This window comes from Stegostoma tigrinum, chromosome 10, assembly GCF_030684315.1.
Source record: "Stegostoma tigrinum isolate sSteTig4 chromosome 10, sSteTig4.hap1, whole genome shotgun sequence".
In the NCBI taxonomy this organism is placed as follows: Eukaryota; Metazoa; Chordata; class Chondrichthyes; order Orectolobiformes; family Stegostomatidae; genus Stegostoma; species Stegostoma tigrinum.
Genome location: NC_081363.1, coordinates 74,137,376 through 74,281,554, shown reverse-complemented (window position 1 = coordinate 74,281,554; position 144,179 = coordinate 74,137,376). Strand labels below are relative to the sequence as shown.

The 144,179-nt window shown below is 43.0% G+C and overlaps 2 protein-coding genes across 3 annotated transcripts; one reads left to right on the top strand and one right to left on the bottom strand.

The window, feature by feature from the left end:
- The first annotated feature begins 27,043 nt into the window (after positions 1–27,043).
- On the top strand, positions 27,044–58,873 carry med6 (mediator complex subunit 6). The gene is made up of 8 exons (XM_048537751.2): positions 27,044–27,133; positions 31,262–31,421; positions 33,122–33,213; positions 35,452–35,534; positions 41,136–41,244; positions 55,159–55,274; positions 57,321–57,348; positions 57,450–58,873. The coding sequence occupies exons 1-8, from the start codon at positions 27,112–27,114 to the stop codon at positions 57,578–57,580; spliced, it is 741 nt and encodes a 246-aa protein (XP_048393708.1). The 5' UTR covers positions 27,044–27,111; the 3' UTR covers positions 57,581–58,873.
- A 5,726-nt stretch (positions 58,874–64,599) lies between these two features.
- LOC125455319 (peroxisomal N(1)-acetyl-spermine/spermidine oxidase-like) lies at positions 64,600–135,257 on the bottom strand. Of its 2 annotated transcripts, none has more exons than XM_048537098.2 (15): positions 133,841–134,021; positions 131,222–131,388; positions 115,402–115,864; positions 111,608–111,801; positions 109,937–110,189; positions 109,453–109,565; positions 107,284–107,447; positions 101,238–101,380; positions 85,753–85,910; positions 83,760–84,222; positions 79,485–79,678; positions 77,628–77,880; positions 70,828–70,940; positions 70,164–70,327; positions 64,600–66,470 (listed from the first exon to the last, which is right to left on the bottom strand). In XM_048537098.2, exons 1-15 carry the CDS (start codon positions 133,921–133,923, stop codon positions 66,348–66,350), a joined length of 3,048 nt encoding a protein of 1,015 aa, XP_048393055.1. In that variant the 5' UTR covers positions 133,924–134,021; the 3' UTR covers positions 64,600–66,347. The 2 variants fall into 2 exon arrangements, with proteins under 2 accessions (XP_048393055.1, XP_048393056.1); XM_048537099.2 differs by lacking the exon at positions 133,841–134,021 and adding an exon at positions 135,202–135,257 and having other exon boundaries at positions 64,604–66,470.
- Positions 135,258–144,179: the final 8,922 nt, after the last annotated feature.

Genomic DNA, 144,179 nt, shown 5'->3' with positions numbered 1-144,179 from the left:
ATTAGGTGGATTGGCCATAAGAAACACAGGATTACTAGGATAGGGTAGCGTGGGTCTGATTGGGTGTCTTCAGAGGGTCCAAAGGGCCAAATAGCCTGCTTCCACACTGTAGGGATTCTATGATTCTAACTGGAATATACGTACAGGGCTTTCAATACATAGCATGCAAAAAATGGATATATCACCCTGGATAAATTTCTCTTTAATTACCATCTGCATTTCATTGACCACCATCACTCCCCAGCCCAAAACAAACTGTTTCAGAGAACCATAACAATACTTGTGGATTCTCCCTGAGTCAGCATCACTTCTTGTCCAAGTCCTAAGTTATGTCCCCTCAGTGCATAATGGGTAGTCAGGACCCCATGTCTGTGATGTATGATCAGAAAATGAGATCAGCAAGAGTTAATAATATGACACGACATGCATGAAATATTTAAAGAAACAGGAACAGTCAGCAGAGATTTGTTAAGTGCAGGTCATATTTGAATAATTTAATGGCACTTTTGGAGGATAATAAAAGCAAAATGGGAAGAATGTTGTAGAACTGATTTCAGAGGCATGAAGGGTTTCAGAATGATAAGGTGCCATGTAAGAGAAAGAAAATTAAGGCATATGGTGTTAGAAAGAATTCAATCTGATGGGTAAAGGTGGAGGAATGACTATCTTCCTGAAAATAAATCCTAGAACCTAGGATATTCCCTCAGATTGAGGCCTTGGCATGTTCCCAGAAGTGTACCTGAACATCCTTTATTTTTATAAATAAGGTAGGCTTAGAAACAGAAACAATGACATTGTAATTTACTAATGATATTGATCATTGAAACTATGCATGAATACATTGCAGGAAGACAGAGGAAAGTTAGGGGCAAAGATGACTTCTGCAGTCTATAGTCGAGAAATTGTGAAGTTGTACATATTGGGAGAGCTGGGAAATAATGAAACGTATCTATTAAATATGCACAAATTTCAGCTATGTTCTCTGATAGGAATGGATAGTGATATATTCAACGTTAGAGAGCAAATCTCACCACTGTTGCTGGTCTCCCCACTACTAAATACATGGAAAAGGCACCTATGAAGCTGTTAGCCAGATACGCCACTCGGATCAATATTTCATTGGTAGTGCCATACATTTAGATATTAATTTGAAATGTCACATCCAAATATGACACTGAAATGTTGTAGATGTAAAAGGTTCCGCAACAGTACCAAGTTCCAGATATTACTGTGAGACCACCATGCAGCCAGACCTTGCTCAGGTTAAGAGATTCACAGATTCAAGCATTGATATAATTATCCAGGCATTCCCATGAAACACCAAATTTCCAGGAATTGTCCTCGCAGAAAAAAACAATCAAACCTTGAAGGATCTTAAAGAAGTAAAAGCTGTAACAGCTGGATACTCATCAATAATCCTTTCATCAGCCTGGTTTGTCCAGTTTGAGACAAGGAAAGTGCCTGGCACCTTAAGTATGCCACTCTGCCTGGTTTCTGTCTGCAAATTCACTGCAGTGATGGATCGCAGCCAAACAAGCTTGTTGCAACAATTTTTCTTTTCCATCCCTGTGTACAGTAATGTTGTTGCTTATGTATTCTACAGGAGTTTTGATTTTAAAAAAATGTCTGTGACCTCCTAGATGCGAATAGAAAAATAAATAGCTTTTATTCTGTTTACACTTGTTGTGGTAGCTTTTATAAAGTAGGTTTATGACATATGCAATGAAGTTATCAATATTCTCTCCAAAGCATATTTCACCCCACCACTTGACAAGCAAAATTCAACTTTATTTTATCATTTGAGCCCATCAGTTTTCAAACGTTGATTAATGTCTGTCGGCAGACCAGTAATGCACTTAAACCTCAAAGTTAAACGATAGGATACTTGGAATTTTCTTTAATCTAACAACAAATGTAACCGAATCTCGCCTTGATTCAACAAGTTACAAAACCCCCATTAAGCCTACATTCTGCCAGTTCACAAAAGTTCTGGTTCCAATTATCCCTGCATTTTTGACAAGGAGTTTTCAGCTTTGTGTTAGTTTACTGTCAATTCACCTGCTAAACATAAATCTCTCCACCAAATAGAGTAGAATTTAGTTTGCAAATTACTGATTGCAAATGCATTTATGTCCCGATGTTATCTTGGAAGCACCATCAGCATAGAAGGGAGAGGTTACAGAAGGAAAAACTGCAAAGTAGGCTGAACATCCTGCAACGGGTTTCCCGCCCAATAGCCAGGCTGACTTGATCTGGTGGCTAGCTGTGTCGTGTACAAATCTGTGGCAGAAGGGTGGAGCAGAGAGGGAGACATTGCTGTCAGTGTTCCTGTGGGGTAGATGGACCGCAATATTGCAGAGCAAGAGAAAATGGGATTGAGTGTGGTTGGGAGGGAACAGACGGAGATCGTGTGGTCTGATCATGGTAGGAGGGCATTTCAGGTCAGCCACTGGGGTAGACACTGCTGCTTCCTTTGCCCTACCTGCCCCTACCAAACTGTGCTGTCAATGCAATTAACGTGTAGAACTGGTAAACTTTGATCTCATGAAATGGTTTGCATGGCTATGTTGATGCACAGAGAGAACCTTCATGCTGCAATGTGATATTATTATGAAATGAGCCCTTATTTTTGTCTGCTATTCTTTCTATATTTCTCCCCCCATTGAACACTTGGGTTTGACTTTGAGTGACTGTCCCTGGCCTCAGTGGGTAGAAGAGTGGAAATCACATTTACTGAGCAGCATCTGATGGTCAACATCCCCTCACAGCCACACAGCAACCCAGAACGCCCCCTGCAGGCCAAGCACAGCTCTGCATCTTGATGAAACTGTGTGCAGGCAGCTGCACTGAATGATGTGAAGGTCCTATTGTAGGCTCACGGCTATATTTTAAAAAACCTGTGCTTCAACAAGTAGAACCTGTCCTACATTTCCAAAGTTTCCCTGGCTCTGTTTGTGATGAAATGAGGGGTAAATCAATCCCTATTCATTCAAGATAATAAAATGTGAGGCTGGATGAACACAGCAGGCCCAGCAGCATCTCAGGAGCACAAAAGCTGACGTTTCGGGCCTAGACCCTTCATCAGAGAGGGGGATGGGGAGAGGGAACTAGAATAAATAGGGAGAGAGGGGGAGGCGGACCGAAGATGGAGAGTAAAGAAGATAGGTGGAGAGGAGAGTATAGGTGGGGAGGTAGGGAGGGGATAGGTCAGTCCAGGGAAGACGGACAGGTCAAGGAGGTGGGATGAGGTTAGTAGGTAGCGGGGGGTGCGGCTTGGGGTGGGAGGAAGGGATGGGTGAGAGGAAGTATCAATGTGGACTTCACCAGTTTCAAAATCTCCCCTTCCCCCACTGCATCCCTAAACCAGCCCAGTTCGTCCCCTCCCCCCACTGTACCACACAACCAGCCCAGCTCTTCCCCCCCACCCACTGCATCCCAAAACCAGTCCAACCTGTCTCTGCCTCCCTAACCGGTAAAAAATAACTGCTCAACCCCTATTCATTCAATGCGGTCAAACCCAATCTTATGACAATGCTCCTTTAGTGTTCACAGTAATTATATTCACTGTGATGTGTCAGTCTATCACCTTGCTCAACATGTCCTAAAACCTAAAGGTTTTGCATCCATTGGTTCAGAGAAGGCAATGCATTGTACAGATCTACACATCAGCCAAGCAATGGTGGCATAAGGGGCAGATTTCAAGACACAAAGTGATCCAGGAACGGGATAATTAGATCAATGTCCACCACGTCCATCAGCGTCTAAAAATCCAACCCCATCTTTTCTCTTCACGTTTTGATTTGAGAGTGAGGCAATGATGAAAACTGCTTAATAAATATTCCAGTGATAACGGGAACTGCAGATGCTGGAGAATCCAAGATGATAAAATGTGAGGCTGGATGAACACAGCAGGCCCAGCAGCATCTCAGGAGCACAAAAACTGACGTTTCGGGCCTAGACCCTTCATCAGAGAGGGTCTCTGATCAGCTCTCTGCTGAAGGGTCTAGGCCCGAAACGTCAGCTTTTGTGCTCCTGAGATGCTGCTGGGCCTGCAGTGTTCATCCAGCCTCACATTTTATTATCTATCATAAATATTCTACTTCAGTTAATTCAGAAGGTGGGAAGAGGCAGGACTACAGCAGTACCTGAGGAGAATTTGAAAGCATCATTGCTGCAGGTAAATGAAAAGAAACAACGAAAAGGTGAGCCTGAAACTTACCAGGGACATTCAAGAAGATCTGGAAGGAGAAAATGGAAGTGTCAACAGAAGTTTTCTGGACCATTTTTGGAAACAATTAAACTTGTCAAAGGACTGTACAAAATCTAACGTTCACCTCAGAAACAAGGGACCAATTAATCTCCTCTTGTGGGTAAACTTCTAACATTGGATGAAGTGATAGTGTAAAGTTCAGAAGTTTAACAACTGTTCATAGATTGGAAGAAGCAACAAAGATAAACTGTTACATACGAAGAGACCAGCAATAACTCTGTCTTGAATTACCTATTGAAGGACAAGGACAAGCGTATCAAGGAAGAGAAAGCAATTAGCCATGTTTGGGAGAAGAAGGAATCGAAGATATATTTTGACATCTGCTTGATAACTGGCTGCTTTACACTACAAGGACAAATGATTGCCCTGAAGAAGAATTTAAGGAGTTAATCACAGGAAAGTTGCATCTTGAAACAGATATGCCAAATGTAATAAGGAATGAAGAAGCTGCTTCTGATAAGAAGGCAAGCTGCAGACTTGCAATATGAAAGAATCTAAAATATCATCAATAATGTCACACTGTAGACCTGAGGGATGAAAAACCTGTGTAAGAACCCAACACCAGAATTCTTCATCAGCAGAACTTTGAAGGATAGCACTGCACGGGGATCCAACCCTGGACATCAGAGGCGGACACTATTGGTTGGAATCGCAGCTAAATTCTACAATTAATCAAGTAATACCAAGTTGAGTTATGATGCTTAACTTGATTACCCGAGGGGCCTTATTTTGAATGGTATTCGCAATAAAGTTTGAATAGTGGTTTCAGTGCTTAACTCTCTGTGTGGTTTCTAAATAAATAGCCGAATTGAAGGTAAGTTGTGGTGATTTTGACACAACGGAATGAACTTTCAAAAGGCACATTGATTAAATAAAGGACTATGAACATGGGTTTATAAAGGCAGAGTGAGTTCAAATCATTTAATTGAATTTTTCAAGGAACTCGCTGCAGGAAATGGAGTGCAGGTTGTATGACTGGAATTTCAGTTGTAGCTTGTTAAAGTGCCAAAAAAGACATTTGTTGTTGGAAAGGCACATGCCTTTCTTTTAACTGGAATACAATCACTCAGGTGGCAACAAGTCAGAGAAAAGTAAGATTGTGTATGTGGAAAGATTTCAGGTTAATGGGATGGGGATAATAGCATCCCCTGGAATGTCTTATCAAATCATATACATGGATTAAAGATAGGTACAAGAGGAACGATGTTGAACTTTGCTGATGTTCAATGGAGAAAGACAGTTTTAAAATCAATATTAAAAGAAAGTTTCCTGTAATGTCTCTTGTTCAGCTGCAATAAATCTATCAGAGATTGTTCAATAGACGAACATCCTTGGAAGGTTAGCATTCAGTTTACAGTTGAAGTACTTGTGATAAAAATAGATCAGCTCAATCCTGCTGGACCATTTATACATAGAGTCATAGAGTTTTACAGCATATAAACAGACCCTTCGTTCCAACTCTTCCATGCCGATCAGATATCCTAAATTAATCTAGCCCCATTTGCTAGCATTTGGCCCATACCCCTCTAAATTCTTCCTGTTCATATACCTATCCAGATGCCTTTTAAATATTTTAATTGTATCAGTTTACACCACTTGCTCTGGCAGCTCATTCCATACTCGCACCACCCGCTGCATGAAAAAGTTGACTCTTAGATCCCTTTTATATCTTTTCCCTCTCACCTTAAACCTGTGCCCTCTGGTTTTGGATTCCCCTACCCTGGGAAAAGGGCCTTGACTAGTCACCCTATCCATGCACTTCATGATTTATAAAGTCACTTCTCAACCTCTGATACTCCACGAAAAATAGCCCCAGCCTGTTTAGCCTCTCTCGACAGCTCAAACCCTCCAAACCCAGCAACATCCTTGCAAATGTTTTCTGCACCTTTTAAAGTTTAACAACATCTTTCCAATAGCAGGAAGACCAGAACTGAAAGCCATGTTCCAATAGTGGCCTAACCAATGTGCTGTACAGCCGTATCATGATAGCATTGCAACACAGGAATGAAGTTCCCAGCCACTCCTAATCCCCCTCAACCCTCCAATTTTCTTTGTCCTACAAGCTAAACATCTAGCCTTTACTTAACCCTCCACAGAGTTAAGTAAAGGCTAGATGTTTAGCTTGTAGGGCAAAGGCAATTGGCAAAATGACTGTTATTCTCTGGCTGCTTTGTGTGCCTTCAAGCAGCTATCTCAGACTGCCATTGACAGAAGCCATAAGCATGTTGCACTTGTGGCCCAAATAGTCCATAAGATCAGGGGAGGGAGACAGTGACAGAGAGTGATAGAAAATAAAGGGATTATAGACCTTCAGAGAAACTTGGATCACCTTTTATGGATCAAAAAATGAAAAAATAAACAGAATCTGGAAAGTTAAGAAAAACTGCTAGATGACTTTGTTTTTTCATTACTTAAAGTCAACATTGATCTTTGTTTCAATTAAAAGTGAAGATACTCACGTTGAAATAACTTTAACCATTTAAAGTTACAAATTTTTTTTTGCTAAGACAAAATGGTGGCACGGTGGTACTGCTGCCTCACAGCGCCAGGAACTCAGGTTCAATACCATCCTCGGGCACCTCTCTGTGTGGAGTTTGCACATTCCCCCCATGTCTGTGTGGGTTTCCTCCGGGTGCTCCGGTTTCCTCCCACAGTCCAAACATGTGTAGGCTAAGTGGGGATTGGTCATACAAAAATGTCCATAGTGTTCAGGGATGTATAGATCAGGTGGATAGGTCTGGGTGGGATGCTCTGAGGTTTGGTGTGGACTTGTTGGGTCAAAGGGCCTGTTTCCACACTGTAGGGATTCTATGAAAACCCGGAGCAACCTACAATTCAATTTAGGAGCAAGTCACAAGTGTTAGCTACTTTGGCCGACACAATTAAATTTTGTTCATTAGCAAAGCCCCCTGGCCCCAGTATCACTATGTCAACGACTCAATAATACAGTTAAAAGCTGTAATTAATTCCACATTCAATGGCTAAAATTTGTTCTTCATTACCTACTGTGCTTTCATTTACAGTCCAGAAGCACAGAGACATCATTCCAACAAACTGGAAAGAACAAGTGATCTGACCGAATTCAGAGTAGTCACTCAAGGGAGGAGTAATTTATTAAAACTGCCAGAGTAGTTGTAAAATGTTAATACTGTTGTGTTGAGTTCACTGAGGATGATGAGAATGTACAGTTATTTGTACATGAAGGAAATTCCAGTTTACTTCAAAGGATTAAACTTTAGAGTTAGATAACCATTCTGGAAATGTCTAACAATGAGTAATGTATGTTGTGAAGACTCCTTGACAGACAATCCTGGCTTTCTCCAAGAGGTCTTAACTGCAACAGCAAACATTTCTGTTGATTTTACAATAGTGAATCCAAACTGATGATTCAAACTTTTTCACTGTTCCAGTGATAGGGAGCAGCCTTTAATCTTATTTTGACGGATGACACTGAACTGTTTGAAGCTATTGGCATTTCCATTTAGATACCCGAGTTAGTGCCATAACATTATTTTATAAGTGTAATCTGTTGTAGGAATAAGAAACATTAGTGGTACGTGATCCAAAGACACCAAGTGGGTCAGTGCTGTTTGCACAGTCCAGAGAAATAGTAGCAATGTAGGATGAAGATCAATGGCCTCCACCATTCTGCTAGGGTAAGAGTCACACTGTTCTCTCTGTTACCTCACACTCACTCTATCACTGTTCAGTCAGTCACTCTGCCTTGGTAAGGTCTTTAGGAGGCCACAATTCTGATTTCTCTTTTTGAATCTTGGACTGTTGAATTATAGGAGAACTGTCACATGCCAAGGAAATACCAGTTACCAGTTACATGACAATTCAGGTAACGTGGGTATTGAAATGAGGGAAATGTTCATTCCAGTTAGTTAAATGCGGTCGAACACAATCTTACGACAATGTTCGTTTAGTGTTCGTGGTAAATATACTTTACTGGATATGGTTTCATGTGCCAACATTTTGTTTTTTTACCACCCTCATTTGACCTATCAGTGGAGTGGCATATCCTGAACCACCTGCAAGTTCCCCTCCATGACACTGACCGTTATGACTTGGAAATAAATCACTGTTTCTTCATTGTGGCTGATTCAAAACCCTGGAATCTCCACCCTTACAGCATAGTAGGTATACCTACAGCACATGGACTGGAACAGTTCAAGAAGGCAGCTCACCACCACCTTCTGAAGAGCAACTGGGTGACAGGCAATAAATGCTGGGCTAGCCAGCAATGCCCACAGCCCACCATTACGTTTAATAAAAAAGCTCAGAGATGCATTCAGCTCACCTTCTGTTGATGATCTTTTTGAGCTGTTGCAACTGGTCATCACCTGATGTAATTTGCTGAATCTATTCTGTTTGGCTGTGACCAAACCATACGAGGATCAATGTGGAGACTGCATTCCAGTTCAGATTCAATAGTGTCCACTTGTAGACCTAAAGTTCTTCATGGAGTTTGGAAGCCTTCTAAAATCTTTGGAGATGGTCATGTGGGAACTTAATTTGATTGGCACTTCTACCCTTGGATCTTCACAAGCAGATATTGTAGTCATGGAGCGCATGAGTTTGAAGTTGAGCTAAACGAAGAACTGCTTGTCAAGTAGGTATATGTGAAACAGTTGCATTAAGAAAATTGGAGACGTTGTCTTTCTTTCAGTGTTGGAGTGTTAGCCTGAATTGTTGTAAGGTTCTTTGAACCAGATGTAGTGGGCTTGCCATCGCGTAGTAGGCACACTCTGAAGTCTTTCTGTAATACATTTGTTTCCAATGTGGTGAGCTTGGTGGGTCATAGTGTTGGATTACACATTTGTTAGATAATAAAGCATTTTTGAGATATTGAAAGATATGCTAGTGGCATGAAAAAGTTGACCGAATAGCCTATTTCCATGCTGTATCACTCTATCACTCTTACTTCCTGCCGTATAGTGCGGTGCGTCTTTATTGTGAAGATTTTGAAGAAGCGGTCCCTTGGTCTCATAGTTTAAAATATATAGGGTTAAAAAGTTGAAGAATTAAAGACACTTTTCTAAGTCATCTTTGTCCTGTAACATAATCGTTTTCTTTACATTTTCTGTTTTGTTTGCCACTTATCTTTTCACTCCTTGTGAAATTATTTAAATGTTTTCTGCAATCGACCAATATTCTCCTTGTGACTGTCACCTGCTAATCTCTGTGAACAGGACAATCCGCACCCTTTTGAAACATTTCTTCTTCTGGACAGACGGAAAAGCATCTCCTCTTAGGCGCTACATTTCTCAAAACCTTAGGGGAGGCCTCTGAAAAATTTGGGGCCAGTAGACTGCCAATATTAGTGTAAAATCTAATGAGCATCAATGCCGTGGGGGAAGAATTTCTAGAATGCATGTGAGCAAATGTCTCTGGAGTAATATGTTGAGGAACCAACTGGGGAGCAGGTTCTATTTCAGATCTAGGATTTTGCATTGAGAAACGGCTCATTAATAATGTAGTTGTAAAAGAACATGTTACCAATAGTGACCATGATATGACAGAATTTTCTATTAAGTCTGAAGAAAATGTACAGCAATCTCAATCTAGGGTCAAAAATCTAAGCAAACAACTTTAAGTGTATAAAAGCAAGTCTGTTGTGGTAAATTGGGTAAATGCATTAAGACTTTGATAGTAGATATGCAATGGCTAGTATTTAGAAAATCAATCAATTTTTAAAAGTGTACATTCATTTAAAGCAAATGAATATAACAAGAAAAGCAAGAAAACTATGGCTAACAAAGGAAGCTAAAGCTAGTGCTAGACAGGCTTTTAAAGATATCACAAACAATGAGATCCTGAAGATTGGGAGAATTTTAAAATTCAGTAAAGGCGGACCAAAAAAGTGATAAAGAAAGAGAAACAATGTGAAACAAGCAAGAAACATGAAATAGGTTGTAAAAAGTAGCTATGTAAAAAGAGCAAGGTTAGGAAAGCCAAATATAGTTTCAGTACAGGTAGAGACAGGAGAATTTTTAATTATAAATAGAGAATTGGCAGAGAAGCTAAGTAAGTACTGTTTGTCTTCAGCAGGGAAGAGACTGAAGTCTTCTTGAGTTTTCCCTCAAGTGAGATTGTTGAACTGAAATAAAGTAATATCAAAAAAAGTGATGTTTAAGAAGTAATTTTTGAGCAAGATGTTTCACGCTATGCCAAGAGCAGCTGGCAGTACAGTGGATACTTCAACAGAACAATTGGCTTTAGCAGAGCTGAATTTCATGCCTAGAGGGCTTCTCCGTGACTATCAGTGATATCTAATATCGGGTAGTGGAGATAGTTATTGTAAGCTTGGTGCTGCTGAAGTATTAGTTCCATTGCATTATTGTTTTCACTTTGGGCACTGGGCAATTAGCTTTTCACCTGGTATCATCTGTTTTAATTCTTCAATAGCAAAACTGATATTCTGACAAATCCTCATTTGTTAAAAATGATCTTTTAATCCAACTTTGAAATACTTTATTCCATCTGTTCTGTACATGCTAAATGGACAATTGTAAATTAAACTAAAATTGTTAAAGGGACCACACCAGTTACTGTTTAATTATAATGGAGTTAGTGAGGAAATGAAAAAATGCAATGGGCTAATGAATGGTATAGAACATTACAGAATCCCTACAGCGCAGAAGTAGGCCACTTGGCCAATCAAGTCTGGACTGACTCTCAGAACAGCATTCCACCTTGACCCACTGCAACCCCCAATCAATTCCTGTAACCCTGAACACATTTCCCAATTTACCTAACCTGCACATTCCTGAAAACTACGGGCAATTTAGCATGGCCAATCCACCTAACCTGCACATCTTTGGTCTGTGGGAGGATACTGGAGATCTGGGAGGAAACTCCACGCAGACACGGGGAGAGTATGCAAACTCCACACAGACCGTGTGGATAGTGAGAATGGTGAGAGCTGAGATTTGAGCAGGAGTATATGTGGCCATGCATAAATTTGTAAAGGAGAATGTAGCACTTGAATACAATGCAGTAATAGATAGGGCCTCATTGGAGGTCAGTGAAGATAGCATATGGGTCAGGATAGAATGTGATCTATAATATTTCTGATGACATGCAGTTTGTGTCAGACGAAACTGAAAATGACAAGGAAAACATTGAAAATATTAGACGTGGAGAGATAAAATTCGGCAGTGACAAAGTGAATTAGGGCTGCTGGTAGTTAAACAAGTGGAAATGTATTGTCCAAATTTCTGAGCTAATATTCAAAGGAGCAGAAGATGAGATAAACTGAGATGTACTTCTAAGGTAATAACAAGCATGAACATTTAAAGACTGAAGATTGTAGGAGCTACATCTTCATCTTCATCTCGAAGTCACCTCCTAAAATCTATTACTCTGATCAATCTTGCAGTTGCCTCCTGACAACTGCTCCTTTGGATCAGTTGCTACCTGATTACAGTCCTGTGGGAATTCCTGGGAAACTTTAATATGCAATATACTTTCATGATGTCATGTCAATGTTGTTGATGGGAGCATCGAAAGAGGTAGAGAGTACTACAGAAGACCTGGGAAATTAGTTGAGAAGACAATGTATTGAGTTTGGCTTACAAGAACAGAAGAGAGCTAATGACTAACAGAAATTCATATTGTCATTGAGTCACAGAGCACAGAAACAGACTCTTTGGTCCAACTCATCCATGTCGATTGGATATCCTAAACTGATCAAGTTCCATTTGTCAGCATTTGGCACATATCCCTTTAAACCCATCCTATTCATACACCCATCAGTTGCCTTTTAAGTGTTGTAATTGTGCCTGCCTTCGCCTCCTCCTCTGACAGCTCGTTCCATACACACATTGTGTGAGAAGGTTACCATCCCAGGTCCCTTTTAAATCTTTTCCCTCTCACCATAAAGTCAGCAAGATACAACAGCTGTTTGATTGCTGTGAGTAAGGCAAATCTCTCAGAGTTTGTTTAAAATTCACCCTTCACAAACCTGACCCATGCCCGACTGCCCTGGCTCAGCTAAAAACAGTTCTAGGGGTTTGTTGTGTCCCAGAAATAATTTATTTTCCCACAAGTTTAAACACACATGGGTGAAATAACCTCAGGTTCCAAGTGTACGAGCGGTGACCATTTTGATAAACTCACTCTTTTATTAAATCCATAATAAGCGCCATCAAAAGTTAGCGGCACTCAGATTCCAAAGCACATTGCCAAAATTCCCAAAAAAAGGCTGGATAGGGCTGGGACTTTTTTCTACTGGAGCTTAGGAAGTTGAGAAGTGACCTTATAGAGGTTTATAAAATTATGAGGGGCATAGACAGGATTAATGGTAGGTGCCTTTTCCCTACGATGGGGGATTTCAAGACTGGGGGCACACTATTAAGGTGAGGGGAGAGAGAATTAAAAAGGATGTGAGGGTCAAATGTTTTACTCAGAGGGTGGCTCACGTGTTGAATGAGGAAGTGATGGACGCGGGCACAGTTCGTATTTAAAAGACACTTAAACAAGTACATGAATAGGAAAGTAGGGATATGGGCCTGGAGCGGGCAGGTGGGGCCAGTTTAGTTTGGGAATATGGTCGGCATGGGCTGGTTGGTCCGACGGGTCGTTTCCATGCTGTATGTCTCTGTGACTCTAAGTGTTCCAAAGGGAATGGCAGCAGATGACCTTTCAACCTAAAGGATGAGATTTGTGATAAAGTAGTCAATGAAGACAAATCCACGGCAAAGAAACAAAGAGTATTGGGAGCAGACAGGAAAGTGAAATTGAGGACACAAGCAGGCTGGAAATAAACTTTATCAAATAACAGTAAGCTGATGGGCTGAATAGCCTTCTCCTGCTCCTGATGTACACCTTCCTATGTATTTGGCACATCTAGATGAATGAAGCATTCCACTCTGCCGTTTACCAACGTTTCCCAGTTCAAAAGAGAGACAACTTCCTACTGAAAGTCAAATATCAATATAATCTGAAAAAAAAGTCAAAACGTGTTTGCAAAATGTTACAATAATAATGAAAAGAACTTGTATTCATAAAACTCCTTTCGTGCAACAAATGTTCCAAGGTAGTTCAAGGAACGTTATAAAACTTAAAGACATCTTACCCAATCATTTGCTCAAAAGGTTAGGTTTTAAGGAACCTCTTTGAGTGGGAAAGGGAGGTAGAGGGACAGAGAGATTCCAGTACTTAAGGAGCAGTCAGCTAAAGATACAATAGCCAATAGTGGAGTGATTAAACTCAAGGTTGCTTAAAATGTCAGAATTAAAGGAGCACCGATATATCACCTGGTTGAGAGGATTGTTCCATGTTAAAGGCTTCTCGTCTAAACTGAAAGCAAGTACAACAGAGGTTGTATGACAGTAGATAATCAGCGTACAATGGGCAAACACATTACTCCCAACGTTTTGTCATCTAATACAAAAATGAACAAAATTACACGCACTATGATTTGCATCTGCCTGTTACCCAGTGCGCATGGGCTGTAAAGAAAATCATCACAGGTGGGCATAAAATACTTGTTAATTCCAAGCTGTCCCACTTTTGGCTGTCTCTGCATATGAATTGCTGAATATTACATTTTTTTGGCTAAATCAGATTATCGTCAAGTTTTTGGAGGGCTTTACTCCGTGCAGTCTACAAGTTCTCTTGTTATCTTTTACCAAACTCACTGTGTTGATTATTTGCAATGGCATCTCTCATGTCTGATTCCAGCTCCAGCTTACCATGCAACATGCCTTTGACCAATTGCATGTCATGGAATTCATCAAGATTCCCTGACACAAGTGCTCTCTTTAAAAGGTCATTTTGCACCCAAGCAGACACTGTCATATTACCATAGGGTCAGAACAGTTTCAGCGATCTAAAACAGTACCCAACACTCTAGAAATAAGGTCAAAGACCTCTTCCGCTCCACCCTCCTAAGTACTTTCATCTTGACTCCTAATACCTCGAGCTCACTCTACCCCAGCTACTGTATCCAACTCCCACCAAGGCTCATGTTTGACCATTCTCACTGCAATATCTTCCCTCACTTACTGTCACCTACCCTGCTCCCAATGCCGCTAACCCTCCAAACCCTCTAAGTGGCCTACTCACTTGCTTGGGATACCTCCTCACTTGCGCCAGAAGCAATAGCTATGCTACCCACTTCCATCTCCCAAAATACGTGCCCTTCTCTCACTTGGCAAGAAAACAGCCCACAACAGCTCAGAGAGACAGGAGGTAACTAGTGAGTAGCCTGAAACTCAACTCCTCATCCCTTATGTGGAGAGGATCTTGGCTCTGAGCATCCCGAGGGCTAGCTGTTTCCAAGTCCCTGAACTCGTAGTCAGGCTTCCCATGAATTGAGATTTACTTGAGTCGACTGAAGGCTATCTGCCTTGACAAGACTGAATTATTGACAGATATGGGAAGCTTCCTTTCTTTGTATCATAGAAGGCAAGGCACGACGGAATATGAGCCTGGTATCTCTGACAGAAGGGGCTAATCACAAAAAGACAAGACATCCAAGTAGTCTCAGCGTGACTGAATGCTAAGATGGCATGTAGAGAGACCGGAGATGCAGACTGGTCTGCACCATAAGCTGGGAGCTTGTGCATTCAGTAGCAATACTGTGATAGTTGTTAGTGCTGCATTAAAATGGAGAAGCATCCTCCTCTAAGTGGGTGTGAGATATGTTATGAGGGTTTTTACAGGCTGGCACTTGTTGGATTGTCAATGTCCACGGACACCGGGAGTGTGTGGCCAGTGCCAATGAAGTGTGGCCAGTGCCAATGAAATATGCCCAGGCACGTTGGTGCCTGCTGTCCAACATAGAGGCTATGCAGAGTGAGTGACAAGCTGAATCTGCTCTGGTTTCCATGTTGCGACTTCTTGATATTTAGCTTGTGTAGCAAATTTGTTAAGATAGAAAAATGAATATTAATGAGACAAATTGGATGACCAACAAAGGTGCTTAACAAACAAAATTCCTCCTTAATTGGAAACTCACTGCCTGGTGAGAACCTCACTCGATCACTTATTAAAAGCATCAAAAGTGGCGTGACTTGCTCCCAACATTGAGATGAGCCTGACCAGACATCTTGTCTGATTCCGCCACACACCTCACCAGAGCTCAAGCTGTACACCAGTAAGATTCCTTTCATATCTTTAATGCATTCAGGTCTTCTAATGGTATTTTGCCTGTTGTTGGCAGTTCGTCTATTCTTCCTAGGATGATGTTTTTTTTTCCCTTCAAAGAATATCATTCTTATTACACTGCTTATTGCTGCTATGGTAACTGTTGTTTCTGATCCATTTCCCTTGTTAGGGAATATTTGATTTTGGCACTGATGGTTATGTTGTACTCTGTGCAGTCAATGACATCCCATCCTCCTCATCTACTGTCTGCTGCAATGGTATATCTTTTCCAGTTGCATATAAATGTTTACAAACTATAAAGGTATACCTGACCATTCACATTCACTACATATGGTCGAGTTTACAGCATCTCTACATATGTCCCAAGTTGCCAAGTGGATTAACTTCTATCTTCTTTTATCCACTACATCCAAGAGGGCTCAGCAGAAATGTTATCGTTTACCGCAAATTACCTGAGATTGTTTTATATAGTAACACAGTAAATTGCACCATTGTACAAAGACTTTATTATACATTTTCACAGCACCAGGAAAATACCCGTGTTGCTCATCAAACATTTACAAGCAAAGACTGTTAAAGGCAATGCTGTCATCCAAAAGGTGATGGGTTGGGAGGGGGGAAGCTTGGGGAGAGAAGGAGGGGACTAATTCAAAACAGGCTTGGAGGGGGGGTTTTAAACACTCCATCCCTTGCAGCGCCCACCTCTCCCTAAAGGCTTCAACAGCACGGTGGACAACATGCCCTCCCTCTCTTAGGGCACCCAGGCTCGAACACAGCCACGGAAGAGGGGCAGGCAGAAATGACCTGCCCCACAGCCTTCTGCCTCGAACTGGCCAGATCCAGGAACAGACCCATAACGTGGTTATCTATCTTCCCGCACCCCTCTACACCAGGTGTCTAAAGATCAGGATCGTGGTGCTGAAGTGCAACCAAAACCACAACATAAGGTTTTTCACATAACTGATTTCTGTTGAGATCAATGAATGTTTACACTGACCAATGCTCAGCTCTGGCAATAATTTACCAGCTTTATCAAAGTGAAATTTGGATTGGTCTATTTCATTTTGACATTTCCATCACATAAATTAATACTTCTGGCTTCAGTATTTTTTAGTTGTTTGAAAAGCAGTTTGTGTGCGACATTATGTTAATCACTGGACTGGGCTACTTAACGTACCTCAATAGGGCTGTCGCGGACAAGTCTGTGTTAGATCTACTCGATTCTTGTTGTGATCCAATTGATGATTTTAACTGCTGCATCAGTCTTTCTACTTAATGTGAAGTTTGGTGATGAATTTCCACATCATTATGAAGGGCCTGAATTCTTAACTTGTAAAATGAGGACCACTGTGGCTCATCACAACATCTGCAATGTCGTAATGACTGATATCTGCACCCTTCAACCTCATTGGTAGTCATTGACATCAGCTGGTTTAATTCCCATTTGTCAGAGTAATAGTTGATAGTGACAAGGTAATCGGTTTCTGCTAATCTGAAAGTTCTGCTCCAATCTTCATTAATTGACTTTGAGGCATCATGTTATGACTGATCCTTAAGCTTGCTTAGGTTGATATTCACTCCAAGCATTGCATTCTTTTCCAGATCCTCTATCTTTCAGGCTGAACTTGAGAGGGCCTGGAACTTACCTTGTTGAATGCTGAATTGGCCTTGGATTTTCAACTACTTTGAGATGATGCTCCATGAAAAGCATCCAAAGACCTGTGAATGCATCTTTGTAAATTTTTTTAAGGATCTATTCAGTAGTTAATGGCCTGGTACCCTTCAAAATGCTGCAAATCTCTTCTGGCACATGCAGTGCTACCAGTCCACACTTCAGAATTGTCTCAGCTAAGAGTGCTTTGCTTAAAATCTACTATCCAGAATTGAAGGTCTTTGTTCTTCACATTGCACAGGAATATCAGCTATGTTTTCCCTCTTGTGACAAGTACTTCCATTGCCCAGCATTAACTTTATGTTTGAGACTTCATTTTCAGGTCACCATCTCGAACCACTTTGCACACATTTGTGGAGCTCGTGGTGTTATCTGTAATGCCAATGGCGTCCTCATACTGCACATTCATTTGATGTGCTCCTTCTGCAGTCTTCATTCTCAAAGTCACAAAATGTTTATCACTATGAGATATTTTCCAGGGAGTGCAAACCTGCTGAATGGTGTAGAGACAAAAAAAACTGCAGATATTGGAATCAGGAAGTAGCGGTAATACCTGAAACCTTCTTTCTTCTTTCCTCCAGATGCTGCCTGGCTTGCTGTGTTCATCACACTGAATGGAATAGACTGATACACCTGATCATCAGCTAACATCTCTCCAGCAGCCACTTTTACAGGCACACTTACCTTCTTTCCAGTAAAATAGCTATGTGCAAAGTGATTCACATTCTTTCAGGGAGGACACTGCTTTCCCTGTGCTGGACATGTTTCCTTTTCTTTTACATTGTGTCTTTTAAACAAAAAACAAAAGAACTGCGGATGCTGGAAATCAGAAACAAAAACAGAAATTGCTGGAAAAGTTCAGCAGGTCTGGCTACAACGGTAGAAAGAAATCAGGGTTAACATTCAGTTCCTGCGACCCTTCTTTGGAACTGACAGTAGCGAGGAAAAGGCTGATATTCATGCAGTAGATAGGGTGTGGGGAGGGAGGAGGAGTAAACGATAGGCAGAGAGAGGGCTTCTGGTCTTTTGGCTCTTCGGATGCTATCTCCGCCAACCATTTACTCCTCCCCCCTCCCCACACCCTATCTTCTGCATAAATACCAAAGTTTTCCCAGCGAGGGAAAGGGTCACTTCAACCAAAATGTTAATTCTGATTTCTTTCCACAGATGCTGCCAGGCCTGCTGAGTTTTTACAACAATTTCTGCTTTTGTTTCTGGATATAAATCCTATATCTTGGCTTTTATCTTTCTGCTGGACCTTCTTCAAATATTTCTTGTTCCCTTTCTGAATTTTATATCAAACATATACAGTTCATAAAACATTATTAGAGCTTTACAGCTGTGTCTTTGAGGCATTCAATATTTCTCCAGTTTGTTTGCATCTGCTTCTCAATGAAACTGAATGCGCAATACAGCTTGTAACATGGTTTCCACATAAAGATATTATATGTGGAGGTTTTTGCTTAACTCTGTGACTGTTTGATAGCTTTTGTCACTGATACTGGGAGTGGTTCCATTTCTTTCTCACATTAGAAGGGGTGGCACAGTGGCTTCACAGCACCAGGGATCCAGGTTCAATTCCACCCCCAGGTGACTGTGTGGCTTTTGCACATTCTCCCCATGTCTGTGTGGGTTTGCTCTGGTTTCTTCCCACAGTCCAAAGATGCATAGGCTAGGTGGATTGGCCATGCTAAACTGCCTGTAATGTTCAGGGATACGTCGATTTGGCAATAGATCTGAGTGGGATGCTTCAAGGCTCAGTATGGACTTGTTGGGCCAAACAGCTTGATTCTATGATTATTTTTCATCAGAACTGGAGCATGGGCTGGAAAATCCAGAACCATAATGACTCATCCAGTAGTGCAATGTTGCAGACAAGAGTTCTAATTATTTCTTACTGCTCTGACAGTAAGTGGATCTCTCTCAGTTCTTGAAATGCACTCAGGTTCAGTTGCAAAAGTCTGACCTCATGCTCCATATGCAGATTTTAATGGCATCTGTCTTGAACTGAAAGCAAATATGAAAAGTCACATGACAATGGCAAGTTCCAGTGTACAATGTTCAAATGTTTTTCTCCAAGCAAGAATAAACACGGTTATAGAGATAGGAAGGGGGAAAACCAGGGGCAGATTTGAAACTAAATAATGTTTTATTTTAAGTGGAACTATATTTAAGTGGGAACTAATATAGGTCAGTGAACACAGTGGTGATGGTTGTACATAACTTGGTGTGAGTCAGAACATGGGCAGCAGAGGTTTTGGATAGCCTCAGAGATAGTAGGAATTGCAGATGCTGGAGAATCTGAGATGACAAGGTGTATGGATGAACACAGCTGACCAAGCAGAATCAGAGGACCAGGAAGGCTGACATTTCGGGCCTGACATCAGCCTCCCTGCTCCTCTGATGCTGCTTGGCCTGCTGTGTTCTTCCAGGTCAACATCTTGTTATCGCTTGTTTTAGACAGCTTCTTTTTTCCCAAGGGAGTCTGATCATGACTGTGTTGGAGATAACAAAAGAAGACTTTGAGCTCAAGATGAGCAGAGACTAGAAAGGAGTTGTGTTATGTTAATAGAGTTGGAAGTAACGATGTGGATATGTAGACGGACGTTGATCTTGAGATAAGTTATGGCACCAAGATTGTGAACAATTGCCAGGTAGTGAAATGGAACCAGCAGTTAGGTTGCAGAGTTTATGTCTGGGGACAGTGCCACTGAGCTTCCAATATTTGATTTCAGAAAATTGTTCTGATTGATCTGGTACTTGATATCCGATTTGCGGCATGACAAATCTGAAAGGGAGGTGATGGTTTTCCAATAATGTTGCCAGGGACAACATGTAAATGAGAAAGTAGAAGGTGAAATGATAGATCCTTGTGGGATCCAGATATAATGATGCAGGCTTGGAGGAGAAGCAATGGCAGGTGATTTTCTTTCTATGATTTATACAGTTGAGAATGGCACCAATCGAGTTGAATTCCCATTAAGCTTGAAGGGCATTTGAGGAAGGTTGGAGGAAGTTGGTGAAGTGAGTGGTTTCAAAAGCTACAAACAAGTCAAAAAGAATCAGGAAGAATAATTTATCAGATCATAAATGTAACTTGTGACTTTGATGAAAACCATTTTGGAATGATGGCAGCTGTAGAAACTTTCATTAATGTGATTCACATAATAAAGGTGGACTATTGTTTGTAAGATGTTAGCACATTTAAGGGCTTTGGAGAAGAAATGGAATACAGAAGTAGTGTCTGTGAAAAATTCAGTGAAGTTAAATGACACTTTCATTCCAGGGAGATGTCCTAGCTTAAGCAGCTTTCTACAACTTTCACACTTACAGAATAGCTTGGTACAATCCATTGTATTCACACTGCTAGCTCCTCATTTTTCCACTGATCCAAACTCAACAGAGTGAGTGTTTCACGTTAAGAGCATAGATGTTAAAATGAATAACCACTTCAAAAAAATCATTGACAAAATGTCAAGAAAAATAATAAAAACCCTTTGCCACTTCCACGCACAAGCAAACTTTTTTTTATATCAATGTGGGAAAGCGATTAGCTTCAAGAACTGCTAGAGCCTGCCTTCAGCCACTCAAAGGAATACACAGACAACATACCATGAACTGGAACTCTGCTGTAGCTGGCATCCCTCATGCCATACTGAGTAGTCCCTGCTGTACATATCAAACTTGCAAGAGAAAGAAAACCCGGTGGAATAATGTATTCGCTACCACATGCAGAACACAGTCTGTGCAATCCTTATGTTGGTTAAATATCTTTGAAGAATGAGAAAACCCATCTGCATTTGCAGAAAGGAACAGACTGCAATTTTACTGCCTGTCACATTTACAACATTAATGCGCCACCTATTGGTCAAAGCATACATTTGCCGTTGGATTTCTGTGAAAATAGTTCCTTGACAGCATTTGATTGATAGGTTGTCCATTCAAATTGGACTCAGCCTGTGGCCAGTGATAGGGTCGGTGGTAGGGTGGGGGGCATTGTTCTTTGTCTCTGGTTGATTCTCGAATTCATTGGCATTTGTAACTTAAAAACATTGGGAGACTTTGCTTAGCCCATGTTCTGCTTCCAAGTGAAGACAAAGCACGCCACACTGGGAGATGTATATAATTTTGCTAAAATAGTGAAAGATTGTGTGCTACATCAAATCACACATGAGAAGGAGATTTACTCATTGTAAATGTGGTGGGTGTCTGGAAATGTTAGTACTCCCCTTTTCTTTGACTCCATTCAACGAATTATTCACTTTTTGGTGTCCGTGCTTATAAAAGAGGGGCTTTCCAATCACATGACACATAGCTCAGGAAGCATTGAATTTTCACTTGGGTTTAGGAGTCTAGGCCACAAGCACTTGATTTTAACTGGAGGTAAAACTGCTGGATCTGGGTGTTGGCAGGGTGAACAAATGAAATAATACTCCAAGACTTGGAAGGATTTAAACGATTGAGTGTCAGTTGCATGAGTTGGAAATCAAGCTCTGACTATTACACAAGAAGTAACTGAGGTGTGTCAGAAGCCCACGATGGAGAGACTCCCTCCATGAAACTCACCAAAATTGGCACTTCACAGATTTCTGGTAAAACTCAGCCCACAATGACAGATTCATCCGTCCAGTGTTCACTAACATTATTTCTGGAGAACAGTCATATCAGACTTGAACAAGTAATTATGTTTCCAAATCTTCATATGCTGAGATTCTCCAGCACATTTTCCCTTTTCTCAGTTTTCCAGCACCTGCAGTGTAATCGTTCATTTGTCTCAGATAAGTATGGAAAATCATTGATCAAGGAAAGGTCACGCTGCAAGATATCTGAAAAATTCTTTTCCGATATGATAAAGAAAATAAATATTAGAGACAGTTGTAATATATATGCGGAATGGTAATCAGCTCTGCCTACCGTGTTTGTAATTATTAACTGTCCGGCCTCAATGCTTTTACTGCAGGGTGGTCACTTCATTGTTATGATCTTATTGGTTGGTCATTTGAGTCAAGTTTGATCCCAAATTGAAATCTGATTGATAGGCCATATTTTTAATTTTGTAATTTTTTTGCTGTGGTGGTCAGTCACTGAGCATACTCACAAGAAGCTGCCAATGTACTTTTAATAACGAACATCAAAGTTTATTACATACAAAATGAAAGGCACTTCAGAAAACATTTACTCGGTTGACATCAGGTATGGAGAGATTTTCTTATGAGGAGACATTGTGCAGGTTCAGCCTGTACTCATTGGAGTTTGGGAGATTGAGAGGAGATCGTATTGAAACATAAGAGATTTTTCCGGTTCTGAGGAAAGATCACCAGACCCGAAACATTAATTCTGATTTCTCCTTACGGTGCTGGTAGACCTGCTGACTTTCCCAGCAACATCTGTTTTTGTTTAAGATTTCTCAGAGGCTTGACGGAGTTGATGCTGAGAGATTGTTTCTCACTGTGGAAGGGTCTAGGGCTGGAGGACATAAGCTCAGTAGGAGGTAATCCATTTAAGACAAAGAAGATCCTCTTTTTCTATTAGCAGACATGAATCTGGAACATTCTTTATACATAGGGCTATCAAGTTCGGATTGTTAAGTATAATCAAGATTGAGATAGAAGATTTTTAAGCAATAGGGAATCAAAAGTTGTGGTGATAAAGCTAGAAAGTGAGTTTTGAATTATCAGATCAGCCAAGATCTCACTGAATGATCAAATAGTCTACTTCTGCTCCACATTTTATGGAACTATGCTCTACAAAAGAACTAGACAACAATTTCTTGTAACAATCACGTTATGAATATCAGAAATAAATATTTGACCTGTTCACCCTCAACAATCTTACAAACCTCGAACCTTAGTGAAAGGTTATCCTGTTTCCAGTTTTAACTTCTTTGTTCATTGTGCATAGTTGCAATTGATTTCTTTTTGGCAAATTTCTGCCTTCATTGAAAGCTATTTCTTTTGCTAAGTTCATCTTGAGACCCTTAAATAAACAACTAGCATAGCTCACTTCTTTATTAATATGGGTTCCTTAGCTCCTCTTCCACAGCCTTCAGTTTTGTACATTTTTGTTTCTTTTGATATTAAGCCACTCTGAATTGTTTTTCTTCTGCCCCGACTGTTGTGGTGACTGCTAAACTGCATTGCTGATGATAGAGGCCTTTTATTCTTTGAATTATCTGCTTCTCTCTCTGAAAGAGCCTACACACTCACTTGACCATCCTAAATAAATTGTTTCTTTCTCTCTTTCCCTTAAGTCATGGGGCATCTTGTCAGAGGAGGTCATTATGGTTTCTCGCTGTGGCATGTTGGAACTGGCAAGTTGACCATTGTATCTTGCTCTTGAGGGTGTTCTTCAACATTTTCAGGTGTGTGTCTTGTTTGTTATAGAGTTAACATGGAGCTACCTGGAGATATTTTCAATTTATTTTCTGCATAAAAGAATGTCTGGAAAACTTCTGCAAGTATTACAAATAAATTCAGCATGAAATTTTAGACTCAGAATAGTATTGGGGAAGGTGATGGCCTAGTGGTGTTATCACTGAACTGCCAATCCAGAGACCTAGATAATGTTCTGGGGACCTGGGTTCGAATCTTGATGCGGTAGATAGAATTAAGAGTCTAATGATGACCATGAGTCTACTGCTGATTGTTGGGAAAACCCCTTATGGTTTGCTTATGTCCCTTAGGGAAGGAAACTGCCATCATTAGCTGGTCTGACCTACATGTGAGTCCAGAACTACAGTGATGTGGCTGACTCTTAACTGCCCTTGGGGCAATTAGGGATGGGCAATAAATGCTGCCTAACCAGTGATACCCTCATCCCATAAATGAATAACAAAGACAAAGTATTAATATCGGGGTCTTTAACCCACTCATTGGACTTTTCACCATCAAGCGGGATTTTGTGAGACTGGTGATACGGACTCTGAGATAGAGCTCCAAGTGCCACCCTCACCAAAGTCCTCGCATGTACAGAAGGCAGTGTGAGACTTACTTATTTGTATATACATTTGTTATGTAGCTTAAGCTAATTTATTCTTTCATTAGATTAAATTAATAAATTTGCTTCATATTAAAGTGCACGTGTCTTTTTTGATTTATTTTGATCAGACCAATCTTCTAAATAATAACAATAATAATATACCGTAAGCCTTCATCACATTCTGGTCTCTGCTTGAACACTTTGGAATGGGTACTATATAAAAGTAAGTTGCTGTTGCTGGTGTCAAGCCAACAAAATTCAAAATGTGAAAAATTAATGCACTGGAGAAAAAGAATTATACCAAATGGAGAATGTTAATTACATTAAAATAAAGTACCCTGTGACAACATTCTTTAGTTACGCTTTACTAAATTATCGTGACTGAGAGCCACCAGTTTCTATGGGTTGAATCTTACACTTCATTGACAAAGTTGAATTTTAGGGAGAATTTCTAACTTGCTTACTCACCCTATCTTACCAAACTCATCATATTAACTACCCACCTCACCATATGGTATTTCCCACATTCAATTTGTGCTCTTTCTTACCATGCACCATTTCTGGATCAACATGCTGCTCAGTGCACATCTGCCCAACAACTGGCATCCATTGTGCCCAACCCATCATTAAAACATGCAGTCAATCAGGCTGATTCCAAAGTTGCCTTGCTCATTGAAGGACAGAATCTGAACATGGTGAAGGGAAGATGGCACCATTTTTCTCTGGCAGGCATCTGAAGGCCCTCGTGGTTAGGTGGTGTAACAAAGAGGTAACATTTTCCTGGAGGAATGGCAGAGTAGGAGATACCAGCAGATCTTGGTCTGAGGTGGCCACTTAAGTCAGTGCCAAGTTCAGAGAGCAGCTGAAAAGCTAGCAGTACTGATCTTCTCTGCTGTGCCAGGGTAAGTGCTACATTCTTCACTGTGTCAACTTAGGCGCACTCTATCCCTACTAGTGCACCCATTTCCCACCAAAGCTCTTGCCACAACCCTCACTGTCGCCTGCAACACATTCCCCACCTGTACTTTCCCCTCAGCCTCCCACAGCACCAATCCTACATGCCCTTAGTGCTGCCTTATTATTCCTTTGGAATGCTACACCACCCTTTCGCCACAAGCACCAGGACTAACAGCCATGCCACCCACTGCAATCTCGCTCCTTTCCCCACTTTATCATATTGAAGTTAGGCAAATAACATGGTGGAGAGTGCCCATTAAGGTGGGGATGCACACAATTAAGAAAACAACAACAAGTTTTAGTAAGCATAACACAGTACATATTGTGGTTGGTTGGCTCGCTGAGCTGATTCGTTGTTCCGCAGATGTTTTGTTACCTGGGAACAGTTCTGAGGAAGGGTCAGCGGACCCAAAACGTTAACTCTGTTTTTCCTTTCACAGATACTGCCAGGCCTGCTGAGCTCCTCCAGCAACTTTGTTTTTGTTTTAATTCTGCATCGTACCCTTCATCAAACAATTTGTACAACGTTGCAAAGAATGAACATTCCTTGTTCAGTCTTTTGATTAGGAGTTGGGAAGTCATGTTGAGATTGTACAGGACACTGGTGAGGCCTGTTCTGGAATACTGTGTCCAGTTCTGGTTGCCAAGTTACAGGAAGGATATTATTAAGCTGGAGAAGATTTGGAAGAGATTTGCCAGGATGTTGCTGGGTATGGAAGGTTTGAATAATAAAGGTTGGTTGGTTAGGCAAGGACTGTTTTCACTGGAGTTTAGGAGATTGAGAGGCAACCTTTATAGCGGTTTATAAAATAAATAGATAAATATATAAAATAGAGTTAATGGTAATTGTCTTTTCCCTAGGATGGCAAGGCCAGGTGGCACATTTTTGAGGTGAGAAACTTAAAGACATGATGGGCAAATATTTTATTCAGAAGGTGGTTTGCATGTCGAATGAACTTCCAGAGGATGTGAGTAAACAATTATAACATTTGAAAGACATTTGGATAAGTACATGAATAGGAAAGGTTTGGAAGAATATGGGCCAGGATCAGGCAGGTGGGACTAGTTGGTTTGGAATTATGTTAGTCATGGACTAACTGGACCAAAGGGTCTGTTTCCCTGCTGTATGCATCTATGACAATGCAAGTCTTCTTGTGCAATGATAGTAATCCTACCTCTGGGCCAGATGTTCTGGGTTTAAGTCCTTTACCATGACTTGTTGGCTAACAAAGGTGTATTTGCATGTGGCAAAACATGCTGACAGTCATCTTGTAAGGACTTCCAAGTTGTGCGACAGTAGGGAATAAATGGAAAACAAAGCTTCCTGGTCAGCCATCTTGCAGAAGGCAATTGCAAACCACTAAAGTACTTAAGTATGGACCATCAAATGAAGGTCACAGCCTAACCCTCAGAAATAAGGGTGGAGGAAAACACTGGTGAAGCTATGGAGGCTTCTTTCTAAGTTTCCTTTGACACTTTGTTCGTGAATTTTCTGGATCAGTGGTGATGACAACATGTCAGCATTCACCACCATTACCTCTCTGAAACCGACCAGAACTTAAGGATGTTGAGGGCATGGGCAGATCAGCATGGAATCCTGAGGTTCCAGGTTGTCACACGAGGCCAAATTATAATGGTGGTGGTGTCTTGCTAGGTCCTCATGTCCCACCAATTTCCTGCAATTGTGAACAAGCAGAGAATGGGATGCCAGCCCTTCAATGCAAAACGGTTTTCCGATGAAGGGTCTAGGCCTGAAACATCAGCTTTTGTGCTCCTGAGATGCTGCTTGGCCTGCTGTGTTCATCCAGCTCCACACTTTGTTATCTTGGATTCTCCAGCATCTGCAGTTCCCATCATCTGAGCAACCTTTCCAGCAATGCCAGTACTCACGCACTGGCTGCTGCCAGAATTGCAAGAAGTTCCACAAAAGCTACTCTGAGTGGGTCCAGGTTTTTTTTTCCTCTGTGGGGGAGAGCATTGACCACTCCTGTTAGTTAGAGCGGGGAGGGGCGTTTACTCAGCATGTAGATTCTGGGGACCAAGTTGAGACGCTTGATACTACGTCATCGAACTGCGTCACCGGCTGGTGACGCACTCTGTGCGCGACAGAATAGACATGGCAACGGTCGATAGCAGAGGTGAGGCTGCCTATACCCGGGCTTGGGAGAAAGGGGAGCGGCCGGGGGCAGAAAGGGGAGGGGAGGCGAGGCGGACTGGGGCGTGGGGGGTAAAGGGGAGGGGGCGGCGGGGGTTGAGAAGGGGAGGTGAGGGGGGCGGCTGGGGAAAAGGAGTCTCCCTCCTGCGGGCTGGTGTATTCTGACCCTGCTTCAGAGGAGAGAGGAGAACGCGTCCCCAGGGGTAACATTTCAGGTTTTCTGTAGTTTTTTTTACTGTAGGAAATTTAGCAGTCAAATTGTATTTGGTAGTATCCCAAAAACAGCAGTGAGATAGTGATCAAGATAATAAAATGTGAGGCTGGATGAACACAGCAGGCCAAGCAGCATCTCAGGAGCACAAAAGCTGACGTTTCGGGCCTAGACCCTTCATCAGAGAGGGGGATGGGGGGAGGGAACTGGAATAAACCACTCCCCCTCCCATTCTCTTGATGACATGTCCATCATGGGCCTCCTGCACTGCCACAATGATGCCACCCGAAGGTTGCAGGAACAGCAACTCATATTCCGCCTGGGAACCCTGCAGCCATATGGTATCAATGTGGACTTCACCAGTTTCAAAATCTCCCCTTCCCCTACTGCATCCCTCAACCAGCCCAGTTCGTCCCCTTCCCCCCACTGCACCACACAACCAGCCCAGCTCTTCCCCCCCACCCACTGCATCCCAAAACCAGTCCAACCTGTCTCTGCCTCCCTAACCGGTTCTTCCTCTCACCCATCCCTTCCTCCCACCCCAAGCCGCACCCCCCGCTACCTACTAACCTCATCCCACCTCCTTGACCTGTCCGTCCTCCCTGGACTGACCTATCCCCTCCCTACCTCCCCACCTACAATCTCTCCACCTATCTTCTTTACTCTCCATCTTCGGTCCGCCTCCCCCTCTCTCCCTATTTATTCCAGTTCCCTCCCCCCATCCCCCTCTCTGATGAAGGGTCTAGGCCCGAAACGTCAGCTTTTGTGCTCCTGAGATGCTGCTTGGCCTGCTGTGTTCATCCAGCCTCACATTTTATTATCTTGGAATCTCCAGCATCTGCAGTTCCCATTATCTGTGAGATAGTGATCAGATCATTCGAACATGATTGGGTCAGTCCTGATTTTGGCAAATTGATTGCTATTGATAAAGTTCCCTGGAAGAACTTCCCTCTTCTTCAATGGTGTCATGTGATTTTTGTTTACACATAGTTGAGAAGGCCCAAGAGGCCAGGCCGCAGTTTAACATCTCATCTGAAAGGTTACAGATCAGTTAGTGTTCCCTTAGAACTGCGTTGGAGGGCAAACATTTCATGCCAGTCTGAGCATATCTGAAAAGTAGGATTCAGCACTAGAGATTATGGCACAGATGATAAAACAGATGGTGGGTGCCTAGTTGACTCGTGTCAGAAGTCAGGAAGGTTCAGTAGGGAACATAATGTTTGAGAAGTTTGCAGTGCTAGGGTGGATTTTTATAGATTTAGCTGTGACAAAGGTGGAATAATTGTGTTAAAGCATTTGATAGTTCAGTCTGTAACAGTCATAGAATCATTAAATCTGTGCTGACCTGTCTACACAAATAACTCACTGCAACACCCTGGAGCTGCGCAAAAATGAAGAGGAACAGTTGTACAAAATCTTTACAAACAATGGGTATCCTAACAGCTTCAACTGCCGATGCCTGGCAAATTAAAAAAAACACCAAGAAGACACCGTATGCCCCAACACACTCATTTCCGCCCCCCCCCCACCCTATATTAGAAACACATTGGAACTGATTTCAAGATTCCAATGACCCCTTGGAATAAGGATAGCACACAAACCAACTGCCGCACTTCACCAGTTACCCTCAAAGACGAAAGATTCCGTACCCACAATGAGTGGGACAAATCCGATATACAAAGTGTCATGCAACAACTGCAAGAAACACTAAAAACGATAGATGGGCAGAAAACTCACACCAGGGTACGTGGACACCAACTCTCAGCAAAATCGCACAACCAACTCTCCCTTATTACAATACAGTCTGACATAGAAGAGACAAAGTAACAGTACTAGAACAAGCAAAACAAAACAAGCACAAGAATTCCTGGAGGCCTGGTTTTCCACCACTGGTACAATAAACAAACATGTTGAAATAGACCCCATCTGCGTACACAATTGTGCAAGGCAGTGGACCCCACATGACAGACAGGACCATATAAATTCAGAGCAGGACAGAACTATGGTGCTTCAGTGCACACAAGGCAAAACTGAAGATGTCACCTGGAGGGGAGACTAAACGTTTGTGTGAAAACCAGTCAGCTTGGCAAACAAACCAACACCACCGTACAAATCCCACTTTCCAGCACTTGGCCTATAGCCTTAAATGTTACGACATCTCAAGCACCATCCGTGTAATTTTTTAAAATGTCCCTGTCTTTACTGCCCTCCCAGGCAGTGCATTCTAGATTCCCACCCCCTCTGGATGAAAAAGGGTCTCCTTAAATTCCCTCTAAACATTTTGTCCTTCCCCTTAAAATGATGCCCCTTCACCATTGACCTTTCACCTGAGGGAAACAGCTACTTTGTATCCATCCCATCCTTGCCCCTTATGATCCTATACCTCAGTCAAGTCCCTTTCAGCCTTATCTGCTCTAAGGAAAATAGCCTGAGCCTCTATTCATTGCTGAAAAGGCTGCAACATTAGCAATATCCTGGTGAATCTCCTCTGCACCCCTCCAGTGTATTTGCATCCTTTTCATGGTGTGTTGACAAGAACTGTACACCATACTCGCTGTGGCTTAACCAAAGCTCTAACATAACCTTCCTGCTCTTACAGTATATGCCATGACTGATCAAGGAAGGCGTCCCATATGCCTTCTTATATTCGCCATATTAATCAGCCCTGTCATATTCAGGGATCTGTGCTCAAGCACCCCAAGATCCCTTTGTCCTCTGAGCATCCTAATCCTGCCATTCATTGAGTATTCCCTTGTCTTCCACTTCACAATGTTCATGGTTAAATTCCAGCTGCCACTGATCCTCCCTTCTGACAAGTTTGTCCATGTTCTCCTGTGACCTGAGACATTCTTCCTCACCATCAATCACCTGCCAATCTTCATGTGCTCCACAAATTTACTTATCATTTCCCCCACATTCTTATCGATCTTATATATATGTATCACAAACAGAATGAACTCAACACTAATCCCTATGATATGTCAGTGGCCCCACGAGTAAGGGTCACTCGCCGCAACATTAATTCTGTTTTCTCTCCATGGATGCTGCCAGAACTGCTGATTTTCTAGCAATTTCAGTTTTTATTCATTTCAGACGTCCAGCATCAGCAGTTCTTCATTTTACTTTTATCGCCGTCCTCTATCTCCTACCACTAAGCCAAATTATCCTGGCTGCCATGTGCTTTTATCTTCATTATTAGTCTCTTATGTGAGTCCTTGTTAAATGTTTTTCTGAAATCCATATAAATTACATCAACTGCACTATCCTCATCTGCACATTTTAATCCTGAAAATTTGTATTTGTTTGAATGACTTCCTTCTGACATAGCCATGCTGATTTATCCCCGATCAAACCTTGCCTGTTCCAGAGAAAACTAGTTGTCTCCTTCAGAATTTTCATCAATAGTTTAACATTGGGCTGTATAGGTCACAGTATCTTTATTTTAATTTCCAAGTGTGCATTAAATAATCTCAACCTTGAAAGTGATAGGCAGCCTTAATACGACTTAGGGTTGAGAGGGGGAGGTACAGGCAGAGTTCTCATTATTATGGCTCTTGCTTAAATGTGTGCAAATTGGCTGAGGAGAGGATTAAAACTTGCCAAGATGCCTTTGTGTTTGAATAGTCTGACTGATTGGCATGTGGAATGGATACTTGGGTAAGGCAATAGAGGATAATTGCTGTTCGAATGATAGCCTAGTAGGGCTTTCAGAAGATGGGAGACAAGAAGAATTCAGTGGCTTTATTTTCTGATATATAGTGAACTGTGCAAGTGCATTTAGTTAAAGCTTGGTGACAACATTTATGTGTTTTCTCCACTTTCTTTGCATTCTGAATGGATTATTCCAATTAACATTTTAAAAAATATTTTCCTTATATTCATGTCATTCTGTTTCTTCAGATAACCTGCTGGGGATTTCGTGGGTGGACAGTGCTTGGATTCCAATATTAAATCCAGGAAATGTGCTTGACTACTTCTCGGAAAGAAGCAACCCCTTTTACGATCGCACTTGCAACAATGAGGTGGTCAAAATGCAGCGTCTCAGCCTAGAACATTTGCAGTAGGTGTTGGTTGATAATCAGCACAGCCTGAATTGTGGTTGTGTTTACCATTTTCCCAGAATAGCAATGTAAAATCTAAATCCATTTTCCGTTCAGTAATGATTTTTAAAGCTAACGTTTGCATTCGTGCTATGTTGTTGTAGATTGACTAGACATTCGACATGATAATATATGGTGATTATAAGAAAATATGGAAGAGTAATTCTTGACCATGTATAAGTCAGTGCTTTTGATAGCCTTGCTGAAGAACTAATAATTTGACAAAATTGATTTTGGTCTAATGGCCTAAGGTATAAAGAAATGATGATCCTAATTTCAAGAATTTACTCAGTTTTCCAAATTAAGAACTTCAATTTTCTATATAAAGATCTGAATTATTCTCAATTTTCTGTGCCTTTTACATTCATATCCATTACTTTATTTTTCTTTTGATTAATGGTTTATCTTTTCACTCGCTTGTCTTAGTAAAATTATGATAAAAGGCTGATTAGCGCCACATAGGGCCCTAGAAGGGAATTTACACATGATGGCTGAGGTCTTAAGTGAATACTTTAAATCTTTCTTTACCAAAGAGCAGGATGCTTCCTGGGCCATAATAAAGGGGGAGGTCATTGTGACATGGACTGAGCTAAAAATGGGTAAAGAGGGATTATTGGAAGGTCAGGCTGTATTTTTGAAAACAACTGTCAAGGACGAGATAAGTCCATCTGTGAATGTTGAGGGAAGTAAGGATAGAGATTTCAGAGGTACTTCTAATCCTCCTTTAGATATGGGGGTGGTGCGAGAGGTCTGAGGAATTTGCAGCTATTATGCACTTGTAAACTAAAGGCGTATAAGGATAAATCTGGTTCAGTAATTTTAATCTCAGTGATAGGAAAGCTTTTATAAACAATAATCTGGGACAAAGTTAACAGTCGCTTGGATAAGATGGGTTAATTAAGGAATGCCAGCATAAATTTATTAAAAAATAAACTTTGTTTAACCCTTATTAGCCAGCAAAAACTCAACAAGTTAATCAGGTCGGTGCAGTTAATGTGGTATGCATAAACTTTTAAAAGATGTTTGATAAACTGTGACATAATAGACTTGCCAGCAAAAATTGTGACCAATGGAATAACAGTAACAGTGGCATCATGGATGTGAGGTAGGTGGAGTGACTGTAAATAGTGAAATGGTGAATACTTGTGTTTTGCACTCGTGGAATATATATAAAGATGGGCGAAATTGCAACTGTTCTCATTGGAGATAGTTGAAGAAAATTGTTAGTGATACCCCTAAGCATGAACAATATGGACAGAGTAGATAACCTATCTGTTAAGGTTCATTAACCACAGGATTTCTCTGGTATTTTTGCCAATCACCTTAAATCATATTTATCATAAGTATAGTGCTTTTTATTCAGCATTGCACTGCCTGAAAGTGTAATGGAAGCAGATGGCCTTCAAAAGAGAAATCGACAATTAACTCAAAGGAGAGACATTTGCAGGGCTGTGGAGAAGAGGCAAGGTGAACATCTCTTACAGCTTTCTGACATGGTCATTACGCATCACATGGTCTCCTGTGCTGTCACCATTCTGATTCTTTTATTGATGATGTTCAACTTATCGTGTCTGGGGGTTGTATGTGAAGCTGTGTACTAATTTCAACATTGATTCTGCTGTAGAATTTTCACTAAACATTTGTTTTTGTTCTTGTGCAGCAACATGACTGGCTTGGAATACATTCTACTACATGCTCAGGAGCCCATACTGTATATTATTCGGAAGCAACACAGACACTCTCCAACACAAGGTAAGACATATCTGTATCATAAAAAGGCAGTTGTTATGCAGTTAAGAGCAACTTTCCAGTGTTTCATGTACCAGGTATCTTTAGTGTTTAGAACATTGTTATATTTGTGTGGTTTGGATAAAGATTCATTCCAAACTTCTTCATCTATTCCAAAGTTGTTTGCTTTCATTCAAGCTAGTAATGTTCATCTTAACAAACAGAAAATACAGAACATTGCAGTGGAGGTATATTCATGATCAAAATGAAGATAGGAAAATTCAGTCCAAAGTTGTAGCATTGACTGATATTTGAATTTTATGTAGAAGAGCTATTACAGATGAAGGAACAAATAGTGGTTGCAGCATTTTCCACCGCTGACCCTCCGAATAATTTTTCCTGTGTGGCTGCTGTTGATTATGTTCTGTTTATTTTTGCCAATTAGTTATTGTTTATAATTTGCAATGTAAACCTAGACTTTTATCTACTCCTAAATTGGCACTGTCTAGGAATAAATACTTGCCCAAATCTCATCAAAAACAGGTCAATGCCCAAAAACTAGACTGATGAAAATCCTTAGCATCTCGTAAGTCATCATCCACCAACTGAATGATTGATTCAGCTGCTAATCATGAAGAAGTTGGCTTTTTAAAATCTCTCAGTTGTTAGTACTAATCAACACCCGTAATGCAGGATATGTTTTAACCAACTAAATTAGGTAAATATGCAGTTTGGCTGGTTCAATTTGCATGCCTCCCTTTCTCAAGTCTTCATATTCTTTGCATTTTCCACATCCTAAATATTAACAATTATTCCAAATGTAAAACTAAAGCCATATGTGCACATTCTGACCATTAGTACAATAAGCAACATTAAGAAGTTTTTCTTATGCACTCTGCAACAACATATTCACTGCTATAATAAGGAGGAATGTGACAGCTGGTTTGCATTATAATAAAATAAAGCAGGTAACTATTTCAGCAGCATGGCAGAGGAATAAGTACTGGCTAGGGCTTCAATGTAAGGTCTTTTGCAAGGAAGAAAGAAGTACCAGTTCCTAAAATAGGTATACTGATAGTGGCATTCCATCAGTACTGCATTGAATTGACAATGCGCACCAAATCTGTGAAGCCTGTGGAGTAGTATTTGAATCCATAACCTGCATTAAGAGAACCCTCATTTGATGCAGCATGGAAGAAGGCCACTTGATTTATGTGTTTGTGTCTGAACATTTTTTCCTCTGTGTCAGAAGATTGTGAGAGTTTAAGTCCCTGGTTAGAACTTAAATATACCATCAAGTTTGTCACTCAGTTGCACAAATGGGATAACTGCATAGTGACAATTCTTGCGCTGAGAATTTACTCTAAAGTCTGTCTACCTTCTATGGTGATATTGATGTGGATGTTGAGATTGCATGGCACTATTTTGCAATAGCAGCAATGATGCTTCCTCACTTTGCTGCTTTGTGGACCTTCGTTTGTGTGGAATGGCGATAGCGCTGGAGCCAATGAGTCGCTGTACCTCAATTTGTAAGCGAGGTGTTTTGAAATGTGTGCGGAAGATGTGCTAATGTATCATAAAAAATACAAGTCTATATTTTAACATTTAGATTCAGTTAACAAATAGTTTGGATAAAAGATTGATTCACAAAATATGTTTGAGATTGGGATCCAACTGCCAAAATTCCTGTAATTGTTCCATATTGAGCCACTTTACTGAAGGCTGTTGCCATGTATCTGACTGCTGTGTCTTCTCTGAAGTGACGGACACGTCTTACTTGCCCAGGTTTGTTTCCTGCCATTGAAATCACCTTGCCTTAAGACAATCATTTGAGCAGCATTAATTACCCTCCAGTGCGTTACCCAAGTATCCATTCTGTATCTGTCTTTCTGGATAGTGTGAGTCTGTCTGGCTGTGCAATCCAAAGGCATTTCAGCAAGTTTTAATCCACTCTTCATCTGATTTGCATGTAAACAAAGTCGTAAGAGTGGGAACCCTGTCTCAACCCTAAATCACATGAAGTGTGCCTGTCAGCTTCAAGGCTGATATTATTTAATGCACAGAATGAAATTAAAACAGAGATATTGTGATCTATGCAGCATAATGTCAAACTATTGGGGAAAATTCTGAAGGGTTAAATTAATGAATGTTAACCACTTGTTAATCTTCTAATAACATTAATTATTCTTTATCTGTAAAATAAATTCCATTCTTTATATGACTTTAGATTAATTCTTTGCGCTAATTGTGTTCCCGTTCTAGTTACTCCTTTGGCTGACTATTATATCATTGCTGGAGTGGTGTATCAAGCGCCTGATTTAGGATCAGTAATAAACTCTAGAATGGTGGGTGACTTTGTTTCAAGTGACTTTTTAATGCTAGTTTGTGGTATGTCTCAATCAAAAATGATGTTTTTTGATTGTGTATATTGATAAGGTTGCTGAGAACACTTAAACTGAAGAACCTGGCCAATTTGTTGGATTTGCAGTGCAAATTGGCTTTTTTATGGCCTGCCTTATCTGCAAGCAAAGAAAGGAAAGTGTGCCTTTTCTCCTGTCCCTCCTTTTTGTAGTTGTATTATGCATAAGTGAAAATTGAGAGATATTGTATGACCTGTTACACTTTCTGTCGCTAATTCACTAGTAGAAAAAGGCATTAGACTGATAAAAGAAACTAATGTCAGATTTAAATGCAAATATTTCATTCAACCTTTACAAACAAATTATGAAATGCAATAATGCAGAAAGATGACATTCGGCCTGTCGCGTCTATACTGGCTCTTCTAAAGAGCAATTTCTTTATAATCGTATTCCCATTTTCTTTCCTTATAGCTCTGCGCTTTTCCTCCTACAGGTATTTATCTAATCCATTTTAGAAGGCTACTATTGAATCTGCATTGACTCTCCTAACATGAGTGAATTCCAAATCCTAACCATTGTTTTTCACAAAAAGGTTTCTCCTCATGTTCTCTCAGGTTCTTTAGTAAGTGACCTTAAGTTTGTGTCTTTTGTTTATTGATCCTTCAACTATTGGAAACAGTTTGACTTTAATTATAAAGGTAGATTCATTATTTATGCTGTCAAATCTCCACTTAGTTTCTCTATTATAAGGAGAATAACCCGAGCTTCTCCAGTCCTGCCATATAACTATAATCCCTCATTCCTGAAACCATTCTACTAATCTTTTCTGTAACTTTGCCAAAGCTTTCAATACCTTCCTAAAATATGGTAGCCAGAATTGGATATTGTACTCAAGCTGGGTCAGAATTAACATGTTTTACAGGTTTAGAATAACTTAATCATTCTGTGTCTCTATTATAAATTGGAAAATGTCATATTCTTTATTAACTACTTGTTAACACATCTTGTCAACTTCAAAGGTTTGTGCAGAAAACATGCTCAAGTCCTTCTGTTCTTTTAAAAGCTGTGCAATGTATATTTAGTAATTATGATTCTGTGTATTTTTGCTATCAAAGGTGTCACCTCAGTTTGTAACACTGAATTTAATCTGTCATTTGTCTACCCATTCCATCAGTGTCTGTACGTTCTCTTGATGTCAGTTATTTTCCTCAAATGTTTACTACAGACCCAAGTTTTCCTCATCATCATCAATCATCCTCATAGAATCTGTACAGTGTGGAAACAGGCCCTACAGCCCAACAAGCCCACACCGACCTGCAGAGCATTCCACCCAGAACCATCTCCCCTATAATCCACCTAATATGCACATCCTTAAACACTACGGGCAACTTAGCATGGCCTATCCTCCAAGCCTGCACCGTGGCTGGCTCTGCTGTACAGAAAGGCGGGAAAAAGAGTGGAAGGGCTATAGTCATAGGGATTCGATTGTAAGGGGAGTCGATAGGCAGCTCTGTGGTTGAAAACGAGACTCCCAGATAGTGTGTTGCCTCCCAGGTGCATGGTTCAGGGGTGTCTCAGATCGACTGAAGGACATTCTGAAGGGGGAGGGTGAACAGCCAGCTGTCGTGGTGCATCTAGGCACCTTTGATATAGGTAAAACGTGGGACGAGGTCCTACAAGCAGAATTTAGGGAGTTACGAGCCAAGTTAAAAAGTAGGACCTCAAGGGTAGTAATCTCGGGATTGCTACCAGTGCCACGTGCTAGTCAGAGTAGAAATGAAAGAAAAGGTAGGATAAATGAGTGGTTTGAGAGATGGTGCAGGAGGGAGGGGTTCAGATTTTTGGGACATTGGGATCAGTTCTGGGGGAGGTGGGACTATTACATATAGGACGGTCTACACCTGGGCAGGACTGGAACCAATGTCTTAGGGGATGCTTTTGCTAACGCTGTTGGGGAGGGTTTAAATAAATGTGGCAGGGGGATGGGAACCAAATGAGGTGATTAGTGGGCAGTAAGAAGGTAGTAACTAAAGCCTGTAAGGAACTAGGTAATGAAGTCACTGTGACTAAAGGGAAGAATAGGCAGAGAGCAGATGATGAACGCAAAGGGATAGGTGGTCTGCGGTGCATTTGTTTTAATACGAGAAGTGTAGTAGGTAAGGCAGATGAACTTAGGGCTTGGATTAGTACCTGGGAGTATGATGTTATTGCTATTACTGAGACTTGATTGAGGGAAGGGCAAGATTGGCACCCAAATATCCCAGGATATGGATACTTCAGGCGGAATAGAGAGGGAGGTAAAAGGGGTGAAGGAGTTGTACTAGTGGTCAAAGAGGATGTCACAGCTGTGCTGAAGGAGGGCACTATGGAGGACTCGAGCAGTGAGGCAATATGGGCAGAGCTTAGAAATAGGAAGGGTGCGGTAACAATGTTGAGGCTGTACTACAAGCCTCCCAACAGCGAGTGTGAGATAGAGGCACGAATATGTAGACAAATTATGGAAAGATGTAGGAGCAACAGGGTCGTGGTGATGAGGGATTTTAATTTTCCCAACATTGACTGGGATTCACTTAGTGTTAGGAGTTCAGATTGAGCAGAATTTGTAAGGAACATCCAGGAGGGTTTTATGGAGCAGTATGTGAATAGTCCAACTTGGGAAGGGGCCTACTGGACCTCGTGTTGGGAAATGAGCCCGGCCAGGTGGTTGAAGTTTGAGTAGGGGATTACTTTGGGAATAGTGATCACAACTCCGTAAGTTTTAGAATACTGATGAGTAAAGACGCGAGTGGTCCTAAAGGAAGAGTGCGGAATTGGGGGAAAGCCAACTATAGTGAAATTTGGCAGGACCTGGGGAATGTGGATTGGGAGCAGCTGTTTTGAGGGTAAATCCACATTTGATATGTGGGAGGCTTTTAAAGAGAGGTTTATTAGAGTGCAGGACAGACATGTCTGTGTGAAAATGAGGGATAGGAAGGGCAAGATTAGGAAACCGTGGATGACAGTTGAAATTGTGAGACTAGCAAAGAGGAAAAAGGAAGCATAAATAAGGTCTAAGCGACTGAAAACAGACGAAGCTTTGGAAGAATGTTGGGAAAGTAGGACCTATCTGAAATGAGGAATTAAGAGGGCTAAAGAGGATCATGAAATATCTTTAGCAAACAGGGTTAGGGAAAATCCCGAAGCCTTTTATTCGTACATAGGGAGCAAGAGGGTAACTAGAGAAAGGGTTGGCCCACTCAAGGGCAAAGGAGGGAAGTTATGCGAGGAGTCAGAGAAAATGAGTGAGATTCGTAATGAGTACTTTGCGTAGGTATTCATGAGGAGAGGGACATGACGGATGTTGAGGTCAGGGATAGATGTTTGATTACTCTAGGTCAAGTCAGCATAAGGAGGGGGGACGTATTGGGTATTCTAAAAGGCATTAGGGTGGGCAAGTCCCCAAATCCAGGTGGGACCTATCCCGGGTTACTGAGGGAAGCGAGAGAGGATACAGCTGGGACCGTAACAGATACCTTTGCAGCTTTCTTGAGCGCGGGTGAGGCCCCAGACGACTGGAGAATTGCTAATGTTGTCCCCGAACTTAAGAAGGGTAGCAAGGATAATCCAGGTAATTATAGACCAGTGAGCCTGACATCAGTGGTGGGGAAGCTGCTGGAGAAGAAACTGAGGGATAGGATCTATTTACATTTGGAAGAAAATGGGCTTATTAGTGATAGGCAGCATGGTTTTGTGCAGGGAAGGTCATGTCTTACCAATTTGATAAAATTCTTTGAGGAAGTTGAGATGTGGGAAGGGCTGTAGATGTTATATACATGGACTTCAGTAAGGTGTTTGATAAGGCTCCCCATGATAGGCTGATGGAGAAAGTGAAGTCGCATGGGGTCCAGGGTGCACTAGCTATATAGATAGACAACTGGCTGGGCAACAGGAGACAGAGAGTTGCAGTAGAAGGGAGTTTCTCAAAATGGAGAACTGTGACCAGTGATGTTCCACAGGGATCCATGTTGGGACCACTGTTGTTTGTGATATACATAAATGACCTGGAGGAAGGTATTGATGGTCTGATTAGCAAGTTTGCAGATGATGCTAAGATTGGTGGAGTAGCAGATAGTGAAGGGGACTGTCGGATAATGCAGCAGAATATAGATAGATTGGAGAGTTGGGCAGAGAAATGGCAGATGGAATTCAATCCAGGCAATTGCAAGGTGATGCATTTTGGAAGATCCAATTCAAGAGTGAACTATGTGGTAAATGGAAAAGCCCTGGGGAAAATTGATGTACAGAGAAGTGTCCATTGTACCCTGAAGGTGGCAGCACAGGTCGATAAAGTGGTCGAGAAGGCATACAGCGTGCTTTCATTCATCGGACAGGGTATTGAGTACAAGAGTTGGCAGGTCATGTTACAGTTGTATAGGACTTTGGTTCAACTGCATTTGGAATACTGCATACAGTCCTGGTTGCCACAATGCCAAAAGGATGTGGATGCGCTGGAGAGGGTGCAGTGGAGGTTCACCAGGATGTTGCCTGGTATGGAGGGCACTAGCTATGAAGAGAGGTTGAGTGGATTAGGATTATTTACATTAGAGAGATGGAGGTTGAGGACGGACCTGATTGAGGTCTACAAAATCATGAGAAGTATAGACAGCGTGGATAGCAAGAAGCTTTTTCCCTGAGTGGGGGACTCAATTACAAGGGTCACGATTTCAAGGTGAGGGGGGTAAAGTTTAAGGGAGATATTCGTGGAAAGTTCTTTATGCAGAGGGTGGTGGGTGCCTGGAACGTGTTGCCAGCGGAGGTGGTAGAGGCGGGCACGATAGCATCATTTAAGATTTATTTAGACAAATACATGAATGGGTCGGGAGCAGAGGCATACAGATCCTTGGAAGATAGGCGACAGGTTTAGTTAGAGGATCTGGATCAGAACAGGCTTTGAGGGCCAAAGGGCCAGTTCCTGTGCTGTAATGTTCTTTGTTCTTCAGACTGTGGGAGGAAACTGGAGCACCCAGAGGAAAGCCACACAGACACAGCGAGAATGTGCAAGCTCCACATAGACAATCACCCGAAGCTGGAATTGAACCTAGGTTCCTGGAGCTGTGAGGCAGTAGCGCTAACCACTGAGTTACTGTGCTGCCTGCATTGTTCATTTGCAAATTACAACACTTTACTCGACACCCCTAAAGGCAAATCCTCTGAACGGTTGTGGCTAGCACGTCAACAATGTAGGATACATTACATGTGGACCAGGTTGCTTCCATGAATCATTTGAACCTATTATTGATAGCATTATGGAAATGTGCAGTCTGCATGATTACTATGTTCACCTCTAGGTTTAACAAGTGTTTTGACACTGAAATTTTTTGGTCCTTGTGTAATTAGAACACCGTATAAGCCTCTGTGTAATAGTGTTAAACTACATCGTGCATCTAGTCATGCTCATTTCAATGCTGTGTCATACTAGGGTGCATATGCTAATCTCCATTTCCTTTCAAGGCAGCATTTTTCTTTCTATGCACTGTGAAAAGAATGGTGCATTGCTGGAGATGTGGCAACTGATACATTGCTTTTATATCTTGTTACCCCAATTAGCTGACAGCAATACATGCAGTTCAGTCTGCATTTGATGAAGCCATGTCTTACTGCCGATACCATCCTTCCAAAGGATATTGGTGGCATTTCAAGGATCAAGATGAGAGGGGTAAGTGCTAACATGGTGCGAGCAGGAAGTTTGCTAAAGCCTTCTAAAGATGGCCACTTTCATAAAATAGCGAGTTTTGAGAAGATTTGTAGCTCAGGTTGAGGTTCCGGATGTGAGTTTGCTCGCTGAGCTGGAAGGTTCGTTTTCAGACGTTTCGTCACCGTTTTTTTTATTTGAAAAAATATACTTTATTCATAAGATGTACAAAAAATAAAACATATTTATACGCCTACCCAATCATGCAAGCCGCTCCGGGGGTACATACATCAACGAAAGGAAAAAAACAAACAAAGAAGAAGAAAAAACAAAGCAAAGAAAATACCCCGGCAGTTGTCACCCCGCACAGTCCCAGTTGGCCCCATGACCAGTGGGGAAGGCACCAGCTGGGCCCAGGTACAGGATAGGGCCCTTTTTTCTATTCGGACGAGGGGTTTCATACCGTGGTCTTTCCCCACCGCGCCTTGGCGGCGGCTGCCCCAAGCTTTACTGCGTCCTTCAGCATGTAGTCCTGGACCTTGGAGTGCGCCAGTCTGCAACATTCGGTCGGGGTCAGTTTTTTCAGCTGGCAGACCAGCAAGTTGCGGGTAGACCAAAGAACGTCTTTCACCACATTGATGGTCCTCCAGGGGCAGTTGATGTTGGTCTCGGTGTGCGTCCAGGGAAACAGCCTGTAGAGCACGGAGTCCTGCGTCACGGAGCTGCTCGGGACGAACCTCGACAAATACCACTGCATCCCCCTCCAGACCTCCTGCGCATAGGCACACTCCAGAAGGAGGTGATCGACAGTCTCGTCCCCCCCGCAGCCACCTCGAGGGCAGCGTGCGGTGGTGCAGAGATTCCGGGCATGCATAAAGGATGTCACTGGCAGAGCCCCTCTCGCCGCCAGCCAAGCAATGTCCTTGTGCTTGTTTGAAAGTTCTGGCGATGAGGCATTCTGCCAAACGACTTTGGCAGTCTGCGTGGGGAACCACACGACGGGATCCACCCTCTCCTTTTCCCGAAGGGTCTCGAGGATACTACGTGCTGACCACTGCCTGACGGCCTTGTGGTCAAAGGTGTTTCCTTTCAAAAATTTCTCCACGAAGGACAGGTGGTACGGAACAGTCCAACTACTCGGAGCATTCCGCGGCAACGAGGCCAGGCCCATCCTTCGCAACACCGGGGACAGGTAGAACCTCAGTAAGTAGTGACACTTGGTGTTTGCGTACTGAGGATCTACGCACAGCTTGATGCAGCCGCACTCAAAGGTAGCCGTCAGGGCGAGGGTGGCGTTTGGTACGCCCTTTCCCCCATTTTCCAGGTCTTCGTACATGGTGTCCCTGCGGACCCGGTCCATCCTCGGCCCCCAAATGAAGTGGAAGATGGCCCGCGTGACTGCAGCGGCGCAGGTCCATGGAATAGGCCAGGCCTGCACCACATACAACAGTACCGAAAGCCCCTCGCACCTGACAACCAGGTTCTTACCCGCGATGGAGAGGGACCGGAGCATCCACCTGCCCAGCTTCTGCTTCAATTTGGTGATAGGCTCCTCCCAAATCTTAGTGCACGCCCCAGCTCCACCAAACCAAACACCCAGCACCTTTAGGTAGTCTGTCCTGACGGTGAAGGGGATGAAGGAGCGGTCGTCCCAGTTCCCGAAGAACATGACCTCGCTCTTACCCCCAATGACTTTGGCACCCGAGGCCAGTTCAAACTGGCCGCAGATGTGCAATAGTCTACCCACTGACCGACGATCGGTGCAGAAGATGGCGACATCGTCCATGTACAGGGAGGTCTTGACCTGAAGGCCTCCGCTGCCTGGGATAGTCACGCCCTTCAGGCTCACGTCCTTCCTGATGGATGCGGCGAAGGGCTCCACACAGCACATGAACAAGGCAGGAGAGAGCGGGCAGCCCTGCCTGACTCCAGATCTGACGGGAAAACTGTCCGATTCCCACCCGTTGATCGAGACTGCGCTAACGATGTTGGCATAGAGCAGCCGATTCCAATTGCGGATGCCCTCCCCGAACCCCAATTTGGAGAGGACGCCCCTCATGTAAGCATGAGAGACCCTGTCGGAGGCCTTCTCCTGGTCCAGGCTGACGAGGCAGGTGTCCACACGCCTGTCCTGTACGTAGGCGACTGTATCCCTGATGAACGCGAGGTTCTCAGCGATCCTCCTGCCCGGCACAGCACAGGTTTGGTCAGGGTGAATCACCGACTCCAGGACAGACCTGGCCCGGTTGGCTATGACCTTGGCCAGGATTTTGTAGTCCACGTTCAATAGTGAAATGGGACGCCAATACTTAATTTCTTCCCTCTCCCCCTTCCTCTTGTAAATGAGGGTGATGATGCCCTTCCTCATGGACTTGCACATTTCCCCTGCCCGAAGCGCACTATCGTACACCTCCAGCAGGTCCTGGCCGACCAGGTCCCACAGAGCGGAATACAGCTCGACCGGTAAGCCGTCGCTCCCGGGAGTCCTATTCCTCTCCAAGGACTTGAGGGCTCTGGTCAGCTCGTCCAGGGATATCGGCCTGTCCAGCCATTCCCTCGTGCCGTCGTCTAAGTCTCCGTGATAGACAACAGGAACGACTCAGAGGCCATGCTGTCCGTGGGCTTCGTGTCGTACAGTCCGGCATAGAAGGATCTCCTGATCCTCAAAATGTCGGGCCGAGACGACGTCACCGAGCCGTCGTCCTCCTTCAGCCGGCTAAGCACAGAGCTCTCTTTGTGCACCTTCTGAAAGAAGAAACGCGAGCACGTCTCGTCCTGCTCCACGGAGCGGACCCTGGACCGGAAGATTATCCTGGAGGCCTCCGCAGTGAAGAGCGAGGCTTGCTGGCCCCTCACCTCGCGGAGGTCCTCCATGACATCGACCCCATCAACTGCAGAAGGAGCAGGCTCTGCACCCTTTTCTGGAGTCGCGACAGCTTTCCCTGCCTCTCTCTTGCCTTCCGAACACCCTTGAAGACAAAGAGCCTCTTGATGTTCTCCTTCCCTGTCTCCCACCAGTCGCTGGAGACTCAAAGAGGGGTTTCACGGTTCTCCAACCGGCGTACTCCCTCTTAAGCTCCTCGATGTTCTCTGGGGTCAAGAGAGTCGTGTTGAGCTTCCACGTCCCCTTGCCGGCCGGCTGGTCGTCCTGTAAGTGACAGTCGGCCAGCAGGAGGCAGTGGTCAGAGAAGAACATGAGCTCGATGCCGGTGGACCTGACCGAGAGTGCCCGTGACACAAACAGGAAGTCTATCCTTGAGTGAATTGACCCGTCTGGCCGCGACCAGGTGTACCTCTGCTGCGCTCCATCTGCAGGGGTGCTGAAGACGTTGAGCAGCTTGGCGTCCTTCACCGTGCCCATTGGGAATCTGGACGTGACGTCCAGTTGACTCCCCCCCACCCGCTGTCCCCACGTCGGATCTTCCATCTGCATCGATGATGCAGTTGAAGTCTCCGCCGAGGATGACCGGCCTGGACGTAGCCAGCAGGGGTGGAAGCCGCTGCAGGACGTCCAACCGCTCACTCCGTACCACTGGGGCGTACACGTTGATCAGCCTCAGGGGAGCATTCCTTTAGGTGACGTCAGCCACTAGGAGGCACCCCCCCACCACCTCCTGAACTTGAGAGATGCTGAAGTCGCGCCCCTGCAGCAGAATAGCCAGGCCCGAGGACCGACAGTCGTTAACCCCCAACCAGATCAAAGGCCCACAGGTCCAGGCGCCGGACCATTTCCCGTACCTGCCGAGGTGCGGTATCCCGCACTCCTGCAGAAACAGGAGGTCCGCCTTGATGGTGGTCAGGTAGGCCAACGTGGATACACATCTTGCGGTGGACTTGACACTACGTACATTAATGCTCACAACTCGTACCCCCATTGTGGGCAGTGACCGCAGTACCCTCCCCAAGTCCAAGGTCCAGCTCCTCCATCTGCCCCTTCATGGTCATTGCCCGGGCTAACTGCTGGACGCTCTCCGGGCTCAGGAAACCGTCCGTGCTGCCTTCTGGGTGGCATCTCCCCGTCGGGGGTGTGGAGGCAGGAGAGTCCAGCTCTGGGTCAGGCTGGGGACGCATTGTTTCCTCCTTCCCGCCTGGAAGTTCCGGGGGGCCCTCCAGTGCCCCAGCGGCACTTGACTGGGTGTCGGAGGGAGCCTCAGGATGCCTCCCGTCACCTGGAAGCAGGGTGCTGCTTTCCTTCTCCCTGGAGATCTTTAACTTCTGCTTCGGGCGGGCCGTCTCCAAATCCCCCTCGTCAGAGGAGCTCTTATAGCCCCCCTGTAGCTGCCTCTTCCTGCCTGATGGTTGCGGTTCCTGAGCCCGTCGACCACTCCCCTGTCGCCGCCTCCATCGACTCCGGGTTGTCAGGGGGGAGCGGAGCCCGCAGGCGCGCTTTGCTGGCCTCGGGCCCATCCTGCGGGGCTGGGCCATCCTGCACGACCTGGCCCTCCTGCACATTAGTGGTGTCCTTGCTGGGCCCTGGTGCCTTCCTCTCCTCCTGGGGGGCTGGCCCCGCATTGCCCCTGCCGGCGACCTGTGCGTAGGTGGTCCCCCGCTGTGGGCATGCCCTGTAGAGGTGGCCCGCTTCCCCGCAAAGGTTGCAGCTTCTCTCTCGTGGGCAATCCTTTGCAAGGTGTTCCTCCTCCCTGCAGTTCCTGCAGATGGTGGCTTTGCAGTCGGCCGCCACGTGACCTGACCTACCACAGGCATGGCAGACTTTAGGTTGCCCTGCATAGGTCAGGTAGTCCTTGCTCCCGCCGATCGCGAAGCTGGACGGTGGGTGTACGACGTTCCCATCCGCGCCCATCCTCAGCGTCACCTTGACCTGCCTCTTACTGGTCCAGATGCCAAAGCGGCCCATGATGTCAGTTAGATCCCCTTCCACCTTCACGTACCTTCCAAGGAAGGTCAGGACATCAACTGCTGGCACATGCGGGTTGTACATGTGTACAGTCACCATACGGCTCCTCTGTGCTGGCATCACAAACAGCGGGAAAGCGGTCAATACAGAGAGGGGGCCCTCACCTCCTTTCTCCTTGAAAACCTCCAGGAAGCGCTCGCAAAGCTTGGCACTCCGGAAGGTCACGTCGTAAAAACCTCCTCCAGGGAAATCCTGCAGGCAGTAAATGTCCGCAGCAGCGAACCCGCAACAGTCCAACAGGACCCTCTTCACGAAGAAGGTGCGGTCCACAGGTGCACCTTCATCCACCTTCTTTACGGAAACACGGATGGTGTTCCGGACCCCCTGACCTGGGGCACGAGCACTTGCCGCAGCCATCGTTGCAGGTTGGCTGCTCCCCTGAACCAGCGTTAGGACGAAGCCAGCATTAAGATCCACCGGTCGCAAGGGTGCACAGCCAACCCGACGTCTTCCTTTCACCTCCAACACAGCACTCTCCTCCTCTCAGTCCACAAGAGAGTGGGTCTTTATTTTGCTCCAAATGTAAGCTGGTTCACTGAGCTTGAAGGTTTGTTCCCAGACGTTTTGTCACCATTCTAGGTAACATCATCAGTGAACCTCCAGTGAAGCGCTGGTGTTATGTCCCGCTTTCTATTTATCTGTGATTTGGAGCCCATCTACCACTCCCTGAGAAAAACAACAAGAAATGGCATCACTAACGCAGGAAATGACATCACCAATGCAGGAAATGATGTCACAAACCCAAGGAAACCTAAACAGATAAATAGAAAGCGGGACATAACACCAGCGCTTCACCAGAGGCTCACTGATGATGTTACCTAGACTGGTGATGAAACATCTGGGAACAAACCGGCAAGCTCAGTGAACTAGCTTACATCTCGAACACAATAAAGACCCACTCTCTTGTGGACCGAGAGGACGAGAGTGCTGTGTTGGACGTGAAAGGAGGAGGTCGGGTTGGCTGTGCACCCTTGCGACCAGTGGATCTTAATGCTGGCTTCGGCCTAACGCTGGTTCAGGGGAGCAGCCAACCTGTAACGATGCCTGCGGCAAGTGCTCGTGCCCCAGGTCAGGGGGTCCGGAACACCATCCGTGTTTCTGTAAAGAAGGTGGATGAAGGTGCGCCTGTGGACCGCACCTTCTTCGTGAAGAGGGTCCTGTTGGACTGTTGTGGGTTTGCTGCTGCGGATATTTACTGCCTGCAGGATTTCCCCGGAGGAGGTTTTTAACGACGTGACCTTCCGGAGTGCCAAGCTTTGCGAGCGCTTCCTGGAGGTTTTCAAGGAGAAAGGAGGTGAGGGCCCCCTCTCTGTATTGACCGCTATCCCACTGTTCGTGATGCCAGCACAGAGGAGCCGTATGGTGACTGTACACATGTACAACCGGCATGTGCCAGCAGTTGATGTCCTGACCTTCCTTGGAAGGTATGTGAAGGTGGAAGGGGACCTAACTGACATCGTGGACCCCTTTGGCATCTGGACGAGTAAGAGGCAGGTCAAGGTGACGCTGAGGATGGGCGCAGACGGGAATGTCGCACACCCACCGTCCAGCTTCGCGATCGGCGGGAGCAGGGGCTACCTGACCTATGCAGGGCAACCTAAAGTCTGCCATGCCTGTGGTAGGTCAGGTCACATGGCGGCCGACTGCAAAGCCACCATCTGCAGGAACTGCAGGGAGGAGGGACACCTTGCAAAGGATTGCCCACGAGAGAGAAGCTGCAACCTTTGTGGGGAAGCGGGCCACTTCTATAGGGCATGCCCGCAGCGGGGTGCCACCTACGCCCAGGTTGCCGGCAGGGGCAATGCGGGGCCAGCCCCCCCGGAGGAGAGGAAGGCACCAGGGCCCAGCAAGGACCCCACTAATGTGCAGGAGGACCAGGCCGTGCAGGATGGGCCCAAGGCCAGCAAAGCACCCCTGCAGGCTCCGGTCCCCCCCCGACAACCTGGAGCCTATGGAGGCGGCGACAGGCGACCCAGGGGAGTGGACAACAATCCGGAAAGCGAGGAGGAAGGTGCGTCGACGGGCCCAGGAACCGCAACAATCAGGTGGGAAGAGGCAGCTACAGGGGGGCTATAAGAGCTCCTCTGACGAGGAGGATTAGGAGAGGGCCCACCCGAAGCAGAAGTTAAAGGTCTCAAGGGGGAAGGAAAGCAGCATCCCGCTTCCAGGTGATGGGAGGCGTCCTGAGGCTCACTCCGACACCCAGTCAAGTGCCGCTGGAGCACTGGAGGGCCCCCCGGAACTTCCAGGCGGGAAGGAGGAAACAGCGCATCCCCAGCCTGACCCGGAGCCGGACCCTCCTGCCTCCGCACCCCTGACGGGGGGATGCCACCCGGAAGGCAGCACGGACGGTTTCCTGAGCCCGGAGAGCGTCCAGCAGTTAGCCCGGGCAATGGGCATGAAGGGACAGACGGAGGGGCTGGACCTTGGACTTGGGGAGGGTACTGCGGTCACTGCCCACAATGAGGGTACAAGTTGTGAGCATTAATGTGCGCAGCGTCAAGTCAACCGCGAGATGTGTATCCACGTTGGCCTACCTGACCACCATCAAGGCGGACCTCCTGTTTCTGCAGGAGTGCGGGATACCGCACCTCGGCAGGTACGGGAAATGGTCCGGCGCCTGGACCTGTGGGCCTTTGATCTGGTCGGGGGGTAACGACTGTCGCTCCTCGGGCCTGGCTATTCTGCTGCGGGGGCACAACTTCACCATCTCTCAAGTTCAGGAGGTGGTGGGGGGGCGCCTCCTAGTGGCTGACATCACCTACAGGAATGCTCCCCTGAGGCTGATCAACGTGTACGCCCCAGCGGTACGGAGTGAGCGGTTGGCCGTCCTGCAGCGGCTTCCACCCCTGCTGGCTACGGCCAGGCCGGTCATCCTCGGCGGAGACTTCAACTGCATCATTGATGCAGATGGAAGATCCGGCGTGGGGACAGCGGGTGGGGGGATTCAACTGGACGTCACGTCCAGATTCCTGATGGGCACGGTGAAGGATGCCAAGCTGCTCGACGTCTTCAGCACCCCTGCAGACGGAGCGCAGCAGAGGTACACCTGGTCGCGGCCAGACGGGTCTATCCGCTCAAGGATAGACTTCCTGTTTGTGTCACGGACGTTCTCGGTCAGGTCCACCGGTGTCGAGCCGGTGTTCTTCTCTGACCACTGCCTCCTGTTGGCCGACTGTCACTTACAGGACGACCAGCCGGCCGGCAAGGGGACGTGGAAGCTCAACACGACTCTGTTGACCCCAGAGAACGTCGAGGAGCTTAAGAGGGAGTACGCCGGTTGGAGAACCGTGAAACCCCTCTTTGAGTCTCCAGGCGACTGTTGGAAGACGGTGAAGGAGAACATCAACAGGTTCTTTGTCCTCAAGGGTGTTCAGAAGGCAAGAGAGAGGCGGGGAAAGCTGTCGCGACTCCAGAAAAGGGTGCAGAACCTGCTCCTTCTGCAGTTGATGGGGTCGATGTCATGGAGGACCTCCGCGAGGTGAGGGGCCAGCAAGCCTCGCTCTTCGCCGCGGAGGCCTCCAGGATAATCTTCCGGTACAGGGTCCGCTCCGTGGAGCAGGACGCGACGTGCTCACGTTTCTTCTTTCAGAAGGTGCACAAAGAGAGCTCTGTGCTTAGCCGGCTGAAGGAGGACGACGGCTCGGTGACGTCGTCTCGCCCCGACGTTTTGAGGATCAGCAGATCCTTCTATGCCGGACTGTACGACACGAAGCCCACGGACAGCACGGCCTCCGAGTCGTTCCTGTCGTCTATCACGGAGGTCTTAGACGATGGCACGAGGGAATGGCTGGACCGGCCGATATCCCTGGACGAGCTGGCCAGAGCCCTCAAGTCCTTGGAGAGGAATAGGACTCCCGGAAGCGACGGCTTACCGGTCGAGCTGTATTCCGCTCTGTGGGACCTGGTCGGCCAAGACCTGCTGGAGGTGTACGATAGTGCGCTTCGGGCAGGGGAAATGTGCAAGTCCATGAGGAAGGGCATCATCACCCTCATTTACAAGAGGAAGGGGGAGAGGGAAGAAATTAAGAATTGGCGTCCCATTTCACTTTTGAACGTGGACTACAAAATCCTGGCCAAGGTCATTGCCAACCAGGTCAGGTCTGTCCTGGAGTCAGTGATTCACCCTGACCAAACCTGTGCTGTGCCGGGCAGGAAGATCGCTGAGAGCCTCGCGCTCATCAGGGATACGATCGCCTACGTACAGGACAGGCGGGTGGACACCTGCCTCATCAGCCTGGACCAGGAGAAGGCCTTCGACAGGGTCTCTCATGCTTTCATGAGGGACGTCCTCCCCAAATTGGGGTTCGGGGAGGGCATCCGCAATTGGATCCGGCTGCTCTACGCTAACATCGTTAGCGCAGTCTCGATCAACGGGTGGGAATCAGACAGTTTTCCTGTTAGATCTGGAGTCAGGCAGGGCTGCCCGCTCTCTCCTGCCTTGTTCGTGTGCTGTGTGGAGCCCTTCGCCGCCTCCATCAGGGAGGACGTGAGCCTGAAGGGCGTGACTATCCCAGGCAGCGGAGGCCTTCAGGTCAAGACCTCTCTGTACATGGACGATGTCGCCGTCTTCTGCACCGATCGTCGGTCGGTGAGTAGGCTGTTGGACATCTGCGGCCAGTTTGAACTGGCCTCGGGTGCCAAAGTCAATAGGGGTAAGAGCGAGGTCATGTTCTTCGGGAACTGGGACGACCGCTCCTTCGTCCCCTTCACCGTCAGGACAGACTACCTGAAGGTGCTGGGTGTTTGGTTTGGTGGAGCTGGGGCACGCACTAAGACTTGGGAGGAGCGTATCGCCAAATTTAAGCAGAAGCTGGGCAGGTGGACGCTCCGGTCCCTCTCCATCGCGGGTAAGAACCTGGTTGTCAGGTGCGAGGGGCTTTCGGTACTGTTGTATGTGGCGCAAGCCTGGCCTATTCCCTGGACCTGCACCGCTGCGGTCACCCGGGCCATCTTCCACTTCATTTGGGGGTCGAGGATGGACCGGGTCCACAGAGACACCATGTACAAAGACCTGGGAAATGGGGGAAAGGGCGTACCGAATGCCACCCTCGCCCTGAGGGCTACCTTTGTGTGCGGCACCATCAAGCTGTGCGTAGATCCTCAGTACGCAAACGCCAAGTGTCACTACTTACTGAGGTTCTACCTGTCCCCGGTGTTGCGAAGGACGGGCCTGGCCTCGTTGCCGCGGAACGCTCTGAGTAGTTGGACCGTTCCGTACCACCTGTTCTTCGTGGAGAAATTTTTGAAAGGAAACACCTTTGACCACAAGGCCGTCAGGCAGTGGTCAGCACGTAGTATCCTCGAGACCCTTCGGGAAAAGGAGAGGGTGGATCCCGTCTTGTGGTTCCCCACGCAGACTGCCAAAGTCGTTTGGCAGAATGCCTCATCGCCAGAACTTTCAAACAAGCACAAGGACATTGCTTGGCTGGCGGTGAGAGGGGCTCTGCCAGTGAGATCCTTTATGCATGCCCGGAATCTCTGCACGCTGCCCTCGAGGTGGCTGCGGGGGGGACGAGACTGTTGATCACCTCCTTCTGGAGTGTGCCTATGCGCAGGAGGTCTGGAGGGGGATGCAGTGGTATTTGTCGAGGTTCGTCCCGAGCAGCTCCGTGACGCGGGACTCCGTGCTCTACGGGCTGTTTCCGGGGACGCACACCGAGACCAACATCAACTGTGCCTGGAGGACCATCAATGCGGTGAAAGACGCTCTTTGGTCTGCCCGCAACTTGCTGGTCTGCCAGCTGAAAGAACTGACCCCGACTGAGTGTTGCAGACTGGCGCACTCCAAGGTCCAGGGCTACGTGCTGAGGGACGCGCTAAAGCTTGGGGCAGCCGCCGCCAAGGCGCGGTGGGGAAAGACCACCGTATGAGCCCCCTCGTCCAGAAAAGGGAAAAGAATCCTATCTGGTAACTGGGCCCAGCTGGCGCCTTCCCCAACTGGTCAGGGGGCCAACTGGGACTGTGCGGGGTGACGACTGCCGGGGCGGTTTCTTTGCTTTGTTTTTTTTTCTCTGTTTTGTTTTTTTTTTCCTTTAGTTGGTGTACGTACCCCCGGGTAACCCGGAGTGGCTTGCATGGCTGGGTAGGTGTATAAATGTTTTATTTTTTGTACATTCTATGAATAAAGTATATTTTTTCAAATAAAAAAAAAGGTGACGAAACGTCTGAAAACGAACCTTCCAGCTCAGCGAGCAAACTCACATCCAGCACTTTCACAAAATGTTAGTAGTATACCGTCTGCTGGAAAAACATAACCCGATGTGGGGCACTTAACGTCTTCAGTCTGTGGATGAAGGACCCTTCTATGTTGTATTTCCTCTTGATTCTCAGCAAGCTTTTGTCATGAGTTAGAGAATTGAGAGGTAGTTACTTATAAATCAGACAGAATGTCAAAAATGGACTGATGCCACCACTTCATGATGGCATAGTGAATCAATTTCTCACTTGGTTTGAATGATCTCGGGCAGCCATGACCCTAGTGAATTTCTGCTGTGTGTGCACTGTCCTGAAGAAACTGTGCACATTTTAATGAGAGTATTCAGAGAGCCAGCAACGTGCTCAGCACTTGCATCATCTACACTTTATTTCATGAAGGCAGATTCACTGCATCAGAAGGTACGTAGAATAATTTTATATCAAAATACAAGCAGTGTAAAGTAATACTTGCAAAATAGTTCGGTGATTGAGGGTTTCAGTCCCTCCGTAGTAATTTGAGAATTTGATTTGAAGTTTAAAATCAATATCTTAAAAGCAAATGACTTCGAGAGTATTGGATTATTTTTTTAAAAATTGCTTCACTATTTACATAAGGTAATGGAGCTCTCTTACTCTGTCTGACCTATATGTGGTTCCAGTCTCTCAGCATTGTCATTGACTCTGAACCATCCTTGAAGGTGCAGCATCTCAGCTGCAGTGCCACAGAGAATAGTGAAATCCTAGAAGTCCCTGACTAACAGTACGGTAGATGTACCTACACCACAGGACTGAGACATCCAGTATTCCGTTCAGGTAACAAACATAGAACATTACAGCGCAGTACAGGCCCTTCAGCCCTTGATATTGCGCCGACCTGTGAAACCAATCTGAAGCCCATCTAACCTACACTATTCCATTATCATCCATATGTTTATCCAATGACCATTTAAATGCCCACAAAGGAATGGCAATAAATGTCAGTCTTGACAGTGATGACCATCTCCTGAGAATTTTTTTTTAAAGAAGGGTAAAAAGGGTAAAAAAGGGGGTAAAGAAGATGTCAGAGATTCTGGAATTTCTGCAAATTATACTGCTGCGGCAAGTCAGTGAGCTAGTAGGCATCATCTTGAAAGGCCATGAATGATAATCACTGCTTTTATAATGCCATGTGAAAGAATGACCTGAGTACATCTCAGTAAGAAAAGCAACTGTGAAAATCTCCCATTGACTTCTCTCTCTCGGCTGAAACAGCGAACAGAACAGCCAGATTCTGCGGGTCTTTCTGTTAACAAGCAGACTGGAAGCAATATCTTAAATGCTTTTTGAGTGGTTTGCACAATCTAGTTTGCTTTTTATGCTGGTGTAAGCTTTGTAAATTAGTAGCCCAATTGACTGTCTGAATACCAGACTCTAAAGCAGATCATTGCGCTGCTCTGTCTGAATTATAGTTCAGGACATTGATGATAATAGCCATTTGACAGATATGCAGCAATGTGGCTGTCTACTGCTATGCATGGTGCAATTGACAGTCAGCAAAACAGTGCACCGTTTGTTAGGTGCACTCTGCAACCACTGATTTCAGAATGACTCTGCACACAACTGCAACCAAAATCATCATGTCTGCATCCTGCACCTCTGTGCATAAGTGGAGTTCAGCTTCCTGGCATTTTTAACATTTTGAGATAATTTTATGCCTACACCATGGCCAACAGAATTTCCTTTGTCCAGAATTCCATTCCATGTAGCGCCAAACTCACAGAGAGAGAGGGGCCTTCATGCGTCTTGGTTTTAATGCATTCTAAAATAGTACTTTTAATTAAAGCTTTTGCTTCATGAAATGGGACTTGTAAATAGTTGAGAAGGTAGCTGTATGGCTGCTAATAAGGGCAGATGATTAAAAATTAATGCAATGTTCCCACCCAGGTTGATAGTGCTGTTAAAAAGGCTTACGGTGTTTTAGGTTTTATTGGTAGAGGGATTGCGTTCTGGAGCTGTGATGTCATGTTGCAACTGTACAAAATGCTAGTGCGGCCTCATTTGGAATATTGCGTGCAGTTCTGGTCACCCCATTACAGGAAGGATGTGGAAGCATTGGAAAAGGTGCAGAGGAGATTTGCCAGGATGTTGCCTGGTCTGGAGCGCAGGCCCTATGAAGAAAGGCTGAGGGACTTGGGTCTGTTCTCATTGGAGAGAAGAAGGCTAAGAGGGGATTTAATAGAGACATACAAGATGATCAGAGGATTAGATAGGGTGGACAGTGAGAGTCTTTTTCCAAGGATGATGACTTCAGCTTGTACAAGGGGGCTTAGCTACAAATTGAGGGGTGATAGATTTAAGACAGATGTCAGAGGCAGGTTCTTTACTCAGAGAATGGTAAGGTCGTGGAATGCTCTGCCTGCCAATGTAGTTAACTCAGCCACATTAGGGGCATTTAAACTCTCCTTGGGTAAGCATATGGATAATGATGGGATAGCATAGGGGGAGGGACTTAGATCAGTTCACAGGTTGGCGCAACATCGAGGGCCGAAGGGCCTCTTCTGCACTGTATTGTTCTATGTTCTATGTTCTATGTTTTCTGTCAGAAGAGTACGCCATAGGTTTGTTTATGATGTGCAAGGCCCAGTGCCTGCAGACTACCTTTCAAGTTCATCAAAATCCCTGAGTAGCAGAGAGAAATTTTCTGGGATAGTAAAATTGGTTATGCAATACCTCTAGGAGGATTTGAGTTCATTAACTATAACTAACAAAAACATTTCTAAAATCTTCTCAGAAACAAATTATATTTTGACTGTCTTTTCATGGCTTTTCCTCTCTATCCCATCCAGATAAAGTAAAACCGAAATCAAAAAAGAAGGAGGAACCAAGTTCAATATTCCAGCGTCAGAGAGTGGATATGCTTCTTCTGGATATACGGCAGAAATTCCAGCCCAAGTTTATTCAGGTAACTGTCTTTCTGTAACAAGGTGTAGAGCTGGATGAGCACAGCAGGCCAAGCAATGACTCAGGAGCAGGAAAGCTAATGTTTTGGGCATAGTCCCTTCATCAGAAAATGGGGTAAGGGAAGGGGGTTCTGAAATAAATAGGGAGGGAGGGGGAGTCGGATCGAAGATGGATAGAGGAGAAGATTGCTGGAGAGGAGATAGACAAGTTAAAGAGGCGGGGGTGGAGTCAGTAAAGGTGACTGTAAGCTGGGAGGTAGGGAGGGGATAGTTCAGTCCAGGGAGGACGGACAGGTCAAAGGGGCAGGATGAGGTTAGTAGGTGGGAAATGGGAGTGTGGCTTGGAGTGGGTAGAGGGGATAGGTGAGAGGAAGAACAGGTTAGGGAGGCGGGGATGAACTGGGCTGGTTTTGGGATGCAGCAGGAGGGGAGATTTTGAAGCTCTTGAGGTCCACATGGATGCCATTGGGCTGCAGGGTTCCCAAGCGGAATATGAGTTGCTGTTCCTGCAACCTTTAGGTGGCATCGTTGTGGCACTATAGGAGGCCCAGGATGGACATGTCATCTGAGGAATGGGAGGGGGTTATGACATGTATCGCGACTAGGAGGTGCAGTTGTTTATTGCAAACAGAGCGGAGGTGTTCTGCAAAGCGGTCCTCAAGCCTCTGCTTGGATTCCCTGATGTACAGGAGACCACAATGGGAACAACGGATGCAGTATACCCCATTAGCAGATATGCAGGTGAACATCCATTTGATGTGGAAAGTCTTCTTGGGGCCTGGGATGGGGGTGAGGGAGGAGGTATGGGAACAGGTGTAGCACTTCCTGCGGTTGCAGGGGAAGGTGCTGGGTGTGGTGGGGGTGGAGAGGACTGTGGAGCGGACAAGGGAGTCACGGAGAGAGTGGTCCCTCCGGAAAGCAGACAAGGTGGGGAGGGAAAAATGTCTTTGGTGGTGGGGTCGGATTGCAGATGGCGGAAGTGTCGGAGGATGATGCATTGGTTCCGGAGGTTGTTGGGGTGGTATGTGAGGGTGAGGGGAATACTTTTTTGGTTGTTATTGCGGGGACGGGGTGTGAGGGATGAATTGCGGGAAATGTGGGAGACACATTCGAGGGTGTTCTCGACCGGTGTGGGGTTGTGGGGCGTGGGGTGGGGGTGGAGGGGTGATGTTGCGGTCCTTGAAAAAAATGAGGATATCTGAGATGTACGGAAGTGGAATGCCTCATCCTGGGAGCAGATGCAGTGAAGGCGAAGAAATTGGGAATGGGGATGGCCTTTTTGCAGGAAGGTGGATGGGAAGCGGTGTATTCTATGTAGCTGTGGGAGTTGGGTGGGCTTGAAATGGATATCGGTTTCTAGGTGGTAGCCCGAGATGGAAACAGAGAGATCCAGGAAAATGAGGGAGGTGTAAGAGATAGTTCAGGTGAACTTAAGGTCGGGGTGGGAGGTGTTGGTGAAGTGGATAAACTGTTTGAGCTCCTTGTGGGAGCACGAGGCGGCGCTGATACAGAATCAATGTAACGGAGGAAGAGGTGGGGTTTAGGACCAGTGTAGTTTCAGATGGATTTCAGTGAGATATCCGGTGCAGCAGATTGACTCACCATTTGAAGGGCATAGAGGTAGCACCCATTTACAAGTCCCATTTCACAAGCCAATTCAGTCTGTCACTTTACATCTTAAGCAGTAGGCCCAATTTGGCTTAAACAGGCTAAGGTTGCTAAGTTTAAAAGCAAAAGGCAGATATCCTGCAGGTCTGATATGCTGCTACCTTAGAATGTGGATTGGAATAATTTCATTCACACATCCAACTTGAACATTTGAATTTTCTCTTGAAGGGGTGGTGAAAGAGATCTTGCTAGTTGTGGTGTAAATGTAAAGTGATTTTCCCCCATTCATTCCTTTTCTCTTGTTTACTTCGACACCAAAAATTTGGCAGCAATATCAGTGCACCGAAGTAACTACTGAATGATGAAATTTAAGAACTTGAGTTTTCTTTGTGTGGATGTCCTCAAGTGTTCCTGATATTGATTGTTGGTTTCATTTTCAGCCCAAATCTGGAGACAAGCCTGTGCCAGGTGAGAGGTTTTATTCTGACTCAAGCTAATTCAAGTTAATAGACCTTCCAGACTAATATTTTGACGGCAAACATTCCCATGTTTATTTTTCTGCTTTTCAGTGGAGCAAGTGAAAAAGGAAACTGAGCCAACAACTGAGACCATCAAACAGGAGGAAAAAGACTCCACAAAGAACTCACAGCAGAGCTCAAGCACCAAGGCTCCTCCTGAGAAACGAATGCGACTCCAGTGAAGAGGTGATAAATGTCTCTCACTGGCTTGAGTTGCCAAATCACTGGCTCCATTGTCGTGAGCCATTGAACTTTTGGACTTTATTTTGTACAGAAGTGAATTTTTTGTGTGCTTTTTATTTTTATACATCAAATGTGAAATGGGTTCATCTCTAGGAGAGGCGTAATCTTTTCAGTTCTTAATCCTCAACCTGTTTCAAGATATCATTCGTTCTTATTGCTTCAGACATTTTCTGCTGACCATCCTGCTTCACTAGATAAGAAGAGGAATCAGTATAAAGATGCAAAGCTGTCATTTTAAGAATGACAGTCCAAAGTGATCAATCTTAGACTAAGTGATGAGACTTCTTACACTTGGAATGATATTGAGGAAATTAATTGTTATTATCCTATGACACCATTCTTTAACCAGTGGATATCCATGGGCAGTACAAATTGGAATCGCGTCAATCTACATGGGCACTATTCCAACAAAGCTAACATTTGATAGCCGTTTATAAGTAAGATTTTATACCAGTAGCTACAGATTTTCAATGTGTATTGATAATCAGTGCGGGTGTTTTATTTGTGGTGTAGAATGTTCTTCCCACAGTTGTTACTGACACTGCTGCTTTCTGTCTGACTGAGATTGGGAATGCATTTGCTTAGGAGTGTTCATGCAAGTCCTACCACAGCATGCATCTTAGCAATGCATTGTGTTGCTTTGTAAAGGTAGATAATTAAAAATCAAAGAGCTCCCCACCTGATGATTTACTTGGTAATGGCAGCTTCTAGAGAATTGTTAAGCAGGAAGTTTCCATTTTTGAATGCGAGCTTTCACTGAGCTACTGGAATTAACTTTGAGAAGATCGTGATGGTCAAGTAGCTTATGCTAGGATAAATTTCTAAGTTCATATGGGAACAGGATCGGTCAGAGGCTGTGATCAAAAACTTGAGTACTGTTATCTATTAGGAAAATGTTGTGTGGTTATTGAGATCTAATTAACATTATTTGAGCAGGAGACAGAACCTCCACAATCTCAAAGTGGAAATTTTGTAAAGGCGAAGTTGCTGAACAATAACTTCCATTTAACTGGCTCAGACCCATATGCTTCACTGCTTGAAGTTTGTACTGTTTACAATATCTTTTGCTGTGTAAAGAGTGGATTGAATTTCATAACAGTTAGTGAGTAGGACCCTGATAAGGAGTAATGTAGGAATAATTTGACCAATTTAAATAAACATCTTTGAAAAATAGTGTAACTGATACTTTCAAGTATTGGAAACAGAATAAAAAGTAACTATGATTCTGTGTACCACTGAGTAAAGAAACCTGAAATTGTTTCGTGGAGATTTTATTTTTAAGTATATTTAAGAATGAACTTCTTGACATCATGTGGCATTGCACACAAAATCAAGAGTACTGAAGGATCGTTTGGAAGGAATTGGAGAGATTGAGAAGATGGAAGGAAACCGGGAAACAAGCTTGGGCATTGTGGAAAATTGTGATCCTCGTTCGTCTGTCATAACCAAAATATCTTCCTCATTGCGAGTAGGAGGGATTGATAGGCCAAAATAACACTGAAGTTATCTTCTGATAGGCAGTGTTTTTTTTGTTTAAATGGGTAGGCGGTGTTTACTTTGCCATTCCCTCTCCCAACGTTACAATCGGAAAACTGGAACCAAAATATGCTGGAAATCACAATGGGTTGGGTAGCGTGCGTGGAGAGAAAGAGCAAACTAATTTTTCAAGTCTAGATTACTTCATCAGAGCAGTGCTTCTACAAAGGGTAAACTGGTTTGGGAGTCGGTGGATGAAGATGTACCAGCTTGGAATTGCAGCTGGAGAGAATTGGATCACTGTCATCTCTGTTCAAAAGCTGCAGGGGTGTGGCATTGAATTAGGACAGGAGAAGAGTGAGAAAGGGTTTCATTTGCAAGGCAAAACCTTGATACAAAGTCAAAATTAATTGATGCTTAAATTTCTTTAAGCTTGCTTGGAAATTGAATTAAATGACAGCGAAGATTTAATATTGCAGCAGATGGGTTGGTGCAAGGTTCCTGCTGTGACAACTTCCAGTGCAATTGCAGAAGGTGTAATACTCGCCTATTTACCTGCTCCTCCTTGCTACCCAAGGCCCCTGACACACATTCCAGGTGAAGCAGCGATTTACCTGTACTTCATTTGCTCCAGCCTACTGTGTCTTCACTGCGCACAGTATGGTTTCCTCTACATTGGGGAGATGAAACACAGACACTCGACCACGTTGAGCAACACCTTAGCAAAATGACCTTGACCTTCCAGTTGCCTGTCACTTCACTACACTGCGAAGTTCCCTGGCCAACATTTCTGTTTCACACTTGGCACAGTGCTCCACCGAAGCTCAGTGCAAGCTGGAGGAACAATGTCTCATCTTCCACCTTGGGAATTTGACTTCAAGTTTAACAATTTCAGAGCGCAAGAACCTTCCTCCGTGTTCATTGTCTACCCCACACTTGCAAGTCCTGTTCTGTATGCGTTGCTTCCAACACAGCTAAGCCTTTTCACCTATTCAGACTTCCTGCTTGCATTTGGTCAAGATTTATGTGCCTTTGACTCATCAAGAATACTCCCGGCCCTGTGTCGATTCAACTCAACCCTTTCTCTCTCACTCCTTTTTTCTTTTCCCCCACACCCAGTCATCAGCAAATGCCAAATCAAATCCACTAGCAGCATTTAGGTTGAACAAGATTGTACTGTAATGTAGCCAAGAAGAAACTGAAGAGGGGAGAGAGAAGGGGGACTGTTAAGATTTTTAAATGGGGACAGATGAAGTTTAAACGTGTGCTTAGCCAAGGTTAAAGTCACTCACTGTTTGCCAGACTGGTATCCTCTGTCCCAGGTATATCAAAAGGGATTCAAACGTTCTCCAATCAAAGCTATTTCTAATCATTCTAATTGATAACTTTTGAAAGAAGTAATTTCAAGGCAACTGTCCTTTTTAATAAATCACATACAGAAACTTCCAAATTATTGTCTGATGTTTTGTTGGCTCATATTCCTTCCTTTCTGCCTGTTCCATTGACATCATGGCTGGTCCCTGGATCTGTTTGGTTAACAGAAATTTATCATCTTCTGTTTTAAAATTAATTAATTGATCCAGTTATTGGTTGCTATTTAAGGAAGAAAATTCCAAAATTCTATACCCTTTATGTGAAGAATTTTTTTTTCTAATTACAGTCCTGGCTGTCACTTCTAGTGTGTTCCCCTGGCTTTATAATCCCTGATTATCAGAAATAGCTTCTCTTTATAAAAACTTCAATCAAATTATACCTTGTTTATCTGAATTCCATGCAATGCAAACCCTAGCCTGTGTAATTTCTCATAAATTAAACCTCGGAGCCCTAGTACCATTCCAGTAAATCTATTTTGCTCTTCATTCAATGCCATCATATTGTCACTATGGTATGTTGTCCAAAACTACCCAATACTCCAAACAGGATTTTATATAGTTGAATAATGACTTTGCTTCCCTTACAATCTAGTCCTTCAGGTATAAAGGCCAGTATTTCACTTCTTTTGGGTTATATTTTGTATATATCCTATTATAGATGTCTCCAGTGTCACTCGTCTGTTTATATGTAGTAATAATAGAATGGAATCTCTACAGTGTGGAAACAGGCCATTCAGCCCAACAAGTCAACACTGACTCTCCGAAGAGCATTTCACCCAGACTCCCCAGCCTGCATTTCCCATATTTAATCCACCCAATCTGTATATCTCTGGACACTATGGACAATTTATCATTGCCAATCCACCTCACCTGCACATTTTTGGTCTCTGGGAGCAAACCGAAGCATCCGGAGGGGACCCACATGGACATGGGGAGAATGTGCACACTTGACACAGACAGTTGCCTGAGTCTGGAATTTAATCCAGGTCCCTGGTGCTGTGAAGCAGCAGTGCTGATTACTGAGCCATGATGCTATCCCAAAAAGCAAATCTTTGTCCTATACTTTTTAGGTCCAAATTTCTTGACTTCACATTCGCAAACATTAAAGCCCATTTACAATTTATCCTTTCTACTAACAACTGCCTAATTCTAATGCCACACTTCCAACTACATTGCTCATACATTGTTTACCTCTCTGTCATCACCAACGAAAACCACAGGCTATGAGATAACAAGGTGTAGAGCTGGATGAACACAACAGGCCAAGCAGCATCAGAGGAGCAGGATAGGGAGAGATCCACTGAGGTCTTTCCGGAGGAGGAAGATAACTTCTTCAGGGTAGGCATCCTTAGAAGAGGTTTCGCAGTGGGGTTAAAATTGCTTCAGAGATAGTAGGAACTGTAGATGCTAGAGAATCTGAGATAACAAGGTGTAGAGCTGGATGAACACAACAGCCAAGCAGCATCAGAGGAGCAGGAAAGCTAATGTTTCAGATCTGGACAGTATTGAACCGCAGTGTAGCTGTACTGTTAGTTTGAAACTCCCTCTAGTGTGACACTTTTTAATGGCTTCACAGAGGGCAGAATTAATTGGGTTGTGAATAAATTGCCTATGTTTCCAGCTCTTAATTACATTGTTTTTGACATGATTTGGTTCTCTGAAGGATTATGATAAATCCCATTTTCATGAGCTCAATAATGATTGAAGTAAGATTAATGCACAGTCAAACTTAGATAGAAAGGGATGCATAGCCACATCGACTTAGTCCTGAGTTTTGCAGTAGCTCCAAATTCTATTTCCTAGTAACTCGATACTTTACCTTTCTTGTAAGTTCATACGTAATCAGTTCTTTTTAAAACAAAAATATTCATTCTGGGACTGGTCCTTTCTGGTAAGGCCATCATGCAGTATCTAGCCCAGTTTGCTCCTGAGGAGGTAATGGTGTGCCTTTTTCTTGAACTTCTGCGGTTAGCAAAGCCCAACCATGTTCTGAATCAGATTCCATGTCATATCTGTTACTCCTCCCGTTTGCTTCAATACCTGAAGAACTGAGGAGAGTTTTTTTTGAAGACTGTTCCAATTCTGCTTTATTATTTGTTCTGACACCTATTCAAAGCAAGTGATGTGCCACTACCATTCAATGAGATTAAATTTCTGGTCAGTGATGGGGTACTTGTTATTCCCAAACTGGTACAATCCATTGCACAGACATGCATAAGAACTAAGTAATAGGCGCAGTGGTGGTATTGAGAACAGGAAAAGGCAGAAAATGGCAAGAATGAGAACTCAGTGGCTAGTATATCATAATGCCATGATAATGTAAGTGCAGCTAACAGCCTGCTGTCGTCATACTTGTGTCCTGTTCCGTCCAGAGAACAGATCCTCCAGAGGGGATGGTACCGCTGTATATAACTGGGAGGAAGTTGCTCTGAGAGTTTTCAACATTGACTCTGACCCCATGAAATCTTTTGGCTTCAGGCTAAACATGAGCAAGGAAACCTTTTGCTAATTCTCACCTTAGCCTCCTTTCTGATGGAAAAGTATGTCTTCATACTGAAGGCTAATTAGAAAAAGTGCTGTGGGTGATAATGGCACCAAATGTACTGGATGGGGACTTTAATGTCCATTCGTAACAGTGACATAATAGTGTTGTTACTACTGACGAAACTGGTTGAATCTTAAAGGACGTAGCTGTCAGATTTGCTGAGGGAAATCGAAGAGGAAATCATTTTCCTGGCCTCATCCTCACTAACTTATCTGTTGCACATGATAGTATTGTTAAGTGTGACCTTACCCAGTCTTTCTGAAGAAGAAGCCCTGTCTTCACACTGAGGATAACATCCCATCACTGCCACTGAATAATATAGCTTTCAAACAGATCTATTAACTCCACACTGGGTATCCATGAGGCACTCTGGATCATCATCAGCTGCAGAATTATATACACTGCAGTGGATTGATATATCCCCTAGTCCACCATTGCAATCAACCTTGGAGATCAACTCAGATTTCAATGAACAAAAACAAAGTTGCTGGAGAAGCTCAGCAGGTCTGGCAACATTTGTGAAGGAGAAAACAGTTAATGTTTTGGGTCCAGTGACCCTTCCTCAGAACTGATGGTGGCTGGGAAAACATCAGTTTATATATGGAGATGGGTGGGGTAGGGGGTAAATGATAGGATAGAGCCCAAAGAGAAAGAAAGATAGCTGAACAGACAAGGGAGTTGCTAACGATCAGGCTGGGAGGGTAAATAGTTGTTAATGGGGACTGTTAGTGACTAACAACAGAGGGTGTGTAGTGGCAAGCTATTGTTGCTGATTTACTGCTTCTGCAGTTCTTTCAGTTTTTATTCCAATTCAAAAAAGATTGGAGCAGCACCAAAAATACCTAAAAATGAGGTGTAAACCTCATGAAGGTACAACACCGAACTACATGTGTGCCAAACACTCGTAAGCAGCATGTGTCACAACTAAACCAACAGATCTGATCTAAACTGTGCAGTCCACATTCAGCCGTGAACGGTGATGGACAATTAAACAACTCACTGGAGGAGGAGGCTCCAGAAATGTACCTATTCCATTGATTGGTGGAGCCTAGCTCTTCACTTTGAAAGACAATGCTGAAGCACTTGCATCCATCTTCATCAAAAGTGCCAAATGGATGATCAAACTTTGCTTCCTCCCTTCGACCTCAACATGACAGATGGCAGTCTTCATCAAATTCAATTTGCTCTGTGTGATATCAAGAAACAATTGGAGGAACTGAATATTGCTTTACCCATAGCCAAGCTGTTTGATAAGGTTACAACTGGCACCTACCCGTCAATACCTGAATTGCTCAGGTATGTCCTTTCCACAAAAAGCAGGGCAAATCCACCCTGGCCAATCTCTGCCACATCATTCTACCCTCAATTATTTATAAATTGATGGAAGGAGCTATCAACATCAGCTATTGAGCAACATTTGTAAAGGAATAACCTTCTCACTGATGCTGAGTCAGGGTTCCACCAGGGCTATTTTGCTTGTGGTCTCTTTACAGACTTGGTTCAAACATAGACAAAAGAGTTGAATTCCAGAGGTGTGGAGTGCTCCACTGTTGACGCAGCGCAGTAAAAACCAGAAAGACCTGGACAACATCAGGCTTGGGCTGATAAGTGGCAATTAACATTGTTACCATATAGGCAGTTTAATGATGGTACTAAGTGAGTAAGAAAGCAGAGTTCAGAGGGTAGACTGAATTGAGGGAACATATTTGGGAAACTATAAAGTTTTATTTTATATTTCTTCAGTTAACACTAATCAAATTCTTAAATTAAATTTTCAGACCTCAGGCAGCAATTTTACACTTGCTGTCTCTACAACCAATAACCAATTTGGTATAAGAAGTTGCTGTTCAAACCAATATAAATTCTGGATAACATTCACCACAGGATTAAGACTAGATACGTCTTGGAGGTACATGAGTGAAACAGCAACTTTCTTTATCTTTAAAAAGATTAAAAGCCATGGTCAGAATTTTTCTCAGAAACCATGCCTAAAACCTTGAGGAAGTGGAGAGGTATGGCGAGAGTGGAACAAAATCAAAGTTGCTGGAAAGGGTCAGCAGGTCTGGCAGCATCTGTGAAGGAGAAAATAAAGTTAACATTAATGCGGAGATAGTAGGAACTGCTGATGCTGGAGGATCTGAGATAACAAGGTGTGAAGCTGGATGAACACAGCAGGCCAAGCAGCATCAGAGGAGCAGGGTCTGAAGAAGGGTCTCAACCCAAAACGACAGCTTTCCTGCGCCTCTGATGCTGCTTGGCCTGCTGTGCTCATCCAGCTTCACACTGTGTTATCTCTTAACATTAATGCTGAGCTTTTCTAGCAAGTTTGTTTTTGCTCCTGATTTACAGCATCAGCAGTTCTTTTGTTTTTTATGGTGAGAGTGGAGTGTATTGAAGGGAACGCGAGAGGCACATTAGCTGTTGTGCTAGTGTGGTCAGATGGAATGATGTCTTCAGGTTTTCTGTCAAAGCTAACAGTTCTTTCCTTAGACTGTTTATGTATGCAGTCATATTCACTGCACACACATCAGAATCTCAGCAGAGGAATTCTGTTATTTCCAATTCAATGCAGAACAATATTTAAAATATTTGGTCAATTTGATTATATTTAGCTTAGGCAGCCTGCAACAAATATTTTAATTTCTTAATGAAATGCTTTTGTAACTTCAAATATTAGGTAAATAGACTATCACATAATGTTACTCTATTGCAATCAGTTGCTCATATAATGTTATGCACACTACCTCACTTACGCATACAGATATTTGATATATTAGAGAGAACCAAGGGAGAGCTAAGTCAATTCTCTGCATAAATGGATGTAAGCAAGAAGAAGGATGTACTGAGAGAGACAAGAAAAAGCACTGGATTTACAACAGCTGATTTTTCAAAACTCCTAACTTCTCCACCAGAACATGATATTTGCAGTTAATCTGTCTTTTTGGTCCTTTCTGTAACTCATTTAAAAGATTGTTCACAACATTCATCACGCTTTGAATAAAAGTTTTTTTTAACCAAAATCAGTCTGAACTATGATGGTCAAATTCCAGCCTTTGGTTTATTATCACTAAGTTCACCGGAACAACCACATACAAATGAGATTGACATATTTGATATGGTTTAGTCTAAAATAATGTTCTGATGAAAATATTTTAGAAGTTAAAAATTAGCAGTTTTGCTAAAAGATCGATTATCGCATGTACAATTGACTATTTTGCTATTAAAGGGGTTTGTTTGAGAAAATGACAGCAATCAAAGAACTGGAAAAGGAGTAAGTATTCCAAATTTCAGTTCTGCTTTCATTTTAGAAATTCATTTGGTGGAGTAGTGATTAATCAGTCGATCAGCCTCTCTCCAGCCCGACAGCAGTGCTCCATGGGTGGTGCTGTGGGAGCTCCGATGAGTTGCTTCACCAGCAAATAAAATCTGCATCATCTGGAATCAGAGGGACACAATTATATTGCAACAGTTTAGCAATTTTTAATGATTTGCGTCATGTAGATTCATCAGCAAGAGGGATGACAATATTGGAACGAGTGCAATATTTTCCATTTACCATACAGCAAGTGGGCAGTCTAATTGTCTTGTTTAATAGAGGCCTCAATACCACATCTTCATCTACTCTGTCTCATTTGTAGCCTCCGGCACTCTGTTCTTGTTTCAGATTTCCAGCATTTGCACTTCTTTGCATTTATAACAGATTGCACTCCGCTGTGTTTATTATCAATACCGTTGTGATCAATATTCGCAACATGGATAACAACCGCTTGTGCATAACATCCTATTGAAGGATAACTCAACCAGGAGCCTTCAGGAGCAGGGTAGAGAGAATTACATTCACAGCTACACTGTATTTACATATATCGATAAGCAAATAAATGTGTTTAGTTGGTAAGATTATCTCCGGTTGTACAGATGGCATTTTACAGAAGCTTTGAGCATTATGACAGAAAAATTATTAATCAGACATTCAGAGAGTGATGAAAACCAGCAAAAAAACATTAACTTTAATTCTTTACTTTGCAATGAATGAATCAAATACCATCATCTGCAAGACACCATCTAAACCATACATCATCCTGACTTGGATGCATTTCTTTATCATTACTGAAACAATGCAGTGGCATTTCTTAACGTTAGCATTCTGGGAGCATATTCAATACAAGAACTGCTATGATTCATAGAATCATACAGATCAGAAGAGGCCCTTCAGCCCATCGAGTTTGCACCATTTAGAACTACTCTAATCCCATTGTCCAGCACTTGGTCCGTATTCCTTCAAGTACTTTTTAAAGGTTGCTAGGTTTCCCTTCTCAACTAACCTCCCAGGCAATGCATTTCAGATTCCCAGTACTTTCTGAGTGAAAAGAAATGCTTCAAATCCCCTCTAAACCTGTTGCCTTTCACCTTAAAATGTGCCTCCTTGTTATTGACCCTTCAATTAAGGGGAACTGTTGCTTTCTATCCACCCTGTCCATGCCCCTCGTAGTCTTATATACCTCAATCTCGTCGCCTCTAGCTTTCTCTGTTTGAAAGAAAACAAGCTGGACTTATCCAGCCACTCTTCAGAACTCAACGACATTGCTCCAGCTGTGGCAACATCCTAGTGCATCTCCTCTGAATGCCATCTGGCATAATCGTATCCTTCCTGCAGTATTCTCCTACCTGTAGTATAGTGACCAGACCTGTACCTAGTACTCCAGTTGTGGCCTAACATAAGTTTTGCACAATTCCAGCATAGCCTCCCTGTATTCATAGACTATGCCATGATTGATAAAACTAAGTGCCTTTATGCCTTCTTAACTACCCTACTAATCTATCCTGCCACCTTCACAAACGAGCACTGCAAGATCCCTCTGTTCCTCTGAGCTTCCTATTGCCCTGCCATTCATTAAGTACTCCCTTGTCCTGCTACTTGTTTCAAAGTGCATCACTTCACACTTTCCAGGGTTAAATTCTATCTTCCATTCATCTGCCCACTAACAAACCGTCTATATCTTCCTGTAACCTAAGACTATTAACTATCTGGCCAATCTTCATGTCAGCTGGAAGTTTACTTGTCATCCACCCACATTCTCATCTATATCATTTATATATAAATAGTCATAGAGTCACACAGCACAGAAACAGGCCCTTAGGTTCAACTCATCCATGCTAACCAGCATCCCCATCTGACCTAGTCTTGTTCGCCAGCATCTGGCCCATATCCCTTTAAACCCTTCCTGTTTGTACACCTATCCAGATGCCTTTTAAATGTTGTGATTGTACCAGCCTGCACCATTTCCTCTGTCAGCTCATTTCATACATGCATCACCCTCTGTGTGAAAAAGTTACCCCTCAGGTCTTTTTTAAATCTTTCCTCTCTCACCTTAAACCTACATCTTCTAGTTTTAAACCCCTTTACATTAAAGGGGCCCAGCACGGATCCCTGTAATATGTCACTGGACACTGGCCTCCTGTTGCACAAAAAACCTTCTACCATTGTGCTGGTCCATCTTACCAAATCCCCTGGATCCTACATGTTTTCAACTTCTTTATCAGTCTCACATGTGGAACCTTATCAAAGGCTTTGTTGAAATTCATATAAACTACATCAACTGTACTACCCTGATCTACATACCTGATTACCTCCTTGAAAAGTTCAATCAAATTTGTTAGGCATGACCTCCTTCTGACAAAGCCATGCTGACTATCACTGATCAAACCTTGCCGCTCCAGGCAAATATTAATTCCCTCCATCAGAGTTTTCTCCAATAGTTTCCCCACCACTGATGTGAGGCTGAGTGGTTTATAATTCCTTGGTTTCTCTCTACCACCCTTCTTGAAAACTAGAAACACCTTAGCTGTGTTCCAGATCTCCTCCAAGTCCACAGAAATTTGGATTGAAGGCCCTCTCATGTCCTCCCTGTCTCCCATAGCAGCCTTGGATACAACTCATCTGAACCTGGTGATTTGTCCAATTTTAAGCCTGCCAAAACGTCCAACACCTTTCTAATCCCTATATCAAATTGTTCAAGAAGCTTACAGTTCCTCTTCCCAAATTGTGTGATTGCAACCACAGTTCCCAGAGTGAAGACAGATGCGAAGTGTTCATTTAACACTCTACTAATTCCTTGCACAGACTGCCCCTTGGGTCACTAATAGGCCCACTTATTCCCTGGTTACACTTTTACCCTTAATATACATATTTTGGTATTCTCACCAATCTTAGGCACCAGTGTTTTTTTCTCCTCCACTATTCACCACTGATTTCTTTGAGACGCTGTGAACTGGTGATAAATACAAACCGTCCACATGCTGTAAAGAACCTGAAATCCAGCTTTTCTCTGATGGGTTTCAGTAGTCTCCCTTCTCTGCTTTCACCATTCATTCATATTTGTGATTGTGTGCGTTAGAGAGTGTGGCGTCTTGGTAAACATAAACTTTCATTGAAACTTAGATTCTAATTATCCTTATACAAGGCTTCATTTAGAGCTATCTCTCAATCGTTCTGATGCATGTGGTTTGACATCACTGATGATCTAGACTATCCTATTACGTATTAATATTAAACGTTTATGCTACAAGTTAAGGATCTGTGGAGCAGGACATTTGATTGGGATTGTTTCTTCCTACACTGCGACTCTTGTTCCATATAACACAGATGTGTGTACACTAAGTTAGAATAAGACTGTGCTGAGTTGATTAGTTTATATCGATTTTATGCTTTGTCTCAGATTTTAGGAATAGCCACTTGCGTTGAGTACTGGTGGCCAAGAAAGTGCACTTCTGTTTTTGAAAGTAAGAAAGCTGGAGGGAGATAGAAATACACCTTACCAATACAAATAAACTGTAAGGTTATTTAAAATTCTAAGAATGATACATCAATCTTCATGCCAGACTGTTGAATAGTATGTAAAATCCAAAAGAACTGCGGATGCTGTGAATCAAGACAAAAAAAAGTTACCGGAAAAGCTGTGCAGATCTGGCGGCATCTGTGAAAGAAAAAATAGAGTTAACGTTTCAGGTCCGGTTCTGAGGAGGGGTCACCAGACCCGAAACGTGAACCCTGTTTTTCCCTTCACAGATGCTGCCAGAACTGCACAGCTTTTCCTGCAACTTCTGTTTTTGTTGAATAGTGTGACTTACCGGAGAAGGAATTCCCTCTTTTGCCTGTGGTAGGGGTTCAGCCAGTGTGTCGATCATGTCTCCAGTTGAGTTGATGGATATATGGGAGTAGGAGCCCCGAGTGTAAGGGTTACTGGACCATTTTGTCACAAAAACATTTTTTGGTGCAGGCAGCGAAGGTCTCCCTAGGAAATATTACAGAGGTAGTTAAAGCAGACCTCACAAAAACATGCCCAAATAATTTCTGCCAAAATCATATTTGTGATGCTCCACTGCAGAATATGCTGGAAATGATCTGACTGCATCGAAACAGAGTTTGTCTTTCAACAGAACTGGGAAATTTATAATCAAAATACAAATGGAACGTTAGAGTGAAAGGATATTGCAGAAAAAGAACAAAAGGGAAGATCTACAATGGGATGGAGGGCAGGAGTTTTTGAGTGATGAATGGTACAATGGTGTAAGAGAACATGCAATGAGACAGAGAAGACTCAATAGAAATGTTGGCACTTGCTGACATTTTTGAATTTAATGTCAAAATTGGACATTGATGGAGCTTCTACTGAGAATCATTATCATACCATTTGGTTTATAAAATTTGGTTGAGTGTTAGCTCACCCAATCTGTTTATTCTATTCGTTTTACCCCATAAATATGTAGATTCCTAAAAGTTCCAAATTCGTACCAGTAAACTGTCTGAAAAGTTTGGTGAAGTTCGATGCTATTTCCTCTGGACTCAGAGACTCTACAAACTCAGCTTCTTTCCCGGTGATTGTTCCCACAAGGACATGACCGTACCTATGAAACAAGAAATCAAACTTGGTCAATAGCAGTTTTGTTTTAAAAAAAAGGATAAAATCTTGTGATAAACATTTTCAGTTTATATTGACTAATAACTATGCTCTGCTAATGCAGCATCTAGGTAAATGCTGAATCAGAAAACTTTTATTTTTCAAAACCAGTAAACTCAAACAGTTAGCCATTATGCATAAGAACCCTTGGTGAGATGACAAGCTGGCCAAACTGAAAAACGCAATATATACTTTGAGCATCATTTTCCCCTTTGGGCCCTCTCTTGCTGACATGATTCATTCTTCTTCATGAGTGAATTATCCATTCATGGGATGTGAGTGCCACTGACTTGGCTGGCATTTATTGCCCATTCCAAATTTCCAGAGGGCAGTAGGTTTGGAGTCACATGTAGGCAAGACCAGGTAAGGGTGGCAGTTTCCTTTTCTAAAGGACATTATTGAAACAGATGTGTTTTTTCAACAATTGGCAATTGATTCATGGCCATCACTAGATTCTTTATTCCAGATTCCTTTGCCATGGCAGGATCTTGTGACATTACTGGGGTCTCTGGATTAACAGTCCAGTGATAATACCACTAGGCCATGGCCTCCCAAGATAAGCCTAGATATTTAGCAACATGGGCTACTTTGTAATGGAGGCCATCATGTACAATTCTTGTGAAGGCAGATGGACATGCAGTGGTCAGCAAACCAAAGCAAGGGGAAATTTCTGAAGAAGGCTCCTGACCGAAACATCAGTTTTCCTGCTCTGCTGATGCTGCTTGGCCTGCTGTGTTCATCCAGCTCCACACTTTGTTATCTCTGACTCCAGCATCAGCAGTACCTACAATCTCTATATTAGGCCTCACTGATTTCCTTCTTCCTCGCAAGCTCAAGGGCTCTGGGACCAGTTGTGGTGCACCCTAACCTCTGCACCACTGCACCCCCCCAGCCACGCCCCTCCCAAATGTTTGACTGACTTAGTATTCAAAGCGAGTTTTGAGAAGATTTGTAGCTCAGGTTGAGTATTCAAAGTATTCAAAGTTAGTATTCAAGTTTTCTCCACCTTGTTTATGTCAGCACCATATAAAATGGTATGGAAACCAACAAACCCTTCAAGGGAACTCAATGAGTATGTTCTTTGCATTATTGTTGTTTGTGAGTAATCTTTCCAAAGTTAAGATTAGAGATGGGTGTAATTTGTGATGCAAATGATTATGCAATAGATCCACTAAAAAAGAACAACATTTATATTGGGGATTTAGTGTAAATAAAATCCAATGGTACTTTCGGGCAAATATAATTGGGAAAAATTAGGTAGATGATTAAGGGAGGGGACACCAGAAATGATGATAGGAACGCTGCCTTAAGGAGGGCCATAAAGCAGAAGAGGGAAATGGTTTAGGAATTCCAGCATATGGGCCTGAAGGTGTGGCCACAAATGGAGGGGAAGGTACAAGAGAGTAGCGTCAGAAAATCAGGACTTTTGGGTTTGAAAGTTACAGTCAAACAGAAGGTAAAGGCTACAAAGAAATTTCAGCATCAAGATGCAAGTTTTAAGATGGAGTCATTGAGAGAATGGAAGCCAGTGCCAATCAGCAAGGTAGGGATGATAGGGAGCCAAGATTGGGGTGGAAGTATGATCCATATCAGAGAATGTTGAATAGGAAAATGTTTAGGGAGGATCAAGTATGAAAGTATGAAAGGCCAATAACAATTTTTAGGGCTGGAGGAAGGTTTCAATGCTTGGTAAACTACAGCTTTTTGATAGGAGCTTGTGATGTTGCAGACATTACAATAGGCAGGATGTGCAAAGGAGAATATGCGTGACCAGAAATTCAGCTCAGCCATAAATTGCGTAAAGAAGTTGTGAACAGTTTGGTGAAACCTGAGATGATAGCCAGTTTTCGGTAGAAGTCAGTGATGATAGATAGCGTCTTCCAGCTGTGGAGCAATAATGAATTGCAACTTCGTCTGGATATTGGGCAACCAATTTAGCAAAAACAGAAATAGTGAGATTGAGTGAGATGATAGAGAGATAGAACTCGATGTTGCCAGTGTATCTGTGGAAACTGACCAATGCCTTTGGACGATATTATAAAGGGAAAAAGAGGATGAGATATGGAGGGGAAGTGACAGGAAGAGTAGTAATTGTTAGAGAGGCTCAGGCTGAAAAAGGACAATAGTAGAAGCAACTGACAGCAGAGTTGGATAATGGAAGAAGATGGTGTCATTAACCGTGTTGGTGCGTTAAGATCACAGTCACAGAGGATTTCATATCTAACTTTGATTACATAGGAACATACAAAATAAGAGCAGAAGGAGGTCATTCAAGCCTGGGGGCCTAGTTCACCAGACAATGACATCATGGTTGACCTTCTACTTCACACCACCTTTCTGTACTATCCTGCTAACAGCCTCTGTCTTGAACATACTCAACAACTGTGTATCCAGACCTTCTGGGGCAGAAGGTTCCAAGACTGACTACTCCCAAGTGGAGAATTTCCTCAACTCCGTCCTAAATGGCCTGCGTTTTATTCTGAGACTGTGGCTCTTGGTTCTACCCTACCTCACACCCCCAACCCACCACCACTGCCTTATCTCAAAAGCCAAGGGAAACCTTGACCTGCATCTGCCCTGTTCATCCCGGTAAGGATTTTATTTATTTGAGTGAGAATTATTTCACACTTTTCTAAACTTCAGTGAATATAGGCTCACTCAGTTTAAATTTGCTTACAGTACAATTCGTCTATCTCAAGAGGTAATTTGGTGAGTATTTATTGCAAACTCTCTACAAAAAGCATATCTTTTGTTTGGTAAGCAGATCAAAACTCTATACAATACAGCATGGTCTCACCGAGGCTGTATATAATTACAGTAAGACATCTCTGTTCTGACATCTAAATCCTCTCCCAGTAAAGGGGAACATACCATTTTCCTTCTGAATTGTTTACCCTACGTTAACCTGTAAAGTCTTATGAACAAGGACATCAAAGTTGTCCCAATTTTTCACTCTTTAAAAAAAAGCTCCAAATCTATGTATTTCCACCAAAGTGGTTAAGCTTACCTTTCTCTAACGTTTAAGGTTGTTTCATTCATGTGGCAATGGTTGAAGCCTCAATGGAGAGATTCAAATTTGTTAGTGGAAAGATGGGCACAGATTTGTGAAACAACAATTTGCTGAAGAATTATGGAGAGGATAGGGAGATGAAAATAGAACAGTGGTGGTCAACGAGAAAAGGAGTTACGTGCTGCGATGGAAATTTTACCTTCATAAATCACTGAAGAGTGGCTCTGTACTTATTTTAAATTTTCCTTTGCCTCTTCCTCCCTCTGCTGGTATAATAATCTTTACATTTGGTCATTCATTCAAACATAAGGAGTGATGGACTATTCTGAAGAAATGTAAGGATTTAACAACAAAGACAAATACTAAAAGACTCCAAGATAACAAGGCATGGAGCTGGATGAACACAGCAGGCCAAGCAGCATCAGAGGAGCAGGAAAGCTGATGTTTCGAGTTGAGACCCTTCTTCAGAACTCCTGTCTTCTTTTGTTACTTCAATGTTTGAAACACTTGAGTAATGCAAGATAAGCGGGTCACTACTACTTCAGGAATGAGTGGATTTTCTGATAGAATTATGGCACAGTGAAGGTAGATCGCAATATTTGTTGCCACGCGCCACCATGTTACTTGACAAAGATGGGCAGCTTTTACATTTTAAGTTAGGTTGTTGCCCAAAATCTTCTTGTGGTTGCCACCCTTGAAACAAAACTTTTCTGAATAGCAACAGAAATTAAAAGACATGTTTTGATTTTGCACCCTTAAATTTTACTCATGAAATAAACCTTTTAAGAGCAGCGACTAATCACATTTAAGTTTCTTAAAACTCTTGAACCTAACTTGTTGACAAATCAAAGCAGAGTAAATATTTATCTGAATGTTACAATTACTGTTTACAGTAGGATACTGGTGTTGTTACTGGATGACTAACCCACAGTGGTGAGATCAAATTTACTGCAGCAGTCAGAGAGTTTAAATTTAATATGGAGTCATAGAGTCATACAGTACGGAAAAAGGTCCCTTCCATCCAACTGGTCCATGCCAATCCAATCCCAAACTAAACTAGTCTCATCTGCCTACGCTCGGCTATATCCTTCCTAGCATTTTTTATTCAATGCACTTATCTAAATGTCTTTTAAACATTGTAACTGTACCCACATCCACCACATCATCTGGAAGTTCATTCCATACACAAACCACTCTCTGTGTCAACAAGTTGCCCCTTATATCTTGCTTAAATCTTCCTTCTCTCACCTTAAAAATATGCCTCCCAGCCTTAAAATGCTCCACCCTAAGGGGAAAAGACACCTGCCATTCACCTTGTCTATACCCGTCATGATTTTATAAACATCTGTAAGGTCACCCCTCAATCTCCAATGATCCAGTGAAAAAAAATGTCCAGGCCTTTCCAGCATCTCCTTAGAATTCAAACCCTCCATTCCCAGCAGCACCCTGGCAAGTCTCTGCTGAACTCTCTCCAGCTGAATAATATCAGTCAGATAACGGGGTGAACAAAACTGGACAAAGTGCTCCAGAAAAGACGAACGTCCTGTACAATCTCAACATGACATCCAAACTCTTGTATTCAAAATCTGTGCAATGAATGCTAAGCGCCTTCTTTCCTGAGCTATCTTCATGTGACACAAATGTCAAAGAATTATGTACATGAACCCTCAGGCATCGCTGTTCTACAACAATATCCAACGTCCGACTTTTAATTCTATAAGTTCTGCCCTTGTTTGTTTTACCAAAATGTAATATCTCACATTTATCCAAAATAAACCCCATCTGCCCCTCGTCAGCCATTGACCCAATTGATCAAGGTTTGTTTGTAATCTGAGATAACCTTCTTCATTGTTCACACTGCTCCCAATGTTGGTGTCATCCGCTAACTGACTAACCATGTCTTCTATATTCTCATGCAAATTCCTTATATAAATGACAAAGCAAAAGTTCATTAAATACATCTAATATGAAAAAAAGTTAGTGTCTGTAATAGTAACCATGAAATTACTGTATTGTTATAAAAACTGGTTTATTCCCTTATGTTGCAGAAATTAACATGTTCCTAGCTAGTCTGGTCTATATGCCACTCCAAAGCCATAGCAATATGGTTGTCTCACCAAGCTACACAATCATTTCAAAAACATTATGACAATCTGTAAAGAATTAACAATTTATTTCAGCCATCACCTTCTCCAGGGCGCTTTGTGATAGCCAATAAATACTGGCCTTGCCAGCTAAATCATCATCCATGAATAAATAAATTTGGAAAAAAATTTACTCTTAAAAATCATTCCAGTAAATTTTGTTAAGAAATCACATCTCTGATTTTATAGATGTCGCATCATCATTGACAATTGTGAATAATCCAAACATTTAATAATTTGCCAATGATACATGGACCAAGAATTTGCAATGCTTTTGATGACCAACTGTCAGCATTTGCTGTCATTACTGTCCTGAATCTGCCTGTCCCTTCAGGATACAGCAGGATTACAGCTAAATGTGAAAATCCTGAAACTTCTTTGATTATCCATTCTCAGGATGAGGGCATCGTTCGCTTGGCCAGCATTTATTGCCCATTGCAGAAGGCAATCTGCTGTGGGCCTAGAGTCACATGTAGGCCCGATCAGACAAGGATGGCAGGTTCCGTTCCCTAAAGGGCATTAATGAGCCAGATGGTTTTTCCTGACAATTGACAATGGTTTCATGGTCATCATTAGACATTTAATTTCAAATTCTTAATTGATTCTAGTTTCAACCTGCACTGTTTCTGCTTCTGAATCTTTTAGTATTAATTTTACTCCTTTGTTTTACAAACTAATGTGATTAATTAAAAATTTTCCTTACAACCTGTAATCTTTAAACCCATCCATCAAATGGCATCTGCCATGTGGGACTTGAACCCACACCCCCAGAACATTAACTGAGACTCTGGATTAATAAACTAGTGATAATACCACTAGGCTATCAGTCCTCTGCCTCTCAACGCCCTCATTCACCAAACTTGCAATTAGAGAAATACACTGATTGGGCAAAATGTTTCCATAATACCTATTACTGCTAGAAGGTCTTTAAAATGTTGTTCCTTACCCAATGAGCAGCACCTACATAGTTTGAAATTCTTGCCATCCTTTACATAAAGAGGTGTTCCATAAATTTACTCCTTTTTTTTGACAATGACCCATGTCTTACATTGCTGAACTAGAAGGAATAGTTCCTCCCAAGCTACCATATCTGTTCCTGTTAATATTTGATCAAATGACTCCCTAACCTTCTAAATTCTAGGGAATATAAGCATGGTCTGTGCATTCTCTCCTTGAAATTTAATCCATACGGGTGCAGATATCATTCAGGTAAAACTACATTGCATTCCTTCCAGGACAATATATCCTTCCTAAAATGTGGTGGCCAATGTGATCAGGGCTTTGTATAGTTGAAACAAGAATTCTATAGCATTGTGTTCTAAGCTGTAATTAGATAAAGTGCACAACATTTCAATTTTACCAATAACTCTGTTCAATGTAGGTGTGTCATACACTTTGTATTTCCAATTAAGATGCAAAGACATTACTGCAGAACATGTTCTGCCAGCATACAGATCAGAATTTTTTTTTCTGTTAGTACCTTTCTGGTGGCCTGAACACATAAACGACTGGAACACATCTCCACCACTCAACCAGGTTGGGTTTCTGGGCCGACAATGGGGTCTCATCCTCCCAGACCAATCCAATTATGTCTGTATTTTCATCCCAAAATGGGGCCTCATACTCCAGGTAAATCTTATTCATTGTGCCAAAGCCCATGGCTTGAATAGCATGCTGATAATTTTCAGGAAGGCTTGGCTGAAACAATGACTGACTATTTGCCTTTAGACAACCTGTGAATGAAAGCAAAATATAAATGATATTTTAGAACATCATTCCTTTCCCTTAGTTACTCCATTGTAGTTTAAAGTAGCCTTTTTACAATTGGCAGGTTATTTCCTTGTGTAGTTTGATAATGTTAATGTTTTGCTCACACCCAATGGTGATGAAAACAGTGATCAATACCATGATGGTAAAGCTACCTAATTTTATGGAAAGGGTTTAGGAAATGATGTTAACTCTGAACATTCAGACAGTTACTACTTTCAACCTGTACTGTTTCTGCTTCCAAATCATTTAGCATTAATTTTACTCCTTTGCTTTACAAACTAATGTGATTAATTGTTCATTTTCTTCCAACCTGTAATCTTTAAACTCATCCTTTCAAGTTCCCTGGCCATTTGCAGAGGTGGAAATCATTTGAGAAGAATGATCTTTTGAGAAGATTCAATCAGTTCAGGTTATACAGGACGTTGGTGAGACCTTTTCTGGATTACTGTGTCCAGTGCTGGTCACCCTGTTATAGGAAGTATATTGTGAAGGTTCAGAAGAGATTTACTAGGATGTCACTGAGAACGATAGGTTTGAGTTATAAGGAGAGGCTAGATAGGCTGAGATTTTTTTTACTGGAGCATAGGAGGTTGAGGGATGACCTTGTAGAGATTTATTAAATCATGAAGGGTAAAGATAAGGTGAATAGCAGGTATCTTTTCCCGAGAATGGGGGTTTCAAGCAGCATACTTTTATGGTGACAGGAGAAAGATTTAAAAAGGACATGAGGGGCAACTTTCTTTTACAGAGAGAGTGAACTTGCAGAGGATGTGGTGAATGTGGGTATAGTTACAACATTTAAAAGACATTTGGACAAGTAAATGAACAAAAAAATGTTTGGAGGGATATGGGCCTAGTGCATTCAGTTGGGACTAGTTTAGTTTGGGATCAGGGTCAGCATGGGTTGATTGGACTGAAGGGTCTGGTTCCATGCTGTGTGACTCTATTACTCTATGACTATGGCTTCCAAGTTTTTTTTTTGCAGCCAGTTAGGCCAGGATTTAACGGACCACTAGTTGGTTGTCTCTGGCACTCTTTGATTGCAACACCTATTCCTGTTTATGTTAAGGCAAAAATATGTAACAATGGATAACTAAATGAATACTTGGATGGCAAAACTTGTCCATGTGGCAAAGATTTTTGAAAAATTTATGTGAGAGGAAAGAATAGATTGGACTAGCTTCTATTGCTCATCTGCTACATTTCCACTGACAATGGTCTTTAGACTTAAGATGATTAACTCCATCAAACCATGCCAACGTTATGAGAATTTTTTAAAGATTCCAATTTTCTTGCTTCTGTTCACTTCAAAGTACACATGAGTTAGCTTGGGATATGTCCCCAGTGCTTTTCCATGAGAATGCAGAAAGCTTCCTTTGGCATCATGATGGTAGTGCTAAAATAATTGTTGTACTGTGAGCTGAACTAGAAAGAACCCATCAAAATGAAACCATTACAAGGAGCATACTCTGAAGAAATTACTGTAGCTGATCATTGGTCTTAGTGTTAGAAAAAAATTGCAGCTCATTAGAAGGGAGCACTGAGACACACTGTTTAAAATAGTTACCCAGTGAAATGGTTATGATGACGTGATCAGCGAGAATATGCGTTCCATCTTTGCACACCACTCTAACTGGATACTGTGAGGTGTCCTCCAATTCAAAGTTTCCATCCCACTGGATCTGTTTAACCGGCCTCTCCAGCAACAGTTTCTCTTTCGGGATAACCTCCAGCAATTTCTGCAAGAGGCGGGGGAATAGTCTGGAATGGGACAGAATTTTGTCACCCATGTGAAAAATATATAAAAAATATATAAATATATAAAAGATATATAAAATATAAATATATATAAAAATATAAAGAAAAATATGCAGAGGCAGACACGATTATCCCAGTCAGATATGGTGAACCCGTAGACAATAGCTGAATCACTTTGCCATCGTGCTCTTCCCAGGCAGGGATGGGTGGAAGTCAGGTAATTTTGGAAAAAAAAAGGTGTGTGGGAGATATTTCTCAATTCCACATCTACTACCATATACTGTCAACTCTGTCCCCACTTGCACCAGTCACAATGTCATCCCCCCAATCTCCCAAGTCTTCCCAAGGTGACAACGGTTACCTCTGGGAGACAGCAACAGCTCATCATTATCCCAGCTCCCAACAATTTACTGTTTATAATTAGAAATATTCTTCATACAGGGGACATTGTGAGGTTCATTTTAAAAGGAGTGTGATAAATCTGCACCCTGACCATACTTTGGCAGCCTAATCAGCATTCTACCCTCAACAAATGGCCTCAACAACCAGACTACTTTATTTGAAAGACATTAGCAGCTAGTTATTCCTTAAATAAACTTGGAGCTTCCCTTTGTAACTAAAACTTGTAAAATTGGTCACACTCTTCCACACCTTTTCTATTTGTCCTTGACATCATTTGCCATGGTGAGACCAAAAGCATTGTCTATGATTCCTGAGAATAATCAGCAAAGGAATGAAATAAATCCTTAATCCTCAACCTTAACTCTTCATCAAAGATAATTCTGGGTTTTCACATTCAGCCAGTTTTGGAATTAATGATAACCAAATTTGTCTTGTTGATCTAGCTTTTGTCAACTAATTCAGATGATATTACAGCAAGCAGTTCCCACAAGGATCCTCAGAACCTACTGAGTGAAGAAACTTTCATTCTTATGAAAGATGTCAGACAACTTACAATTATTAATTACCCTTAGATCATGGTTAGCCATCAAAAAACCTTGAATATGCAAACAAAATTGATAAATGAGCTATATTGACAATAATTGAGTCCACAAGACCAAGTAGGTGTGGGTTCACACAGTGTGGATGGGAGGGTGGTTGGCAAATGTTCCCATCAGCTACATGGAACTGCACTTGGTGGTGACCTGGAGTCCCAGGTTCAACTGGAACAGGAAAGAATCATAGGTTGTCCTCCTCAAATAATGTTCCTGAACCACCTGGATTTACAGAAACTTGATTATTTTCTCAGAATTACTGCAAGTAGGGTATTTCAAATGGTGAGGTTTCAAGCTCCATCATCAAAAAAAAGCATCAGTGGAGACATCCCTCCAGTCTGCAGCCTTGTGAGCACTTCCTGCTCCATGGAGTGTTAAGTTGCTGGAGACAGGGCTTCCAGCCCTCACTGCAGAAGAAATCCCAACTCAGAGAGCAGTCTGTAGTCCAGTCTGTTGAGTGTGCAGCATCACCAACAGGGATGGCCCTAAATGTGGGCTCATACAGTGAGGAATAGGAGTGTGCTTTGGCCAAGTAGGGAGAGGGCGCTGAGGGTCCTGATGGCAAGGCTGTAGAGAGTGCAACTGTTAGTGAGGGGGGAGGGCAAAGCAGAAGAGTTGGAGTGGGGCATGTATTCAATATGGAAAGGGTGGAGGAATCGTTGGGCACCACTCCCTTCTACACCTTCCAAACCAAGACCTGATCAGGACAACCTGCCAGCCTCCCCTTTCATTCTTGACCTTCTCTAGCAGCCTCAAATTTGGAGTGAGGTGAGAACATAAGAACTAGGAGCAGCACGGTGGCTCAGTGGTTAGCACTGCCACCTCACAATGCCTGGGACCCGGGTTCGATTCCACCCTCAGGCAATTGTCTGTATGGAGTTTGCACATTCTCCCCGTGTCTGTGTGTGTTTCCTCCAGGTGCTCTGATTTCCTCACACAGTGCAAAAGATGTGCAGGCTAAATGGATAGGCCATGGTCAATTTCCCATAATGTTCAGGAAGGTTTGGATTAGGGGGATGGGTCTGGATGGGATGCTCTGAGGTTCGGTGTGGACTTGTTGGGCTGAAGGGCCTGTTCCCACACTGTAGGGATTCTATGATTCTATGATAGGAGCAGGATTAGACAATTTAACACCTTGTGCATGATCTACCATTTGATTCGATCATGGCTGATGTCACCTTGGCCCCAATTCTGCTTTCCTGTCTGTTCTCCATAACCCTCCAAGCCATTACTACTTAAAAGTCTGTCAATTTCTTCCTTAAATTTACTCAATGTTTCGACATTGGTGAATTCCACAGATTCACGTGCCTTTGAGAGAAATAATTTCTCCTCACCTTTGCTTTAGGCGGGCAACCCTTGAGTGGCTAATGATCAGCCACTGCAGGATCGCAATGGGGACATGAGAGTTTAGGCCACCCAAGGCTTTGCTTGTCCGTAGTGTAAAATTGTGGACTGTTCAGAGGTGGGAGGGGGAAGCTGGCAGGAAGATGATCTTGAGAATTTTACAACGCTGGAGTCTACTCGAAAAATGTGGAAAATTGCTCGGGTATATCCCATACCCTAAAAACAGGAGAAAACAAGCTAATTTATCAACACATCATTCTATTCAGTCTCATCAGTAAAGTGAAGGAAGGTGTCATCAACAGTGCTATGAAGCATCTCTTGTTACTCAATTTGGGTTCCACCAAGCTCATTCAGCTTCTGACCTCATTGTAGCTTTGTTGCAAACATGGACAAGAATTTCAGAGGCAAAGTGAGAGTAACTACCCTCGAAACCAAGGCCACATTTGATCAAATGTGGTATTAAGGAATCCTAACAACACTAGAATCAAATCCTACTTACAGTAATTATGGGAGGAAATCTTTCTGTTGGTTGAAGTCAGACCGAGCACAAAGGAAGATGGTCGTGGCTACTAGAGGTCAATCATCTCAGCTTCAGGACATCCCTGCGAGAGCTCCTCAGGATAATGTCTTAGGCCAACTGTCTTCAGCTGCTTCATCCATGACCTTCCCTCCCAAAAGATCAGAAGTGGAATGTTTGCTGACGATTGCACAACATTCAGCATCTTGCATGATTCTTCAAGTAGTCCATGTCAAAATGCAAAAAAGATCTGGATAATATCCAGAATTGGGCTGACAAGTGGCAAGTAACATTTGTGCCATGCAAGTGTCAGAGAATTGAAATATCCACAAACTAATAATTGCTTGTTGCTATCCACTGGCATTATGATCACTGAATCCCCCATTTATCAATATGCTGGAGGTTACCATCAATCAGAAATTGAACTGCACCAGCCATATAAAAATATTGTCACTAAAAGAGCAGGTCAGAAGTTAAGGATCCTACAGTGGGAAAGGCACCTTCTAACTCCATAAAGCCTATCCATGATCTCAAGGCACAATTGAAAAGCGTGTTGGAATTGACACCATCCGGGACATGCAGGCTACTTGTTTGGTGTAATATCCTGAAGCATCCACTTCCTCCATCATCAATGTATAGTAGCAGCAGTGTGTACTATCAACAAGATGCATGACAGAAATTCACCAAAACTCCTTTTACAGCACCTTCCAAAGACTGACCACTACCATGTTAGAAGGATTAGGGCAGCAGTTACGTGGAAATGCCACCTCCTGCAAGTTCCTCTCCAAGCTATTCACCTTTCAGACTTAGAAAAATTTTATCATTCCTCCACTGTTGCACACCAGCTGTCCCTCCAACTGTCCAAGTTGCTGTGGCAACACACATTTTTGGTTGCATGCAGTAACCTGGAGCCAAATGGATAGCGATGGCAGAGGTTCCAAATTAGCTCCATGACATGACTGACCAGGAAGTACTCCTGGTATTACTGCTTACCTTTGGCATGTATTGGCAGGAGGTTGAAATTGATTCTCAGCTTTGTCGGCACTGTTGTGAAACTTACCTGGCCATCAGACCCTGGAGTGGGCCTCGAACCCAGCCCCTCTGGCTCAGAGGCAGAGAAGCTACTCAATGCTCCACAAGATCTCCACTACACCCATTGAAATGGCTAAAAATATCACAGTCAGTCAACAATACAGACGGCAAAGAGCGTTAAATGTGCTTTACTAACCCCGGAGAATTTCGGTCATCACCTTCAATGCTCTTATATTCTCCATATTCAAGAACAGACACATCTCCCAGGCTGTTTGTTGCAAGATGGATACATTGCCATTTCATTGACATGCTCAGCAAAGCCAACCTCTGTCTCCTCAGCTCAACATGCTCATCACTCCATTGTTCAAGTAAGGTCTTTATTTCCTCTAAGTAGACATCAGCAAGGCTTTTAGCTTGTGTGTACCCTTTTTCTTCAGCAAGGCAATGAGCATGCCTCAGAATACTGCTCGCTAGATTTCTCATTTCCTCAGCGAAGTCAGGGTCAAGCTGTTTCTGAGTGTTGGTGAGCAGTGACCACTCTGTGCCTGACTTATTGTATACTTCCTGGAGGAAACCATACTCTTTGGCCAATTGAAAAATGGGGTTCTTCATGCTCGCCCCATGAATATACTGGGCTCCTTCATCTACCAGTGATTTACCTGAAATATATTGAGTGAAAATACTTTAATTCAGACGTAATTACTCTATCAAATGGCTCCTGACAAACAAAACATCTAAGGATTAATTTGTCATCAACGATTTTCCATGCTTATTTTGTAAATTAAAATATGTGGCTTGGAAAGATCATAAGTCAATATTCTGCAAAAGAACACTGCCCTAGCTTCAAAGTTTTCACCATGTCAACCATTTGGTTTTGAATTTCATTTTTTATTTTAAGATTTAAAAATGTAATTAAAATATCACATCTGAATCTTGGTTAAATGAAGCTTTTGTACACACTACTAGCTTATAAAGTATACTGATCATAATAAGGTCACCCAGATGGACCTCATTGAATATGAGTTCCCTGTTTGGGGCTGTTAATCTGGTCCAATCAGGGAACCCTGGCTGACAGATAAGAACAGGAGTGTCAGAGGTTCTGTTCACACTGAGAGCTGGCTCTGAGGAAGCCAAACAATGTCAAGTGTAAATACGGGCATTCTGGCCTCTGTGATGTTATTTTATAAAGTTTCATAGTTTTATCAGACCATAGGGCTGCTCTTCATTAGAGATAGCCAACTGGTAGTGGTTTAAGCTGAGGGTCACCACACTTCAGAGAAGGGGAGAGATTGAGAAGGAGTGTCATTCATGGTAACCTTAGGAATTGAACTCATGCAGTTGGTGTCATGTTGCATTTGCAAACCAGCCATCCATTCAACTGGACTAATGTATACTATCACATTGAGGATCACAGAACTGTATGCTCCAGATTCCTCAAATGAGCAAGGTCCTTCATTATTCAAGATGGACTCTTAGGTAAAATTCTTTTGATAATTGTTCAGTCTGACAAATATTACTTTTGTAGAAGGGAAGCAACAATCGGGGAAGAATCTTTTTCAGTTTGTGTGAACCCACAAAGAATTGGAAAACTTTATGATTACATTTTTGAGTTCAGGTGGAGATGAATTAGCTCCCAGAAATACAAGGTATCTAATTCTCTTCTTCATTATGTTTGTTTAATGAAACAACATTTGCTGTTTCCTAGACATAGTCTGCAAAATGAAGCTGAGAAAAATGTCAGCTGAACATTTTTGAGTGTTTTCAGGTGTAGAGTTTTGTTTGCGAGTGTATCCAAATATGCAAATAGGACTCACATGTGCAGTGGTAGCGTCACTACCTCTGAGCTAGGTAGGCCCAGGTTCAAGTCCCACCTGTTCCAGAGATGTGTCACTACATCCCTGAACAGGTTGATTAGAAAATATTCTAACATCGGAAGGTTCATGAAGTCATTGTTACTTCACAGTTTTACGTTTAAAATTAAAATATTATATCCTTGGTTATTTGTCTGAAATCCATATTGCCTTGAGAATAGTATATTTTACAATTGCATTAAGTGATGGGTGAACGTATTCATTATTTGTCATTATTAACGCATTTTGTCATTTAATCCGCCTGAGCACTGACTTAAAAAAAATTCTGGTCCAATGTAATGTAATTTCCGCATTCTCTAAATGTTCACTGTTCCATACCAAATGGGTAGCTTCTGATCCGTCCTCCAGGCCGACTTGATGCCTCAATAATCTGTACATCATTGAATCCGTGTTGCAATAATTTCCCAGCAGCTGCCACACCAGCTATTCCAGCTCCAATAATGACCACCTTTGGAATTTTCTTCTTGGAATTCATGCTTCAAAACAAAAGAAAAGATACATACACACACACACACACACACACACACACACACACACACACACACACACACACACAAATATTATTACATCACAACCAGTGGGAAAGTAGTAGAGAGTAAATAGTTGGAACTTCAGGCTGCTAAGTTCCTGGGTCCTGACAGGTTACATCATCGGGTCCTAAATGAGATAGCCAGTGATGTATTTCCTAGATTCATGAAAGGTTCCATCGGATTGGGAAATAGTGAAAGTAATTGTTGTATTTAAAAAGTGAGGCAGAGTTAAAGCTGGAAACTACAAGCTAGGAAGGGGGTGATGTTAAAGACTGTTGTTAAAAACAATATGGCAGGCCACTGAGAAAAGATCATGGTCATCAGACAGATTCAGCATGACTTTGTGAAAAAGAAATCATGTTTAATTGTTTTATTGGAAGTCTTTGAGAAAGTAAATAAAGGGGGACTAGTGAATGTACTGTACTCAGGGAATTGCGAGACTCCCACAAAAGGTGGGTAGGGTATAATTAAAATTCACCAGTCACAGCTTGATGATATCATCATCACCTCCATTTATACTTTACAGTGAGGGAAGAGGCCCATGACCTGGGATGGAGGCACATCAGGTCCCAATAATGGACCTGAAACTCTGGCAGGTGGGAGAGTCATGCTGATCTTGCTTTAGGGGATCTCTACGGCCTCAATCCTCCTTATCTCTCCACCAGCCCTGACAAATCTCTGAGATATCTGTGATTTCCCCTCAGGCTCACGTCTTGACGAATCCCAATTCTAATTTCACCATCATCAGTGCTTGTGCTTTCAGATGCTGAAACCCTGAGTTCTGGAATTCTCCCCTTAAACCTCTCTGCTTCCCTTTCCCACTTTCGAGAACTACCTCTTTCAGCAAGCTGTTGGTCACCAGCCCCAGCAAAATGCTCTTAGATGGCTTGGTGCTGAGTATGTTGTGTAATGCTTCTAAAGGATTGAGAACATTTTATTACACTACAGGCAGATGATTAGAATGGTGACGGTTAAACTGTCACCCACCTCAACTCTGCCTGAGGTGAATGCTAAAGATCTGCTCCTTTTAACATTTGCTGTGGGCTGGGAGTGCAATTTTGTTATCCAGGAATCACAAGGAAGTCTCTGGCCTTGTATGGCCCTGATTATTCAGCCTCTCCTGCACACCCATCATCCCTCCCAATTGACTGCTAGGAAGTGACCCCCATATCCACCCCCACTCCACCCACACCACCTCTGCCCCATGAGTCCTTTATTCTAGCTAGTTATGCTGTTTATCTGGCTGATTATCAAGTGAAAACTGCAGGATTTTTTCTTAAATGAGGTCCTAATGTTGTGATTAGTTGGGCCGTTATGTCCCATTCTTGATCTGTTGTGGACCTCTGCTCCCTTATGCGCCGTCCCTGTCTTTCCAATAATAAGTGGGAAGTAACTTCCATGTCAAACCATTTCACCAATAATATTCAGCTCTTTAGTATTTAATTTCTCCAGCAGATATGGTTGTGTGTGCGGAATTTCATTTCCAATCAATAGTAGCCCCCAGTTGCTATGCTGTTACTCACTACTGGCTTTGTGAATAGTCTTAATTTTAGATATATCTCATTCTATTTTGTACAATTTTAATGTGAACTGGGTCCTGTGACTTTATTTTATAAGTGCTGCCAATTCACATGAGGAACATTACAGGACCATAAAGCCTCCTATTATTTTAGAATGAGAGATTACCCCAACAGTTGGAGTTTCGATTGGATACATCTGAACAGAAAAGGATAATTGTACATGAGCAGTATGCTCGATACCATAGCCTCCTTTAAATAGGTTGAGTTTAGCTGAATCAAGGCTTTAATTTCATACAACTGCTATTTTCAGCAAGAGTTCCCAGTGACCTTAGTCGCAAATCTACTGGTTAAATTTGTTGGCAGCCAGCATTCCTCGTTCAAACAACAAATAAAAAACATCATGTAGACAGGGTGGTTAAGGAGGCGTTCAATGATTGCCTTCATTGCTCAGACCTTTGACTCTAGGAGTTGGGACATCATATTGAGGTTGTACAGGATGTTGGTGAGACCTCTTCTGGTGTGCTGTGTCCAGTTCTGAGATAGTAAGAACTAGAGTCAGAGGTAGTACAGTGTGGAGTTGGAGGAACACAATGGGCCAGGCAGCATCAGAGGAACGGAAAGCTGGCGTTTCAGGTTAGGTCCCTTCTTGGAAGGGTCCCGACCCGAAGCTTCAGGTTACCTGTTGCACTGATGCTGCCTGGCTTGTTGTGTTCCTCCAACTCCACACTGCATCATCTGTCTCCAGTTCTGGTTGCCCTGTTAGAGGAAGGGTATTATTAAGCTGGGGAGGGGTCAGAAGATATTTACCAGGATGTTGTTGGGAGTGGAGGGTTTGATTTATAAGGAGAGATCGGATAGGCTAGAATTTCCACTGGAGCATACAAAGTAAAGGAGTGGCCTTATGGAGGTTTATAAAATCATGAAGGGTATAGATCAGGTTACTGGCAGATGTCTTTTCCCCTGGAGGGGGGTTTTCAAGGTGAGAGGAGAAAGATTTAAAAGAGACAAGAGGGGCGATTCTTTTACAGAGAGAGCGTGATTGGTATGTGGGTTGAGCTTCCAGGAGAAGTGAAGGATGCAGATACAATTATAATGTTTAAAAGACCTTTGGATGAGTACATGAACAAGAAATGTTTGGAAGGATGTGGGCCAAGTGCAGGCAGGTGGGACCAGTTTAATTTTTGATTATGGCCAGCATAGACTGATTCGACCAAAATGTTTGTTTCTGAGCTGTAACTCTGTGACTCCATGACTCTATGACTAGAAAAATATGACTCACTTAGTAATGAACAGTGCGCAATTGAGGAACTTGAAAGAGATGAATAGTTTATGAGGGCTATGGACACAATCGGTAAGAAGCGACTGTTCCCCTTGGTTGAAGGGACAATAACAAGTGGGCATAATGTTATAGGGAAGGGTGGGAGGTTTAGAGGGGTTTTCAGGAAAGCCTTTTCCATTTGGAAGTTTGTGGGAATCTAGAATACATTGCTTGCCTGGCCAGTTCAGGTGGGAAACCTCACAAAGCTATAAAAGCATTTTGATGACCATTGAAATATCATAATATTCAAGGCTATTAAGATTAGTGCAGACTATTGGCCCAGGTTCAATGGGCTGAAGGACCTCTTCTGCATTGTATGAGATTTTGCAACAATCCAATAGACATAGTAGATCATTAGTAAAGAGACAGTGTCAGTACTTTGTAACAACATAGCCTCACATGTTCAAGCAGTGCCCGGCTGTGACAAAAGAATGCTGCATGTATAAAACCATAGGCCACTTCCAAAGGATATATAGAAGTCAGACACAGTTTCACAGCAGCAAAATGTCAAATGCCCACTCATATAAAGGTAGTAGAACCACCAGCATTAGAACAAAGAGCAAAGAATAGTACAACACAGGAACAGGCGCTTTGGCCCACCAAGACTGAACCAACACATGATTGTTTCCAACATTAAATACCTTTTGCTTATACTTGATCCCTTTTTCCTCTTTTCCCTACCCGTTTATATATCTGTCAAGATGGCATTTAAACGTTTGCATCCACCTCCACCACCACCTCTGGCAGCGCATTCCAGACATTTAAATAAACCTGCCTCTCATATCTCCTTTAACCTTATCCCCTTTTACTTTAAACCCTAAATCTCCTAGTTATTGGCATTTCTACCCTGAGAAAAAGATTCTGACTATTCATTCTTTTCATGTGTCTCATAAATGTTCAAATCTCTATCAGGTCACCCCTCATCCTTCGACGTTCAAGTTAGAAAAGGTTAGAAAAGTTATTGAATGCATTCCTCGGGGAAATCTGTTTATGTCATTGCTTTTAACATTGATAATGTTAGTGTTAAATTGTAATTCCCTTATTAGCTCAAATGGAAACAGAAACAAATTAAAAGAAAATAGAAATAGGAATTGAAAAAACAAAAGTTCTCAACCTGTAGACATGAAACTATATGGTCTAGGTAGCATGAAAGTGCTTTGCTACTCTCAAGATTAGAGGTATGGTAGAAGCAGGTTTAGGTCTATAGTCGATGGAATTTAGAAGAATGAGTGGAGAACAAATTGAGGTATTCAAGGTAATAAAACATAAGGATAAAATAGGTGTGGAGCAGACACTTCCTCTTGTGGGGCATTCTTGGATGAGGGGTCATAGTCTTAGGATAAGGGGTAGCAAATTTAATACAGATTTGAGGAGAAACTGCTTCTCCCAAAGGGTAATGAGTCTGTGGAATTTGCTACCCCACAGTGCAGTGGCTTTAAGGAGGTTTTAGACAGATTTTTACTTGGTAACGGGTAATTTGAAGGCTTATGGGGACAAGGCAGGATAATGGGGGTGAGGAGCATATCTGCCATGATCGAAAGGCAGAGCAGACTTTGATGGGCTGAATGGCCTAATTCTGTCCCTATGTCTTATGAATTTAAGAACTTATGAAGCAACTCTATAACATAAACAGCGTAAGATAATTGCAAATGTTGTGATAGTGATAGGATAGTATTATATAATCATAATAGATATCATCAGTGTAATGACAGGACTAGAGATCTTTGACTTCCTCATCTGACTTCTAATGCCAGGGACTTGAAATTAACCAAAATTATATTAAAAGAAAAGACATTAAGTCAAATGGCTGCAGAGATCACCTGATCACAGATTGCACTAATTAATGGAACAATTAGCAAAGATGCCCCTGTCTGAACTAAAATGAGCATGTCATCAACATGACTGAAACCAGTCACTCAGATCTCTAAATAAAAACCGAAAGAACTGTGGATGCTGTAAATCAGAAGCAAAAACAGAAATTGCTGGAAAAGCTCAAAAAGTCTGGCGGCATCTGTCGAGAGAAATCAAAGTTAACGTTTCTGGCTGAGTGACTGTAGGCTTGGGAACTGGTCACTGGACTCAAAGCATTATCTCTGAATTCTCTCCACAAATATTGCCAGACCTGCTGAGCTTTTCTGGCAATTTCAGTTTATCCACTCAGATTTCTATCTGCCTTTTTGTTTGAATCCCTACAGAGTGGAAACAGGCCCTTTGGACCAACAAATCCACACTGACCCTCAGAGCATTCCACCCAGACCCATCCCCTATAACCCACCTAATCTACACCTCCCTGAACACTTTGGGCAATTTAGTATGGCCAATCCACCTAGACTGCACATCTTTGGACTGGGGGAGGAAACTGGGGCACCCAGAGGAAACCCATGCAGACACGAGGAGAATGTTCAAATTCCACACAGACAGTCGCCCAAGAATGGGATCGAAACTGGGCCCCTAGCCCTGTGAGGCAGCAGTGCTAACTGCTGAGCCACTGTACCGCCCATTTCACTTATAACTTTTTGGATGTTTTGCTTGTTAGGATCAAAGTTTCTTGCAGATTATCCAGCTTATATAAAAATGAAGTCAGACAAGGGAACACACAAATGAACTGCAATTTGAATCCAAACACTGCGCAGAACAGAGAGATCTATAGATTGGTAACAGCAAGACGGGAAGACTTCACTGCTCTCTCTTCTCTTTATATATAGCCTTCTGTGAGAGACAGAGAGTGAGAGAGAGAGAGAGAGAAGGAGAGAGATAAAATGCTATGGGCCAGGACACAGAGACTTCAATTTCCACAGGCATTGACAACTTCACTCTGGAAGCTGCTGATGGTTTCTCAACCTTTGATTAACACATTCCAGCAACACGTCCCTTAATGGCAAAATCAGCAACAGGGTTGCCAAAGTCACCACCGTCATGACAGAGTTGAATAATTGAGTATGAATCAAAAGCCAGCTAACTGAAATTTTAAAGCTCTGTGTTTTCCAGGCTTGTGCTTTCAGCGCATTCCTTTCTACAGCAACGCTTGCACAAGGCAGATTACGCAGCATAACAGTTTCTGCCCCCACTGAAATAGCTCTACAGAGGCTGGTATCCCATCACCAAGCCACCCTTCATTTACACATGAACAGTCGTTGACTATACTACTGCCTCATTAAGAGTCAGGCATCAGAGTATCTGTATCCCTGGCACTCAACCTTTTGACACCAGCCAGGGCTCCCTGAGTTGTTCAGACTAATCAGGGAACTCATATTCTATGAGGTCCAGCTGGCTCACCTTGTTACAATCACTACATCAATTATCTCAGATAAATATCAATAAACAGTGCTGAATATGGAATGTTTGCCTCTTGAGTCAGTGGTCTAGGATCTCGAAATCATTTCTTTGCAGTCATTGCTATTAACCCTGATCTTTTCTGCCTTCCAATCTGTCATTGATACAGTGATAGGTTTTTTTTTACTTTCAGTGGGGTATTGCCATCTCATGAGTTGATACTGATGCTAGCTCCCATAGCAGTAGAATGAGACACATATAACATAGAATTCAACACACTATTGTTACAGCTCCTGGTATTATAACTATATATTACAACTGAAGGCACTTGCGTGCCTGGGCTAAAGCTAAGCATTTCATATATAATTTGTAGCTCCTCACAGTGTCTCTCAGATGCATAGGAAGTAGTTAAAGTACTATAGCAGCAGGTCACATGTTATGATATTATGATGATGTTATGACCATGTTCCTTGTGACCATGTGACGTACACAACAGTGGTGACTCTGTTGACTGGGTTACGTGAGCTATGTTGGCCTCATCTCCCCCATTGGTACAACACCAATAGATGACCTTTGTCTGCAATATAAGGATGTCTGCAAACCTGACTGCAAGTTGATTGTATAAATGCTCTGGAATTCCTTGCTGCTGACCAAAGTACCAGGAGACAAATAGTCAGGGAAGGCATGGAAAAAATAGGGGACAAGCAAGTGACCAGAAAGTTGAAAAGAAAGCCCATCAGAAGTAAAATCATCATTACTCATATAGTCCAGCTACAGAAGGGACTGCCACTCAAGAAATGGCCTCTACAGCCAAAGAAACATAAAGACTAGGAGTAGGAGCAGGGTATTTGGCCCTTCAGGCCCGCTGGACCATTCAATGTGATCATGGTTGAACCTCTATGTAGCTGGCATATCTCTGCTTTCTCCCCATATCCCCTAGATGCCGTAAGATCGGAACTGATAGCATGCAATCTAGATGTGATCTACACCCTGGGCACAGTACATTATCTCCCAAGATGGATGGATGTCACGATGGGTGAGAAGCAGTAATGTGAACATTGTGTTCCACAGATACTACAGAAAGTGTGAAGTAAAATGTACCTAAATGCCAGATTTTAGATGTGATAGTAATTATTCCGGTAGTTAACTGTTATGGTTAGGGAAGTCGAGTGGAGTCTTACATGAAAGTTGTAACTGCAGCGCAGGTCATTGAACCTGTCTGCATGTGGTTGTGAAACCCATAATTACTACCTGTTAAGGCAATAGGAAATGTAAATTTGCAGGATAGAGTCGAAATGTTAAGTTATGCATTCAGAGAGGAATTGCTATTTCCATGCTTCACCATGTCCTTCCCCCCCATTGTCCCTGAGAATGAGAGCTTTATTTACTGTTCGTAGTCACAAAGTCATAGAGTTATACAGTCATAGAGTCACAGAACCACGATTCTTAGAGATCTACAGCATGGAACCAGACAGTCCAACTTGTCCATGCCAATCAGATATCCTAAATTAATCTAGTTCAATTTCCCAGCAGTTGACCCGTATCCCTCTAAATCCTTCCTATTCATGGACCCATCTAGATGACTTTTAAACGTTTTCATTGTACCAGCCTCCACCACCTCCTCTGGCTGCTATTCCACACATGCACCACCCTCTGCCTGAAAAAGTTGCCCCTCAGATCCCCTTTAAGTTGTTCCCCTCTCACCTTAAACCTTAAAGGTCTCAATCTGCTCAGGAGCAGAAAAAGAAACTGTCACTAAGAAGTACGGGCAGAGATATTGAGAAACAGATAGAGAGAGAGAGAGAGAGAGAGAGAGAGATGACCCCAAGGCTGGTTTGACTGATTTAGGATTACACATTTTGATCCAGAGCACAAATAATTCCAAACATCCTGCATTTGTAAACTTAAGGGTGTATAAGCATTTCAAATGGATATTGCCTGTCATATAATAAGAGAAGAAAACCATTTGCTTACTGATAAAGCTAAATCAGTTCATGGGAAATTGTTTAATTATAGGCGCCTATGATCTCATATTCACTAGCCATCCTAACCCCCAAATACTGCTTGTGTTTGATTATATGGTACTGAAAAATTACATGAGATAATGACACTGGATGAAATTGCTGCTGACTCAAGTGGATCATGAATGATTGACTTGTAATTAGGATATCTTCAAATCAACTGAGAATATCTTTACATTGTGAAATTTCGCATTTTCATTGAGCTTCAGACCTGCGAGTAAAGCCAAGGATGTTACGACAAAATGTTGTTTATCAGCCAACAGGAGGTACCGGGGTTCTGATAGTGTCAGACAATGTACTTTAATATGCATACTGACATGGTAACTACACAACATTGAGAACATCGAGGAAGGAGCAAAGGTGAAAAGGCTGTAAATTACTCACAAAATTGTTGAATTCAACAAGAAAACGTTTGTTTGGATTTGGTATCAATGAAAGTTTTCATTTTACATTACTTGACATACAGAGGAAATAAATGCCTTGGCTTTTTGATATGCTCCAAGTTTAATTACAATAACAGTACCTTTGCTTAAGGGAAAGTATCACTTGGCCTAGATCTCAGGTGGTTGCCATTATGGCTAGGAGGGTGGTGGTGGTGTTTATAGAGTTTTCAGAGAGTCAGTTTATTCCTGCATTCCATTCTCATGACTGTAGGAGTGCTAATCTTTAGTTAGGTCTTGTGTTCCATAGGGAAAGATGTATCTGTCCTCCCCGTGAAGCCAGCCAAATATCAAGATGTTGCAGTTTGCAGTCCATCACACCCACCCTCACAAATCTCCCACCGCAGCCACGTAAAGTGCCTTTTGCACCTTTCACCTCCAAAGTTCTGAGCAGTGGGTAAAATCTTTGTCAGGGCAAGTGGGTAAGTAAATGGTCATTGAAAATATATGCTTAAAGCTTGCACAAGATGGTTCTGAATTATTTGTTAAACATCGTATAAAAGTTTTTTTTAAATTTTGGATGTGCATTTTTACTGAAGTAACAATAGCATCTACAGGGTTTGACTGAACGAAAACCATGACACATTGGTAGTAAGATCATAAGACCATAAGACATAGGAGCAGAGATTAGGCTATTTAGCCCATTGAGTCTGCTCTGCCGTTCAATAACGGCTGACGAGCTCCTCAACCCCATTCTCCTGCTTTCTCCCAGTAACCCTTGATCCCCTTCATACTCAAGAGCCTATCTAATAAAGATGTCAAGGGTTGCAGAGCTGTGTACATAGTGGTTGCTGACCTTGCATGTATTACAGCAGTGGCTTCACTAAAGTACTTCATTGGTTGTAAAGTGCTTGGTCATAATGAGTGAAAGGTGCCATGCAAACATAATTTCTTACATCGATTTCTTTCCTCCACTCTTTTGTCTTTTTTTTCCCCTTGCTTTCTGGTCTTTCACTGTCAGAAAAGTATCTTATTGCCATTTATCAAAAGGAAGTTGAAATTGATTTTCAAGGAGAAAACGCATTAGCCGCAATGAAACACCCCCACAATTTCAATGTTTCCCCACTGGCTGTCAGCATCCTTTGCTGTATCTCAGTGCCTTCATTATCTAGTACAAAAGTCCCACACAGCCAACAGACTTTTGGAAATAAAGAAGTATTGACTATTCAATCGATTGTGCTGAAAGCCCAATATTTTCTCCATGTCTTTATTTTCCACCAGCACAAGGATCTGCTCTGAAACCACACTGACGTATTCGGTGTCTTTTTATATTTACATTGTGACACGCATTAATTATATAGCAGTACATTCTCAGCCAGAGTGCATACTTAGTCAGTCAAGTTCAATGCTGAGTAACTTGTAGGCACCATAGGTGTAAATTGGGGCATTCTCACTTTGGGGCAGTGTTCCACATTGTGTTGGGAAATATATAAGTGCATTGCATTTTGAACCGCTATCCAAGATGTCAGAGATGATCCAAATGAAAGGCAGAGTGTCTTATGATTACTTGGGAAATGTCCCACAAAGATTCTTCAGAGAGGGATAAATCTAAAATGGATTTGAGGAAGCTAATCAGAATCTGGGAAAAAAAATGAATTGGCAAATTAACTTTTCTAAAATTATATGGCATCTGAAGATTAGCCAGTCATGGTGTTGGTATATGTATTCCCATTCATCAGCAGCTATGAAATAGGGAAGTTAGATTACTTTATCAGAACCAGGTCATTTGTTGCGACTTCCTTCCAAAATGTGACCTATTTTGCTTCGTAGATACTGATGGATCAGCGTATATTATAGTGCTCAGTTGTTCTGTGTTTTATTATGAGTTTATTATTGTTCTCACTGTGTTTGATTGGCCAAGGTTGGGTGTGGACTCGGAGAAAAGGAAACAAAGCCAGAGAACAAGGTGGAATGAATGAGTAAGAAGCATGGAGCAGACATTGTAAAGCACTGTGAGTAAAACTTGTCACACATGGACCAACCTGTCATCTCTGCATGGATGTGAGACATAGAATATGTGTTCCCAATATTTTATAATTCCTAGCATTTGCAATTACCTACCATTTCCAATTGTACTTGTAGAAGTAACTCCAAAGAGAGGCATATATTAAATGTCAGGTTTTAATCATTCATAGCTTAAGAATGTCCAAAGAAATGTATCAAAGCTCATTTCACTTTACAAAACAAAACAATACTTCTGGGTAATGATGCTATGTCTACCATATTGCAATAAACTTACCCTGGACGAACAGATGTGCTTCGTTTGAAATTTGATTCCAAGAATCCTTGAAAAATTTGTATCAATTAATCAATTTGCATCAATTTGTACACTTAAAATCTCTCTATATTTAAAGTACAGTTAAACATAGGTCTGGCTAATTGTTCAACTGCATTTTGTAGTCAGTATTTGAATTTATTTTCTCATTGGCCTTTGGGCTCAGATTGACGTGATAGTCTCCGTACAGTAGCCAGTTTGTTGCCAAATTCCACCCATATTTTGGTATTCAGCATTGACAATTTGTATCCCAGTCTGTTTAGAATCTTTGACATACCTTCAGTTATACTTATTGACTTGATAAGTAGATTGTCATAGAAGACAGATTGTGCCAGACTGGGTATATCCTCCCAAACGCTTCTCTTCAGGATGACTTAGCCACCGTCACTCTAGGCTGTGTTATAGTACTTTGCTTCGATCATCCATAAATTGATAACAGATCAAAGGTAGTGTCCAACTTGTATGTTACAGTACAAAGTCATAAAGCACTACCAGTCACTTGTTGTTGAGAAGCTAATGAATAACAAAATGTTTGCTTTCTCAAACCTCAGTTGAGGTTAAAGAAAAATCAGATTTAATACCATTTCTTTTGCAACTGTCACCATGTGACAGGTTCTTGCACAAATTGTTTTGTTTGTATTTGATTGCTGAGCAGTAATGCGTAGATAGCACTGGCTTACTTCTTTATAACTTTGTCCTTTAAACAAAGCACTTTCTCAGCAGTTCTTAACATGTCAGTCCAATTCTCACTCGCTTCTGGGTCATAATGTTGTGAAGTTCAGGACCCACACCTAAGGTTGGAGGATATAATTCCAATGTCAGAACGGTGAGCCAGTGGGGAATCCACATTGATTCTTTTCTGGAAGACCTGCCAAAACTGCAAAGCAGACAGGCTGGGTAGAGGCCACCAACACGGCCTTCCCCTGGAATCAAGAGGGAAGTTGGATGTCTCACTTATAGAGACTTGTCAGAGGCCAGGAGCTCTTCTGTTCACACCATCCCAACCCTCGCCTCAAACCCCCAAGGCCCAGTCCCTTGGTCAGATGCCCAATGCCTTTGATTGAGGGAATCCCTTCCAGGAGGTAATGAGCTAATTGCATAATTTTAGCTACTTGTCATAATACGATAGGCCACATGCAACTGGGTTAACCCAGCGGCAACTAGAAGAAGTCCTTAAATTGATCATTCTTTGGCTTATGAGTCTCAGTTGGTTGCGGTGTTAGCAGGTTGGCCATGGGCCTTCCTAAACAGAACTTAATTCTGGGAAAACGCTGATGGTGGGGAGGTTCAGGTATACCACTATCCTGCCTAACTACATGCCTTTCCTGCCTTCATATGCACCATCAGAGACAGCAGAAGATTGCCCGCAGATTCATGAAACTCTTAAGCAGACTTCTGCTTGAACCCACATCCATTTTGTTTTCCAAGAGAGGGATTTTAACTGTGATATGCAATTTCTAATAGTGGAACTGAAAGAGTGCACAATTCATGCTCTCTTAGTTTTTGCTGGTTTCAACACGATAATCTGCTGGTTCCAAGTGCAGGAGCACATATTACATAGAGGGGGAAGATTTTCAGTGGTGACATTCACCATTGTATGGCAGGCTGTGAAACAATGCGTTGGACAAACAGGGAAACTCTTGTATAGTGGAAAGTATTGAACTAGTGAATCTTGCACAAGAGAGCGATGAAAACTGGTTTAGTATATCTTAGGGTGACTACAATAATGTTTTCATAGTATCTGAGCCAGTAAAGTTAAGTGACATCTTGCTGCATGATTGAAGCTTTCCAGGACCTGTTTGCAGCTCTGCAATTGACCTCAGTGTGCAGGTTAATGGAATCTACTTCAGGTTACAGTGAATGACAGAACATCCAGTAGTCCAAGAAGAGGGAAGGGATAAAATACCAACCCATGAAGCTGAGGTAGCAGGAGACAGCAATATTTCCTCAGGAATGAATGTCAACAACAGTACGCAGAAGGCTGTTCTGTGATACCAATTAAGTACTGGACATGCCATTCACTACACTTTGGACACCTGTTTCAAACACGATCATTGTGAATGTTACAGCGCTAAAACTCTATCATTTCCATAATATTCTTAGTTTAGGGTATTATGATTGGTTATTTGACTGATAGCCCTAACTATACATCAGATTATGTTTGATTGCAATTTCATTTATTGAACATTATAAATGTTTTTGCACCACAGTAAGCCCCATCAATAGAAGACACGATTTATTTTGACAAAAATATGAACAAATAGTAATAAATGTTCTGCAAGAGCAGAAAGTGTCCAATCTTCTTTTTTCTTGTTATATGCCATTTTCATAAGGAATGGCATTTAATTGTAGTTCACTTGAACTGTTACTAGTATAACTTTAAGTAACTGTAGGCAACTTACAGACTGTTCAAGATACACAGAAATATTTGTGCCAAGCAAGGTTTGTTTGTTGCCATGTCATTAGTGGTGTGAGAGTCCACTTCTAGCTTCCACTGTTATCAGATTCACTGGCCCTTAGAACAAAAGGAGGCCATTTAGCCCACTGAATCCATGCCGTTCAACAAAATTTGACTGCATAATTTCATTTTCCAATTCTTGGCCCACAGCTCTGGGGGCTTTAGCAATGTAAGTGACTATCTAAAAATTGCCTAAATGTTAAGAGGGTTTTTCACTTAACCAGTGAGCAGTGAGTTCAAGATTGCTATACCTCCTACATGAAAAAAAATTCCCTTCAACTGTCCTCTCAAATCTTCTACCTCAAATCTTCTACCTCTTACCTAAAATCTGTGTCTACTGGTAATTTGCTCCTTTACTAATGGAAAAAGTGGCTTCCTATTGACTCTATGTATGCCCTTCATAATCCTGTCAAGGTCCCTTCACTGCTCCAAAGAAAACAACACCAGCTTATCCAAGATAAAATAACGTGGAGCTGGAGGAACACAGCAGGCCAGGCATAGAACACAGAACATAGAACATTACAGCACAGTACAGGCCCTTCGGCCCTCGATGTTGTGCTGACCTGTCATACCGATCTCAAGCCCATCTAACCTACGCTATTCCATGTACGTCCATATGCTTATCCAATGATGAGTTAACTGTACCTAAAGTTGGCGAAGCTACTACCGTTGCAGGCAAAGCGTTCCATTCCCTTACTACTCTCTGAGTAAAGAAACTACCTCTGTCATCTGTCCTATATCTTTCACCCCTCAATTTAAAGCTATGCCCCCTTGTGCTGGCCGTCACCATCCTAGGAAAAAGGCTCTCCCTATCCACCCTATCTAACCCTCTGATTATTTTATATGTTTCAATTAAGACACCTCTCAACCTTCTTCTCTCTAATGAAAACAGCCTCAAGTCCCTCAGCCTTTCCTTGTAAGACCTTCCCTCCATAGCAGGCAACATCCTAGTAAATCTCCTCTGCACCCTTTCCAAAGCTTCCACATCCTTCTTATAATGTGGTGACCAGAACTGTACACAATACTCCAAGTGCAGCCACACCAGAGTTTTGTACAGCTTCACCATAACCTCTTGGTTCCGGAACTCGATCCCTCTATTAATAAAACCTAAAACACTGTATGCCTTCTAACAGCCCTGTCAACCTGGGTGGCAACTTTCAAAGGATCCGTGTACATGGGCACCGAGATCTCTCTGCTCATCTACACTACTAAGAATCTTACCATTAGCCCTGTACTTTGCCTTCTGGTTACTCCTACCAAAGTGCATCACCTCACACTTGTCTGCATTAAACTCCATTTGCCACCTCTCAGCCCAGCTCTGCAGCTTATCTATGTCTCTCTGCAACAGCATCCTTCGTCACTATCCACAACTCCACCGACCTTAGTGTCGTCTGCAAATTTACTAACCCATCCGTCTACGCCCTCATCTAGGTCATTTATAAAAATGACAAACAGCAGTGGACCCAACACCGACCCTTGCGGTACACCACTAGTAACTGGTCTCCAGGATGATCTTCTTTCAGCACGCCAATTTCTGAATCAACCTGCTATATCTCCCACAATTCCATTCCTCCGCATTTTGAGAAGGAATGGAATTTGCTTCAGAGGAGCAGAAAAGTTGACGTTTTGGGTCGGGATTCTTCTTTAGAATTGTTGAGGGAGAAGGGAGCTCAGAAATAAATAGAGAGAGGACGGGTAGGGCTTCCCCTTCCCCATTTCTGAAGAAGGGTCCCGACCCGAAACGTCAACTTTCCTGCTCCTCTGATGCTGCCTGGCCTGCTGTGTTCCTCCAGCTCGACACTGTGTTATCTGACTCCAGCATCTGCAATTCATACTATCTCCCAGCTTATCCAATCTGGTAGCTGCCAGAAATTAAAATAAAGGGTGAAAAATTGATTGAATTGGTTATGTTGATGAATCAAGTTTCAAATGTCGCTACTTATTATTACATGGATAAGTTTAAATTACTTATTTGTTTGATGTTGTTCCTCACTGGTGGAGTAGAGATTAATCAGTCGATCAGCCTCTCTCCAGCCCGACAGCAGTGCTCCATGGGTGGTGCTGTGGTAGGTCCGATGAGTTGCTTCACCAGCAAATAAAACCTGCATCATCTGGAATCAGAGGGACATGATGATTGTGAACTGTAGGCAAGTGCACAGAGCGAACAGCTCTTAAGCACACAAAATCATTCCTCATCAAAGAAAGGAAGAACCAACATTATGTACTGTCTTTCACAGCCACAGAACCTCACCACAAGTGCTTTAAAGCCAATTAACGACTTACAGAAAATAGCCCTCGTGTCTTTCAGGAAACACAGCAGCGAATTTGAACACAGCAAGGCCTCACAAACAGCAGTGAATTGTACAACCAGGTCATCTGCCTTAATGATGCTGGTTGAAAGGATAAACCTTGACCAGGATGTCAAAGATCACTTTCTTGCTTTTCTTTGAATTACTGTAAGAGCTTTTCCATCACTTGAAATGATAGATGGGATCTTGGTATATCTGAAAGCTGGTATTTTCCACACGGTAAAGTTCCCTGTTAGAGTGCAAATCCTGGTGGGCAGAGTGGTAAGGATGAGGGCTTTCCACCTTGCCCAGGACCACCGGTGGAAACTCTGGCACCAGATGTTGGCATCAGCCTGGGTCAGTGCCGTTTCCCTGGTCAGATGGAACATACAGCAGTGCTACAGGCAAGTCAACAAAGTGTGGAGCTGGATGAACACAGCAGGCCAAGCAGCATCTCAGGAGCACAAAAGCTGACGTTTCGGGCCTAGACCCTTCATCAGACATCCTCATCTGCCTAGCCGAACTTGTCCTTACCCTCAACAACTTCTCTTTCGATTCCTCCCACCCTCCTCCCTACAGGCAAGTCATTTTGCCCTGCACATGGGTAAGTTAGCCATCTTCTCTGTATCCACTTCGTATTTGCTCCAAGTCCGCAATTGCACACACATCCCACAAAGCTGATAGCAAACCACGTTCACTATTAGAGTCATAAAGTTGTACAGGAAGGAAACAGATCCTTTTGGTCTATGCTCACCAGATATCCCAAATTAATGTAGACGCATTGGCCAGCATTTTGCCCATATCCCTCTAAACTCTTCTTTTTTAATTTCCCATCCAGATTCCTTTTAAATGTTGTAATTGTACTAACCTCTGCCACTTCCTCTGGCAGCTCATTTCATACATGCATTACCCTTTGCATGTTACACGTTAGGTCCATTTTAAGCTTTAACCTCTCACCTTAAACCTATGACCTCTGAGGAAGGGTCACCGGACCCAAAACATTAACTCTGTTTTTTCCTTCACAGATGCTGCCAGACCTGCTGAGTTTTTCCAGAAATTTTTGTGTTGTTTGTTAAACCTATGACCTCTAGTTCTGAACTCCCCTCCCCTGGGAAAAAGATCTTGGCTATTCACGCTGTCCATGCACCTCATGATTTTATAAACCTCTCTAAAATCACCCCTCAGCACCTGACGCTTTAGGGAAAATAGGCCCAGCCTATTCAGTCTCTCCCTATAGCTCAAACCCTCCAACCCTTTTAACATCCTAGTAAATCTTTTCTGCCATTTTCAAGTTTAACAACATCTTTACAGCAGGGAGACCAGGATTGAATGCAGTGGCCTAACCAATGTCCTGCACATCGCATGTGGCATCTTTGGACAATGGCTCTCGTCCACGTTATCCTTCTAGACTAATGAGGCTTCCTAGCCTTTGTGCTTCCTACCCACTGACCTGGGGCACCTCACCACCTTTCCTGCTCCTGCACTGCCATTAACAGTCCTTTCAGTCACTCTGATCTCACTCAATCCCTCCTTTAGTTTTGTTGCAGGGGAAAATGCCTCGTATCATTTCTGAAAGGGCAGGCTGCCAATATTCATCTCTCCTGCAAGGAGAAAATCCTTAAAATTGCAGGAGAGCCTCAAAACTACTCATGTGGAGATGCTGCGGAATTTCATGGGAGAAATCTACCAGGTAAGATTCATTGGGGGTGTGTAATGCTTCTCTCCCATTAGCACCACTGTGGACATATTCTGAATGTGCTTAAGTACCTAATCCTGTTGCATAACTAAGTCTGTTCTCTTATGCATGAATCTATGGTACTGGCAAGCCTTTGGCCAAAGATGCCACCTCACCAGCAGCTCCTCCACTTCCAACTTCAGACATTGCGAGGCTTTCTCCTTCACCCTCCACTGGCTCAGAGACTTTCACTTCAGCAGATTCTTTACCCACATCAGGTCTGAGAGCACAATCCGATAAGCACATCATTGACACTTTTTCACAGCCAATTAAGAAAAAGATACCCCAGCCTGATAACACTCAGAGGAAGCCAGAGACCAGGAACTAACTCAAGCTCAGGCAGAACATGACCCCATGTATTTTGGCCATGAATAACTTAGTGCAAATGCTCATTCACAGCTTTGTGCCAGACACTTGGTAAACTGGATCCACCCAACATCGGCAGAACCATGATATGTGTCTATCTATCTATTTGTCAGGACCAGTCGGTGGCTGCCATGGAAAGCAAGTACAGCTGTTAGTAATGCATGCAGACCTGCACTGTAGCTATATAACCATTGACACTCAGCATTAGCAGCAAGGTGAGAGGGGGTGATGGTCTTCAGTCTCACTACAGGTGCCTCTTCCTCTCGAGGAGACAAGGTGATGCCAGCAGATACCCAGAGGGAGAGGGCAAAAGTTAGAATCATTGCTGAACTCTCCTCTCAAGATTCTCTAGAATAATGGGGCCATTCACTTCCGTCCTGCTGGAATTCCCGACACTGTGGAAATTCCAGCTAAGGTGAATGAGCTGGACAGGACACTCTCAGCATATCCGAACAATATAACCACAGCCTCCCCCAGGGGTCCTCTTCCCAAATCTTTGAGGCTAACAGGCTCCACAATACTCCAGGACTGAAATTAATTGCAGTGAGCAGAGTAACTGCTTTATTTCACAGTCTAAGCACATGGGCATTGCTTATGAATGATGTGAATTTCTTCAAAGGGCAATTGCAATAATCAGATACTTTCACAGTACGGGTTGAATTTATGTGTAATCCTAGAATTCTGTGTGTGCAATGCATGCAATGTTTAATTGCATAGGAGACAAATTCAGGTCACAAGCAATCCTGACAATGTTATCGGTCAGTACTAATTGAAGATAGCCATCTCTGGAAAGAAATAATCACAGGCAAGCTTGAAAATGGCACCTGCAGAGAACTTCACCAAGACAATCTCTAATCTTTTTTTAAATTCATTTACGGGATGAGTGTGTCGCTGGCTAGGGAGCATTTGTTGCCCATCCCTAATTGCCCAGAGGGCTGTTAAAAGTCAACCACATTGCTGTGGGCCTAGAGTCACATGTAGGCCAGACCAGATAAGGACGGCAGTTTCCTTCCCTAAAGGACATTTGTGAACCAGATGGGTTTATCCCGATAATTGACAACGGACAATGATTCACTGTCATCATTAGATTATTAATTCTAGATATTTATTGAATTCATATCCCACCAAAGCCATGGCAGGATTTGAACACAGGTCCCCAGAATGTTAGCCAGCTCTCTGGATTAACAGACCAGCAATAACACCACCAGGCCATCACCTCACCTAAGGCTGCACAAGGGCACAGGGCTGATTTCCATTCACCTCAAACAGTAAGTATTTGCCAACAAGCTCTCATATACAACGCTGCCCTTCTCAATGAAATGGGGCTGTCGTATGAGGTATAATAACATGCATCCCCTGCAATCTATCACTGTAGTTGTGTAGCATGGCTAGCACTTTTTCTTCAGAATACAGTCCATTCTTAAAGTTTTTGAGAAGATTTGTAGCTTGAGTTGTGGATGAGGTTGTAGACTTGCTGGCTGAGCTGAGAAGGTCCGACATGTCAAAGGTCCATGTAGAGGCATTTCAAATCCCTCATTGCTGGAAACCTCTATTTCCTATTGGGTGGTGGAGAATGCTAAAGTATTAAGGCCCAGTGTCTTACAAGGAAGGTCACGGAGAGACAAAGGCTAATCTCTACAACCATACATGACTCTATTGTACAACACCTTGACTGAGGCTGAGTATAGATACAATGCTGCCCATTCCTCAACTGGAGCATTGTAGAGCAGATGGTAGGCTTCCCGAAAATGAGGTTCTGATACTTGAATTGGTCTTGCACAGATCAGACAAAGTTCATACATAATCCTAGCACACTGTACTCTGCACAATTGAAGCAGACAAAGAGGGATGTGATTAATGTTGAAGAGTTGGGAGTGTAGTGACAGTCTTCTGAGGAAGAAAATGAGGACATTGAGCAGGAGGAACTGCATGACAGAACATGGTCAGAAGTCACACAACACGAGGTTATGGTCCAAACGTTTATTTGAAATCAAAAGCTTTCAGAATGCTGCTCCTTCACCCGATGAAGGGGCAGTCCTTCGAAAGCTTGTGATTCCAAATAAACATGTTGGGCTATAAGCTGGTGTTGTGTGATTTCTGACCTTGTCCACCCCAGTCCAAGACCAGCACCTCCACTTCATGATAGGACACTGCAGTGTCAGACAGGACTTAATTGACACCCTGTTCCTGTAGATATGAGCTGGTGCAGTGATCACTCATTGCCTGCCAGCGTGTTGTTGCTGAAAAGGCAAGTGGTTCTGTCCGTTCCCAGAAACAAATGTAGGTTTTTTTTCCTTCCTTCACTTTTACTATTGTTTAATAAGTGAATGTTGAAGACTTTTCAGTGTATATTGAACAAAGAGAAGATGGTAGGCTATACTGGTTATTGCGGGAAAGACTAACACTCCCTTATATGGGGTTCTGAGATAGGATAAGGACAGGCAAACTGGGTAGCTTGGCTTATAGTGCTAGTAAATTTCTGAGTGCTCACTGTTATTTGCAAAGAAATGTCAGCCATACCACCTGACTGCTCTGAGAAATGTTTCCTGTCTGTCAATTCATGACCGGTACACAGCTGGGCTTCGAAGATGGCACCAAGAATCCTGGAAAGTCCTGACTGTGGTGAGCACTTTCACCTCTGGCCAGAGGCTGATTGGACAAGCAGAGTGCCACAGAGAGGTGGTGCATGTAAAAAGGCGAGTTTCAGAGAATAATGAGAGAAATCTCACTGGGCCACACAGGGAGTGATGCTTGATGGAACTCACCAACATTGACATTTGGTTGATTTTTGGTAAAATTCAGTGCTTTGCTTCTATTTTCCTCATTTGATTGTTTCTGCTTATTTGTAATCTGCGAAAAAAGAAGAGCCCCATCTCTCTCGTTTTCAATACATTCTCTACCAGTCACACAAGTGATGGTGAAAATCCCCAAGGACTGTTCCAGTGAGAGAAACTTTATTATAATCACCTGCTTAAAGCAGCCAATTTTTGAATCACATTTACCCCAGTCATCAAAATCCATATAAAATCTAAACCTAAAGTTTCTATTGTTTGACAAACAATGAAACACTTTTATTTAATCAAAGCCTGTTCGTTAAATTCTTATTTTGGTACCTCATAAGTCTATTTATTTAAATTAGTTACCAAATGGTATGAAACACTGGAGACTGAAATTGATTGTGAATCTAATAACCCAATCATTAGATGTAATGCATTGAGGACATCCAACCACGGGATGTTTTAAGATATTTTAGTCGTAAGTGGCATCAGCCTCTCCAGGGACAAATGTATCACCACAGGGAATCTTTACTGTTATACTGTTATTTTCAGACAGTCTATGACTGCATATACTGAACATTGCCAAGTGCACACTTAACTCCATCTCAGGCTTCTTATTTAAACTTAGAACGTTGAAGTTTAATTGGAATACATATTGGTTGCTTCAGTAGACTGAATGTATCACAATCAAAAGTGAGTGCATGTACAGTTCCTTTCCTAATGGTGATATCAAAATATTTACTCTCATCACTGAACTCCCCCATACAAATTTGTAATGTGGTCCCCCTGTGGCACGATATCTGCCCTTTCAAGTGCAAATTTTACATTATCCGGTTGTCTTCACTTACTTCACTCAGATGTCCATCATCGCCTTCCTGCGGTAGAGGCTCAGCCAGTGTGTCAATCATGTCTCCAGTTGAATTGATGGATATATGGGAGTAGGAGCCCCGAGTGTAAGGGTTACTGAACCATTTTGTCACAAAAGCATTTTTAGGCTGTGGCACGGGTCTTCCTAGAGACAAAACCAGGGGTCATGTGAACTAACAATGGGTATATGGAAGATTATCCATTTGCTAATTGTTTTACAGCAAGGCCAAGGTAAGTACAGAAAGGCAGGTTTTCAATCTTATCCGCAATGACTGATAAGATAGGAAATTTAACAAGAAAGCTTAATGCTGCTGTAAGCGAATAATCCCTACTTCCATAATATGTAATTTTAAATATTTTCATTAACCTCATCAGATTAAATAACAAGTTAAAAAACAATCCTTAAAACAGTCTGTTACACGTATATACATTTGTCAAAATAAACAACACATAGCCAAATTGCAATGAGACCCATGCCACTCCAAAACAATATATTAAATCAAAGAAAATCTAGGGGAAGTATCTTCTATTCGAAATACCTTTGTTTTCAGTTCAGAATACAAATTTTTTTGTTTGTTTTGTGAGGGCAGTTTTTTTTCCCAACATCCCAGCATGTCACCTCAGGAGATATTGTGGTAATTTGGGAAATTTTCTTTATCATGATGGTAGAAAGATTGTGGATACAATTTGATCAGTGATAGTTTCATAACATTCCACTTGCAGGATAATGTTTCAAAGTATTTTTAGAATGAACAGCAAAATAAATTATTTTGAGCAGGTAGGGAAAGGGGAAAAGTGGAAACTTTACATATTCGGGAGGATTGGGGGATTAAGGAAGCTAGTTTGAAGACTTTCTACTAGGAAAATTGGGATCATTTTTGAAAGGTAGCAATACACTGGTACAGTTACAGAAGGAAGGACAGAATGGAGAGGGTATTAACTAAAGAGCACACAGGACCAGAGACACTGTTTGGAGGTTTGATAATGGCAGTTTTGTGGAGGATAGGGATAAGGCTAGAGAAAGAGAAGCTGCTAAATGTTGATGGGTTTATGACTGACAATTTGAAGATGATCAGGAGATTGGATGGGAGGGTACTTCACTGTTGGCGGACCAGCCTCCTGGAAATCCTTCCTGAAAAGTCACTGAGGGTGCGCCTTGTGTGTCACAAGAACAGAAGTGATTCAAGAAGGTGGCTCACTACCACCTTCTCAAGGTCAACTAGCTGTAGACATCCACATTCCATGAAAAAGAATCAAAAATGGTGATAGGTTTCATAGATCACATGAATATAGTCAAATAATAAGCAGAAAGGGAGAACATAGTGCGCACGAAAATAGGTGAGTGCTCTGTTGGAAGGTCACTATTGGAGCTGGAATTTGGGATGAGAGATAAAAGAGACTTTATGAATGTGGACTTGAAACGATTATGATTTTCTTTCATTTTTGTTTGAATTGAGCACAATGAGAAGGAATAATGTAATAAAAACAGAATGGAGTCATGTCTGCTCTTTGGGAGATAGTGGGTCAATAAGAAGATTTGGCAATGGAAGGGGAGGTGACAGTAACATTTGAAGTTGATTGGGCTGATGTTGCAGTGGTGAAGAGCCAGTTCAGTTGATCATCATGCTTAAGGACAGGCCAAGGAGGGGAAGGGCATTAACAAGGGCAGACATAATATAGTTGTGGAGCAGAACAACTGATGTATTCATGGGTTGCAACTGAAAGAGGGAGAGGCAAGTGAGGGTTCACCTATTGTGGGAAAAAGCGAAAGTATAAATATTTGAAATACCTTGATTCAGACCAGACAGACAGTATGAAAGGAGGTAAGGAAATGTTTGGAAAGACTCCAGTCAGTGATGGAGGCCTTGTTTTTTACCAAGGCCATGTTTCAAATTGAGATCAAATGGACATTTGTGTGTGTGATTATGCAACATATTCATCTTGTAATATGATTATAAAGCGTAGGCAAGGAGATCTATCAATGACATTTTTACGCTAGATATATGTCGTTAAAAAACAACATAGACAAAACAAATCAAAGCTACAGAATTCTAACATTACTCTTGAGCCATATTGTGTTCACACACAGCTTTGTACTCTCAGCATAGGACCAGTGCGTTAAGAATTAAGAAAACCTTAAGAAATCTTACCAGTGAATTGTCTTAGGATTCTGGTAATGTTTGATACTAGGTCCTCTTCACTGAGTGTTTCTATAAACTCTGCTTCTCTCCCTGAGCTCCATCCCAAAAGGATATGTCCATATCTATTAAACAGATCAAACTTCAGCCAACAACTTTAACTAGCAAATAACTAATAAACAAATGTCAGATGTTCCCATAGTTGCAAAGATAGATTTATAATAGTTACCAATTGAGATTAATTGATTAATTAAAAATTCTACCTCCTCAATAATCTTCCATCGTGCGTCATGACCATAAGGCAAACATTACCGGTTTCTCTAGTGATTCAATATAATTTTATCAGAATGCCCAAAGTTAAATGTCATCTTTCCTTTCTTAATTTCGTTAGCAATCTGTCTGCTCACCTGCAGTGCCTCAATTATCAGATTTACTCCCAGAAAAGTATTATATAGTTCTTAATCCCACTTTCATTTATTGCCTTGCAATTGAATACCTTTCTACTGGATGAAGCACATCAAGAGCAAAAATGCGTCTCCACCACTCAGCTAGATTTGGTTTCAAACCAGAAAATGGAGTTTCGTCCTCCCAAACCAATTCAATCCAGTGTTCTGAACTGTTCCAAAAGGGCACCTCATACTCCAGGTAAATCTTGTTTGTTGTACCAAAGCCCATGTTTCTGATTGCATGCAACTTGTCCGCTGGGAGGCTTGGCTGGAACAATGCCTCTGCTGCTTCTTTCAGATAACCTAGTAAAGAAACTCAGGGAAATTAATGAATTAATTGCAATTGAATAAGGTGGCATTCTTGGACGTAATCACTGATCTTTACAATTTTCTATTTCTAATAATTCTCTTCCCTTTAAATTAGAATTATAAATTATTACTAGAGTGTTTCAAATTATTTATGGCTTGTATTTCAGATCAGAAATGTACTAAGACTTAAGTACCTGAAGCACACAAACATTTCCACATTTTATTATTCTTCAGTGAGATTTTTTAAAAATGGTTTGTTGACCATATTCAAGAGACCTAACAGTACAGCAACAACTTGCTTTCTGTCAGTGCCTCAGATGTGAAAAATTACCTGAGATAGTCCTCAGAAGCATGAATGACTCAAAGAAGATATAGTAAGAGGGGTGGCTAAAAGCTTGTAGTTGATGAAAGGGGTTTGAAACATTGCCTTAGAGGAGGGACATATGGGAAGAGTTTATGGGGGTGGGGGGGTGGGGGTGGAGCAGGTGTGGCCATGAAGCATCTTAAACATGAAGACAAAAATTTAAAATTTGATGCATTGGAGACCAGAAGCACATGTTAATAATCATAGGAGTGATGGGATGGGTATGAATTGGCGCAGGATGAGACATACACTTCTGGGTTTGAGAAATACAGAAGCTTATGGAAGAAGAACCAGCCAGAAAAGTACTGCATTGTCTAGAAATAATAAATAGCTGGACAAGGGTTGCAGAAAGCTTTGGGTTAAGGTAGGGACAGAGGCAGCAGACGTAATATAAGTCGAAGTAGCAGCCATTGTGACATAGGGGATAGGTGTCAAAAGTTCAAATCAAGGTCAAATCATACACTATGACTGAACAGTATGAGAAGTTGAGGCGAGTGGGGTGAAAGGAATGGGTAGTTATGTTGGAGAGGATAGCACAGAGCAGGGGGAAACACTGAATTTCTTCAAGCCATCATGATTTAACCAGGAAAGTAATTTAATACAAATATTATTTTTTATTTGCACATTTTCTTTTAAGGTTATATCAATTGATGTTTATACAATCCCTGCCCACTAACTTCCTCGTTTCAGTGCTTAGAAATTAGTAGAGAGGGGTCAACCAAATATGAATCCTACAGCTCTGCAGCACCATGCAATTTGCAGTGCTCTAACACTAAGAATAAACACTCAATGACTGTGAGTTTCCACCAAATGCTCCAGCTGACTTCAGTGCTAAAGCATTTAACATTTCCTAATTCAAAAATGACCCGTTTTGAAAATCCTTGAGTTCTTTATGTTTGTCTTAATATATGCTTATACCCCAAGTTTGCTATCACGACTGTTCATTTTAAAAATGTTATGACATGATTAGTGCACATCCCCTTCAATATTTAGGATTTGTGACATTCTCATTTTGAATGAAGCTGAAGGGTCTTGTTATTTCTCTTACCCAATGAAACAGTCACAATGACATGATCAGCTAGAATGTGATCCCCATCTTCACACACTACCCTGACTGGATAGAGTTTGCCAGTTTCCGATTCAAAACTTCCATTCCACTGGATATGTTTAACAGGCTTTTGCAGAAGCAGCTTCTCCCTTGGGATCTCTTCTACCAGATTAGAGATTAATTTGAGGAATAATCTGAAATAGCACAAGGTGACTTGTTAACAAAGCCCTTGTGGCCAATTCTATGAATCAGTTGATGTGACTTGGCTCATTAATAAATGTATTTACCAAATATGATGCATCCATCTTAAATATCAGCCAATGAGTCTATAATGTTTATTGAAGATTATAGTTTAGTATAGTTTAACACTGTCCATTACCAATCCTGTTAAAAATGATTGTCGCATTTTGAAATAATATTACCTATATTATTGGAGAATAGAATGGGACATCTGAAACTGTCTTAGCACATAGATTATGCCATGAGATTGAATCTAACATCAGTGTTAGCAGAATTACCTGATGAGATAATGTATGGACCACAAGGACTTCTGTTCTGGCGACATTGTTTTATAAACTTATGTGCAATTTCACAGCTGACTTTGGGAGACCATATTATCAAAAATACTCACAGGAGCTAGGAGTGACCGGCGATGATTTCAGAACCTGGTCAGCTAAGTGTTTGGTTTTAAGACTAAATTTTTTAAATCCTAACCTGTCACTTTTTGTTTTGCAAATCTATAATAGGCAGTGGGGAGAGTGTTTTGAAAATGTTTTACTGAGATTTGTCTCTTGATTACATTTTTAATATGAAATATAGATGTTGTTATCCTAGAGCAGTATTTTTGAGCAGTAAGATTATGCTCATGATGAGTTTTTGGAAATTGTGTTGTGTTGTGAAAGTATAAAAACTATACTTTTTGGGTATCTTCTGGGTCTGTAGATTATTTAAGGTGCAGAGGTGGCTTTTAGTACAGTGATGTGCTATTCCTGTTAGACATGGGAGATTAAGGAGAATGTCAAGCATGACTGGATGTAAATCCTATTGGATCACATGGATCAGTTGAAGCAGCAGTTAGAGGCAATGAGGAATTTACAGGAGCTGGAAGTGCGATGGATGGCAGTTTCAGGAAGATAAAAAAACTGCAGATACAGTCGGGTACAACAGTGTGGAGCTGGAGGAACATAGCAGGCCAGACTGCATCAGAGGAGCAAGAAAACTGATGTTTTGGATTCTGACCTGCTCTTATGATGCTGTCTGGCCTGCTGTGTTCCTCCAGCTCCACATCGTGTTATCTCTGACTCCAGCATCAGCAGTTCTTGCTATCTCCCAGATACAGTCATGTAGATGGTGTACTGTTGGGTCAAGTAGGAGAGGTAAGCAGTTAGTGAAGAAGTTTTCTGAGGCTATCCCCATCTCAAACAAGTGTGCTGTTTTGATTAATGTTGGGGATCATGGACTCTCAAGGAAATATGGCACCAATAGCCAGGTTTCTGGTACTGAGACTGTAATGTGAGGTATTGCAAGTTCCAAACAATCAATTATACTAGTCTAGGGCACAGACAGATGTTTCTGTGGCCAGCTGTGAGACATCAAAATGGTATGTTGCTTCCTGGTGCCAGGGTCAAGGATCTCTCCGGGAAGGTTCCGAAGACCAGCGGAATATCTTTGTACATGCTAACAGCAAAGACATAGGAAGGAAAAGGGACAAGGTTCTGCAGAGGCAATATAGGAAATTAGGCAGGAGGTTAAAAAAGGGTCTTTTAGGGTAGTAATATCTGGATTACTCCCACAGCCACTTTCTGTCCATATCAAGATATTACTGCCAGTTCCATGATTCCTTACTTAGCTTAAGCTTTCGTGGGTGACATTATCAAACAGAAATCATCAAAACACTTGAACAAATTTGTCAAACATAATTTTTCATTCTAATTTATTGATTATGCCATGATTTCTTTGTGCATTGTTAAGACTTCTGTAATAACTTGATACATTTGCATTTGTTGGTCAATGTATTGCGTATATGATTTGGGAAGTCCTGTTACAGCTGTACAGGACATTGGTTAGGCCACTTTTGGAATGCCATGTTCAATTCTGGCCTCCCCTAGTATAGGAAAGATATTGTGAAACTTGAAAGCTTTCAGAAAAGATTTACAAGGATGTTGCTAGGGTCGCAGCATTGGAGGCTGCGAGGCATGGATACGGTGAATAGCCAAAGTCTTTTCCCTGGGTTAGGGGAATCCAAAACTAAAAGTCAAAGTTTTAAGGTGAGAGGAAGAAGATTTAAAAGGGACCTAAAGGGCAACTTTTTCACACAGAGGGTGGTGCATGTATGGAATGAGCTGGTAGAGGAAGTGGTGCAGGCTGGTACAATTACAACATTTAAATGGCATCTGGATGGGTACATGAATAGGAAGGTAGCGAGTTTTGAGAAGATTTGTAGCTCAGGTTGAGGTTCTGGATGTGAGCAAACTCACATCCTGAATAGGAAGGGTTTAGAGGGATTTGGGCCAAATGCTGGCTCGTGAGATTAGGTTTATGTAGGATATCTGGTGAGCATGGACAAGTTGGACTGAAGGGTCTGTTTCTGTGCTGAACATCTCTATGGCTCTAAGACGCTATAATAGTTTGTTACCTCTCGACTCTTTTGCATCAGCTCTCTTGTGCAATGCACAATGTATACATAGCAATGCATACATGCCAAATCATGGCATTTGAGATAACACTAGGTAACTGATTCATGCGACTGGTCTGCGTTACGAAGATTTGATGGCTGAATCTGAAGATGTGAACAACATAAGATATTTTAAGTGTAAATTGCAAGTTAGCTATATGTCCTGTTGAGGTGCCACTTGCACGAAAGCAGTATGGTGGTATGGAGCTGGTTGGGGCTGTGGTTGCTATGAGAGAGGTATAACTGTGGGATATGGTAATGTATAACAATTTGTGGCTAGCAGTCTTGGGGTAACTTACATGAAACATGGCACGTTGGAGTTTTTTTTATTTTTTTAGTTCTTAAAAAGAATTGTTTCTCCTCAATTTGGTTGGTACATGGGTTTGAATCTCATCATCATCTTCTCAAGAGGATTGACTTCAGGGGCATGTGTTTGAGTTAAAAAAAAATTGGCCATCCCTCCTTCCACCCAGTCAAGGATAGGCTTTTGTGTTACACTATTCCAACTATTTGATCACAGATTTTGTTCAGATCTTACATGCTGAATTTTTCTTCATTTTATTTTTTGAGACATTATTTCACCTCCCGCTTTCCTCCCTGTAAAGTTTTGGTTGCTAAATGTTGGAAATATATTTTAAACTTTACTAAAGATAATAGATATGGTGCAATCTTGTGTTTGTCATCAATAAATTGCCTTTTGTATCACTAAATTTAAACTTGTAGTAATTACAATGTTACAGTGCAGTTAGCAGGTGTGAGTTGCAGGGCAACCTGAACTTTCACATGCATGTTGTACTCTGGACCTGTGTAGTGATGATAAAGGCTCCAATCTCTTTGGAAAGATGTACAGATGATTCAGACCATGTTTGTTTGTGATATGAATGCACCTTCCTCAGTTTCTGGCACTACGACAGGGATAATAACCCACTGCAACACTAGACATTCCAACGTATCCTTCTACGGATGCCAATGGCAGATGATATGAATGGGAGAGATTCCTGGTTAGCCATGTGATAGAAAGAAATTGGAATCTTTGCCGTCATTATCAATAGCTATTCAACCTTGTGCAATTATGTAACTACAGGGCAAATAATGGACAATTTACTTATTTATTACTAACCGTGGAGAGTTGAGGTCACCACCATTAATATCTTCATATTCACTAAATTCCTGCAGAGACACATCATTTAGGTTTTGCGATGAAAAATATAGGCATAGATTTTTCTTCATCATATTGAGGAAACCAAGCTTTTGCCTCCTGAATTTGGGAGAGTCGTCAGTCCAGTTTGAGAGGACCTTCTTTATTTCCTCCAGATAGACCTGACCAATGCTTCTAAGTTCTGCGTATTCCCTTCCTTGAGAACGAAGGGTTGTTTGCTCCCACAGAAAATTAGTTAGGTTCTCCATTTCCTTAACAAAGTCATCATCGAATTGTTTCTGAGTGTTGGTGAGCACTGACCATTTACCATCAGACTTGTTGTATACTTCCTGAAGAAGGCCATACTCTTTGGCCAGTTGAAAAATGGGATTCTTCATGCTCGCCCCATGAATGTACTGAGCTCCTTCATCCACCACCGATTTGCCTGAATGCAAAAGGAAAGAAGAAAAATCTGTAAGGACCTTTTTTTCTACTTTAAAGTTAACTATCAATAATTAATAGACTCCTTTCCATGCTAGGAAATTCAGAATGACTAGTGATTAGTTCATATGCTTTTATTTTTATTCTTCCTCCATGAACGTACTGGCTTACTTATCAATCACTGATTTGCTAAATATATTGAGAGGAGATTTTCATTCTGATGTAATTGCTGCAGTGAATTGTTCTGGAGAAATCAATCACAAAAGGAAATATCAAACGTCAATTAGCGTTTCTCAAAGGACGTATTCTACAATATTAAAATCGACTAATTGGAAAGATCATTAAATGATACACAATGGTTGTGTTTACTTCCTACCAGAACAATGTTTAACAGTAGCAAGGAAAACTGTTATAATCTATGGCAAATGGAAAATGCAGACCCACTTAAAGTGGTGTAAAACTTTTTTTTCAGTTTCTAGGCCTTGACAATGGAAGCATATTGGAGTTAGACTCTTGCTTTCTCCTGGACTGGGTTACAAAGCTCATAGGAAATTACATCGGTGAGGTATTTTGGAGTGGGTAATCAGTACTTGCAAGGACTATTTAGCAGTTCTATCTCTCTCCACCAATGTAAGCTGGAATAATTTGCAGTCAGACCATCTGAGACAGCCCCAGCTGCACAGGGTTTGAACTTTAAGAGCAGTTAGTAGCCTCTAGACAAAAGGTAATTCAGCCCTTATAAAGGAGAGCTAAACAGCAGAAGAAGCATGGCCTTATCAGAATTAAACAATTCCATAATCAACAGGTCAGATCAAACTTCTAAGGTTCTTGTACATTCAGTAAAAACAGGGGCCCTGGAGTCCTTATCCCTTTACTTGACACCAACACATGCATACCTAAAGTTGCCACATGTCACACTTAACATGAGATCCCACACTGGTGTACAGTACTGGTGGAGCTAGGAGGTGGCCCTTTAGAGGAGGTGGTGGTGTAATGGCAATGTCATGGGACTAGCAATACAGAACCCAATGTGAATGTTCTGGGGATATGGGTTTGAATTCCACTGCAGAATTCAAAACAATCTGGAATTAGGATCTGGATTAATGGGAATTAAGTAGCCATTGTTGATTGTCATTTTAAAAAAAAATACCATTTAGTTCACTAATGACCTTTGGGGAGGGAAATCTCTTATCTTTAACCAGTCTGGCCTACACATGACTCCAGACCCAGAGCAATGTGGTTGGCTCTTAACTGTCTTCTGGAGATAAGCAACAAACACTGGCCCAGCCAACAATGCATGTATTGTTCTTGTTTAAAAATAGTGCCAATGTAAGAGCCTCAACAGACTCAAGGACCTGTTGGATTTTACAGTTCCCCACTCTATCCCACTGCTTTCAAATCGACTGGTAGGGAAGCCTAAAATGAGTTTACCAGAGAGTGGGCCAAGTAATGATGACCACCATTAGTATCATGGTGCAACAGACCTGTAGGATGAAGTCTTGAACCCTATCTGCATCTCAGATGTTGTAAGAAAGTCCTGTGAAAACCTGGTATAACTGTCATTCTGAATTTACCCTACAGCCAAGGTGCTAAACCTTGGTTCAATCAGGAATTTAGGAAAGGATGCCACGACCAGCGATAATCATACTAACAAAATGAATAACTAAGGTAGTGTAACTACATCCTAACACTATACTCATGTCAACCAAGGGAGACAGTATTGAATATGCAGAGCTATGCAATCACACAGCCCACGGATCAGACCAAAACATTTTCAGTCCCACCAGATCCAGTCGTGAGTGGCGATGAACAATTTATTAGCTAATCAAAGGGAGAGGCTCCACAAATATCCCCATCCTCAACCATGGCAGAGCCAATACAAGGATGAAAAATTTCCAACCATCTTTGTCCCAGAAGAACTGAGTGGATAATCAATGTTAGTCTTCCCTTGAGCATGGGGAGGTGATAGCCTAACGGTATTATCACTGGACTGTGAAAGCAGAGACCAAGATAATGTTCTAGGGACCCAGATTTGGATCCTGCCATGGCAGATGGCAGAATTTGAATTTTAAAAAAATCTGGAAATCTAATTTTGACTATGATACCATCATCGATTGTCAGAAAAATCCATCTAGTTCTCTGATGTCCTTTAGGGAAGGAAACTGTCATCCTTACATGGTCTGGCCCAAATGTGACTCTAGACCCACAGCAACATGGTTGACTCTTAATTCTCTTTGTGCAATTAAGGTTGGGCAATAGATGCTGCCCTGCCTGTGACACCCTCATCCCATGTATGAATGAAAAAGAAATTTAAAAAGTCCATCATCACATAAGCCAGTTTTCAGCCAGTCTGATTCATTCTCTATGATGTCAAGAAACACAGCCGTTACTACATATCAGCTCGTGTTACTGAGGACCTGGGCTCCTGAACTAACTATAGCTTTACTCAAACCTAGCCCAACAACAACGCTTGCAATTACCCCATAGTTTGGAAAAATGCCAGGTATGTTCTGTTGCCAAAATGCAGGGCAAATTTAGTCTGGCCATTCACTGCCCCAACAGTTTACTGTCAATGATCAACAGAATGATGAAATGTGTGAATTCTCATGCTATCAAATAGCTCTTATTCAGTGGTAACCTATTAACCAATACACATTTTGAGTTGCAACAGGTCTTTAGTACTCATTACAACATTGGTCCAAACATGAACGCAAAGGCAGAATTTGAGAGGTGAGGTGAGAGCAGCTGCTTTTGACATCAAGCACTTGACTGAGTGTGGTATCAAAAATCTCTGATTGCCTTCGAATTGGAGTAAGACTGGACCAGTATGTGGAATGAATGCATTATTTTTTCCAGATAGATGGGACTAGTTTATTTTGGGATTATGGTTGGCATGGTCTGAATGGTCTGTTTTCATGCCGCATGACTCTATGACTTTATGATTCCTGCAAAAATAGAGCCAATCAAAATCAGTGGGAAGAATGCTCCAGTGGTTGAACTTTTTTCTAGCATAAAGGAAGGCAGTTGTAGTTAATTGAGGCCAATCATCACAGCCTTAGGAATAACATCACGAGTATTTCTCGGGGCACTGTCCTCGGCCCAACCATCTTCATCTATTTTATCAAAGACCTTCCCTCAAACTTAAGATCAGAAATGAAGCTGATCTTCAACGACAACGCTGTTAAGCTTTATTCGCAAATTATCAGATGTAATTACAGTTGGCAGTTAATTTGATGCAAGATGAAAACAAATCCTAAATTAATGCTGAACTAAGGGTTTCTTTTGCTTCAAATTGCTAATATGCGTAATCTGAATTTGATCGAAGTTTCTCAAACTGGCTCAGTAGGGAAGAAACTCATTCGTGCCATATTACTATGTTAATTCTCTGAGTGGGCCAAACAGCTTTCTTTAGTAAGATTAATGATGCCCAGTTCCTGCGAGACAACACATGTCTTTGTAACCCTGTACCATCAGCATGGGGGTGGGTTGAGGGGATAGAAATAGTGCCACTTCACTCTTCTGCTCCTTCTATCTCTCATTCCTAGTCTGATCACCTCCTCTCATTCCTTTTGAAGCTCAAATAGAAACTGTGGCAAGATATCAATGACTAGCACTTCCTCTCCTCCAGTGGCTCGTGTAATACATCCAATAAAGACTCACAGAGTTTACCCTTCCAGTGCTTAGAGAATTACCAGAACAAATGGTTAAAGTGAGATGGTGAACTCTTAACAATATGTCCTAGAATTTTTCCACATGGGTTTCATAGTCTTCTTCAAATGCCGAGTAACAAATGAACTCTAAAAGGTGGTAAAGACATAGTAGGAACTGCTGATGCTGGAGAATCTGAGATAACACGGTGTGAAGCAGGATGAACACAGCAGGTCAAGCAGCATCAGAGGAGCAGGGAAGCTTGACGTTTCGGGTTAGGACCCTTCTTCAGAAATGGGGGAGGGAAAGGGGATTCTGAAATAAATAGGAAAATGGGGGAGGTGGATAGAAGATGGATAAAGGAGAAGATAGGGTGAGAGGATACAGACAGGTCAAAGAGGTGGGGTTAGAGCCAGTGAAGGTGAATGTAGGTGGGGAGGTAGGTGGGGATAGGTCAGTCTAGGGAGGATGGACAGGTCGGGGTCGGCGGGATGAGGTTAGTGGGTAGGGGATGGGGGTGGGGGTTGAGGTGGGCGGTATGGTGAGGGAGGCGGGGACTAGCTGGGCTGGTTTTGGCATGTGGTCAGGGTAGGGGAGATTTTGAAGCTTGTGAAATCCACATTGATACCCTTGGGCTGCAGAGTTCCCAAGCGAAATATGAGATGTTGTTCCTGCATCTTTCGTCTGGTGTCATTGTGGCACTGCAGGAGGCCCAGCATGGACATGTCATCCGAGGAGTGCGGTGGGGGGGAGCGGGAATTGAAATGGTTCGCAACTGAGAGGTGTATGTGTTTGTTGCAGAGCGTAGGTGTTCTGCAAAGTGGTCCCGAAGCCTCCGCTTGGTTTCCTCGATGCAGAGGAGGCCACAACAGGAACAGCGAATACAGTATATAACATTGACAGATGTGCAGGTGAACATCTGTTTGATGTGAAAAGTCTTCCTGGGCCTGGGATGGGGGTGAGGTATAGGGAAAGGTGTAGCACTTGCTTTGGTTGCAGGGAAAAGTGCCGGGAGTGGTGGGAGTGTGGAATGGAAAAGGGAGTCATGGAAAGAGTGGTGCCCCCGAAAAGCATATAAGGGTGGGGAGGGAAAAATGACTGGTGGTAGAGTCAGATTGCAGACAGCGGAAATGTGGGAGGATGATGCATTGGATTTGTAGGGTGGTCGGGTTGTATGTGAGGACAAGGGGGAATTCTGTTTTGGTTATTATTGTGGGTAGGGGGTGTGAGGGATGAGTTGCGGGAAATGCAGGAGACACGGCCGAGGGAATATTTGATCACTGTGGAGGGTAAGTTGCGGTTTTTGAAAAAAGAGGACATCTGGGATGTTCGGGAGTAGAATGCCTCATCTCGGGAGCAGATGCGGCAGAGGCAAAGAAATTGGGAATAGGGGATGGCATTTTTACAGGAAGGTGAGTGAGAGGAGGAATATTTCAGGTAATTGTGTGAGTTGGTAGATTTAAAATGGACATCGGTTTCCAGGTGGATACCTTCCTCCCTCTTTCTCCTTCCTGGATCTCTCTGTCTCCATCTCTGGCATCCACCTGGAAACCGATATCCATTTTAAACCTACCAACTTGCACAATTACCTGGAATATTCCTCCTCTCACCCACCGTCCTGAAAAAATGCCATCCCCTATTCCCAATTCCTTCGACTCTGCCGCATTTGCTCCTGAGATGAGGCATTCCACTCCCGAACATCCCAGAAGTCCTCTTTTTTCAAAAACCGCAACTTCCTCTCCACAGTGATCAAAAATGCCCTCGACTGTGTCTCCCTCATTCCTGCACAATTCATCCCTCACACCCCCTACCCGCAATAATAACCAAAACAGAATTCCCCCTTGTCCTCACGTACCACCCGACCAACCCCCAAATCCAACGCATCATCCTCTGACATTTTCGCCATCTGCAATATGACCCCACCACCAAAGACACTTTTTTCCCTCCCCACCCCTACGTGCTTTCAAGGGGGGGAACCACTGTCTCCATGACTCCCTTGTCCGGTCCACACTCCCTCCAGCTCCACCACACCCGGCACTTTTCCCTGCAACCAAAGCAAGTGCTACACCTTTCCCTATACCTCACCCCGATCCCAGGCCCTAGGAAGACTTTTCACATCAAACAGATGTTCACCTGCCCATCTGTCAATGTTATATACTGTATCTGCTGTTCCTGTTGTGGGCTCCTCTACATCGCGGAAACCAAGCGGAGGCTTGGGGTCCGCTTTGCGGAACACCTACGCTCTGTTCGCAACAAACAACTACACCTCCCAGTCGTGAACTTCCCCGCTCCTCGGATGACATGTCCATCCTGGGCCTCCTGCATTGCCACAATGACACCAGATGAAAGATGCTGGAACAGCATCTCATATTTCGCTCGGGAACTCTGCAGCCCAAGGGTATCAATGTGGATTTCACAAGCTTCAAAATCTCCCCTCCCCTACCACATGCCAAAACCAGCCCAGCTAGTCCCCGGCTCCCTAACCATTCCTCCCACCTCAAGCCCGACCCCCAGCCACTACCCACTAACCTCATCCCACCCACCTTGACCTGTCCATCCTCCCTGAACTCCCCATCTACATTCACCTTCACTGGCTGTAACCCCGCCTCTTCGACCTCTCACTCTATCTTCTCCTTTATCCATCTTCTAGCCACGTCCCCCGTCTCCCTATTTATTTCATAATCCCAGTCCCCTCCCCCATTTCTGAAGAAGGGTCCCAAGCTGAAATGTCAAGCTTTCCTGCTCCTCTGATGCAGCTTGCCTGCTGTGTTCATCCAGCCTCACACAGTGTTATCACTAAAATGTGGTATATGTTTCCGTTCCACACAAAATCCTCCAAAATGACAAGGCTGAATCTGTGTTTTTTTGGACAGTAAATGTAGCATACAACCTCAAAGCGGGATTCCCTTCATCTAGGAGCTGGTCAGGTTGCCTTGTGAAATTGGGTTCTTCTCAGCTCATTCCACATGCACGCACAAGTGTACACCAAATATTATGGGTAGAAAATTTTAAAGCAGTGGGATCTCCTCGGTTCCAACCTTCTTATTTAAAAGGCATCTGGACATCACTTCACACCCTGCGAACCAAGAGCATCATCAGATGTCTGTTAGTCATCCCCACCTACTCCTGGAGATGTCAAACAGAAAGTCTGCAGCACCTCCTTAGAAATACTCCTGCAGGCTGTTTGAAAGAGAATAGGTGCATAATTTCCATGAGATGATAATAGGTGACTCACTCCAACTGGGAAAGAGAGCTTGGAGGTCATTACAAAATCACGGCCTGTGGGATACCCAAGAGAACCTGATTCCAGTGCTGGAAAATGATGAATGATCCCCTGAGCTCTGCCACTGTCTACTCAATACAACCTTGTACTATAGAGGTATGAAGCATTGTGAAATTGCAGAGGATTGATACACACAAGGTTAGGAGCCAGGCATCTCCATCAATGCCTCAAGAACACTGAATATGTTGCATTGAACTACAGCTATCAATGTTTCACTACACATACCACATGATTAGCAATGTTAGCTCTCACATATCTGCCCAGGTTCACAGGTTAGACATGAAAGGACCTACAACACTCAGCTCAAGCACCATCAGGGCACTAACCTTTCACTTCAACTTGGAAAATGTACATATTTGATATATTTCTACCAGAGGTTTATATGGGACATATATGCAACCACAAAAGTTGGCTTCAGTCGAAGGTGTCTCAGTCTCACACAGCTTATCTAATACTTTATTTCTTTTTCCTTAGTCAAACTCTTTGAAACAAAATCACCATTCATTCAGAACCTTTAATTCCTCAGATCTGCTGTGGCACATTATCTTTACCAGGGCTGTGAATGTCTGTTTTGGTGATACGGCTCAAAGGGCCGACATCTCAAGCTGAAAATGTTCACGTACACATATGAGTGTCTTTTAATTCTCTTCTGTGCCTACAGGCGAAGAACATGAACAATAAGCGCCAATGTACCTGTTGGGTTGATGCTGGGGTGAAGAGGTATGCTTAGCATAATACTGCTGATCCTTTTGCAGTATAGGCACAGAAATGGCAGGACACCGAAGGGAAAGGTTCCTGCGCTAAAGGGGTGATTGATATTGTTTCAGTCAGTCATATTTTGTAATGAGTGTGAACAAATATGGACACCTAGATTCTTAATTTTTAAAGAGATTGTTGAAAATTCCACAAAATATTTGTTCTGAGAAATTTCTTGACGGTCATGTGTCTTGTGGTAACTGTTTGTTTACTGCAGAATCCCTGGCTGTACACAACTGTGGTTGTAGCTGTGTTTTGGAGATTATTTGTTTAGTGGCAGTGGTCAGCCTGGGGATGGATACCCTTGTCTCCTATTTCTGGAAACACTCATGTTGAGGGTCCAATGTGCTACTGGAGCGCTGGCCTCATCTGAACTGTACTCCTGAAGATCTTCTGGAAGAATCCTCGATACTATGCTTCCTGAGCAAGATGTGTTGGCAATGATCCCAGAGGTACCTGCTTGCATTTGGTGACATCTGACTTTGTGGGTCAGAATACCAGACTGACAGCCAACTAAACATTCCATATATCCTTTTATTCCTTTCACGAACTAAGGCCTGTTGGACAAAGGTTTTTTTTTCCAAGTTGAATCCTTGCAGAAATAAAAATCTATTTTCCCTTTATCCTGTGTGTGAGTGAGTGTTTATCTGCGTGTGATTTTGGATTATTTAGAAGGGCAAACATTTATATTTCCATATAACAGAATAAATGTGTAAACTAATTTTGCATTGTGATTGGTACGTTTTGTTCAATATAAATTAATACTTGCTGATTATGAAATAAATCTGGTTTGTGGATTTTTCATTTTAAACTCAATTTAGGGAAAGTATCTGCATAGCCATAGCAGGAGCTAGGAAAGCAAATAACTTGTGTTGTGACCCATGGACTGGTAGAAAAAAGCCATCTCCCTTCTTGGTCAGAGCAAGATGTTCACCATTTCATAAGAAGGTCTCCACTTTGTTGTAGCAGTAGCAGCAAAAGAGGCATCAACAACTTAACAGGGTCTTGGCTCGTGGCTCACAACACTTAGAAATGTGCTCCTGAGATGCTGCTTGGCCTGCTGTGTTCGTCCAGCTTCACACTTTATTAACTTAGAAATGTTTCTTCTTTCTGCGCAGTTTTAGAATCTTACTTCCACTCCAGGAATTACAAAAGATGAGCCCAATCCCCCAGGAACATCTCTAACACCATGCCTCTGGAGGATCGACGGTTGGGGGGTGGGGGGGGAGTATGTGGAAATCGGTACACTCAGATGATACACCATTCAGCAAAGACATTCATTCATCCATCTGGAGGGGACTTGGGTCACATTCTAGTGAGTTCATGATCCTACAGTTATTGCAGGGAGTTATAACTGAAGTCTCTGACGCTTAAGTGGCTGACATCGCCCCTGTAATTCTTCAATCTGTCCTGCAATTAAAGCTGTATGACTTCCTTCAAACTTTCCTGAACTCCCCACACCCACCCTTAGCCTTGCACTGACCCTTAATCAATTCACTTGCTCTTCCACCCTCACCAACATGTCTCATGTCTCCATTATGTTTCCCACTCTCAATATGCAGCTCGCATCTTTCTGTGTCCCTTGCCTCTATCAGTATGAGTCTCCCCTCTATCTTGCAGTTGTCTACCTCCATTCCTCATGATCTCTCTGAAACTGCTAACTAGAATGCCCCAAAAATTAACTTCCTGCATTATCCTCCCACCTTTAATCAGTAACTTTTCTGTTGAGCCCCTTTTGTATTGAACCTCACATGCCTGCCCAGGTCAGTTTTGCTGGGATCAGCCAATGTGGCTGCCTTGCTTGTGTTGACTGAACAGACCACACAGTCCACACCCTGTACACTGTAGCAGTTTAAGTAAAGAAATGCCTTGGTTACGAAGGTCCCATACTTCCCAGAGCTTCCGCGAAGAAATCTACTCTGTCAGGAACATTCCTCGCATATTTGATCGGGTTTGTGAACTTCCAATTTTGCACAGGATTCGCATTCACATCTCACACAAGACGCTGCTCATGTTGTTGAAGCATATAGTCACACAAAAAGTCCTGTTCAGGTGTGTAGTGACACCGCTCTGGAACAGGCGGAATTTGAACCCAGGCTCTTTGGGTCTGTGAGGATGCTATGGCTCTAAGAGGTGTATTTTGTCCTTTAATTTTGAACGGAGGTTTTAAGGCAGAGGTCCAGATCTGTCTATTGAAAATCTATAAAGTAAACAGCTTGTGAAGCCTTGGTTTCTTTTTAAAAATAGAAGCAATAGAAGCAGCATGAATAGGCAGGGCAAGCTCCAACAGAACCAAGATTTGTAGTTTGTTGTTTTCAGTAGCAGCTGCTGTGGACTTGAAGCTGGATGTGGAAGCTGTCTTTGCTCTCTCTGTTGCAGCCGAAAGCTAGGGTGCTCTTTCTTCTGCTAGAATTACATGTGAGACAATCTGTTTTATTGTTTGCCTTTAACCAAGGGTGTGTTTCTAGGATGTCGCTATATTGGAACAGTTATTGTTTAGTAGTTAGATAACCTATCATTCTGCTAAATTTTCTAATAGAGTTAAGTTATTCCAATTTCTTCTTTCTTTTGTTGTATTTTAACGATAGCATATGAATAGTGTGTTTTGCTTCAAATCTAGTAGTTTGACCAATCAAATTGCATCCAGAACTCAACACTGAGCATTTACCTTTAAGATAAGAAAAAGTTACAGTCTGGGTTATCTTCAATATATTTTGAGGGGGTGATAAACATACGATCGCTGCAATACAAGGACATACTTGCTGAAGCATTTAATCTGGCAAATACAAATGCAAGAATGGCATTCTCCAAATGATCACCAGTTCTCATAATACGGGAGAGAGAGATAATGGGAACTGCAGATGCTGGAGAATCCAAGATAACAAAGTGTGGAGCTGGATGAACACAGCAGGCCAAGCAGCATCTCAGGAGCACAAAGGGCAGAGGCCCGAAACGTCAGCTTTTGTGCTCCTAAGACGCTGCTTGGCCTGCTGTGTTCATCCAGCTCCACACTTTGTTATCTCATGATACGGGAGAACAGGTTTGACAAGGCAATGCTAATTGACAAAGGTGTTGCCATGGAGAAAACAATGAGGGACTATAGCTTCTCCAAGTAAACTACTTGTTTATCCCAGTTAGCTGGTTTCTGTTAGAAGAGGGGATTGAGTCAAGTTCCATCCATCAACATGCCATACAGTTTCCTCAATGAGCCTTTTCTAGTATAACACATTTACCAAGGCATACTTTGTGGTAACCACAGAGTAAGCTAAGTTTGAGACCGAATCCTGGCCACTTCAGAGGGTTGTTAGTACCTGAAGGACTCAGAGAAAATTCAGCAAGACCTGGGGAGCATTTGTGCTTGAGCATAGTAGATAAGTGACAAGAAGCAACCGCTTTGTACAAGTGCCAGATAATGAACATTTCCAACAAGAAGAGAAGCAAACAAATGCGTGATATAAAATAGGGAATGGAAGTAAATGTTGATAAGGTGAGATGAATTAAATCAAAACATTCAACATTCAATACAATTCCACATGCGTAGAGTACATTTGCAGGAACCTCAGTGTTTGGGCTAATATTAAGCCATTCAGTTCCGAAAAAGTAGCATACTTCCATCTGCCTATGTGGATCAAAGGTTGAGTAGGCCAAGTGGCCTGTTCCTGTGTTAAAAATTCTATACCATCCTGAATAGGAGAGTCTCTAACCACCTGCCAATGACATCTAATTGCATTAATATCAGCATCAACGTCCTAGGCACTCTGGTCAGAAATTGAACCAGCCCAACCACAAAAATGCAAGCGTAATAACAGCAGTTACAGGCAGTGTATTCTGCAGTAAAATGGGTTCCCTTCAAACTCCCTGAAACATCTCTGCCACACACAAAGACAAATCAGGTGAGTGACCAAATATTCTTCATTTGTCCAGATGGATAAAGCTAAGATGACACTCAGAAAGCTCAACATTATTCAGGATGATACATTGCATTTGATCAGTAGGCTATCCACCATCTTAATTCTATGACTATAGTGCACAAACTGGACTTAGAATCATTGAATCCCTACAGTGCCAAAAAGGCCATTTGGCCCATCGAGTCTGCGCTGAAGAAAATCCCACCTTATCCCCGTAAGCCCACATTTACCATGGCTAGGCCCCCAGTCATCACATACCTTGATACAACATACAATTTAGTATGGCCAATCCACCTAGCCTGCACATTGTTGGAGAAACTGGAGCACCCAGAGGAAGCCCATGCAGGCACAGGGAGAATTTGCAAACTCCACACAGAAAGTCACCCAAAGCTGGAATGAAACCCTGGTTCCCGGTGCTGAGAGGCAGCCATGCCAACCACTGAGCCATTGTGCAAACCACCACCACCCACCCCGCCCCCGCCAAGTTCAATGCTCCTTTGACAGTGCCTTCAAAACTCTTATCTTCTATCTAAGGGGACATTAGGATCATGGGAAGACAATCCACCTTAAAGTCACAGAGTATCCTAGCTCACCAATTCTTCGGTATTTCAAATCTCGAAAACCCTACCTAGTAGCAATGCGGGAGTATCTCCAGCACATGGACTGCAGTAAGTCAGGAGAAATTCTTAACAGTATCTTTCTCAAGTGCAATGCAGGAGGAGCAGCAATGATGCTTTGCCAGTGATGTCCACATCCTCAAGAAGAATTCTTGTGGCTGTGGAAAGTTATGCTCCCTCTTGGCTTTCCAATCTTAGAACTTATTCCCTGACTCAGGTATTGTATGCATCTAGCACAGACAGGAATTGTTTCCACTTCCATTTGAGTCTCAAGTCATTTCCTCAGTCGAGGTGTTAAATTCCCAGATGTGGAGTGGGTAAAAAGTAACCCACATAGTGGCTCTAATTAGGCTAATTTATTCTCACACTTCACTGCAATGAAGTTTCTTACTTCATTTTCTTAAAACAGAAAAGTGCTTCAAGCTGCAATAACACATATTTTATTCATTTATACTTTTATATGTTTTTGTTGAACAGAACAGAACTAGCTGATTGCTACATTACATCTAAATTATTCACCAAACTGTTTGTACTTAGACTGAGCCTCATTATGCAGAATGTTCTCCCAGCAACAGAGTTCCAAACTAAAGTAAAACTGCACTAAAATACATGTTGGGATCTTTTCTCCACGGGTAAAATTCATTGCATTGTAGAGAGGGGAGCAGGAAGATTGATGGTAACAAGGTGTAGAGCTGGATGAACACACGAGGCCAAGCAGCATCAGAGGAGCAGGAAAGCTGACCTTTCGGGCCGAGACACTTCTTCAAAAATATGGGAAGGGAAGGGGATCTTGCAATAAGTAGGGAGAGAGGGGGAGGCAGATAGAAGATGGATAGAGGAGAAGATAGGTGGAGAGGAGATAGACACAGACACAAGGTCAAAGAGACGGGAATGGAGCCAGTAAAGGTGAATATAGTTAGGGAGGAGATAGGTCAGTCCAGGGAGGATGGACAGGTCAAGGGGGCGGGATGAGGTTAGTAGGTCAGAGATGGGGGTGGGACTTGAGGTGGGAGGAGGGAATAGGTGAGAGTAAGGACAGGTTAGGGAGGCAGTGACGAGCTGGGCTGGTTTTGGGATGCAGTAGGGGGAGAAGAGATTTTGAAACGTGTGAAGACCACGTTGATACCATTGAGCTGCAGGGTTCTCAAGCGAAATATGAGTTGCTGTTCCTGCAACTTTCAGGTGGAATCGCTGTGGCACTGCAGGAGGCCCAGGATGGACATGTCATCTGAGGAATGGGAGGGAGAGTTGAAGTAGTTCGTGACAGGGAGGTGATGTTGTTTAGAGCGAACCAAGTGTAGGTGTTCTGCAAAGCGGTCCCCAAGCCTCTGCTTGGTTTCCCCGATGTAGAGGAGACCACAACGGATACAGCGGATGCAGTATACCACATTGGCAGATGTGCAGGTGAACATCTGCTTGATGTGGAAAGTCTTCATGGGGCCTGGGATGGGAGTGAGGTGGGAGGTGTAGGGGCAGGTGTCGCACTTTCTGCGGTTGCAGGGGAAAGTGCCGGATGTGGTAGGGCTGGAGGGGAGTGTGGAGCGGACAAAGGAGTCAGGGAGAGAGTGGTCCCTCCAGAAAACAGATAAGGGTGGGGAGGGAAAAATGTCTTTGGTGGTGGTTGGATTACAGATGGCGGAAGTGTCGGAGGATGATGCGATATATCCAGAGGTTTGTGTGCTGGCACGTGAGGACGAAGGGGTTTCTGCTTTAGTTGTTACTCTGGGGAGTGGGTGTGAGGGATGAGTTGTGGGAAATGCGGGAGACATGTCGAAGACATTCTTGACCATTGAGGTGGGGGGAGGTTGCGGTCCTTGAAAAACGAGGACATCTGAGATGTACGGGAGTGGGATGCCTCATCCTGGGAACTGATGCGGCAGAGGCGAAGGAATTGGGAATAGGGGATGGCATTTTTGCAAGAAGGTGGGTGGGAGGAGGTGTATTCTAGGTAGGTGTGTGAGTTCGTGGACTTGAAATGGATATCGGTTTCTAGGTGGTTGCCAGAGATGGAAACAGAGAGATCCAGGAAGGAGAGGGAGGTATCAGAGATAGTCCAGGTGAACTTAAGTTTGGGGTGGAAGTTGTTGGCGAAGTGGATGAACTGTTTGAGCTCCTCCCACCCACCTTCCTGCAGAAATGCCATCCCCTATTCCCAACTCCTTCGCATCCGCTGCATGTGCTCCCAGGATGAAGCATTCCACTCCCGTACTCATTAAGTCCTCATGTCCTCATTAAGTCCTGATCCTGTCACCCTCATTCAACCATAACAGTTGAGGATTTAGCTTGGTGTGTACTTGCTTGAGGAACCTGGCATCAGATGGGCACACTGACAGCCACCACCATGACTCCCCTCCTCAAAATCATTCTCACCAATGCCCTGGGTCACTCGCTGGTCCCGGGCCTGTGGTCAGCGCATTGCCAGCACCCCCATCCCCTTTCGCACACTGCCTAAATGAGGAACCGTTACTCTCCCATTGACTGGCAGCTCTTACAGCAGGTGAGATTTTCGTCCTTGGGGTCATTGGCCTCAGTGAAGACCCACTACTGAACACTTAAATGCCTGACTGGCATTAAACTTGGTGGGAGTTCCACAAAGGAGTCAATGCCTGCTCTTACTATAGAACCACTACTGTGTGGAACCAGGCCATTCAGCCCACCAAGTCCAAAGTGATTCTCCAAACAGCCAGACCCACCCCATCCCTGTAACCTGTGTTTCCTATGGCCAATTCACCTAACTTGCGCATCATTGGACTGTTTAGGAAACCCAAGCACCCAGAGGAAAGCCAAGCAGACAGGGGGAGAATGAGCAAATTCCATACATACAGTTGTCGAAGGATGGAATCGAACCTGTGTCCCTGATGCTGTAAGGCAATAGAGCTCCTTAACAGTAAGCAAGATCCCTACCTGGATGAAATTCTACCCTCTTTTATTGGCAATGAAATTAATGGGAGGTGGCATGGGGAAGTTGTGGAATTAACACTGCCTTTCAACACGAGGGAACTGGGATCAGTAAATACTTCTGCTTTTATAAGTCTCTGTTGAGAAATTCAGATTAAGTCACAAACACCAATAATTTTCTTTTCAAATTACTATTCATCACACAGTCTGTTTTCTATACTTCCATAACTTTTAGCTCACATTTTTCTTACCAAACAGAGAACCTCTGATCCGTCCTCCAGGCTGGCTTGATGCCTCAATTATTTGCACATCAGTTAATCCTTGTTTTAGCAGCTTTCTAGCCGCTCCCACTCCAGATATTCCAGCTCCAACAATGACAATCTTTGGGGTCTTATTCTTGGATTGATTAAAATCCACACTTTGAAACAAGGAGAATACATGGTTATTTTGAATTTTGTGTTACAATGTGGCTTACGAATGGCTACCAGCCGTGCATGTTATTAAGATCAGGAAACGGGCCGGTCAAAAATATCATTTATCTTGTCAATTTTATAGAGTTGAGGATCTCTGATACATTTAATTGAGAAGAATAACAAGAGAAGGCCATTCATGTGCAAGCTCCCTCCCAAGCCACGCACCATTCTGATATCCCCGTTCTTTCACTGTCACTGGGTCAAAATCTTGCAACACCCTGCAGTTGAGTCACCTGCACCTTTTCAAGGGGCCGTTAGGGTCTGGGTAATAAACATCAGCCTCTAGGTAGCAACAGACACACACTGTCAATGAACACTTCTCCGAAGTGTAGCTTTTTCAAGGACTTTCAGAGAGGCTCAAAGTTAAGAATTGAACTTTTCAACAATTTTACAGAGCTTCAATGAGTTGGCCTGTGAAGAGATATCAACAGCGCCCACTTTATCGAGTGTAGAATCCCCAGCAGTACCTTATGGATTGATGTGTTATTTTGCACGTGTGCGTGCTCCTGAACTTGCTGTCAGTGTCAATGGCAAACTGACAGCTTTCCCATTACTGCCTACACATCATCTTGACTGAGGTGTAACTAGAAAATAACAAAATTCAATGTGTGACTGATAAGCGGGTATTAACTGCCCAGCCACAAACAGCAATGAACCCAGACAATCCAGAGGAGGGCAGTATTAATCCAGATTTCCTTACAGGTGAAGAATTGAGATGAGAAATTAACATCAAGCCTGGCAGCAAATGTGAAGAGAGAAACAGAGTTAATATTTTGAGTCCAGTTTGACCTTTCTTCCAAGCCAGTTCAACACCACTTACAGTATTTTGCTTAATTGTTATGACTCATAGAGTAATAGACTCATACAGAATGGAAACAGACCCTTTGGTCCAACTAGCCCATGCCGACCATGTCCCCAAACTAAACTACTCCCATTTTCCTGCATTTGGCCCATATCCCTCCAAACCTTTCAAATTCATGTACTTACCAAATGTCTCTTAAATGTTGTATCTGTGCCTGAATCCATCACTTCCTCTGGGAGTTGATTCCACATATGAATCACTCTGTATGAAAAGGTTGTTTCCTTTTCAAAGCTTTTTGATCTCAACTTAAAAATAGGTTCAAACTTCCCCCACTCTGGGGAAAAGGCCCTTGGTATTCACCTCATCCATACCCTTATGATTTTAATAACCTCTACAAGGTCATCCCTCAATCTCCTGCGCTCCGGTGAAAATAGTTCCAGTCTATCCAGAGATAATGGGAACTGCAGATGCTGGAGAATCCAAGACAACAAAATGTGAGGCTGGATGAGCACAGCAGGCCAAGCAGCATCTCAGGAGCACAAAAGCTGACGTTTCGGGCCTAGACCCTTCATCAGAGAAGGGTCTAGGCCCGAAACGTCAGCTTTTGTGCTCCTGAGATGCTGCTTGGCCTGCTGTGCTCATCCAGCCTCACATTTTGTTGTCCAGTCTATCCAATCTATTTTCTAACTCAAATACTCCATTCCAGGCAACATCCTGGGAAACATTTTCTCAACCCTCTCCAAGTTAATAATATCCTTCCTATAGCAGGGCGACCAGAACCGGACACAGTGCTCCAGAAGAGGCCTCACCAATGCCCTGTATGACCTCAACATGACGAGACTGAGACAAGATGTTCAACATCATGAGTCTGGACTAAGTAGATCGAGAAAATCTGTTCCCGTTGGTGGAAAAGTTGAGAATCACATGGCATAAATTTAAGCCAATTGGCAAAATGAAATACTGACAATCTTTGGAAAAGCTGTTTTATGCAGTGAGAAATGACAATCTGAAGTTCATGGCCCCAGGGTGTAGTGAAGGGAATTCAATGGATGCTTTCACAAGGAAACTGAATAAGCACCTGAAGAGAAAAATACACCGTCCATGGCTTTGAGGACAGGAGTGAAACTAGCTGGGGTTGTTTTTGCCATGAACCAGGACAGGCTGAATGGCTTCATTCTGTGCTGTACCCATCTTATGATTCAGCCAAAAGGGCTGTATCAGCTCCTGAGTTACTTCACTCGCAATTACTTTTGAAGACTGAATCAGACAGCAATCCCCCATAGTGATGATAATAGGGGAGGGGTACGGTTGAGGTGGTGTTGAGTAGATGGCAGGAAGTGAGTCTCTGGTTCTCCCAATCATGCATTGCAACTTCATCAGGATCCTTGCATACACCATTTAAGCAGAGTTCCGCCAATGGTGCACCTTTTGAATTCGTAAACCCGAAGGAGCAAAATGGTTTTCCTGCAGACAATCACACTTTGTTTGTGCTAGTGACAGAGATTACACACATGACTGACATTCCTGAAATAAACAATGGTGAAAGAAAAAAACAACATTTAAGGCTGCCAATCTGTAACAAAGGCACAACTTACAGCATTGCTTCGGAATACTCGCCCAGGATCAGTGCTGCAAGCATGGTGGCACTGTAAAAACTGATGATGGATATATTCTCCATTGCTCAGTAGCAATGCTGCTGCTACAGCTGCTGGAGATATTGAAGCCAGATTCTGCCAGATATTTCTTTAGCGTAAGGATATGCAAGAGGAGTTTCTGTAGAATTGATCTTCAGTACTTTGCCTGCACACAGTGTTATTCAATAACCCTTATGTAAACATGAAGGGCACGCACTGAGCTTTATAATATTTGCAAGCTTGGCAATTGGTTGATTCACAAAAGCCAGAGGCAGAGTGGTGTAAATTTTTTGACACAAAGTGTCCTGCAGTTCTGCCCACATTCCATTGTGTTGCCAGGAATAAGTGAGATGGGAGATGGCTGAGGGCCTGTTGGCTTGGATTTATATTTTAAGTTTTATATTAAAAGTGGTTAATCTGGTTATTGTTACAAGTGTATTTTTAACTACATATGTGTTAGATTTGCATGATGGTGTGCACATTTTCTATCCATTTGCACATGAATTTGTTTACTCTAGTCAGTCCAACATATAGTGTTACAATGGACAAGGGAGAGAAAATTTGATTAACGGTGCTTAAAATCATCAAGAGTTTAGTTAAGATAAATAGGTTCCGTTGTTTGAAGGGTCAATTGTCAGAAGGCACAGACTTAAACTGGCAAAACAACAAAGAGGTGGGGTGTGTTGATGGAAATCAAAGTCAGGTCTCTTAAGAGATGAACAAGATGGAAAAATATTTTTGCACCCACTTCTGGATACCAGTGAGAAGAAATTTAGTGCGTAGGGGGTTGTCCTGGTACAGACGGCAATTGGGCAGTGTTCCAATTCTCAGAGTGCTGTGCAGAGAATCACAGAAGGTCTTTTTGGGGGGTGGAGGAGAAGCATTGGCAACAGTACATAGAATGCAAGGGGCAGGGTCAGGGAAAAGGAACTCTGGACAGAGGAAGTGAAGAAAAATGCTGGGATATCAGGATGAAAAATCAGAACCTTGCCTGCAAAATGGGGATGTCTAGCCACCAAATGGGAAATGGTATTCAATATTGCGTTCAACGATTTAAGCTGTAGCTACACATCAGAAATTTTGAATAGATCCTATGGTACCATAATGTTTACCAAAGTTTAAGGAATTATTTCAAACATGGTCACAATCAAGCATTTTATATTTATCAACAATTTAGCTTAGCCTGAGTTTGATTACTAAGTTGATGCCTTGCTTGTGATTGAATTATATTTCATAATACATTCAATATCTATCCATAGAGAACATTACATTCCTGTAACATCAAACTGCCTCATTGATTCAAATTAGTTGCCTCGACTTACCTGGTTTGAGAACCAATCTGCTTCTGCTTACATGGAAGGTCTGGCCTCAGTTATGCCTCCATTTATTTGTCTCTTCCCTCATATTGTCCAACAGGTTTATTTGAAAAGACAAGCTTTTGGAGTCTTCCTCCTTCATCAGGTGCTAGTGAGAGTACCAAACACAGAATTTATAAATAAAAAATCAAAGGTTCACACCATTGATGAGGATGTACTAAACAAACCTAAGATGCTGATAAATCTTTAATCAATTAGAAGGTTTTAATTGAATAATATGTATATGTAAATCCCCAAATTCCTTTGAAGTCACTGTTCTTTGTGAACTAAAGGCTTTATCAGTGTAAAGAGGTGACATTTTAGGCCGGACAATGCATGTTAGGTGAAAGGCCTTGTTTAGAATCTGTTTGTGTTCAGATTTGGAGTCAGACCGATTTTTTCCTAAAAGTAGGAATTTATACAACGCAACATTGACTGACTGTGTATAAATTGTATGCTTTTGAACAAAATATAATGTATCTGCAAATACAAATTCACCCCATAGATTCACATGTTTGTGTGTGCGGGAGAGTGAGTGTGTGTGTGCGTGCGTGAGGGGAGGGAGAGAGAGAGAGCGGGAGAGAGAGCGAGAGAGAGAGAGAGAGAGTTGTGCGTATGTCTGTGTGAGGACGGCCTCAACTGGGATCCTGGGTTCATATTGCACTACAGGTGACCCCACCACAGTATGCACTCTCACACACTCAAACATTCTCTATTCTTATACACACACTGTCTGTCAAGCATGTGCATGCACCCTCACACACATAAAGACACACATACACTCTCTCTCTCTCACTGGAGTTGCATTTACCATTCAATTTTTGAAATGCGCATTAATTAAATTACAACAACAGGCTAGGTTTCAGTACTCATAACTAAAACTAAATTGTTAGTTTTCTCCTTATTTTCAAATAAATTGATGATTTGTCTGCTTAGAATAGTGGCATGCTATTTTTGACTTGCACAAAGTAGAATTACAAATATTGCAGTAGTAGGGATAATGCAGTAGAATTTGAAGAAACTTTTAATTGACTTCATGATGAGAAGCCACATAAAAACTACTCTAGTAGACAGCCTTAATGATAATGGGAACTGCAGATGCTGGAGAATCCAAGATAATAAAATGAGAGGCTGGATGAACACAGCAGGCCCAGCAGCATCTCAGGAACACAAAAGCTGACGTTTCGGGCCTAGACCTTTCATCAGAGAGGGGTATGGGGAGAGGGTTCTGGAATAAATAGGGAGAGAGGGGGAGGCGGACTGAAGAGGGAGAGAAAAGAAGATAGGTGGGGAGAGTATAGGTGGGGAGGTAGGGAGGGGATAGGTCAGTCCCGGGAGGACGGACAGGTCAAGGAGGTGGGATGAGGTCAGTGGGTAGGAGATGGAGGTGCGACTTGGGGTGGAAGGAAGCGAAGGGTGAGAGGAAGAACAGGTTAGGGAGGCAGGGACAGATTGGACTGGTTTTGGGATGCATTGGGTGGAGGGGAATAGCTGGGCTGGTTGTGTGGTGCAGTTGGGGGAGGGGACGAACTGGGCTGGTTTAGGGATGCGGTGGGGGCAGGGGAGATTTTGAAGCTGGTGAAGTCCACATTGATACCATTGGGCTGCAGGGTTCCCAAGCGGAATATGAGTTGCTGTTCCTGCAACCTTCGGGTGGCATCATTGCGGCACTGCAGGAGGCCTATGATGGACATGGCATCTAAAGAATGGGAGGGGGTGTGGAAATGGTTTGCGACTGGGAGGTGCAGTTGTTTATTGCGAACCGAGCGGAGGTGTTCTGCAAAGCGGTCCCCAAGCCTCCGCTTGGTTTTCCCAATGTAGAGAAAGCCACACCGGGTACAGTGGATGCAATATACCACATTGGCAGATGTGCAGGTGAACCGCTGCTTAATGTGGAAAGTCATCTTGGGGCCTGGGATAGGGGTGAGGGAGGAGGTGTGGGGACAAGTGTAGCATTTCCTGCGGTTGCAGGGGAAGGTGCCGGGTGTGGTGGGGTTGGCGGGCAGTGTGGAGTGAACAAGGGAGTCAGGGAGGGAGTGGTCTCTCCGGAAAGCAGACAGGGGTGGGGATGGAAAAATGTCTTGGGTGGTGGGGTCGGATTGTAGATGGTGGAAGTGTCGGAGGATGATGCATTGTATCCAGAGGTTGGTGGGGTGGTGTGTGAGAACGAGGGGGATCCTCTTTGGGCGGTTGTGGTGTGGGCGGGGTGTGAGGGATGTGTGGCAGGAAATGCGGGAGACGCGGTCAAGGGCGTTCTCGACCACTGTGGGGGGAAAGTTGCAGTCCTTGAAGAACTTGGACATCTGGAATGTGCGGGAGTGGAATGCCACATCGTTGGAGCAGATGCGGCGGAGGCGGAGGAATTGGGAATAGGGGATGGAATTTTTGCAGAAGGGTGGGTGGGAGGAGGTGTATTCTAGGTAGCTGTGGGAGTCGGTGGGCTTGAAATGGACATCAGTTACAAGCTGGTTGCCTGAGATGGAGACTGAGAGATCCAGGAAGGTGAGGGATGTGCTGACTGAGAAATCCAGGAAGGTGAGGGATGTGCTGACTGAGAGATCCCCTTTGGTCCAGGAACTCCCTACCTATGTCCGTGACACCAAACATGCCCTCCACCTCCTCCAGGACTTCCAATTCCCTGGCCCCCAACACCTCATTTTCACCATGGACGTCCAGTCCCTATACACCTGCATTCCGCATGCAGATGGCCTCAAGGCCCTCTGCTTCTTCCTGTCCCGCAGGCCCGACCAGTCCCCCTCCACCGACACCCTCATCCACCTAGCCGAACTCGTCTTCACCCTCAACAACTTCTCTTTCGATTCCTCCCACCTCCTACAGACTAAGGGGGTGGCCATGGGCACCCGCATGGGCCCCAGCTATGCCTGCCTCTTTGTAGGTTACGTGGAACAGTCTTTCTTCCACACCTACACAGGCCCCAAACCCCACCTCTTCCTCCGTTACATTGATGACTGTGTCGGCGCCGCCTCTTGCTCCCCAGAGGAGCTCGAACAGTTCATCCACTTCACCAACACCTTCCACCCCAACCTTCAGTTCACCTGGGACATCTCCAGCACATCCCTCACCTTCCTGGATCTCTCAGTCTCCATCTCAGGCAACCAGCTTGTAACTGATGTTCATTTCAAGCCAACCGACTCCCACAGCTACCTAGAATAAACCTCCACCCACCCACCCTCCTGCAAAAATTCCATCCCCTATTCTCAATTCCTCCGCCTCCGCCGCATCTGCTCCCACGATGAGGCATTCCACTCCCGCACATCCCAGATGTCCAAGTTCTTCAAGGACCGCAACTTTCCCCCCACAGTGGTCGAGAACGCCCTTGACCGCGTCTCCCGCATTTCCTGCCACACATCCCTCACACCCCGCCCACACCACAACCGCCCAAAGAGGATCCCCCTCGTTCGCACACACCACCCCACCAACCTCCGGATACAACGCATCATCCTCCGACACTTTCGCCATCTACAATCCGACCCCACCACCCAAGACATTTTTCCATCCCCACCCCTGTCTGCTTTCCGGAGAGACCACTCCCTCCCTGACTCCCTTGTTCACTCCACACTGCCCTCCAACCCCACCACACCCGGCACCTTCCCCTGCAACCGCAGGAAATGCTACACTTGCCCCCATACCTCCTCCCTCACCCCTATCCCAGGCCCCAAGATGACTTTCCACATTAAGCAGAGGTTCACCTACACATCTGCCAATGTGGTATACTGCATCCACTGTACCCGGTGTGGCTTTCTCTACATTGGGAAAACCAAGCGGAGGCTTGGGGACCGCTTTGCAGAACACCTCCGCTCGGTTCGCAATAAACAACTGCACCTCCCAGTCGCAAACCATTTCCACTCCCCCTCCCATTCTTTAGATGCCATGTCCATCATGGGCCTCCTGCAGTGCCACAATGATGCCACCCGAAGGTTGCAGGAACAGCAACTCATATTCCGCTTGGGAACCCTGCAGCCCAATGGTATCAATGTGGACTTCACCAGCTTCAAAATCTCCCCTTCCCCCACCGCATCCCAAAACCAGCCCAGTTCGTCCCCTCCCCCAACTGCACCACACAACCAGCCCAGCTCGTCCCCTCCACCCACTGCATCCCAAAACCAGTCCAACCTGTCTCTGCCTCCCTAACCTGTTCTTCCTCTCACCCATCGCTTCCTCCCACCCCAAGCCGCACCTCCATCTCCTACCCACTGACCTCATCCCACCTCCTTGACCTGTCCGTCTTCCCTGGACTGACCTATCCCCTCCCTACCTCCCCACCTATACTCTCTCCACCTATCTTCTTTTCTCTCCCTCTTCGGTCCGCCTGCCCCTCTCTCCCTATTTATTCCAGAACCCTCACCCCATCCCCCTCTCTGGTGAAGGGTCTAGGCCCAAAACGTCAGCTTTTGTGCTCCTGAGATGCTGCTGGGCCTGCTGTGTTCATCCAGCCTCACATTTTATTATCTAGTAGACAGCCTGTTTGAATATCTGCCGCTCCTTTAAATGTCATGCATATGCCTACTTGATAAATTTGATTTCCTTAGTAGGAAGTTCCTTTTGCCATTATTTCATTAGTCTATCAGGGGAGATATACCCACCGCCACAGCCTCACCACCACCCCACTGATCCTGCAGTCTTGACTGCCCGTTACGCCTCCCACAGCCACTCATTCTGCTACTGTTCCAGTTGCATAGCTAAAGTTACATTACCATTCATCTTCCAATGCTCGCTGCTCCTCCAGCCACAGAGTAATTCTCTCCTGCCTAGCTGCTCTCTACTGAACATTTCAGCAACACAGGAGCGATAAAGCTCCTCACTGATTCTGTCACTTTGATGGATGAAGGCAACCCTTTTTTTCCACTGGTCGCTCCCATGATTGATTTTTCTTGTGTGCTTTCAAGGTGCACTCACCCAATGCCCCAGGTATTTTGAATCTTTGCATTCAACCAGTCTGGCACCTCAGTGATGACACCTTCCTTAGCCATCAGGTCCTGAGGAAGGACTAGAATCAAGGGCTTCTAGCTCAGAGGAGGGGACACTAGTGATTATGCCATTTCTTGCTGGATCCTGGGAGTAGGGTCAATAAAATATCCAGTTGAACAATATGACTATTTTGCTCTATGTATTGGAAAGCCTTTAAGGAATATTATGTTCTGTACTAGAGTTTCTCTTAACACATAATTTATACTGGAACATCACTTCTTCAATAAATCTCTCTCATTTTTGCAAATAACACCACGTCAAGTTTTGTGAGAAATAGTCATATATTGAGGCTAGAGATTTTTGATAAAATAAGCAAAAAGACATGCCAATGTATTTAACTTCTAGTTTGGTAGACCGCTTCTAAGAAATCCCTGAACCAAGAAGTGCTTTCATTGCAAAGTCATTCAGTGTTCTTGCAACAGAAGTCTCTGTTCCCAGATGTCTATTAATTCACTGGACAAACGGTTGACATATTAACTAAAGCTATATCTCAGAAGGGAATTCTAGTGTGTGAAAATAAATTACATTATAATTTTGCAAGCTGTCTTATTGACCTTGGGAGGTAACATCCTTCTTTTTTGAAATGTACAAGTAGGATGTCAATTGTATTTTGACTAAGAAAACAAGAAACATTCTTCAAACTCATAAGGCTGAAAATAGCTCGAGATTCTTGCCAAAAATGTATTTGTTGTGACTGTAAATGTGCATCATTGACTATGAGCAAGTTTTATTTCAAAATTCACTCACAGAATGCTGGCTTTATTGGCTGAGCCATCTTTTAATCCCCATCCCTAATTGCCAAGAGGGCAATTAAGAGTCAATCACGTTACTGCAAAATTGGAGTCACATATAGGCTACACTAGATGAGGATGGTAGATTTCCTTTCTTGAAGGACACTAGTAAAACTGAGGGCTTTTGCAACAATTAATAACAGTTATCCTGTGTCATCTTTATTCCAGGTTTTTTTGTATTAAGTTCAAGTTTCACGATCTACTACGATAGGATTGGAAACTATGCCCCAGAACATTAGCCTGCTGTTCTAAGCTCCTGGTTGAGTAACACTAGAACTGCGCAACTGTCATGTGATGTTTTAGTTAAATATTGCACGCATTGTTCAAAATCTGAATCAGTTCAAATTTTCCAAAGTTCTACCCTTTCCTTTCTGATTGGAAGAAAAAAATCCTCTGATTAATTGGAAAGGCCATGTAAATGTAAAGCTGGAGGCTACTGACCTGAGCTCTGTGCACTCAAATTGTTGGTTGACACTCAGCAGGCACCAGAACCAAAGTACTTCAGTTAACCAGTATCAATAAACAAAGATTGATTGGTCCATTTATCTTATTTGTAGGAAAATCTCGATCAGCATGATTGGTACATTCCACAATGCTCATCTTTTTTCTGTGGATTTGCATTGTATATCTACGCACATCAAAGAACAACTAATATAGATCACACTAGAGTCTTCTGTAATCGATTAATTTAATATGTAGATTTGCAACAGATTCAAGCGACAAGCGGTGACAGTTGTTGAAATTAGGCCTAAAACAACAGATTTGAAGGACATAAATGAAAGACACAACAAGACAAATTGATTAGTTCACTTTCTTTAAATATATTTGTTCCCACCATTCAAATTAACACCTCATGAAGTGCAGCCACCTCATTCTAATTACTGGCTCTCGGAAATGTGAAACGAGAACTGAAAACCACAATGCTAAATTTTGCCTCTACATCTACAGATCAAGCAGTAATTATCAAGCGTATTAAATGGGTATCCCATTCAGACATCATTTCAGATATTGTGAGACCCTTTGCTGCCCTATGTGATTCACATGCAGCCTCTACGGTCTATATTTGATTGGTTTTATAAGGCTTTTATGTGCATCCTCAGTAATTCATGCAGCAGGAGCTGCTAATTAACATTATAAAGAACTTGACCTTGTTCCAGGGCCTGTTGTCATAACTAAGATGGAAGCAACATTGCTGCTGGTGGGATATAAAGTATAACAGAGACTGTTTCCGAAAATATCCTGTGGCAGGATGTTTTAGATTGAGAAAGAGGACTGGGTGGGTAAGATTAATACTGCAGAAAGATATATTATTTATCAACTTGTACAGTGAACATACTGTAAAAAAGTAACATCAAGCATTGCGATCAGAGATAATGGGAACTGCAGATGCTGGAGAATCCAAGATAACAAAGTGTGAAGCTGGATGAACACAGCAGGCCAAGCAGCATCTCAGGAGCACAAAAGCTGACGTTTCGGGCCTAGACCCTTCATCAGAAAAAAGCTTTTCTCTGATGAAGGGTCCAGGCCAGAAGCGTCAGCTTTTGTGCTCCTAAGATGCTGCTTGGCCTGCTGTGTTCATCCAGCTTCACACTTTGTCATCTAACATCAAGCATTGATTGGTTTTACAATGCACAAGTCTGCAGGATGGTTTTGGCACTGATGTGGCTCTCTCAGGCTTGGGATAGATGGCTGAAAGAATTGTTAATGAGATAAAGTGAAATCTCCATCCTTGGGCTGATGGCACAAAGCTGGGGTCCATGCAGAGGGAATCAGAACTATATTTCAATTTTACCGAAACCAACAATGATTCCCAGCATCATGGCCTTCAAATAGATCAATACAAATCTGACCACCAGGTAGACATCTCTGTTTTTTCACATGCTATTGTATTTTTTTGGTAAATTATATGTCATTTCAAGTAAATTGAAATGTAGTCACAGACTAAGACAGATTAGAGGATGGTTCCCTTTCTTTCATCTCTCAACTGACAGCCAACAAGATCTGATTAGAGAGCTGTTCTAACCTTTTGAGTGTTGCCACTCTCCAGAACAGACACAAGACAGGATCTCTCATACTTTTTTTTATGTAAAAGAAGGAATGAATATTTACTTCTCAGCACCCAAATGTTTTTACAGCAGTACTCACTCCTACACAAGATATGCTCACGCACACAAGCACACACACACATACATGATTATGAAAGGGGTAGCGTGCAGTTAGAATTTTTGAAAATCTAAAATGTCACGATTATTTTTGAATCTTCCAAGATGGAATCTGGAACTATTGCGGGCGTCAGCCTCCTTTTTTGGTTCACTAAGGAAATGAAGTTTGAGAATTTATCGAAATCATTTTCATGGCAATTTGCAACAGCTGATATCTAGATTTGCTCCGTTGACTTGTAGCCAAACGTCTGCAATGAAGATCTGCCCTGATTCTTCAAACTGATCGGTGGAAGGATAGCTACCAGTTTGGTGATTCTGGAAGGGTTCTTCCTTTGCCAGGAGGACTCTCTTTCCCAAGAGAGTTGCCCTGTTTTCTAGACTGACGAGCACCTCATTGCTCTCAAAAATGTCTTACTCAATGTTTCTTGTCACAAGCTGGTTTCTGTCAGATGAGAACAGAATCCTTGTTTGTGTTGTCTATACATGTGGTCCATTCTGGTAACAGAAAATTGGATTTGCATTTTTATTGTTTGCATCTCCCTGCAATAAATTAGGTCTTCCTCACATCTTATTTTGTTTCCACTCTGCTGCCAGAATATCTGAGGAGTTATTGTGTGCAACTTGCTGTGGGTATTCAGCCAATAATACTGTAACTGTACGGGAAAGACCTGTCACATTTTAATGTATTCTCAATCGGTAGTCCCAAAAGTGTCATTTATGTTTTAATGTACTGAGCCAAGCAGTCTAACGCTCAGCCTGAGGACATTTTCTGCACAGCAGCTGACAAGAAGGAAGAGTCAACTTGATTCTATTTTGCTTCAATGCACGTTGATCAGTCTCCATGGTGATTAAAAACAGTGTTCCTTTTCCATCCATCCATGAGTACACCTGGGTGAGCAAGATAATATAAGCAGGCAGTGGTGTACCAGTAATGTTATTGGACTAGTAATCCAATTATGTCTAGGGATGTGAGCTCAAATCTCACCACGACAGATGGCAAAAT

Bases quoted from the DNA above. Each gene is read 5' to 3' on its own strand.
- med6 (XM_048537751.2), top strand. From the start codon at position 27,112: ATGGCAACGGTCGATAGCAGAG. The intron at 27,134-31,261 runs GTGAGGCTGCCT...CTGTTTCTTCAG, and splicing joins GGCAACGGTCGATAGCAGAG to ATAACCTGCTGGGGATTTCG. The intron at 55,275-57,320 runs GTAACTGTCTTT...TTTCATTTTCAG, and splicing joins TCCAGCCCAAGTTTATTCAG to CCCAAATCTGGAGACAAGCC.
- LOC125455319 (XM_048537098.2), bottom strand. From the start codon at position 133,923: ATGGAGAATATATCCATCATCAGTTTTTACAGTGCCACCATGCTTGCA. The intron at 84,223-85,752 runs GTATGGAACAGT...AATATATTTCAG, and splicing joins GATCAGAAGCTACCCATTTG to GTAAATCACTGGTAGATGAA. The intron at 70,328-70,827 runs GTACGAATTTGG...AATATTTCCTAG, and splicing joins ACTTTTCAGACAGTTTACTG to GGAGACCTTCGCTGCCTGCA.